Raw genomic sequence first — 141,829 nt, forward strand, 5'->3', positions numbered from 1 at the left:
CCATGGCTTGGCAGGTGTGACAAGCCTAACATTTCACATTAATACCCAATACTGACGTGGAGCTTCCCATGTGCCAGGCACTGTGCTGTGTTTGGAAACCTTGTCTCACTTAATCTTCACACCAACCCTGTAGGAGGTGGTCATCATTCCTATTTTAAAGGCAAAAAAGCAAGGCACGGGGATGTTTCAGGACACAACCAAGGCCAAGCAACTCCAAGTGTGGAGCAGCTGGGAGCTGTGCCCCTAACCACTGCACGGCACTCTGGCCTGTCCCTGGGCACTGAGCTGCCCTGCTCCGCTCCTCCCTTCTGCTCCCCATTTCCTGTAGCTTGCTGATGGGGTGGGTGGACTGGGCTGTTGTTATGGGTGGGGGTGGGAAGAACAGGGCTGCTCTAAGCTGATCCATCCTGTTCTGTTCTCTCCTTACCCCACCAAAGGAGAAGCTAGGGCCTGGGCATCTGTAAAGTGGGCTGGCCCTCCTGGGGCTGAGGAGCCACTGGAGCTGAGTCACAGAGGATTTCCTTGGGATTAAGAATCCTCTGAAGTCCATGGTACCTGGTTGTGGTGGAGGCAGTTGGCTCTTCCAGCCAGGCATTAATCCTAGTGAAATACATGGCATTTCCAGTCATTCCAGCTGGAATTAAACTTAAATCAAGTCCAAAAGAGCACAGCCAGGAGAATGTGAGTGAGCCTGCCAAAGACGCCAGGCGTCCGGCCTGCTCTGGCTTCTCTGATGCTGGCCTTGCTTCTCAGGAGCTGTGGGCAGTGGGGGAGGATGGAGTGGAGCACCCCACTGCACCCCAGGCCCTCCTATCTACCATGTGGCCTGGTAGCAGGCATCTCAGCCAGGTGAGACAGCAGAGTGAGGCAGCCCAGGGTCAGAGGGCTGGGATGGAGCTCTTGCTCTGCTGCTCTAAGTCCCTCTGCCCAACGCACACATATAGCTGGTGGCAGATAAGCAGCACAGCTCAGTGGGCAGGAGCGGAGGCACTGCAGCCAGTGGGCCTAAATCCCACTGTACCACTGGCTGTGTGACCACTAACCAATGACCCCTCCATGCCTCAGTTTCCTCCTTTGGAAAACAAGGATAATAATAGGTACCTCATTGTATGGTCGTAAGTGTTAAATGGGTTCATACATACAAAGAGCTTAGAACTCTGCCTGGCATACTGTGAGCACTGTGTGTTACCTATTGTTATTCTCTGGGCCTCAGTTTCCTCACCTGCAAGATGGAGCTGAGGGTAGGACTTGACAACCAAGGGTAGTCTTCATGCTGGGGTCCTCTGGCTGTGGGAGCAGCATGGGGCTCCGCAATGAACAAGGCCCTGCCCTCAGAAGGGCACCTACCCTCCAAGGAGGAACTGGCTGGACAGACAGCACTACAGGTCCCACAAGCCACCCCCCACCCTGTAGCTGTGCAAGTAAGGAAGGTGCGTGTGTGTTTGTGCATAAGTATGTGTATATGTATATGTTTGTGGGTGTGTGTGCATATATGCATGAGTATATGTATATGTATAGAGTTGACCCTTGGACAACACAAGTTGGAGCACTGACCCACGTGCACTCGAATATCCACATATAACTTGTGACACCCTGTATTAGTCTGTTCTCACGCTGCTAATTAAGACATATCCAAGACTGGGCAATTTATAAAGGAAAGAGGCTTAATTGACTCACCGTTCCACGTGGTTGGGGAGGCCTCACAATCATGGCAGAAGGCAAGGAGGAGCAAAGTCACATCTTACATGGTGGCAGGCAAGAGAGCTTCTGCAGGTGAACTCTCCTTTATAAAACCATTAGATCTTGTGAGACTTATTCATTACCATGAGAACAGTATGTAGGAAACCGCCCCATGATTCAATTATCTCCACCTGGCCCCGCCCTTAACACGTGGAGATTATTATAATTCAAAGTGAGATTTGAGTGAGGACACAGCCAAACGATATCATTCCCCCAAAACTTAAGTACTAATAGCCTACTGTTGACAGGAAGTCTTATCAATGACATAAACAGTTGGTTAACACATATTAGATACTGTATTTTTACAATAAAGTACTTTAGAGAAAAGACAGTGTTACTAAGAAAATTATAGGAGAGGAAATATTTACTATTCATTAAGTGGAAGTGGATCATCATGAAGGTCTTCATCCTCATTGTCTTCATGTTGTGTAGGCTGAGGAGGAGGAGGAGAAGGAAGAGGAGGGGTTGGTTTTGCAGTCTCAGGAGTGGCAGAGGCAGAAGAAAATTTGTGTAAAAGTCGACCCTCGCCAGTGCAAGTTCGTGTTATTCAAAGGTCAACTGTATATGTGTTTGTGAGTATGTGTGTGTTTGTGTGTATGTACATGTGCATATTTGGGTTGGTGTGTACATGTATGTACACGTGTGCATGTGCATGCGTTTGTGTGTACCTGTATATGTGTGTGTTCATGTGCATGTTTGCACATGCATGTTTGTGTATATGTATATGAATGTGTATGTGTGTGTTGGTGTTCATGCATGCATGTGTTTGTGTGTACATGAGTATGTGCATATACATGTGAGCATGGTATTTGCATGTCTGTATGTGTGTGCATGTATCTGTGTTTGTACGCATATGTGTATATGTTTGTGTATGCATGCGAGTTTACATGGATATGTGCCTGTATGGGTGTATGTATGTGTATGCATATGTATGTTTGTGTATGCATGTGTGTATACATGTTAGTTTACATGGATATGTGCATGTGTATGTGTGTATATATGTATAAATGTATATACATGTGTGCATATGTGTGCATGTGTGTGCATGTGTGTGGGAATGTGTGTGTGTGAGTGTCCATGTGGCGAGCACAGAGAGCCAGCCCATTTGGGTTCTTTGTTGGAGTGCAGATGGGAATGTGCCTCCACCTGATTTCACACCTTGGCATGAACCTGTCTGAGTGGGCAGTGGAAGTAACTCAGACCCAAGAAGGAGGGATGGGGAAATGGGGGTGGCAAGTAAGAGGTATGAAAGTGTTTTGGCCAAAGAAATTCAGCAGGATTTGGATTGAAGGGACTGAAGGATGAAAGGAAGGCCAGTTACTCTGCAGTGGATGCTGTACTCCAAGCTCTGGGGCTCTTATGTTACAGCCAAGGAAAGAAAAGTTTAGAGAAGTCGAGGAACCTGCCTCGAGTCATCAGTAGTAGAGCCAGGACTCGAGCAGGAGTATGTCTGACTCCGGGGCCTGGGCTTCTTCACCACCCTGGTTGCCTCTTAGGGAAAGGGAGACAGATGGGGATAGTGCAGTCACTGGGCCTCACTCCGCATAGCTCCATGTGCAGAGGATGCATTGACCCCTCATATTTGGGATGACAACAGGCTCCAGCGTGGGGAGTGGTCGATGCTGGGCACCAAAGAGCGAGACTCTGCAGTGCTGGATGACAGTGCCCCAGGCCTGCAGTTGGGGAGGAGTTGCTGAGCAGAAGACAGCCCTGAAGCCTTTGAAAGCCAGGGCAGGCAGGAGGGCTCCAGGAGGCCAGTGGGTGGATAGAAAAGGGACTCAGGGACTCGGCCTAGATACCAGGGTGTTAAGTTCTGTTCTAAGATATATATCTTTGGATGAGTCAAATCCCTTTTCTGAGCCTCAGTTTGTATATCTGCCAAATGGGGCCACTACCCCTCCCCAGGCCCAATCCTACCTCATAGGAAAAAGCAGATTAATGTTGGGGTTATAAGTGCAGCCTTTGATACCTTTAGATCCTTAGCTGCTGGTCAAGTCACTAAACTGTTCAGTCTGTTTTCTAGTATGTGTAATGGGGATACCAGTGGTCTCTACCTCATCGGGCTGCAAGGGTTACTCAAATAATGCCTACAAAACACTCAGAACCACACCTGGCATAAAGAAAGGGGCTAGTAAATATTAATTACCATTGATATTGCTATTTTTTTTTTTTTTTTTGTGAGACAGAGTCTCACCGTGTCACCCAGGCTGGATGCAATGGCACAGTCTCGGCTAACTGCAACCTCTGCCTCCTGGGTTCAAGCGATTCTCCTGCCTCAGCCTCCTGAGTAGCTGGGATTACAGGCGCCCACCACCATGCCTGGCTAATTTTGTATTTTTAGTAGAGACGGGGTTTCACCATGTTGGCCAGGCTGGCCTCGAACTCCTGATCTCGTGATTCACCCGTCTCAGCCTCCCAAAGTGCTGGGATTACAGGAGTGAGTCACCACACCTGGCTGATATTGCTATTATTTCCTAAGATTCTTACAAGAACAAAACAAACTTGCACAGAGGAGACTGCTGAGCTATAGAAAGGTCTGTTGGCTGGGAAGTAGACTGTATTGCTGTTTGCAATTATTCATGCCCTCGTTCCCATTGAAAGTGATACACATCCTCACCCCTTTGACTTTGGGCTTCATTGCATGGCATGCTTCAGCTCACAGAATGTGAAAGCACATGACATATGCTAGGTCTCAGCAGAAGCTGTACCACCACCATGCTTGCTTTATCCGCTGCCATTAGAATGGCCTGCCCACTCACTGTGATGTCAGTGACAAACAAATGCTCATAGTTGTGAGCCACTGAGACTTTGGGGTTGCTTGTTATCACAGCCAACCTGACATATACAGTATGAAGAAGGAGAAGGGTCTCCAAGGAGGTGTGCTGTGGCCTACTGGGGAGAAGAGGTGCTTAGTCCTGACAGCTGAAGTCAAGGAGAGGATTGGGGTAGACAAAACACACATGAACCCCATACACAGAAGCCCTCAACACTGTCTGCCCTTTATTTACACAAGTCACTGTCAGACTTAGCAGGACCCAGGAGCTAGCTAGCTTTCCCATAAGGTCTCCTGGTCCCCACTTCAAACCCAGGAGCCCCTCTCTTATTCCTGGCCTTGATTCCTGGGTTGTTCTCACTGAGGAAGGCCAAGAAGCCCTTTGCATTGGCTTCTGTTTTGTTTGCTCTCACTTGTGCCATCCTGTTGTGGACAAGAAGGAAGCACGCCAACATCAGCCCCCACCGCAGACCAAGGGAAACATTTCCCGGCCTCCGGTTGGCCATGGCTCCCTTCCCGTGGGTCCTCTTTCTAGAGCCAGGTCTGTAAACTTGGAGAGAAAATGGTTTGTTGTCCGACTTTGTCCAATCCAGAAGTGGGAACCCAAGAGGGAGAGGCCAAGGACTGTGCTGTGGTGCTGCCCTCTAGCCAGTGGGCCTCACAAGTGGTCACAGAGGGTCTGGCTGGCGGACCCCACCATCTTGCTCTGTGGAAGAGGGGCTGCTCATGGATTCTGACCTCACAGGGCCACGAAAGTTTCCATGTGGAGTGCTTTCTGTCCAGGAGGCAAAGCAAACATCTGGTTGCACAGTTCCCCTTTCCCTGCCAGCCACCATGTGGGGATTCCAGGCATTGTTCCATCGTTTCTCCGTTTGCTTTCCATACCACCTCGCTGAGCTCCGGTGGCTTTGCTCATCCCTCCCAACCAGGCAGCCATTCACAGCCTCTCACTCCTCGTGTCTGCTGCTGGCCCTGACAAGAATTTTCCTGTGGCTTTCTGTGGTCTCCAGTCCTGTCATTTACCACCCAGTGCTTGCAGGCTTTCACTGCGCTGAAGAATTTCTGGGCAAATTTTGGTCCGTGTGGTCGCTCTGGGCAATTGTCACAGAAAGCCTTGGAGAAGCCGCCTGTGCAGCCCAGCAGCACCCGGCCCCCACCCAGCTCGTGGCAGTGTGTGCTCTGTTCTGTTTGGTGCTTTCAGGGTGCAAGGACAAGAGGTGCACTCAGGCACTTTTGGGGGCTGCCAGCAGGATGTGGGGAGCAGGAGCAAAGCTTAGCCACCTCAGCCGCCTTGGTCCTCCCCATTCAACCCACAGCGGTACTCCTCAAGAGCACGTAGCTGGGGCGATCATTTCTTTCTGGCTCTGAGTTCTGTGTCAGGCCACTCGCAGGTCTCTGGCATCATCATCATGAGCCTATAGATGGCTCTCTTTGAGTCAGGTGCTGAGCCACAGATCAAGTGGTTATTTATAGCTATAATTGCAGGGTCACATGACCCCAGGCATGGAGTATAAGGAGCTGCCTGGGACTGCTCTGCTCTGAATAGGGTGTGTGTCTGGTGGGCACCCATGGACTTCCCAGCCATCTAACAGCAACCCACTGCACCAGGCTTCAGGCCCCCGTTCCCAAGTCAAGCAAACCATCATGTGTCATACTTAAGACCAGTCCTCCGTTCTCCTACTGTTGCACAACACACACCTCCAATGGCTTCTTATGGGTGGCGCCATCACCCCCTGTGCAGTCCCACCTCCTTGATTCCATCCACCTCCTGCTCAACACTTCCAGCTCCTCCTCAGTGTTCTTCAATCACCTTTTCTTTCCAGGGGGCTTGTTAACCCTGCAGAGGGATGGTCCTTGCACAAGGTTTGTCCTGTACTCTTTTCCACGTGTCACCCCCACACTGCTCCTCCAGTGGGGCTGGAGCTTGATAAGGGCCACTGTGGGGTGTCAGTCGTCCACACTGTGGCATCCCACTAACTGTCCTGCTCCCTTCCCTGTGGTCCAGCCTCTACAGACGCAGAGAGGAGCGAGACAGGAGCTCTGTGTCTAGTGGAAGTGGAGAGATCAGACAGGAACCCAGGAATGGTTCAAGAATAACAGCAGTATTTGTGAAATCAGATTATGTCACTCCTATGCTTAAAGCCTACTAGTGGTTTCCATTTGTAACAAGAGTCACACTGAGCCCTCTGTGTGGCTGACAAGCACCTGCATGACCCAGCCCTGCCGACTTCTTCAACTTTCCTCTCAAGCTACACTCCCCTAGCTCACCCCGCTCCATGATCCTGGCTTTTAGTTCTTCAAAGACACTGAACTCTGCTTCTTCAGCTCATCTGCAAGCTCCACAGGATGGGCACTGGGCTCTTTGATTTTTCACAGTACCTGAATTGATCCTTAGCACATGTAGGTGCTCAATTCATATTTTCAAGTGTCTGAATGAGCAACGTCCACATTGACGCATTGATGTGAATGGAAGTGAGAAATCACTAGGTATATTATGAGGCACAGGAAGGAGGCTCACCTGGACAGACTGAAGGGGTCAAGGGCAACGTGAGGAGACCAGGCTGAAGGGAACGTGGGTCAGTCTGTGAGGCTTTAAATGCCAGGCCTAAAGTCTGCCTCTGACCCTGTACCTTGCAGTGAGGGGCTGGAAAGCCTTGCTGAGGATGGAGCAGGAATCATTCAGAAAGAGACCTTTGGCAGGCACCAGCAGGACAGATGGAAGCATGATAAACTTGGAAGCTGGGACCCAGGTTGGGAGGCTTTGGAAATACTGTGGGCCTAGCTAAGGAGTCACATGGACTAGGGTGGGGTGTGAATGGACTTGCCGAGGCCTGGACAGGAACCAGCAGGACTTGCGTGTGGAGTACTGAAGGAACCAAGTCCAGGAAGATGGGACTTATGGACTCGGGGTCTGCGATGGTTCATTTTATGTGTCAACTTGACTGGACTAAAGGGTGACCAGATAGCTGGCAAAACATTATTTCTGTGTGTCTGTGAGGCTGTTTCCAGAAGAGATTTACATCTGAATCCATGGACTGAGTAAAGAAGATCACCCTCACCAATGTGCGTGGGCAGCATCCAATCCTTTGAGGGCCTGAACAGAACAAAAAGGCAGAGAAAGGGTGAATTCTTTTTCTCTCTTCTTGATCTGGGACACCCATCTTCTCTGCCCTTGGACATCAGAGTGCCTGGTTCTTGGGCCTTCAAACTCTGGGACTTAAACCAGCAGCCTCTCTTGTTCTCAGACCTTCGGACTCAGTCTGAATCACATCACTGGCTTTCCTGGTTCTCCAGCTTGCAATTGGCATATTGCAGGATTTCCTGTTCCTCATAATCATGTGAGTTTATTCCTAGAATAAATATGTATATATATATCCTACTGGTTCTCTTTCTCTGGAGAACCCAGACTAATAGAGGGTCTGTCCATGGATGCCACACCCTGGTCTGTAGGAAGGCAGGACCCTGGGGTGTGGGCAGGATCTGGAACGGGGGGGCAGATTATTAAACCAGGGACACAGGATGGTGGCCATGTCAGTGTAGCATGGCCTTTACCATCCAGGAGCCCTGGCTCACTCCCAGCTCTGTCACTTGCTGGACTTGGCTAATCACTTAATATCTCTGTACCTCAATTTCCTTATCTGTCATATGGGAATAATAATGGTTCTAGTTGTGATGATTCCCTATGATAATGCAGGTAGAGCACACAGCACAATGCCCAACAGCCAGTCAGACCTCAGTTAAATATTAACAACTCTTTTGAAATTAATATTATGCATAAAATAATGTATGTTACACAAACTGGAGACCTAGAAAGACTCATGCTTGGAGATGTAGGCACAAGAGCTCATTTGCAGAACAGGAGTTTCCAGGAGTACCAGTTGGGCCACGGGTACACTGTGGCCTGTGTCTGGGCTCTCAGGAAGGTCACTAAGCTTCTTGATGGGAGCTGAGGCAGCTGAAGGTTGGCCTCTCAGGCCAGTGTGGCTTGAGGGCTGGGTGGAGCAAGTCTGCAGATGGTGATGTTGACTCAGCTGTGAGGAGCTGGGGGCAAAGGGAACAGAATCAGCATGGGAGGCTGCTCCACGGCCATGATCTGATTCAATGTGTCCATGCTCCCTGGTAATGCTTCAGACAAAACATAGGATGGGAGGCAGCAGTTGAAGCCACTGCCCACAACGTGGCCTGGGGTTTGGCTGAAGATTCTAGTCACGCTGGGGTTCCCTATCTGCAGGCTGGGATGCTTGCAGGTAAAAAGTGTGCTGCATGCCCCAAGTGGCGGTTTTGATCAGCAGGAGACGTTTCTCAGGCTTTCCTGTGTGTGGAATGGTTCTTATGCCTCTGCTAAGCATCTCTGCTTTGTCTGATCTCGAGAATGTGTGACTTACACAACAGGTACTGGATCAGCATGACATTGCCCTTGTGTGAAGCCAGTATTTGGAAGGGAGGTTGGCTCTGATTTAGACTGAGCCAAGAGCAAGCCTGGGGTCCTACTACTTCTAAGCAGTGGGACCTTGGGCCATTCCTGAGCTTTCCTCGCTGCCTGGATGTCTTAAAAATGGAGATAATTCTTGTGAAGCCCTGAGGTTGAAAGTTCAGTAATTGTTAGCTAGTCACCAAAATTCTTTAAAAAGCTGTTGCATACATGATCACAGTTCCCCCTCCCAATAAAGCTGTGGTGTGAATGAGGCATTATTATTATACTCATTTTACAGAGGGAGCAAAGGTTCAGAGAGGTTATGTGGAGGGCTGCCTGGCACACATGCCCAGGTCTTTCACCCAGAAGCTGGGTGCTCCATTTCCTATGCCATGGGTTCCCAAATATTCCCCCCAGCTGCTTAAAATTCTGATTTAGAGGGCTTGAGGTGTGTTCAAGAAGTGACCTTTTTAGCAATCACCCCTGTTGGCAACCTGGGAGCGTTCCTAGAGTTGCTGCTTAATGGGCGGAGGCTCTGCCCACTGCCTGTGGCTCCCAGCCCAGACTCTTATACCCAAGTCCCTCAGGAAAAAAGGAACAAAACAGGTTGTACTGTGTAAACAGTAGAAACTTCTCCAGGTAGAGGTCTGCTTCCCTCCAGGGCTCAGCATTAAGCTCCAAGAAAGGAGGGGGAAAGGAGGGGGAGAGGAGGAGAAGAGGAGTGGGAGAGGAGGGGGAAGAGCGGGGAAAAGGAGGGGGAAAGGAGGGTGCCAGAGCTACCCAGGAGCTGTCCAGGGGTCACTGTCATCCTAAAAAACACACTGCTGTTCAAAAGTGGCCAGCTCTGGAGCCACCTGGCCTGAGTTTGAATCCTGGCTCCTCAGCTTACTAGCTCTGAGGCTTTAATAGGTCATTTAATTTTTTTCCATATGAAACAATAGATCCTACCTCCAGGAAACAGCCCTGGGTACAGGCCCCAGCACACTTGGGCACTTAATAATGGTTGGCTACTACTGTGACTATCGCTACCAGACCAAGCAGTCTCTCCTCACTTTCAGCTGCAACTTCTCCAGTGTATGGCCAGATTCAGTCAGGAAGAAACAGGCAAAAGTATGAGTGTGGAGATGAGGCAAACCCAACAGAGGATTCAGGTTAGCTTTGCTCAGAAGGCCCCATCATCCACCTTCCAAAGCCTTTCCTCAAATCAGTGTGACAAGGGCCCACTGAGGCAGGCCAGATGAAGGGACAAGCCACCTTCCCAGCCAGACCCTCAGGCTGACATTGCCAGGTGCCACTTTGGAAATGACAGCTGCTAAGAAGCCAGCCCTGCCCTCCCAGACGTGACCGTGCAAGGCCGCTGCTTAGCGCCTTGTGACCAAACAAGTGGGTGCCCAGAGGAGCTGTCCACTCTTCCTCTCACTGTCCTGGCATCAGGAAGACTCGGCTATTGTTTTTTTGGTCCTGGAAACTATGTCCTCATCTCAGGCTTTCTCCATTACCACCAACCCCGCTCTGCTTGGATGGCTGCCCTGGGGAATTTGTTCTGTGCAAAGCAAATAAAAACGTATTTCGAACTGGATCACTGGCAGCAAGGGCAGTTCTAACTGCCCTCTAACCCGTTAAACTAGAACAAAGACCAAGTGTCATTCCATGGAACCATGAAGGCCAATCCCCTACCCCTCAAGAGATACAGACTAAGGCCAGAAGGGCCTTGGGACCTAGGGATAACACCCTTGCTGTGCGAATGGGAACCCCAAACTCAGAGAGGAGAAGCAGCTTACCCAAGACATAGAGCAAGTTACAGAGAGCCAAGACTGGAACCCACAGCTCTGAACTTCTCTCTACCCAGCTTCCCCAGCTGGTTTTGTGTGGGACAGATATAATTCTTAGATGCTTTCCAGAGCTTTAAGCTCAATGAAGTAGAAGCTGGTTTACCCTGAATTCTAACTATTAGAAATGCCCATTTAGGAATTCTCAGAAATAATGATAATGGTTATCCATAATAAGGACAGCAAAGCTTTGGAAGATTAAAAAGTAATTTTTTCATCTCTAAAGATTAAATTATGTTGAGCAGAGTTTGGGAGTTGCCAAATGCTCAGTATAAAAGTGGGCATTTTCAGGCTGAGTGCAGTGGCTAGCATCTGTAATCCCAGCACTTTGGGAGCATAATTTGAGCCCAGGAGTGTGAGACCAGCCTGGGCAGCATAGGGAGACTCCATCTCTACAAAAAACAAAAAAGATAAAAATTATCCAGGCCGGGTGTGGTGGCTCACGCCTGTAATCCCAGCACTTTGGGAGGCCAAGGCGGGTGGATCACGAGGTCAGGAGACCGAGACCATCCTGGCTAACATGGTGAAACAGCATCTCTACTAAAAAAATACAAAAAATTAGCCGAGCGTAGTGGCAGGCGCCTGTAGTCCCAGCTACTCGGGAGGCTGAGGCAGGAGAATGGCGTGAACCCAGGAAGTGGAGCTTGCAGTGAGCCGAGATCGTGCCACTGCACTCCAGCCTGGGCGACAGAGCGAGACTCTGTCTCAAAAAAAAAAAAAATTATCCAGGCATCATGGCACGTGCCTGTAGTCCCAGCTACTCAGGAGGCTGCGGTGGGTACATCACTTGAGCCCAGGAAGTTGAGGCTGCAGTGAGCTATCATTATGCCACTGTCTTCCAGCCTTGGTGACAGAGTGAGACCCTGTCTCTAAAAAAATTAAATAAATAAATAAAAGTAGGCATCTTCAAAGATTAACGTGCATAAAATCAGTGAAGCATCTAATTTGTACCATCTCTCAGTGTGCCCGGACATTTGGCAACACAGAATATCCTATTTCTCCAATGATGGACGTGGGTTTTTGGAAGACTATTTGAAAAACCAGAAGTCTAAGACTTAAGAGCACTCACGGTGGCTACATGGGCATGTGCACAGCTGTGATGTGAAGGTGGGGGACGTGCTCCTGGCTGAGGAATAGCCTGTGCAAACAGGCATATGGAGCACTGGGGGCTTCCAAGATGGGTTGGAAAGAGAAAGAAGGAGGGTGTGAGTATACCCAGGGCTGAGGGGTGTTAGGGTTGACTTGTTTATCAGTGAAGATTTTGAATGGAACTGCCTAAACTGGCATTTCTTCAGGACATTAGAATTAACACTCATTCCTGCAGAACGTGGGCTATCAGGGGCTTCTTATAAAAATCAAAGACCCCTGGGTCCCATCCCTGAGCTACAGAATAAGGGGTTGAATAGGGCCGGGACATGGGAATGCGCCTTTATAACAAGTGCCCCCGGGTGGTTCCAATGGTCTCAAAGTTTGAAGAACAATGTCTTCAATGGAGGAATAAACTTAATGCTCACAGATGGGCCTCTCTTGACCCTTCAGGTCAAGACTCAGGGGAAGGACTTCCTCCCTGGGAGCTCTGCACTGTTTCCAATCTGAGAGACATGCCTTGTATCTGGGTGACTGACACCTGGAGACGAGACCCTCCATCCTCTTCCAGGGCAGCCTTGTCCTCAGTGTGGGTCCTCTGTCCAGATATAGCACAGTGATCAGAGCATCTTCTGTCAGCACTCAGGGCGGGTCATCCCCTGACTGCTGCGACTTTCAGCGCTCTACTCTGTCTTGCCCTCTGCCCATCTCCCCCAGTAAGCAAGAATGAGAGAGAGCTGTCACCTCATTCAGGTTCACATGGCTGTGAACCTGATGGTTCAGAAATAGAAACAGATTTCTAAACGCTGTTACAGGAAACCTGCACCCCCAGAGGCCAGGCTGCAACAGGCATCTCACCCTCTGCTTTAGCTAACTTGGCACAGGTGAGGGCCAAAGTGGTTATAAAACCTTTCCTGTACGGTCTGCAAGTGCCAGGCCTGTGATTATTTTACTCTTTCATACAAAAATGAACCACTGGGGAGACAGGCTATAACAGCTCACAGACTCATAGCACAGTAGTTCCTTTTGCTTTGAGAATGTCACCAGCTTGGTTGGAGAGGATCTTTGGCCTGGGATGGCTCTCCCCAAAATAAAACAATGAGAAAGGAGGGAAGGCCAAAGCCGAGTAATAGCTGCATCACCTGGCTGCTTGTAGATACGGATGTGTCCATGGAGCTGACAGCTCAATTCAGCCGTGAACCCTCGGGCTTTTGGCATCTCTTCGGCTGAGAGAAGTTTCCCTGGGCTGTACCTTAATCACTTGTGCCTTATTCTGTGCCCTTTGATCCACCCCCGTGCCCTCAACTGAGCACATTTGGATGAAAGACACCCAACCTAGAAGCTGCCAGAAACAAACTTCATTCCCAAGTAAAGTTGCTGGGGCCGGGCGCGGTGGCTCACGCTTGTAATCCCAGCACTTTGGGAGGCCGAGGCGGGCGGATCACGAGGTCAGGAGATCAAGACCATCCTGGCTAACACGGTGAAACCCCGTCTCTACTAAAAATACAAAAAAATTAGCCGGGCGTGATGGCGGGCGCCTGTAGTCCCAGCTACTCGGGAGGCTGAGGCAGGAGAATGGCGTGAACCGGGGAGGCGGAGCTTGCAGTGAGCCGAGATTGCGCCACTGCACTCCCGCCTGGGCCACAGAGCGAGACTCCGTCTCAAAAAAAAAAAAAAAAAAAAAAGTTGCTGGTACCAGCTTACCCTGTTGGATTCTCTCTGGGAGCTTGAACTTTAGATAGCAAAGGAGGCTGAGTGTGGTGGTCATGTCTGCAATCCCAGTACTTTGGGAGGCCAAGGCTGGGGGATTGCTTGAGCCCAGGAGTTCAAGATCAGCCCTGGCAACATGGCGAGACCCCGTCTCTACAAAAAAATAAAAAGAAATTAGCCAGGTATGGTGGTACACACCTGTAGTCCCAGCTACTCAGGAGGTTGAGGTGGGAGGACCACTTGAGCCTGGGAGGTCGAGGCTGCAGTGAGATGTAATCATGCCATTGCACTCCATCCTGGCCAACAGAGTGAGACCCTGTCTTAAAAAAAAAAAAAAGGATAGCAAAGGAGTTGAAAATTTGTGGTGGAAGAAGACTCTAGAAAAGAAAGTAGTTAGGTCTTATTAATAATCAGAAATCATTAATTCTAATGCTGCTGAGAGGGCCATGAGAAAAATGGATTCCTAGATTTGCCAGGACACATTTGAGTCCCCAGATTCAGTCCTGTAAAGTCAGCTTTCCCTTACCTTTGTCCGGGGTCCCTATGAGACTCCTGTCTCCTCATTACCCCAGCAACTTTCAAAAAAACTCTTCATTATCTGAAGCCAGCTGCAAGAGCTTATTCTGTTGCAACCTAAGGTAGAGCTCTGTCCAACTCTGTTCCTCATTACAGTGGTAGCTGGTGGCCTCAGGTTCCAAAAAGAGGAAGGAAAACAGATATGCACCAGGTGCTGTGATGGGACACACACTTTCACAGGTCACACAGGTTATCTTATGTAATTCTCATGGTTACTCCAAGTGACAGGCAGGGTGACCCTATTGTATGGATGAGGAGCCTGAGCCCCACAGGATGACACAATGTCTTAGACTGCGTGCTCAGCCCTGCTCTTGATGTACCATGTATGTGATGATCAGCGTGGACTTGCCCTGTGTTTCTCTGCTACATTTCTACACTGAAAACAAAACAAAAACAAAACTAACATCAATGTCTTCCCTGAGGGGCCTGGGGGCCGCCTAGCAGACAGTCCCTGTGACCTCACGTGGTGAACAGTGGGCAATGGCTGGTCAGGGTCCCTTGCTCCTCAATGAGAGGGTCTTTGAAGAAGCTCCTGCCTCAGCTCCATTCTCTGCCAAGAGCTGCATGTCAGGCTGGTAGGGGCCCTGGAGATTTTCTGGAAGATTCCCTCCTTTTTCAGGAGAAGAATCTCAGTCCCAGAGAGGGAAGCCTCCTGAATAATACTAGCTGACATTTTTTGAAAACTTCCTGTGTGTGAATTAGCCCACTTCATCCTCACAACATCCGCATAAGACAGGTATTCTCATATCACCATTTTATTGTGTTGAGATGGGGAAGTTACTCTGTTCTAGGACCTGGCACATGCGTCGGCTTAAATGCCCATCACGCTGCTTGTGGGGCTGCCCTCCTAGGCTCCATTTTCCTTGACACTTGAGAAACATCGATCGTGGAGGCTGAAGTTTCTGTTGCTTCGTCACCGCACAGTAAAACAGGGAGGGAGAGTTTATTTGGAAAGAAAAACAAAATCGTTACAGGAAATGCCTATGTAGAAGGTCAAGTAGGGGGACTTTAAGTCAAAGAAGACATCATTTGGGAGGTCAGCTTCAGTGTTGATGATGTAAAATCAGGGTTGTCCTTAATTGGTCAGATTTGACAGTTTTTCTTGGGTCAACATCAAAGTCCCACTTTTTCCCTGATAGTATTTGAATTGGAAAATATATTTAATTATATCAGACACTCTTGGTTGCTAAGCATCAGAAAATATAATTGAGTTGGCTTAAACACTTATAAGGAGCTGAGCTGTGGGCTTCTGGAAGATGAGAGGCTGGGGGCAGTATGGTCTCCTGGCTTGGTTGTCCTTGAGTTTTTGGTTCTGCCCTTGCCAGTGTGTAGAATTCATCATACTCTGGCTTTTCTCAGGGCAGCAAAACAACACAGCCATTCCAGCATCCTGCCCAGACAAGATGAATGCTCTCTGCTTCTCTTTCTCCAACCACTGAGTGCAGGCATGAGATACCTGCTCATCCTTGAATGATCACAGGGCGATGGAATTACACTGATGGGCTTAGGCCAGTGAGGACCCAGCCCTGGGGCTGGCGGTGTCAATTCTACTCAAGCGGCTAACTGGATCCCCAATTAGGGAAGGAAACATGGATGCTGGGCACCAGCCTAGAGTGCCCATGACATACATTTTCCTATTTTTCTCTCTTAAGTAAGGAACACCAATTATTTTATACCCTACGTAGTATCCTACTCCAGCCTTTCCCTAGGGGTGTCTAAAATTCATTTGTTACAACTCCCAGTATCTACCACTAAAAAGCAAATTGCTATTATTTACTTCTTATTTCATAGACTGAAAAAACTAGGGCATATTACAAGCATGTTTGTAATTCTTGACAAATAATCAAAATTATACTCTTCTACTGAAAAATGCAAAACCATAAACTTCAGTCTCCATCACAAATGAGAGGATAAATATTACTGTTGTGGTCTTTAAAGAGGCAAACTAGATACTCTCAATTTCCTTGGAAGATTTCCAACCCTGACCTGATGTGGGCTTGGCCCAGGGGTCTTGGACAAGACTGGCAGGGCCATCCTGGCCACCAGCAAGCCCACGAGGCAGCCAGGGGAAGGGAAGCCCACAGCCCACTTGGAGTCACCCTCCCCAAAACCAAGAAAAAAGGGCCAGATGACTTCTCCATGTTCCTGCAGACTCTGTAGTTTTCTAATGTAGAAACTGCTTCGTATTCATCTATGATTTAGGCAAGGGAATTAGTGACAATCAGTTTGATCCCATAATCTAATAGGATCCTCCTGCTCTGAAACCCCACAGGAAAAGAGTGGTGCAATGGTTCTCAAACATTTTGGTCGTCAGACCCCTTTATACTCTTAACAATTACTGAGAATACAAAGAGTTTTTAAAATCTAAGTTACTTCCATTATTGTTTACTGTATTGGAAACTCATAAACACACATAAGAAGCGCACTGAGACTGTCTCCATTTGGCTATCCACACCCTCTCTAGACAACATTCTAACTCCGCGGGGTCTCTGGAGGCTGACTCCTGGTTGGGTTCTGCCAGTGGGAGGCACACACAGGCAGTCAGAGGGCAAGAAGAGTTCAGGTGTTCCTCCTCTGGCTCCCTCCCTGCTGGGAGCAGATTAAGGGTGACCACAATCTTCAACCTAAGGCGGCAGCTCCCCGGAGCTGCAGTGAGTCTCCCCAGTTCTGGTAACTTCTCTTCTCTCATCCCATCAGGCCTAGGTGGAAATGGTTCCCCACTGGTTGTCAGTCCTATGGGGCCACCCATGCCTTAAGGTTTCCGTTAACCTTGCCCCAACTAGCTCTCCTCAATCCCGTTTCAGTGTGTGCCCTTCGTTTCCTCGGAGACCCTGACTGAGACAGGAATAGAATGTGTGAGTCTGAGTGTGAGTGTGAGTGCACACACACACACACGTGTGGATGGATGAACACCAACATATTAACAGAACAGTTGCTGTGGGGTTAGTCATGATTTATCTCTTCCTTTTGCTTCTCTGCAATATCTGATTACATAAATAATCTGATAATATTTATGTAAAATTTTTTTAAGAAATAAAGCAAAAGTTCACAGATTTAAAGAACAGTTTCTATGAGGATCAGACTCAGGGGAGACTAGAAGCCCTCAGATCCAGTCCTTTGGGGACAGATCTGAGCCCAGATCTACTTTGGTGGAAAGAAACTAATGACACCAGACACTACCCCTGGCTCAGAGGCCATGAGGATTAGTGAGAGGAACATGTTGGCACCTTAGAATTCTTAATGTGATTAGAAAGGAAATAAGCAGCCCATTATCATTCCCTGACTTTGGGAAGGCCCTTTAACCTGGGTTGCCCTGAATCTTGCTGCAGCCTGACTGTGCTCTAACTACACCAGGTACAGAATAGACACAAGAGGGAGAGTCTATCACCAGCAGGAGGGTGGCTTAGCCTGGCAGTGTCCAAGCTTTAGCATGCATAGAATCGTCTGAGGATGCAGAGACGAGGGCTCTTCCCCCAGAGGTTCTGATTCAATAGGGCTGAGATGAGGCCCTGGAATCTGCATTTTAAAGCGACTGGTTCTCCTCCCTCCCCTCTCCTCCCACCACACACATCATGAGGAATAGAGGTGCTTGGGCTACAGAGTTTGGGGTGCAAGTCCTGTTTCTTTTGGCCCCTCATCGCTAAGACTCAGTGAGCAGAGGGAGTGGAGAAGGGAGAGAGGAGGAGGAGAACCAGGCTGCTGAGAGGGGCAGGCAGAGTAGGCCTAAACCAACCTGGTCATCACCCAGGAGGAAACCCACAAGCGGGACATTGAACCTCGCCTGGGTGATTAGTGCTCCGGAAACCATGGGGAACCACTGGAGGACTTTACTGATGCCGTGTTATTTTCCATTTCTTCTCTGATTACATTGATCCTGTACTTTTGCTGATGTTGTGACAGTCTAATTATAGACTTCTCGGCTGCTGAGCAAACAGTCGTCCCCTCTCGGTAAATCTGCCTGTTACACAAGCGCCAGCTCTGGGACACTGTCATTATGTGCAGCCAACCCCATGAAGCACCGTGGGCGGGACAGCCCCACACCCTTTAGCTCCTTGACGCTCACTGCTGGAGCCGGAGGCACTGCAGGCTAGCCAGGCTGGGTCTTTTTTTTTTTTTTTTTTTTAACAGATGGGGAAACTGAGGCCCACAGCAGTGAAGTGAACCATATCACACAGAGCCAGGGATGGATCCCGGGACCTGAGGGAGGGGTGGTTACCCAAGGCCTCTTTTTCTTTCCTTTCTTTTTTTTTTCTTTTTTTCCCCATCAGATATTCACTGAGTGCCTATTCTAGGAATTCTAAAGAAGAAAAGTGTCACCTGGCCAAAAGCAGAAAGTATTGGCAGGGCGAGGTCAGCTGGATGGTGTTCCTCCTAGAAGCTTCCCAAGAGTCCATTTTTCTGGCCCTCAGATGCAGAGGTTTCGGAATCCTGACTGCATCTGTGTCCCACAGCTAGCTGGATTAAATAATGCCGATTTGTTTAGGCAATGCTCACAAGAGACCGTGGCGGAAGGCTGGAAGGGAGATGTGCGTATTCTGGCCATCCAGCATCTGAACCTCCTTCCTCTGTTTGGAGTATCCTCTACCTTTAAGAGGCAAAGTCTACTTCCCAGAGTTAAAGCTCAAAATATCAGATGATCTGTTCACCAGCCTTCTTTGCAGCCAAGCCAGGGCTTGGCCATACCATCTGGTCTTTGCTGATTTGAGAGAATCCCACCCACTCTGGGTTCGAATCAGAAACCAGTGATGGGAAGAAGCAGGGACACAGGTTCACAGAGACTCTGACTATCTACAGGTGACAGTATGGTGGCAGAGACAATTACATCCAGTTTCCAGAGGCAGGAGTGGCAAGGCTGCCTATGTCCTTCATGGTGTTTTCCTGGGCCAGTTCCACAGTATGATTTTTCAACCTTGTTTCTGGTAGCAGAGCCAATTGGCCAAGTTCTCCAGCATTCTGCTAATTCTGTGGGCTCACCAATATCTTTGAAATAAATTCCATTTTGCTTAGATCAGCCAGAGTCATTTTTGAGTGCTTACAACTAAGAATCAAGACTGATATGAGGACTGGAAGACCAATGTCTGAACACTGAGAATGACACGTGTTAGGGGAGTTCGCCATCCCTGGCAGTCGGCCGTATTCTTCCTCTGGCAAGCTATGTGGGAATGACCAGAATCTCTTCCCCAACAGGAATGGACTCCAGTGCTGGGAGCTTCAGGCATTCTGGCAGGATGGTAGGAAAGACATCCTGGGCCTAAATATAAGGCAAGCTCAGAGTGGACCCAGTGGTTGGTCATGAGATATAATGAAATAATCCATTCACAATTTGCATTTTTATGAAATCCCTTTTCCCAGAAGGGAGATTTGAAAAAATGTTAATCCTTAGATAAGAAATCTGGGGCTCTAGAAGTGATGGTAGCCACAGCAAGGTATTCAGAATCTACCCTTTTCTGTTCTCATCTGACTTGCTTCCCAAGGTGTCCTGACAGTGAAATGAGAAAGGGGTACGAGGTTGGCAACGAGACACATCTTGTGAATGGGGTGACTGCTTTCATATGTATCATTACTTCATTTGATCAGCATACAACCCCATGAAGCAGGTAGGCTAATTGCTGTTAGCATTTCCATTTTTTGGATTAGGAAGCTCAGACTCAGAGATGTTAAGCCATTTGTCTAAGGTTTCACCTTGCCTGAAAAAAGGATTGCCTGCCATCTGACTCAAGCCTACATCCTTTCTCCAGGGACATACTGCTAGTGGGGTGGGCAGGAAAGGAGTTTAGAGACACCTAGATTGGAGGGATAAAGTCAGCACTGCTTATATTTGGCATCGTCTTTTCCCTGGCACTGCCACTGTCACCACCATCCCCCTTCTGGATCCCTACTTTACCCCTTCATGCTGCTCTGGTGGCAGTGCCTCTGCTGCCATGCTGTACTTGAGCCTGCTGCTACAGCCATGCCTGAAGATGCAGCCCCTTCCTCTCTTCCTGTCCCACCAAATATGACCAGCTCTAGGTTCCATTACTTCTGGACTTTGCTCCAAATAAAACTTACACCATTTTATTCCAAACCCAGGTCTCTTTCTGCAACACCCGAGAAAAATATTGGGCTGCAGGAGCCAGAGAGGAGAGAGAGATTTACTGGTGAGAGTTGTAGGTGGGAATTGAAAAGCCAAGTCATGTCTTTGCCCCACCAGAAACTCACTAGGATGTACACAATGCCACTGTGATGGTTTTAAAATATGTAACTAACCTGCACGTTGTGCACATGTACCCTAAAACTTCAAGTATATATAAAAAAAGAAAGAACTGCTGATACACATATCATGAAAAAAGACCAAATAAAATAAAAAAATAAAAAAAAATAAATAAAATAAAATATGTCCACAAATGCTTTGATGTTCCTTTGTTTCTTGATCTGTATGCTAGCAACACAGGTTCATTCCGTTTGTGAAAATTCATTGAGCTGTGCTCTTATGAGCTGTGTACTTCTCTACATGTATGTTAAATGTGGACAAGAACTTCACATAAAAATCATTTTAAGAAAAATAAAATATTTAGATGGGGGCATTTGAATAAACATTTGTAATGTTTTTATTACAAAAAACTCAAGACTTAAGAAATTGCTCAAAGAAACTGATAGATCAGGAGATAACTAGACACTATACAAAAGGTCTTTCTTGACTTACAGTAGGACTATGGTGGAATTTCTTTGTTTTTCTGAAGTATTAAAATCAGAATCTATTGAGACGTAAAACTCTTTCAGGATCATCACTACAAGTGAGGTACGCTTGCATTTTAAAGACTGTTTTGTCCCTCGGTTTCCCTAGGTATAAATCAGTGAATCCAGTGAATCATTCAGAATGCAAAGAAGGTCTTTAAACCATTCTGATTGGATGTGCTCAGCAGGGGCTGGAATTTGGCAAGAAGAAGGCACCAATAATCTAGGAAGAAGAGTTTGAATATCTGGTTCCGTGTCCAACGGGCAGAACTTGGCCACTTTCTAAGACTCCTGCCAGCTCCAGGATGCCAGTTTTATGAGGCAGAAAGAACACAGTGTATTTAAAAAAAAAAAAAAAAAAACAACCCTGAAACACAATTCTAGAAAAGTCCATTAATGCATCAGGAATACAAAGGGGCCCAAGAAAAAAATATATATATACATGTATATATATTTGAGAAACTCATATATAGTGAGTTTCTTTTCTGCTCTTAGCTCTCACCTCTCACCTACCATAGAATTGCCTAATTTTATTCAGGAAGTTGAATAAAATTTCACCCAGGAAAAGGTGGAACTAAACCATGCTGGGTCAAATTTTAGGTTAAGAATTTCTGTCCTGTGTTCTACCTTGAGACTAACTGTACTAATGGTTTCCAAGAGGCACTGAAAGAGTAGAAATGGTTGAAAGGCCAATGTAATAATTTGCATTAACTTTATTGTGGTTGGAAGTTTATGGAAGGATGGTTGAGTTACTTGCCCAAGGCCTTATTACAGATAGTGAAAGTTAAAACAATGAAGTTCTTAGAAGAAAACAAAGAATATTATTTTTATGGGCTTAGGATTATTTTAAACAGGACATACAAAACACTAGTCATAAGAGATAAGATTAATATTTTGAATGTCTTTAAAATTAAGTGCTTCTGTTCATCAAAAGATAACATTAGAATAATTAAAAGTCAACACAGATTGGGAAAAGATATTTGTTATACATATATTGGACAAAGGGCTCATATTCAGAATATGTAAAGAACTCTTATAGGTCATTAGGACAGACAACTCCCTACAAATGAGCGAAAGACTTGAACAGACACTTTATTAAAAGGGTATTGAAATGAACAATAAGCATCTGAAAAATTGCTCAACATCCTTGATCATCAAAAAATGCAATTTTAAATCACAATGAAATACATATCCCCCCCCTTTTTAAATTAAAAAGACTGAAAATACCAATACTGGCAAAGATGTGAAACAACCGGAAATCTCATATCACTGGTTGGAACCTAAATTGTTATACGAATTTAAAAACTGGCAGTGTATTTAAAGTTTAATATGTGAACACTCTATGAACCAGGAATCCAATCCTAGGTATATATATATATCCAACATAAATGAATGCTATGTCCACCAAAAGACATGTGTAAGAATGTCTGCAGCAGCTTCATCAAAGGCAGAAACATGAAGCAACTCAAATGTCCACCAACAGTAGGATGAGTACACAAATCGTTGAATATTTATATAATGAAGTAATACACAGTAGTGAAAAAGAATGGACCATTGTTACACACAACAATATGGATGAATCTCATAGACGCACTGTTGGGCAAGAGAAGCCAGACATAAAATTGTACGTGTTATGTATTTCATCCATAGCAAGTTCAAATATTGGTAAAACTAATCTATGGTGATAGAGGTTAAAATAGTGGTAATCCTTGTCGGATACTGAATGGGAAGGGGCATGAATGAGCTGGAAAGGTTCCACATCTTGATATGGATGGCAGTTACATGGGTATGCATATGTAAAAAATTATCATTCTGGACACTTTTGATTTGTGCGCTTTACTGAATGTTATACCTCAAAAACAAAAAGTAAAACAAAAAATCAGATCATATGTCTTGATTTCGCGTCTAACAATAGGATCACTGGCTTTCCCTATAAACACTCATATTGATGTCCTATCGCATTAAAGTTCCTGGATACTCACTCTCCTCTCCCTCGCTGGGAAAGACATATTTGAGAACTCTTCATAGTCTGACAGACAGGAGAACCACACTTATTTCAGGCAGGGTTGGAAGAGTAGGGCGGAGGAGATGTAAATACTGCATCTGGGAAGTAATCTTTTCCCCCAGCACCTAGTAAACGATCAATACAAGTACAATAATGTCTATTGATAAATAACATTGTCCAACATTGGCTACTATCTGATACATACAGCATTTGCCACACACTTTCTAACAGGCACTAGGCAATGCACTAATTGTTTCCCACGTATTTTCTTAATACTTATATAATTCTACAGAGCTGTCCCATTGTTAGTCTTGTCCTACAGATAGGAGACGCAGGTTGTTGGAGGGTTGGTTCAGTTACTTGCCTAAGGCCTTACAGAAAGTTTAAGTGGTGCATGGAGATCTCAACTCAGATTAGTCTGAATTCAGAACCTGGGCTGTAAACCACTCGCTATGTTATGAATGGATGGTGTCCAAGCCCTGCCTGCATGTTATATAACACACTGGACCAAGTGCTGTGGCATTCCGAATGGGGCCGAAGCGGCTGCGGCTGCCGACATTGGCGATGGACTCCCCGAGGCCCTTCGTCCCACTAACTGCACACAGGTGGTCCCCGGGGCCAGAGAGCCGCCGGCGCTCTCTCCCCGAAGACCACGCCTTCGCCTCCAGCCAGTTTGCTTGGGGAATCAGAAAGGTGCCCAGGGCCCAGAAACCATTAAGTTTTTTCCGACTTCAAAAACACACACCGGAGGTAGGCGTGGGCGTTACCCGCCTCACTCCTGGGGGCAGGGAGAACCAACGCGAAAATCCCCAGAGAGGCGGAAGAAAAACCTGCCTGCGAGAGAATAGGATGGAGATGGGAAAAGCCTGGGGAAGAGAGAGTTATGCGGCAGGAATAGCAGAAAAGCGTACTAAGCAAAAAGAAAGGTGTCCCACTAACTCCGAAGTTAAGTGGGTGTCGACGCAGCCCCCTCTATTGCGCTTGCGCAGTGCTGCCTCCCTGAGCACCCCGCCCCTTCCCGCCGCTGAGGATTTACTCGTCTCTTGGCAACCATTCACCCGAAGAGCCAATCAGAGGGCAGCCCTCGCCCCGCCCCTGCCGTCAGGGCCGGGCGGAAGGGTCCCGAGGGGACTGGCTCCGCCACGCCCCGCCCCTGGCTCCCCCGGGAGGGCGGCTCAGGGGCGGGGACGGGGGCGTGGTCCCGCCGTATAAGAACGGAGGGGGCGGCGGCGGGACGGCTCACTCGGTGCCGCTGCCTAGGGGCTGTAGAGGTCGCGCCGCTCCTGCTGGGGCCTGCCCACGCCAAGGACCTGCCTCTGTCGCCTCCTCTTCTATTGCCCAGGTGAGTCCGCGACCCCCCTCCTCTAAAGGTGCGGCGATGCGGCAGCAGCCCCAGGGAGCCGCGAGCTCACTTAGTGGGGGTCCGCCCCCACTAAGTGGTGCTCAGGTCTTTGCCCAGCCTGGTAGGGGGCAGGCGGACCCGAGGGGAGCTGCGGACAGGTGCCGAGACCCGGTGCTCCTTTCCCCTCCTGCTCCCTCGAGGACCCCCGCCCCTGACACACCCGTCCCAAAGGGCCAGAAGAGACGCTCCGAAAGGGAGCTACAACTTTCCAGAGACCTGGGGCTTGGCAAACTCCAGCGAGTTCCTGCTCCGCGCGTCCTGCAGGCTGCGCGCTGGCCAGGCGCGGGCAGGGCGTCTGAAGAGTGTGTGATCGGCGCCTCCGCTCCTACCTGGATCAGACGGCGCCCCCCGCCACCCATGCCTCCCTTCCTGGCTTGCAGTCCCTCGGGCTCGCCCCGGCGCTCCCGCGGGCGCGCACACCTTCGCCGGCCCGCCGAGTGTGAATTCGAATTCGGCGGTTTCACTAGGCGCAGCTGGAGACGCAGCGGTCCGGGGCTTGGATCTGGTTGGGGAGGGGAGGGGCGCTTCCTAGGCTCATTGCCAAGTCCTGAGTTTTAAGGAGAAGGGCGGAGATCCTTAAATTTAATGCGCTCACATCAGACTGTGGACACCATGAGCAGCAAAGGGATCCAAGCCAGTGACTTGTGCGCTGCGCGTCTCTCAGAAACTTCTTGGGAATGCGGTGTCTGTGAAACCTGCTTCCTCTCCTTTTGAAAATGAAACTTGCTTTACTGCGTAGGTGAAAAGCCACGGCAAGTGGGTCGACTCGGACGGATACCGGTGCGGCTGCCCCGGGAGGTGTCGCAGTTCGGGGACTCCCTTCGCACTGGTCGCGAGGCAGGAGGGAGCAGGGTGGGAGGCGAGTCAGAGGAGGGTGACTTACCTGAAGAATACAGGTTGGTAGCCTGCACACCTGAACTCAACGCTGGCGGGCGAGAAAACCAAGCAGCGCTACCTCCAAGTAAGGGCGCTCCCCTGGAGAAATGAATGCCTGGCGAGCTTCTGGAGAACCCACTATTAGGGCTGGACCCTGCGGGAGGGATAGTGTCAGCTCCCTTCCCCTTCGCCCTTTTTTGTCCATAGGTAGGCTTTTGTAGGGCTCTAACCAGTTCCCTGGCTTAATTAAGTAGGGGCCTGCTTCCTTTTTAACATTTTTGCTTTCTTACGGAGATATAAAGTGCATACAAATGAAGTGCTTAAAATGCACTTATAGTAAGAAAGCTTTTATAAATACTATGTGCATAATTATTTGTATTGTGACAACTTGGTCTTCAGGTTACTTTGTAGGTGGGTTAGGAGACTGAACCAGCCCAGGAAATAAAGTTAGGGTGATTAGATCCTCCCAAAGTACACTTCTGGCTGGCTCAGCTGCCCTCTGCGTGCAGGAAAGAGGGTGACCGTTGTTGGCGACAGCAACCTTTCAACGTGAGTAAATTGGCAAGGAAATGAGCCCAGGAAGTAAGTTGGGCAGCCGCAAGAGTGGTAGGAGAGCTTACCCAGAATTTTACTGTCTTAAATCCCCAAGGGTATTATTGAGGGTGTGAGACCAGCCACGTTAGGCCCTGCAGTGGAAAAGGGGGAGGGGGATGGGGAGTAAAGAATGCTGACTTTTCTCTGGGCTTTTAGGGAAACCTCTGAGCTGGGCTGCAGGGGTTCTGTCCTTTGACATTCTTGTTTGTGAAGATGGAAAATGATCTCTGGAGTCAAGCTTAGTTTATTTCAGATAATGAACTTTTTCTCTTAAGGTATACCCATAGCTTTAGAGTACATATATTCTCAATAAAGAGTTTTTAGGAAGATTTTGGTATATTGTATATAATTGTTCAGGTAGCTATGCGGGGGTAGGGGGCTCCCATAACAAAGTTTAAAAAAAAAAAAAAACTCTGCCAGGAGGCCTCTAAATTGTTACCAAAACAAAGATCCCTAATTTCATAAGCAGCTTCAGTGAGCACATAGAATTAACAGCCATATTTCTTACGCTGTTTTTTCCACAATACCTACCTTGTATCCAGGGATTAAATTCATGTAATTCTGAAGGAAAGGATTTGGCTCTTAGCCTGCTTGTCAGAGTGAGCATGACTTAGTTGTGCACCTGTGGCTATCTCTACCTGGTTTCTTCTCTTGTACCGTGAGCACAAGTAGCCACTGAAATCTCCCGAGTTCCAGAGGCCCGTCCCCCCTCAGCTGTATCTCCCCATAGTGCACACATTCAGCCCACATTCCCCCGTGTTCAAGGCCAGGGCAGATCATGCACATCTTGCGCTGCCGGTCAGAGAACAGAATTCCTCATATTTCTGAAAGTCCAAGGAACAGTGCAGCAGTAAAAATAACTTAAAAGTGGGCTGTAGTGCTCTTGTTTTCACAGTACCATTAACCAGACACATTTGATAGAAAATTTAAAAACTTCATTTAAAAAACTTTTTTTGTTGTTTTTACTGCTCAAGTACATAGGACCTTGTCTTCATCTTTTGTCTCTGATCAATGTTGTGTTCATGGAGTTACCTACTAAAGAAATGGAAACCCAAAGGCTCTCAGTGGATGAGTTGAACCTTTTTTTTTTTTTTTTGCATTACTGAGAGAAGTCGTGGAAGCCCAAAACTAGTTTCATGAGTTAAGCTAAACTTATGTTTTGGGGTTTCTTGGTTTCACACCTGTCTCTGGGTGTATCTGCTATTTTGTGTGCATGTGTGTGTGTTTAGGAGTTAAGGAGTAATGTGGAATGTGAGGTTACTTGGAATAAAACATTACTTGGGTTAGATAAGGTCTGTTGCTTTTTGTGTTGTCATTGAGGTAAACAAGGCACTGTAGGAAAATGCTTCCTGCCATCTTGGTGTTTTGACTATAGTACATTAAAATGGCATAAATTGTATTACAATGAAGCAGACACCTCTGTGTTTAAAGAAATGTTCATGTGTTTAAAGCTGCTTGGGTACATTAGTACTGCTGATTTCTTGTGATGTTTTCAGGCCATAAGATCTCTCAAAACGTTTTTACGCTTTCATTGCAGGCCGCATAAAGAGGCTTGCATTTGGAATTCAAATAGTTTAGAGGAAGCATCTTTATATAGTTCAACTAGGTAAGGAAGCCTTAAGAATTGTTCAGAATTAATAGATTTTGTACAGCTGGCCCCCACAGTCTGTTCTAGAACTGTTTGAAAACTTCTTGGAACAACAGAAAAAAAATATGAAAAAATAATTGCTGATGTTAAGCAACTCTCTCCCTGTAGGATGTTTTTTAGTGTCGGAGCTTGAGACTAAAGTCTTGGAGTCTTGGTCACAAAACTGCATGGAGTGTTGTTTATTTCTTGGAGAACCGTGATTGAGTCAGTAAGTAGTTAAGTGCTTCCTAGGCAGTAGCTAGTGCCAGGTGCTGAGGACGCCAAGGCAGTGGTGTTTGGAAATGCCTTTGGAAGAGCTCTGGATGCGAGAGGAGCTGGGCTGGCTTTATCATGCAGTCGAGGCACTCCGATTTCTCTCATTAGTCTCAGCCACTGGCATATGAGCGCCGGAAAGCGGAATCTGTGCTCACTGCTGACTCCCCAGTGCCTGCTTATAGAGCTGGCCTGGCACACAGAAGGTGTTCTGTCATTTGGATACATGTTCGGTTGGCGGCTTGCAAAGAGGGAGGCGTACTTGAAGTGGGAGTTCTCTTGGTGGACCGAGGCAGGCAGGCCAATGGCTGAGTCCTCTTTTAAGTAGAGGCCACAGGGGTATAGGTTTGGAGCTGAGGGGCAGTGACTAGCTAATTGACCAACAGCTGAAACTCCTCAAGCTGAGCTCCAGACCCACTCCCTTAAGCACTTGCCATCCTTCCCACCCTCCCTGACACCAGCCTCACATGGCTCACTCAGCCTTTTCTCTCTCTCTGTTCACTCAGTTGCTAGTTCTGCTGATTCTTTCTCTTTTTTATTGTTTCCCACTGTCATCACTGACCTGGTTTAGGGGCCCGTAGACAGGAACTTGATGAGGGCAGTAAGTGAGTCCGCCTCCCCTGCCTCTGGCTAGTTCTACAGTCTGTGCATTTGGAACTCCATCCAAGCGCACAGGGACTGCCTGCACCTCTGGAAGCTGAACCTCCTCTTCAAGACCGTGCCTTTCTGACTCTTTACTCTTGACCCACCCTCCACCCCCCATGGCAGAGTCTCCCTAACTGCCCTTCTTTGCCTCACAGAACAGATACTCATATCTGCACAAAGGAATGATACTCCTTTCTCACCAAACTTTGAATCCAGCTTCAGGCCCTTCCCACAGGCTTCTGACTGACATTATTCCATCTGGGGACCCGCTCTTTTCACACCTCGATTCATTAATACTTTGTTGTTGTTTGTTCTTTTGAGACGGAGTCTTACTCTGTCGCCAGGCTGGAGTGCAGTAGCACGATCTCTGCTCACTGCAACCTCCACCTCGTGGGTTCAAGCGATCCTCCTACCTCAGCCTCCTGAATAGCTGGGACTACAGGTGCACACCACCACACCCAGCTAATTTTTTGTATTTTTAGTAGAGATGGGGTTTCACCATGTTGGCCATGATGGTCTTGGTCTCTTGACCTCGTGATCTGCCTGCCTCAGCCTCTCAAAATGCTGGGATTACAGGTGTGAGCCACCATGCCCGGCCAATACTTTCTTACAGTTCTTCCTTCTACCTTCTTTTCTAGTTCTTAAATTTTTATCTTTGATTGAATAAGCACAAAGTCCCATACTGTTACCATACTTAGCCTCCTATAAAAACATTTTGAGAAGAAAATTATCCATGAAACTGCAACTGCCCACACCCTCTTCCGTTGCCGTAAGCATCTCTCAACTTGTTTAGCCCTTATGAAGATAGAAGAGGTAACCCTCCACCTTTCCTGGCTGCTTGCCCCTGATCCCCAAACACACTCTGTCCATCGTTGCCCTCTGCTCGTCGTAGTTAGAGATGGGCATTAGGATCTCCACAGCTAGCCAGTGCTATATGGACTTGGGCAGTTTCAATCGTCATTCCTGTGGAATAACTGCAGCACAGCAGTAGCAGAAAGAGGACTGATCCAGAAGCAGAGATGACGCGTACACTCATCAAGTGCCTGATATGTGTCTAGAGGCTTGCTCACAGCTGCTCAGCTAGAGCTAGCACCGCTGCTATCTCCTGTGCCCAGGCTGTTTGTCATCTTTTTACCTCCTCTGCTTCTGAGGCTGACTTTAGCTGTGGGGAGACCTGGGCTCTGGTCCTGGCAGAGCCTTTACCTCTTCAGCCTTCAGCTTCTTCATTATAATAAGGACAATAAATTAGATCAGTGCTTTCCAGTAAAAATATGAGAGACACGATTAACTTCCTAGTAGTCCCATTAAAGAGTAGAAGTAGGTGAAATTTGGCCAGGGGCAGTGACTCACAGCTGTAACCTCAGGACTTTGGGAGGCTGAGGCAGGAGGATCCCTTGAGTCCAGGAGTTCCAGACCAGCCTGTATGACACAGCAAGACCCCATCTATATAAAAACAATTTTTTAAAAAATTAGCTGGGTGTGGTGGCACGTGCCTGTGGTACCAGCTACTCAGGAGGCTGAGGCAGGAGAATTGCTTGAGCCCAGGAAGTCAAGGCTGCAGTGAGCTGCCATCGAACCACGGCACTGCAGCCTTGGCAATAGGGTGAGACCCTGTATCAAAAAAAAGTGAAATTCATTTTAATAAGTGTATTTAATCTACCATATCAAATTTCATCATTTCAGTATGTAATCAATATAAAAAATCTAAATGAGATAGTTTACATTCCTTTTATCATACTGAGACCTTGATATCCAGTATGTGTTTTAGCATTTACAGCGGTACCTACTGTATTGGGCAGCACAAGTCTAGACCATCAGCAAAAATGTTTCACTCTCAAGTTCTGATTCTGCATGTGTGGGAGGCAAGATTTAACAACCCAAAGTTATGGAAGGAGAGTAGGAAGCAGGATATCAGCTCCACAGGGCCAGGGATCTTTGTCTCTTTCTTCCCAGTGCATCACAAGCTCCTGGAGCAGTGCTTGAAACATAGTAGGCATGCACATTTTTGAAAGAGTGAAAGGAAAGTCAGTTATGGCCAACTTACTGACAGTCATTCACACTGTGCGTCAGACTTGACACTAAAACACATGGTGTTGGATTCCTAGCCCGGTGCTCATTCTTTTTTTTTTTTTTTATAGTTTCTTAGAGAATAATCATAAGGCAATAGAATTTCAAGGAACTGCTGATAAAATCTTCTGAGACTGGCAGGGGACCAGGACTCAGTTTATCAACAATTAAGTTTTATCAACAATTAAAATTTGAGTGAAATTGCAAGAGGAAGTAACATTCAAGTCAAGTCAAAGTGTTTGAGCTGTCTGGTGACAGCACATTAATTACTTGATGAACGCTAAACATGAGCTGCTGCTATGCGCAGTACCTGGAGGCCCGGAACCTGCAACTTGAATGCCAACTCCTAAGGGAAGGATCCATGCAAAACAAAAACCTGGATGGAACTATGCACGTAATTAGCATCTGCTCTGAAATGGAGGTCAGCTCACACTTAGACACTTGTGAATGGGGTGTGTTTATGGTCTAACGTATGATAAGGGTGGCATTTGAGGAACTAAGAGTTGCTTGTCCCTTTCCTGATAAGGCCTGGGCAGGGAAGCTGCTAGTGATTAGACAGGACTTTTAGCTGACTGAGGTCTTCCTTTTGGACAACTGTTTAAAGCTGTAGGCTGGAGAGTTAGATGGTAAAGTAGCCTGTGGAAGCAGCCTTTGATGAAACCCGGAGGCTGTCAGCTCTTAAACCCTGTGGATTACGTGTAAGCTGAGTCATTCTTACAGTAAGCAGTCTCCTCCTTAGGAATCATCTCATTTTTCTCAGTCTGGGCAATCTCTAAAACAGAAAGGCAGGCTCTCTTTGGGGAGCTCTTTAAATGAATTCAGACCAGTAACACCTCTGATCTAGAAAGAAGCAGTTGATGGTGGGAAGGTGGTTACCAAGTAGCAACAAGGATTATTTCCATTTCAAGTTGTGTGTGTAGCACTTAATGCTGACACCTTGGAAAAAAATCAAGGCTTTTATGCCCTGCTTCCATCTGAAGATGTCTGTGTCCTGACCTTGTTAATATTTCCATTTGCAACCACGTCAGAGTATACCTTTCAACACTTGAACTTGTGTGGCATCCCTGCTGTAATATCTAGGCCAGTGTTTTGATTCTGTTTGCTGTTTTGCGGCCACAGCATTAGTTCTTCCAGCGTTATCTCTCCACCCACACTTGCCCAAGCATCCTATTTTCAAAGGTGGGAAAGAGCTTTCTGTTTGGAGTTGTCGTTGGTGGGTGTCTATGGATGGAGCCCAGTGATAACCATTCAGACTGTGTGTTGGCTTCTCACTTCTTAGTGGGAAGTGAGAATTCATGGAGGCCCCTTAAACAGCGGAGATCACAGCCTGGTTCTGTGGCCTGCCTGGGTTTCAGTCCAGGGCTGCTTTCCACAGCTCATGTGGGAATCTAACCACATTTTTTGACTCTAGTAAACATCATTGGTAAATGGCTGGAGGATGATAATAACCTTAAGAAAATAGAATGAGACGCTGGCTGAATGCAATGGAGCTGAGAGTGAGAAAAGACCAACTGTGGGGTTTGTTGCGTCACTGACTTAGAAATGTTTTCTCTGGGCACAGCTTTGTGGCCTGGGGCAGTTACTTCTTTGAACTCAGGTAGAATGTGTTGCGGGCATTTAAGTGGGCAACTGTAAAAATAACATCTTGGAAAAATAGTGAGCATAGGATATATTTTATTGGCCTTTTAAAAAGTAAAGCATTATTTTATCTGTTTTTATTGCTTCAGGCCATTCATAATCTAAGCTGCTATTCCATGTACATGAAACACTCGAGTGTCTGTTATCTGTAACTTTCATGTGTTTGGGGCTGTGGAGGAGTCTCCAGAATGTGGCCCCCTCCCTATGTGGGGGGTCTGGCCCTAGGGAGGAGCTGGCAGACAAAAGCCTTCCTTAGACTGCCTCCAAACCCTTCCTAGATAACTTCTGGCCTTCATCCCCCAAGGAATTCAAGGAGTAAGAGAGGAGGATTTTTTTCAGAAGGCCATATCCATGTTGACCCTGGTTTTTCTCGTTTCTGCCCGGTTATCTGCTGCTGCACATGCCAAGCAAAATGACCAAGGTCCATGGTCATTCGAAGCGCCTGGCTCTTTTCTTATGGGTGAAAGAATCTCAAGGGTCAAACTACATGCAGGTGGGGGAAGTGACGGTGTCCAGTCTCAGGTTCAGCATTCATGAGGTCCTGTGTACGTTCCAGACTTTCTGCTTTCAGTTTTGTTCCAGCTCTCCTTCCTGGGCTGGCCCTTTAAGTCCTGGTCACTGCCTGCAAATTTATCAGCCATTTCTCTGTAGCTCCAGTTGGGTTATTGGCTTCTTTGATCTGAGAAGGTTGCCGTCTCGACTGTAGCTAGTGTCCTGTTCTGTTGCTTCATCAGCCTATCAACACTCTGATCTCCCAGCCATCAGAGGAGTCTCAGTAATTGTTCCTTTATTCCATGAGCAAAGCAGCATGCCTTAGTTTTCTGGATCAGGATCAGCCCATTCCTGATAATCTCCCTCCTGTGCCATTAATTTTTCCTCTTATTACTAGTTCAGCAAGGCGACTGTGCAGCACCTTCCACTCTTGGGTTCTCTCTCTCTTCTGGACTTGGTTTCTCTAAAATCACCACTGTTCTGCAACGTAGCAAGCATCTTGGAGCTCCCTGGGAAGTTAGGATCCTAGGCCTTCATCTCCCAGCCATTGTTCCTTTAAAACAAACAGTAGCATAACGATTAGCATTTCTACACTTAATCACATTCAGTTCTGGTGGCTCCAGCCTGCAGTTTCTATGCTGACAGTTGTTAGATACTTCAGTTCTAAATGCTTCTCCCTTGCTTTCAGAATTTGCCATCTGGCCTTACCTCACTCAGGTGGCCTTAGCGGTCTAGCCAAACTTCTTTCCTACCATCTTATTTTTTAAAAATCTTTATACCTTCCTTCCTTTTCTTTCTACTTACTGTCATCTCCTTCCTCTGACCATCTAAGCACAACCAGCTCTTCTTCAAGCTCCCTGCCCCACCAAAGCTATCCACCTTTTAGGAAGACTCTTAAATTCCATTTCTGCTACTCACCAGCAGTGCATCCTTGGACAGTTTACAATTTGCACATCCTCTTTGTTCTCCAGTTTTCCCATCTGTAAGTGGGGGAGTAGGAGGAATGGTATCTCTTTTATGGGTTGTTATAGAAATCAAATGATTGATCCAGGTAGAGCCCTGAAAGCACTGTTTTACTGCCTATTTGTGATGTTGTAAAAGAGTTGGTGGCTCATTAGGGTACCTGGCTAAACATCTAGTCACATGTGGTGTCCCCTGGCCATGGCTGTGGCTGCCGCCATGTGAAGAGCCCTTGGAGGGCTCTGCATGTATTAGCACCTGCCAGAGAAAAGGATGTGGGCAGAAGCAGACGTTTATGTTATGAAACAATGTGCTCCCCCGCTGATAAGTGGGATTTCCCACACACTATGGCAATATATTGTCTTCCTTGGTGTCTCTGTGGCAGGGGGCACCTCTAAGCCACCTGGCATCTTTTGCTTAACTGGAATCTGCACAAAAGCAGAGAGTAAAGGCTGATTCCAGCTTTTTGCTATCTTTGGTGTGTATGGTGGGGACGGGGCAATGGAAAGACTAGGTCTCACGGTTACATAGTGAACAGAAGGTTGCTGTGTCCTTTTTTGTTAGGACCAATAACGTCTGTTTTAGAAAAGATCACTTTAATGGCTATGAGAACTGGTGATCCCAGTGCACATGTGGGTTGTGACATGTGCTTGTCACTCCGTGTCCACCTCCCATCCACCATGGCAGACCTTGAGCTTGGTGGAAGGGAGTCAGCAGTTCCCAGACACTAGTCTCGCAGTTGAGGACCTGGGGTCAATTCGCTTAATCTTTTCTGAACCTTATTACTTAATTTGTGAAAAAGGGATAGTTGTAGATTCCTTAGAGTTCCTATGAGGATTAGATGGGAATTGAAGTGAAGTGGCTCATACTAAGTACTATTTCATTTGCTTTGACACACACCTCTACACCCTTCATTTCACAAGCAAAGAAGAGATGGACTTGGAGTCGTGGTTGTCATTCACTCTTGTTAAGGGAAGAAGTGGGATAGGATAGTATGAAGTGTATTGCCACCACTTTTATTTCTGCTTATGTTCTCTAGGTTTTCATATGTAATGGAATGGTCTCTTTTTGTCTAAAGTGTCCTCTTGTACACGGGGGAGGAGTTTGTGTGGAAGATGTGTGGGAAGAGCCACAGGTGCACGGGTCCCCTGTTGGCCAGGAGCCAGGGCCCACAGGTGTCTTTGTTCCAGGTACACACTTCTCTTGGAGTCTGTCACCAGGCTTGGCGCATTGCCCAAGATTCCAGCTCTTACCTTGGGTTAGAAAGTTTTACTGGGAAGAACCACACATTTGAGGTAACATCCAGAAATAGTGAAAGAGAATTTGTCCCCAAAGGAAGGCTGAAATGTGTTTGATTTTCTTTTGTATTCATAAACCCTCAGGAGGGTCAGAAGAAGGTAACACTTAGTTGCCTCTGGACTGCTGAAAGCCCTCAATAGCTGAGAGCCTCAGTTCAAGCCTCAGCATTTTCCTGAAATTTTCTAGACAATCACTTCCATAGCTTTCATGTTAAAGGTCACAGACCTAGACTTAGATATATGCAGTCCTTAACTTGATAGATGTATGTCTCCACACATACTAAGAACCTTGTGGACGGTTTCTGTGTCTAATGCCAGGCACAAAATAAGAATTAATGTTGCTTTGACCGAATTGACTGTGTGCAAATGTTATAAATGCTCACAGTTACCTCCCCTCCAGCTCATGCACCTGCCTCTCCCGCTCGCCCACCTTGGGTTCCTCACACTTTCATCGTGTTTCTGGAGTTCACTGGCTAGTCCAGAGATCTAGATAAGCTATGAAGCAGGACTAGAAATAGCTTTTTTTTTTTTCTTTTCAGTGCTCAAACATAGGTTTTCAGACCAATCTGCGTTGAGCAGCTCTGTCCTGGGCAGTGGGAAATGATTAGATCAGACATCAAACTTTTTCTCAGGGACCTTGGTTTAACCTTCTGGCCTAGTTTGTTTTTTCCTTTCTTTTGCTGCTATCTCTGCAAACCTCTTTTTTTTTTTTTCCCTTCAGTGTGTGTATTCTACCTTTACTGCAGTCAGATAATAGAAGAAAAGGGAGTACGAAAGTACCTGAGATAGTTGGTCATCTTGAATTGTCAAAAACAAACCCTGAATTCTCAAATCTGCAGGAACAAATTATGGTTTCCACCTTTCCCCATTTCTACTGTATAAATATAATGAATCTGTTTCTCAAACAGTAAAAGGGAAATGAAACACTTTAATTTGAATTTACTAGGCTTCAAATTAATTTGTTCTCTATTTTGTTAATTCTGCTAACTAGAATTTGCCTTTAACCAGGGCCTTTCATGAATTGGGAATGTGTGTTCCACGTGATTCTTTTATATGGGGATTATATCAGTGTTGATTTAACGTGGTTAATTAAAACTAAAAACTGTTGGACTAAGCACTGATGTGTTACCTAAACACTGAGGGCCTATGACTTGGATGTATTCTAGTAATACCAATGTTTGTCTAAGTAACTTTAAAATGTACTTTTGGTATTTGAAATTGTTTGGACGAGTGAGGGACAATGAAGAATCCCTTTCTAATAGGCACAAGTGACTTATTTTATGCTCTTCCAATGAGCTAAGCACTTAGTATGAACTCAGCTTAAATTTGTGTCTTCAGTGGCTTAAACTCCTCTCTATGTAAATCATGGTAAATTGAGAAAGTGAAAAACTACGCCATGGACTTGGCATTTGTCATGTCCCACACTGTGCTTTTATACAGACTTTTTCCCCTAGAATTTAACTCCAATATTCATATATGTATGAGAAGAAGTTGTCATGGAAGATGCTAACCACAGGCATATTGTATTTCTGAAAAAAGTGTTTGTTAAAGTTTTTGCAGCTGTAGCCAGCAACCAACTTAACAGTATCACAAGGGTAGCTACATGTTTGAAATGAGAAATAGCAATTCTGTGAAACTGAAAAAAAAAATTTCTTTTGGTTAACATAGAATGAGATGAGAGGAGATGGATTTGCATGAATTAGAGAGTCTGAGGTTTTTTTTTAATGAGCATCTTTTTAAAAAGTATATGAGTAGAAACTTGATAGAAAGGCATTCTAAAGGAAAAGAGTCTCTCTTCCTCTGTTCATCCCCTTATCTGTAGAGATCAGCATTTACATCTTGGAGGTGAAGCTTCCAAGTGTACTTAATTTTGTCACATGGATGTGGGAATGCAGAATGTGGAATGTAGAGAGGAGGGGTGGGAAGGAAAAAGGGGATTGAAGAAGTTAAATAAGGCAGCAGGTGAATAGAAGGCTCCTAAGGGAGAAGCTTTAGGATCATAAGGTTTTAATTTTTCTTCAACTAATACATATATAGATTCCAAATTCAAAGGGCACAAAATAAGTTTTCTTCTTCTAACTTTGAATCTACTTCCCCTAAACTAGAGGAAGTATTTGGTACAGACTAAAACTACTACCTGCATATGTTTCCAGAGACTTTATATGCTTGTGTAAGCACAGACTTTAACAGTTTTGCTGTTAGCAGTTTTGCTATTAACTTGTTTTTCTATTAATGAGTCTTGATAAGCATTTCACAGTCATACAGAAAGAACAGCTGTCTTGAATTGTCATCTCGAATTGTTGAAAACAAACCCTGAATGCTCAAATCTGTAGGAACAACTGCATGCGTTTCTGTATTGTTTTATACACACATCAGATCATTTAACCATCTTCTATTGGTGAATACTTATAGCTTTATAAATAATTCTCCAATGAATATTTTGTGTATACTTGCAAATATACTAAGGATATAATTCAAAGTAGACTTACCAGAAGTAGAATCCCTATGTCAAAGAGTATATCTCCTTAAAATTAAGTGTCTTGTGTCCGGAGAGAGCCCACAAGCAGTATACTAGAGGGTGTCTGATTCCCACATATCAGACTTAGTGATCTTTGCCCATTTGATGGATAAAAATGATACGTTGAGGTTTTAATCTGCCCCTCTCTTAAGTAAGGTTGTGACTGTAATAGGTGTTTGAGATGTAGTTTGTGTCCTTTGTGTCTTCTCTGTTGGGGTTCTTCTGGTATTTCTGATTTGTTGAAGCTCCTTATTCATTATGGAAATGAGTACTTTGCCTAATGTTACAAATATTTTTCCTACTTTTGCCTTCTGACTTTATGGTGTTTTTGAATTATATAGTCAAATATAGCAATTTTTGAGGCTTTTAGATTTTATGTGACTTATTTAAAAAAAAACTACCCACTCTGTATAAGTATATATAAATGCATTTCCACCTCAGTACTCTTAGAGTTTCATGCTTTTACATTCAGTCTTTGATCTGTCCAATCTAGATCTTAGTTTGGCATGAAATAGGGAGTCCTTCATTTTTTTCTTTTTGATAATTTAGATAACCATCCAGATGTTTTTCTTCACTTTACTATTCTGAAATGCCTCCTTTAATTATATACTAAATCCCTTTACATATCTGATTTTGTTTCTAGATTTAAAAAATTTTGTTCCATTGATTTGTCTTTTTGGGCCAATAACATGCTGTTTCAATTATTGTGGTTTTGTGATATCTGTTACAGGCTAGTGCATATCATTCCTATTTTTCACAATGTTTTCTGGCTGTTTCTGCCTCTCCTACCATATGAACCTTACAAATTCTGTCTAAAACAAATTCTAACTTTGAGTCTACTAGAAGTTCACATACTTTAAAATATATGAAAACTCTCAACCCTGTGTACTTCCCCCCACCAAAAAAAAGGCTCATAGCTTCCAGGCTATCACTAGTCTCAGATGTCCCTCCTCTAATGTTCAGAACCACCATTGTAGCGTAGGCATTGTCCTGACTTTAATCCTACATGACGTCTTTTTGAACAACTCCTTTAAAAAAGACTTGAGTCAGAATACATTCCTACAGTTATTCTCCTCTGTAACATTATTGAGGTTCTTGCTGGAGATTTTAAAAAAATTGTTGCTTGTATCTCAAGTACTGCTTGCATTACAGCCTCTGGTTTCCGTGTGACTTCTCATGCCTGTGTCATAAAGATGAGCTTTGAAAGCACAACAGGTGATTCACACTAGCAAGTGAGTTGTATTTCTTCAGGTAGACCAACATACCTGAAATCTATAAAACCCATGCCACCAAACCATAGTCTAGCTCTGGTCACAGTAAAGCCAGCCCCGTAACTTTCTGTAATTATTAGAACTTAATTGTGTAGCTCAGGGTTCCCCACCCCCCTGACCACGGGCCAATACCAGTCCGTGGCCTGTTAGGAACTGGGCCGCACAGCAGGAGATGAGTGGCAGGTGAGCGAGCATTACCACCGGAGCTCTGCCTCCTGTCAGATCAGCAGCATATTAGATGCTCCTAGGAGTATGAACCCTAGTGTGAGCTGAGCATGTGAGGGATCTAGGTTGTGCCCTTCTTATGAGACTCTAATGCCTGATGATCTGAGGGTGAAACAGGAACAGGTTCATGCTGCAACTATCATTCCCCTCTTCCAGGTCCATGGAAAAATTGTCTTCCACAAAACTGGTTCCTGATACCAAAAAGGTTGGGGACCACTGGTGTGGCACATACAGTGGACACAAATGTACTGTGTGCTAATCATGGGAGACCACAAAGAACTGCTAAGTGTTTAAAGGGCATGGCAAAAAGAGAACTCTACTATCCCAAATCTGCCTTGAAACCAAATGCCAGTCACAGTAAACATTATTCGTCACAGATTTTGCTTGGGATCCATAACCTAGGAGTGCTTTGTAGGATGATCTAGATAGCCTAGGACTTTTTAACGCTGTTCAGAGGCACTTTTGTCTTCCCCTCCACGAGTACTCTGTAGCGAGCAATAGAGCGCTCATCCCCAGATTGGTCCTGCAGAGCCTGCTGTGATCACATACTCAGCCCGCTGCTTTCTGCCTCTCGGCCCCAACCAACAGCTCATGTTGTCTTTCTGTTGGCTTGTGTCCCCTCTCCATAAGTGAACTCCGTGACCTTCCTGTTCACCCCAACCAGGGACACCCTTTCTTCTACTTTTATATTACATTTTATTTCCACCACTGGAGTTGTCTACACAACACACTGCCTTGTATTGATAGCTCATATTTTCACCTTCTTCTTGATGGGAGAGCCTGAAGAGCTCATCTCCATGTACCCAGCAATGCCCTGACAACCAAGTAACAACCATAGGAGATCCCTGGCACCGGTGCAAGGCCAGAAATCCATGTTGGAACCCCAGGAGAATGCATGCCGATGTGTATTCAAACACAGCAGCTTCCAAACAATGAAACTGCAGAAGTCATTGGGATGGGTTTTATGTGGGTCTAGCAAGTCAGAAAGGCGGAGGGGGTGGGAAAACTGTTTACAGTGAAATCTGAGGACAGCGCCTTGACACTTTGTTCTGGGTTTTACATCCATCTAGCAAATATTCGACTCGTGGCTCTACAGGCACCTTGACATTTTAATATATGAGTATTTGTTTTTATATATTAGGATTTCCAGGGATCCATTGTGTTTTATTTTTTGGTAAGTATAACATAGCTGAAAATTACTTGGGAAACTTTGTGGTCCTAGCAGATGAAGTGGTGTTTTTCTCCTAGTACTCATTGCCAACTTTATTCTCCTCGGGTAGCTTTAAGGTACTATTGTTTTCCAAGTACACTTGAAGGCGCACACTGCCCGGGGGAAGTTGGCCATGTCCTGTGTTGGGCATCCTTGCTAGGAAGAGTGGTTCCACTACATAGGTGACCTAACTTTTTGTTGACTCGAAATTTTGTCATAAAAACCACTCCTTGGTTCTACCCTAGATGACAAGTACTTGTTAGGATAGACTTCTCCTATAAATGAAAGGAACATGGGAATTTTGCTAAGGGAATATACTTTATTCTAGTAGAAGGGGATGGATTCCCACTTATTGGTGAGATTGTAGCCCAAAGTTGAGAATCCATCTACTTGTGGAGTGAAGGAAGTCGTGTGTGTGTGTGTGTGTGTGTGTGTGTGTGTGTGTCTGTGTCTGTGTGTGTTGTATATTCTGTGTATGAATGTTGTAGCCTAGACGAATGTAGACATTCTCTTTTTCACTATAAGACACCTTCAGCCTAGGTGTCAACCAGGTCGAGATGTGGTTAGGGAGCCAGAAAGCTGGAGGAGTAACTAATTCTACTGCGGTCCTATATGGTTTGCTCACATTCTGTTTTCAGAACATTTGAAACACACTCCGTTTCAGCACACTCCACCCTTACCCAGAAAAAACAAAACAAAACTATGAAATAATCTAAAGTAATAGAGAATGAGTTTGTGTGTTTTTGTCCTTCTCTGCAGTGTCACTGTTTTTTACATATTTAACTCATTGAGTCCTCATGGCAACACTGAGCAGTAAGTGCTATTTATCACCATTTTACAGGAAGATGTTCAGAGATTAAACAGTGTGAGTTCCTCGAGCTGCTTTGCCATGTAGAAGTGAATCCTAACTCTGCTTCTCACCCCTCACTTTCAGTTTCCCCAGCCAGAACATCCCCTGAAGATGGCAGAGGAGAGCAGCTGTACCAGGGATTGCATGTCCTTCAGCGTGCTCAACTGGGATCAGGTTAGCCGGCTGCATGAGGTCCTCACTGAAGTTGTACCTATCCACGGACGAGGCAACTTTCCAACCTTGGAGATAACTCTGAAGGACATCGTCCAGACCGTCCGCAGTCGGCTGGAGGAGGCAGGCATCAAAGTGCACGACGTCCGGCTGAATGGCTCCGCAGCTGGCCACGTTTTGGTCAAAGACAATGGCTTGGGCTGCAAAGACCTGGACCTAATCTTCCATGTGGCTCTTCCAACAGAGGCAGAATTTCAGCTGGTTAGAGATGTGGTTCTGTGTTCCCTTCTGAACTTCCTGCCAGAGGGTGTGAACAAGCTCAAAATCAGTCCAGTCACTCTGAAGGAGGCATATGTGCAGAAGCTAGTGAAGGTTTGCACGGACACTGACCGCTGGAGCCTGATCTCCCTCTCCAACAAGAACGGGAAGAACGTGGAGCTGAAGTTTGTCGACTCCATTCGGCGTCAGTTTGAGTTCAGTGTGGACTCTTTCCAAATCATCCTGGATTCTTTGCTTTTCTTCTATGACTGTTCCAATAATCCCATCTCTGAGCACTTCCACCCCACCGTGATTGGGGAGAGCATGTACGGGGACTTTGAGGAAGCTTTTGACCATCTGCAGAACAGACTGATCGCCACCAAGAACCCAGAAGAAATCAGAGGCGGGGGACTTCTCAAGTACAGCAACCTTCTTGTGCGGGACTTCAGGCCCACAGACCAGGAAGAAATCAAAACTCTAGAGCGCTACATGTGCTCCAGGTTCTTCATCGACTTCCCGGACATCCTTGAACAGCAGAGGAAGTTGGAGACTTACCTTCAAAACCACTTCGCTGAAGAAGAGAGAAGCAAGTACGACTACCTCATGATCCTTCGCAGGGTGGTGAACGAGAGCACCGTGTGTCTCATGGGGCATGAACGCAGGCAGACTCTGAACCTCATCTCCCTCCTGGCCTTGCGTGTGCTGGCGGAACAAAACATCATCCCCAGTGCCACCAACGTCACCTGTTACTACCAGCCGGCCCCTTACGTCAGTGATGGCAACTTCAGCAACTACTACGTTGCCCATCCTCCAGTCACCTACAGCCAGCCTTACCCTACCTGGCTGCCCTGTAACTAACCTTGAGACCTGAGGGTTTCCACAGTGGGAACCCCAATAGGGCTAGGGCTCTCAGGTAGGGGAGCCTCCTTCTAGATGTAGGCATTTGGCTTTTAAAGGGGAACTCAGCTCTGATTCTGCTTTTTTTTTTTTTTTTCCTTTGTGTACCCATTGGAATGGGTCTACAGTGTATCATGAGCCAACCCTCAAAGGACCCGTATTACAGTGCCACGTTGGAAAACGCTACAGGAAGCATGACCTATCCACATCTTTCCAAGATAGACACTAACATGTCATGTCCCAAACATTAGCACGTGGGGGTTGAGCTCTGTGCAGTAATCGAGATTGGGAGAATTTGGGCAGCGCGTGAGAAGTGCTAAGCTACTTGTTTTCTCACTTGAGCCCGGGTAGGCTGTGTTGGCCCTCACTTGGGATTCTCAGCAGTTACATGAAAGTTGTGCTGATAATCTCTTCTCTTGTACCAATTTTAGTCAGGCAGAAAATGGTAAACATGAGGGTGCTCTTGTGACTTAATTTTTGTTCAAGGGACTAAATTGCTTATGTTTATTCCCTGTCAGCGGAGTGGAGAATGTCATTCATCAATAAACCAAAGCCAATAGCTGGAGAATTGAGATCTGGTTGAAAGTGGTTTATGGTTTACATGCTGTACTATCCTGAGGAATTGCGAGATATTGCTGAGGGGAAAAAAAAATGACCTTTTCTTGAAATGTAACTTGAAAACAAAATAAAATGTGGAACATAATGTTTAATTAGAATTGTGGTGGTGGTAGTGGAAGGGGATAATTGTAAATAGGAAACATGAATGTTCATTTTTTTCTTTAAAGAATTCTTATTAAATGGCTCCCTGCCTTTTTTTTCTTTTTTCCTCATCAGCTCTTTCATGGCTGAATTTTGTTTTATTCTTCCTAAGACTGAGGATTGTGCTGAGTCCAGAGTCATTGTGGTAACTGACATGAGGGTCTTCCCATGTTTTAACTGGAAACCCACTTTGGTCACATTCCAAGTATGACACAGCTGTTCTTCTGGAGTACTTTAGCTATTTTTTGTTTTTGTTCTTTTCGTTTTTTTTTTTTCCAAAAATAGTGACTTCCTTCTCCAGGTGTGTTTGACAGCAACTCAATTCAGGAATTTCGGTAGAACTGAGTGACCTGTGGAACTGCTTTAGAATCTAACCTGCTGTCTTCGTGCTCTGTGTGAAGGGGAAGCTGGGGGGTTAGCATGAAGTCTGGCCTTGTGTGCATTGGAGCTTCCAAGGCACTTTGAAATCATTCCAGTATATTTGGGAAGAATTGAGTGAATGAGAATGCTCTTCCTTATTCTGGTAGATTTGACTTGTTTATAATTCTGCACTTTAGAAGAAAAACAGTGTTAATCTGTAGTTGAAAGAAAGCTTAGTAGATGAGAGAGTTCTAGGCTACTGTGGCTTTTTCCAGTAGATTTAGATGAGATTATGTGTTTTGAAATGTTTTGTGGGATCCCTTAGAAAGCATCACTTCAGGGCAGAGACACTCAATATTGCCAGCCAGCTTGGGTTCTAAAGTGATTTAATCAAATTCATGCTCCTGATCTTTTTTTTCCCCCTTCCTTTGGCTATGAAAACCCAAAGCCCGGAGTGATTGTTTTCTCCTTGCTTTAAGCAGTGAAGTTATCCTAATGCAAAAGAGCTTAGTAGAAAATGAGTGGTTTACCTTTTTTTCTAAAAGTATATTTTCAAGTTTATTCTGGAATGTGATGTCTTGGTCCTCTTAAAAGCAGATCAGCCATGACTGAAACTCAAGGCTTAGCTGGTATCTATGTTGTGCTACATTAGGTGACTAGAAGCCACTTCTTAGTGTAATCAGCTCCTGTTTCCCTGTGAGCCTTAGTTATATTTTAATTCAGTGGCTTTGAGTCAAGGCCGGTTCTAATTGAGGGGACCCAGTGTGCTTCAGTGTTAAGAGTGGGGCAATGAAGAGTGAACCCCAATGAAGAGTGATCCCAACTTTGGAAACTATCTGGTCATTCATGACCTTAAAAAGCTGCCATGGTGGTCAAATGGCATGTGTTTGCACAAAAATGACCGATGTGTTTAACCAAAGCTTTGAAATGTGATGAAGCCACCAACATAAGCACTTGCCTAACAGAAATCAGTATTTCTTCTACTTAGAAGGCTTGGGGCCCAGGGTAATGAGGCACCAGATGAAGATAAGATCTGCATCAAGGAATTAAATTTCCAGTTTGTCCTTGGGGTTCTTTCTGCTTATGTTTTTTCCCCCCCATCTGGTAATAGTCCTCTTCTGAGAATGAAAGGAGGCACAGAAGTTGCGAGAAAGACCCAGTCCCCAGTCTTTGCCACCATTGCACCATGGTTGTCTCGGAGTCCCTTCACCTGACCTTTTTAGTCAGCTCAGATCTTTTTGTAGTTTGAGAATAGACCTATTCAAGAGCTATCAGGGTTAAAAGCTGCACTGACCAAAGCTGTACTTTTAAAACACAACCCCTGGGCTAGTGATGTCTCTACTTGCTCTATGAGCCTTTTGCCAGCCTCAGAATAGGCGAGGTAACCTTGAATTTCAGGGCCCTGGAAACTCTAGCTGAAACCTGCCTTTCCTAATGCTCACACAAGCACCAGGTACCCTGAGCTTATACTGAGTCCAGTGGTTCCTATTTTATGTGTGTGTGTATGTGTGTGTGTTGAGTAACATGAAACTTGGCAGTAGCAGAGAGCACTGAAGTTCACATGCAAGTTCTAATCTAAAGTTAAGCAGTCTCTTATTTGTTTCGGGACTCTGATTTGACTCTTTTTCTGATGCTTTCGGCATGTCTGCAGCCTGTTCTCCTAGCCTGCTGCTTGGAGTCAGGTTGAGCATCAGTGAGATGAAGACAGTACCTTTTCCTCTCACATTGGCAGAATAGCACGCACTAGATGCCTGACCTTGAGCTCTAGTCTCCCCTTTAAATCTTACCTTGGCAGTAACACATTATTCCTCATTCAATAATTTCAATGCTGAAACTGAACTCTATTACTAATGCCTTCCAATCAGAGTTCCTGATGGGGATGCCTGTGGGATGGCCCACACCTGGGGGACCTGGCAGATGGGGTGAGTTGGGTAAGGAAGATGATGCTTAGTTCCTGATAGATGCTACAGATGTAGTTTGGCATTTCAGTTTTTGTCCAGTTTGATTTTCACTGGGGTTTGAGTCACAGCAAGCTGTGTATGAACTTGTGTTTTGTGGTGACACATTAATAATCAAATTGCTAAAACCCTGAATCTGCTTATTCTTCAGCTTCACCTCTGCACTAACCCCTTACCCTTATGGTACGTCAGGATTTTAACTAGTACTGCTTTGTTGACTTTGGGAAATGGTGCCACTCAAAAGCAACTTCCTAACTTGAGGAATAACTCCTTTGTAGTTTACTTTCTGGTACTGGTTGGTGCCTTGTATTGGGATACAGCTATATTCTTAGCTCAAATGTCCTCTTTTTGAGAGCAAAGTAGTTATCCAATGGTGAGACGAGACCCTGACGCTCATAGAGGCCATTCCTTCCTGGGTGTCGGACCAGGGCTCTGTGTCAGGGAAAACCTTCTGGGTGGACTTTGTAAGAATCCAGTTTCCAAGGTTAGATTCACATCCTTAATCTTGCAGAGACTAGAATTTCACAGCTCGCTTTGGAACATATTCCAATTCAACCAGTTAAAATCAGAGGACCAAGTCGTGGGGGAGGGGGGCGGTGTTGAGGAGAGGTATTTTTAAAGATCTGGCAACTTTTCAGGATTATTTGTGGAGAACTCTAAGGTTAAGATCAGGAAATAAAAGACTGTGTGTGTGTGTGTGTGTGCGTGTGTGTGTTCAAGTGCCTAAATCTTGTTTACCTATCACTTTAAAAAAATAATTGAAGTGTAAGCTAAATAAAATGCTTGGAGTTTTGCCTGGGCTAGTGAGAGTTGGTGCAAATTCTTGTGTGTGTTTGCATAGGAAGGTGAGATGACCATCTACTAAAGAGGAAGTAGCTAAATACAGATCTGTGGGTGTTTTTAAAAAAACTCAACCTATCTGGTGTTTTATTTTAATGGATAAAAATGTAATTTTTCTAAGGTAGCAACTTATTTCCAAATTAATATAGATGAAAAATAGATACCAATTAGACTAAATTGAAAGCTTTTTGTTCTATATTTGCATAGCCTTTGAAATATTTCTTAGTGCCTAGGAGGTCTGGGGATTCCTCTTTCGTGGTGGTCACTAACCTTACTTGATGCAGATAAAATCACTTGTCAATGCAAAATGTGTTAGAACTTGATAAAGCTTTGAGTTTGAGAAATAAAGGTATATTTAAAATTTAAATAAAACTTGTCATTTATGCTCATTGATTTGTTTCTTCTCAATGATGAATTTTAGGTTTTAGGAAACATTGAATAGAAATAGGAAGCTGTCAACATCAGCCTTGGATGCTTCTCTGAAGGACAGATGCTTTTTTGAGGGGGGAGGGCTGTGTGGTTACCTTGGAGACCACAAATCCCTTAATATTTGGGCTCTTTTTCAAGGTGCCCAGCTAACTTAAACTAGGCTTCGTTGTTGACCACAGCCTTTCAGCTAATACCCACGGCAGGTGTAGTCTTGCAGTTCGCCTTTGCTGGCACCTTGTTTAATTCAGTCCCTTTAGCTCCTAGCCCACTTCAACAACAACAAAGAAAACAACTTCAGCCATACATGTACAACTACTGTAGTTTCTTCACATTTTTAAAGAAGTATAGAAGTGAACAAGTGATACTTGGAGTGGTTGATAGATGTTTGAAGGGTATAAAGAGATGCTGTAGACTTTGGTTAGCAACCTTCCTCCTCATTCCTTTGATCTAATTCACAACAACCCCTGCCCACCCCAAGTCTTGCCCCTTCCGTGGCCTCCCTTCTTTGTGGAATTTCTTTGAAATCCTATGGCATTCTCCTAACTGTCCTCATGAAACTTATGTCTTTGGCTGTGTAAAATCCTTCATCCCCTTGCCTCCACCTGTCCCTGCTCCTCCTCAAACCTTTCAGCCAAGGATGTGCATGCTCTGGAGTCTGGTAGGTGTGGAGTCCTTCCAATCACTTCTTTGGCATGTTTACTCAATAAGTAACCCTCACTCCTCTTAAGCCCTGACTGCCAGCTCACACTCTCCATGTTGCCTCTTCACTCCTCCCTTCATTCTGCCCATCCACATCCATGTCAGTGGCCTCTTTAGCTTTATGATGGACTACCTCTGTTCTAGTCATCTACTCACATCGGTTAGACACTGTCTGGATCTAGAACTGTTCATGAAGGCTGGGGTGACATTCTTCTCTTTTCACTACAAGAATTGGGATCATTGAAGAGCAATTTTCTGATCTTATGCTTGCCCATCAGCCATCCCCACGATCTTCTTCCTCCCCATTTTTACTGCGTGTACCTTCTGAAATGTTCCTTGACTCTGCCCTCTTGGTTGCCTTCAGCTCTTGCTTGGGCTATTTCATGAGTCTTGTCTCTATTTTTCTTGACTCTGTCAAGGGCTTTTTCTAAAACAGATGTGCCTGGGCCCCTCCCATACATTAAAACCTGTGTAAGACCCTACTGTGCAAGAGCAGATGTCAGACTCAACATGTCTGTGCAAGAGCAGATGTCTGGAGCTAGCTAGCCCCAGTCTACCTTCCTATCCTTTGACCTACTATACTAAGCTGGCCTACTTGGAGTTCTGGAGCACACAGCTTCTTCCGTGCACGTGACCCCACAGCAGGCTTCTAAAATCTCAGCTAATCCTCACCTCCTCTGGCTTACCAGGCCCTATGTCTGCCACCTCCCCCTTCCTGCTTTTTCTATTCGTGTTCTTACTGGGTTGCATCAGCTCTTCACCCACATTGTGAACACCTGCGTGCTTCATTCTCTGCCCACTTTTCACATAACTGGCATAGATTTGGTGCTTCAAATGTTGAACTGGATGGGTTTTCCCTGGAGGACTTGTCCTTGGGCCATTAGCCACTTAGAGGCTGAATCCTGGATATTTACCTGAATGTGTTGTAATGCCTCATTTTGGTGCCAGAAACCATTTCAGTCCCCTTGTCCAGACCAATATTTATACGCAGGACAACTTGTGTGGGATGTGCTGGTGCCCAGCTTCCTGGAATGAGTAGTCATGTCCCGGACACTAACACAATTGAACACAAGCTCTTGGCCCCTGAGCAAGGTCAGTACTAAGGGTTGCAGTCTTCACGCTCAGCAGTATTATTTCAAACTCCCCACCCACCCAGTCCTCCTGGCAGACCTATCCTTCTGGTGTTTTAGTAGAATTCCTCTCATGCCATCCCCAAGTGTTCATTCCTCAGCCTTGGAATGAAGCTCCCGTCGTTGCCACCCGGGACCTCTAGGGTTCCAGAAGTACACTTCTAAACGAGCGGGGATTCTTTTTCTCCTTCACTGTCCGAGTAGTCGCCTGGGCGGGATAGTAATGCGCTTGGTTGTAATCTGGGGTTAGTATCAGCTGGAAGATGCTGAGAGCATCAGCAGGACCTGTGGGGGTTTTCCATATGACCTCTGAGCAGCCAGAGCCTCAGTGTGATGGTGCCATTCTGCCACCTTACCTTGGCCTGGAGCCTCATCCTCTCCAGAGGCCTTCAGCTCCGTATGCACTTATGGCAGGTGGAGTCAGAGGCAAGTCAGGGGTGGTGCCCAGACTGGGCTGAGTGGTCTACCCCTGCTCCCTGCCTAAAAGCTGAGTCAAGCGACTTCCTGTCCGAAGTGACGGCATTGGACCTGGGGCCACGGTGCTGGTTTCCTGCCTCCTGGCCCTGTGCCTTCTGCAACACGGGACTGTGTCCTTCCCTGGGGATAAATGCTACCTAGAAGCATGTGCTGCCCTGGCGGTGAGCCACTCCTCAGTACTCTGACTGTCATCACTCTCTCAAGCAGGTTTCTGTCAGTGCCGCCCAGAATCTAGGGAGCTGGAGCCTGTCGGGAGGCTTGGTTTCATACCATTCCTCACCCAGCTCAGAGCAACGCAGGCTACCTGTTCTGGCCATGACTGGATCACAGGTCTCCCAGCTCAGGGCATTTTCACCACAGCAGGCCATCCCAGGGCCACCTTTTACTTAGGAAGTTTCCGAAAATGGGAAATGTCCCTAAGGGAAAGGCATGAGAAGCTGGAGTCGCTGCCTTTCTTTCGGGTGCTTCCCTGGAAAAAAGGTATCCGAGGCTATAGTGTTCGAGAGAGAGAGAGATGGAGACGGGCAGCACCACAGCAACTTTGGCCAGGCTGTTTTCAGCCATTTCAATCCATCCCTTCCATATGGATAGTAAATGAGGTTTTTCTCAAGAGGCCTGTTGGGAACTAAACCCATGAGAAAATGGAATGAGAACTCCTCACTTTAGACTAAGGCTTTAGGTTGACCAAGTACACATTGCATATACATAGCTTGCAGGTCTCAGAAACGTGAGCTAGGTAGCAGTGTTTCCACTGTACACAGGAGCCAGAGGCTCAGTGCGCCTCTGAGTTGCCCAGGGTTACGTATCTTGTAAGAGACAGAGCCCATGCACAAAGATTTGACTGCAAAGCCTGGTTCCCCCACTATTACAACACTGAAAACACTCTGTAAACTATAACTCACCCTGCAAATATTAGTTTTTATGTCAGCCCCCTCTCAAGGGCCTAAGAGGTGTTGAGTTGCCTGGTAATAGATCCGTTTCCACTTATCCAGGAAAGGAATTCCTTGGACAAACCAGCAGCTTTCCTCAGACAACCCTCCCTTTGTGAATCAGGTGTGGGGGGACCCATTGCAGGCTCGTTAACATGTTTGGGGAATGCTCATGGAGCACCAGGTCCCATGCTAAGCATTAGCATTTAATCTTCCAAAAAGTCTGAGATAGGATGATTAGGTTTACAGGTGAGGAAACCTAAACGTCATACAGCTGCTGCAGCCAGCACCTGGCTCTGGGGTGTCTGACTCCCAGGCTCCAGCTGTCAGTTCTTTTACAGTATGCTATTTTGTCTTTGTCCTGCATTTTACAGGGTGGCACATGGAAGAGGCACGGGAGAGCAAATATCCTGCCTTCCAACAGAAGCCTTTCAAGAGGAATGAGGAGGAGGACAAAGCCACTGATTAAATTGATTAGTTAAAATTAAAAATTAAGCCAACTGATGAAGTTAAAATAGGGTGCCTATTGTGGTTGGCATGGCATTTTAAATTAGAATTGAAATGGAAACAGCATCACAGTTTCCCCCACACCTTATCCAGGCAGCCATGTACTATGGGGGTATTTAAACTACCTGCAGGCTGGAGAGGAGGGCGGGGGAGTGCAGGAGGGCTTTTGCAGAAGTCAGGAAACCAGCTCACCTGCAATGCTGAAACAATGAAACCAAGAAGGGAGGGGAGTCAGAAAACTAATAGCACAACCCTAAGCAGTTCCTGGAGTCAAACACCTGTGGTTTTTCATGCACTAAATATAGTGGAAGTTGGGTCATCTTATCCTTAAATAAACACTACAGCTAGCAAAGACTTTTTTGAAAAGAATCTTTACATTGGCTCAGGTAAGCGGGAGCCTGGGAGAAGCAGCGCTTGGGTGGCTGTGAATGGTCTGCGGCAGCCTCTGGTCCTCATATCCCCTGCTATCTCAGGATCCCACACAAAACATTCCTCTGTGGTTTTTTCCCTGCTCTTAAGTCAACTGCATGTACCTTGTTGTCCCTGTGCCCTTCATCCCCTCCCCCTACCGTGAGAGATCAGTTTCCTTGGCCTTCACCTGATCTGACCAGGAACAGCAGGAGAGGTGCTCCCTCTCTCTCTCTAGCTCTGGCAAAAGAGGCAGCTTTTCAGCAGGCTTATTTTCCATCCTACTTTAGATATTACTGAAAGGAAATGAACTCTTCTTTGACTTTGCCTTTTGAATTTTGGATGCTGCTGAATCGGGCACAGTCCCTCCTTTAGGAAACATTAAACCAGAGGCTTGTGGCCAGGTTTCTGGCTTGCTGTTTGAGTGGCAGTTTGGTGCCCAGTAGGGTTCAAGGGATTCAAAGTGAGGAGCCCTTTACAGACAGGCAGTGGGGCAGAAGAGCTGGAGCTTTGGAGCTGGAGACTCCAGCTCAGCATGCTCCTCTGCTCCCCTTGTGATTGCATAAACCGCTCCAAGCCCAGTGCCCTTGTGGGTACAATGCAGGTGATGATGATGCCGGCTTTGGGGCTCCTAAGAATTAGGAAAGCCAGGTATTTTTTTAATAAAGCTCCAAGCCCAGTACCGGGTGCCCGTAGACGGTATCTATTACTTGATATCCTCTGCTCTAGAGGAGTTTACAGTCTGCTTTGGGAGTTAAGAGAAATGTCTTAAGTGGTATTTAAAGCATTAACATATGTGTGCCACAGATTCTTTGGTTCTGCTGGACATCAGGAAGTAAAAACACTGGCTACAATTTATTAAGACCTAAAGAGGCCAGTTAAGGGCATGATACACACTTTCACGATGCTCGTGACAGCCCTGCCAGCTAAGGGCAGTAGTCTCTCTCCCTACTCCACCCACTACTTAACGGAAGAGAAACTAAGGCTCAGAGAGGTTGAGCAACACACCACAGCCTGCACAGCTGCCTGGGCTGGCAGTTTCACACCTGGCGCCAAGACAGTGTGGACCGTGTCCAGCTGCTGGGCTGGGAGCCTAGGGCACTGGCCAGTGCTCTGTCCTGGCCGACTGCCCTGATGCCCATTGGCCTGTGGGTTGCAATATCATCATAATTCCTACTAAGCAACCCATTAGCCTCACTCTTGAGGTATTGCCAACTCACCGAAGTTCCCCAGAACTTCAGACCCACTTCTCCCACTCCTCTGCTGAGGGTAAGCAGAGAATGAAAGGTACTGCTCCGGAGGACTGTGGCAAACTCTATACACTGAAGTCATTTTGTCCTTTCACTGAGCAACTTCCCTGTACCAGGAATTAGAATCTGCACATTGAAAAGGCCCAGAACCCTCCTGCTCTAGTGTGGCAGGCACTTTTGTAAATGTGTGACCTGCTGGTTTTGCTGGGATGTGCACATTTCTAATAATGGTGTTGATCAACAAAGAGGACTTTGCATGGCAGGGGCGTGCCCTCCCTCCAAAGCTGCTGTTTCAGAGGTTCCTCCACCATGCAAGCCCTGGACCTGGGACACACTCACAGTCCCTAACATGGTTGTGTTTTCCTGTGAGACAAGTGCCTCTTCCACCCGAAGAGCATTTAGTGACTTCAAATAGGGTCAGCGGTCCAGGCCTGGTGAAAGAGGGCAGGGAGAGAGACCCTGCTCAGCCACGGGGGATCAGCTCGGGTGAGTCTCTGACCCCACCACGGTGGAAACCAATTAGAGAAATAACTTACTGGGGACATGATGAGGGTTGTTCTGAATCCAGAGGCAGCAATCTTTTTCTGCAAAGGCCTAAATAGTCAATATCATAGGCTTTGCGGGTCTCTGTCACAAATATTCCACCAATGTTGTATCACAGAAGCAGCCATCAATGACACACAAGGCTGTTCCCATAGAACTGTATTTATGGACACTGACATTCGAATTTCATGTCATTTTTACGTAGCATGAAATATTCCTTTGATTTTCCCCAATCATTTAAAATCCAGCCTATTTTGGCTGTTCACAAACCAGCAGCAGGACAGATTTGGCCCACTGGCTGGAGTTTCCAACCCATGAACTAGAGGACAGGGTGCCTCAGGGCAAGACCCTCCCCCTGTTTTTTTCTGCCTTCCTCCCGCCCCCACCATGTTCCTCAGTAAGGTAGAACTGCAGACTGCCAGTCCTGTGAGCTGGGTATTACCTGCCTCCTTAGTGGTTCCTCCATTGCACCTCCTCAGGGTTGGTTGTGGTTGCCCGTTGACAGCATGAGTTGCTGTCACTGCAACTCTGAAGCTGGGCCTTGAAGTTCCAACCACGTGGGCTTCACTGCCCTCTGGTCCCAGATGGTCCTGTTGGCCCACCTTCCACCATGCCCCTCACCACTGGAGAATCTCCTCTTCCCATCAGGGTCACAATTTCGGATGTTCCCAGCAAGTGTAGACTTCCTTCCTCAGTTCTTCATAGAGCCCCCAAATATTAGAACACCTGCTAGGCAGGCTGGTTCTACTCCTTAGAACTCCTCTGAAAGAGCTTGGGACAATTTGTTTGGAATTTAAAGTTGCACCCCATATTGTTGTGTCAATATATCCTTCCTGCCCACAGTCCCCAGGTGCACCCCCAAGGCTAACTTAGGACCCCCTTTGTTCTGGTGTCCTGAGGGTGGACTGCAGAGCCCTTTACCACTTTCCTGTGGGGGCAGTGGGTAGGGACTGTTTGAAAATGCAGCAGCCCACTGGACCCCCAGGCATGGCCAGCAAAGTCAGCCCCACTGGAATCAGACTCCTGGCCCCGGGAGCTCAGCCTCTTTGCCTGCAGCATGGATGCAGGTTGTCAGAAGTTGGAGAAATGAAATCCAGACATACCAAATGCTCCTGATGAGAGGACGTTCCAAATGGAAAACTATCCATTCAGACTTACCCTTGATGAGTCCAAAGGGGGATAGGGAGAACCCTGACGATATCAGTGTAACTCTGCGGGCCATTCAGGTTTGCAAGGGAAAAGATGAAGGAAAGGCCATCATGAAAAAGGCTTCACTCTGCCAAGAATAAGTCAAGAATACTCAAGTTGGCCGGGAGCAGTGGCTCACGCCTATAATCCCAGCACTTTGAGAGGCCAAAGCAGGAGGATTGCTTGGGCCTAGGATTTCAAGACCAGCCTGGGCAACATAGCGAGACCCCATCCCAAGTCATTAAAAACAATTTATTTTTAAAAGAATGCTTAAGCCGTGAAGGAAGTTGTCTGAAAAATAATAAGTTTCAATAAGAACAGGCAGAGGATAGCCCTACTGCCTAGGGAGGGAGAGGCTGAAGTGAATGAGGCTGCGAAAAGAGCCCAGTGCTTGCTTCCTCTTGGGCTTCTCTCTTTTCCATTGCAGAGGGAACAGGCACTGAGAGTGAGAACTGAGTGGGCTGGGGAGCTGGATGGACTTTACCCTGCCATTTCCTAACCCTGTGACATTTGACAAGCTCTCTTTCTGTGGCTATAGAAATGGGGATGCTTACCTGCTGCAGTTAGTATAAGGATTAGAGGAGGTAAACTTAGTAAAGACCCTAGCACTATGTCGACAGTTAATAAACAGTAGTCTAGATATGTGAGTACGGGTGCTTAAACAAAGCGATTCATCAGTAAAGAAGCAACCTTCATTTTGGTCCTCTGGTGCCTGATTAAAATCACCTAGAGTGCTAGTTCAAAATGCAGACTCCCAGGATCCCGCCCTCAGATTCTGATTTAGAGGGACTGCGGAAGGGCTGAGGAAGGGCCAGGGAATCATGTCCAGATAGTTCTCAGGTGCCCTGGAGTTTGGAAGCCGCAGTCCTAAGGGTTAAGGAGGAGGTGCATGATGGGAACAGGGACAGTGGGAGAGTCCTTAGAGCCGGAATGAGGGTGACCAGCCTAGAAGATGACATCCCAGGGGACGGAGGACACTTGAACACATGTCACAGATCTTCATGAGGAAAACATCAGACCAGTAAGCTAGATGTCCACACTTAGGATTCAATTTTTAAAAGGTGGACTCGATTAAAGGGACCGATTTGCCTGTCATTTTTTTTAGACTACTAGATTGGGGGTGGAAAGATTGTTTTGTTTTGTGTTTTTAGTTGCCTATTGTTAGAACAGCGCATTTTTACTTCAGATTAAAAAAAAAATTACTATGCTCGAATGGTGATAAAATCAGGGGGGTTTGTGGTTAGTAGAACAAAACTGAGTCTAAGATTTGACATCCGCACAGCAGGCAGTGATGAGGGATTTCTCACTTCCCCTAATAAAATCCCCAGTGTTGAAGGGAGACTTCCATCAGGAGGCGAAGGTGACCAAGCTGCTCTTCCCTCTGGAGCCCTCACTTCAATGGCCCTGTCCTTCCACTGTCTAGGAAGCTGCTCTTCCTTTGCAGACTGCCTCCAACAGGAGTCCCCATAGGCACCCTTGGTTCCTAGAGCCAGCGGAGACAAGCTGGATGTTTAACAAGATACATTACTAAATTTGTAAAGGAAAATAAATCTAGAGAAAACACAAAGTATAGGACAATATAGAGTATCCTCATGATACTCCCTTATGGAACTAGGTCTTCTGGGCCCCAGTCCACACCCCCAGCTGCCCAGCTCTGTGCTCAAGCTCCCAGGGGCTGGCTGCTGTCCGAGCCTCCACTGATGGGACCCGGTTACTATCACCATGACTCCAAGACCATGTTCTTGACCTCTTGACCCTCCTTAAATTCAGATTCTAGAATCTAGGGACAGATTCCCTGTTGTTCTTTATCCAGGATCTTCCCTTTCAGTTTTTACATCTGCCAAGAGACTTTCCAGCAAAGACCTCACCGTTCAGGTGAGACTCATTCTGCCCCTTCTCTGTGCACCACTAGCTGAGGCATTCATAAGCCAAAGACAAATCACTTACGGGGGCAGTGGATCTGCCCAGGTCCCTAGAGGCCTGCATTTCCCACTTCTCCCTTCAGCCTAAAGCCCTGCTGCAATCAAGTCACCCTGTTCTCAAAAACCTTCAATAGCTCTTCATTGCCTGTAGAATGAGGCTCAGGATCTCTCAACAGCGAATGTTAAAAGGAAGTCTTGGGCCAGACACAGTGGCTCACACCTGTAATCCCAGCACTGTGGGAGGCCGAGGTGGGTGGATCACCTGAGGTCAGGAGTTCAAGACCAACCTGGCCAACATAGTGACACTAGAAATACAGAAATTAGCTGGGCATGGTGGAGTCTATACTAAAAATACAAAATGAGCTGGGCATGGTAGAGTGCACCTGTAGTCCCAGCTACTAGGGAGGCTGAAGCAGGAGAATTGCTTGAACCCAGGAGGCAGAAATTGCAGTGAGCTGAGATCACGCCACTGCACTCCAGCCTGGGCGACTGAGCGAGACTCCACCTCAAAAAATGAAATCAAATAAAAGAAGCCTCAAATCACCTTCCAAGTCTATCTCCCATCCCTCCAAGCCCCACATCCTCCACTATAGCTTCCAGGGCAGTGAGAAGGGAGGATAGGGTGAGGAAGCCCACATTTTATCTGGAAAAATGGTCACCAGTTTCCAATTAATCCCATTTCACTAGGGTGAGAGCTGGTGGGGCACTGGCCTGGACACCAGGAGACCATGTCCTATTCTGGTGTGTGCAGCCTTCTAGCCTCAGGTGAGGCACCAGCCTTTGCTGGGACCCAGTTTCCTTATCTGCAAAATGCAGATATTGGATTAGCCTATCTGTAGGATCCTTGCCTACAGCTCCACAGTGGCCTTTGTGACTCAAAAAAGCTGTGAAGGACTCACTTGCCCAGAGAAAGCCTGACATGATGTGGGACCCTTGCTTATTATGCTGGTGACAGGAGTGATCCTGGGCTTTCTCTGCACTCAGCCTTCTTGTGAGGGAGAAATGGCTCAACTCTATTCAGTGAGCACAGCAGCAGTGCTCAGCCCGTCCTGTGCACACCACTTTGCCAGGTCCTGGAGGTCAGGGAAGGATGAGAAATAGTCCCTGCCCATAAAGAGCTCCTGGGAAATACAAGACAAAAACACACTCGTGTCATGCTGTGGATGAGTACTGTGACAGAGGAGGACAATGTTAGGGTCTCATTGGCAGGGGATGACTGGAAGAAGCCTCAGAAAGCAGGGGCCTTGGAGCTGCACCTTGCAGGATGAGTCCAGTTTGGCTGCACACTCCCTGGGGAATGGGGAGGTAGTGCGGGGCCACTGAAAGCTTTTAGTGGGGGAGTGACAAGAGAAACACCTGCATACAGCAGCTGCTTGGGAGATAGGATCCCTGTGTGGGGACATGAACAATACCCCAAGTACTATTTCGAAAGATTCGTGTTTGTGTTTTGAAAGATCACTGTGGCAACTGTGTCATGGATGAAGGGGCAGAGGTGAGACTGGAAACAGGGAGACCTGAAAGGCAGCTGCAGCAGTGGTCCAGGCAAGGCATGCTGACAGGGTGTAGACCTGAACTTCGGCACAGAACAATTACAGAACCTTTTACAAACCTGGGCATAGCCACAAAGAATTCAATAGTAGAATTTTTTCAGTAGACTCATGGGTGTCAGGCATACCTGTTTATTCTAGTCAGTCATTGTATTTTATATCCTGGAATAGTTTCAATAGTTTCCCTCTCCTTCTTTCTCCCCAATTCAGCTGTCTTCTCCACCTCACCCGACTAACCCCCATAGCATTCTTTTTTTTTTTTTTTTTTTGAGACAGAGTCTCGCTCTTGTCGCTCAGGCTAGAGTGCAGTGGCGTGATCTTGGCTCACTGCAACCTCTGCCTCCCGGGTTCAAGCGATTCTCCTGCCTCAGCCTCCTGAGTAGCTGGGACTACAGAAACCCACCACCACGCCCGGCTAATTTTTGTACTTTTAGTAGAGACAGGGTTTCGCCATGTTGGCCAGGCTGGTCTCAAACTCCTGACCTTAGGCGACTGGCCCACCTCAGCCTCCCAAAATGCTGGGATTACAGGCGTGAGCCACCACACCCAGCCCACCCCCATAGCATTCTACACCCACTCAGCCCCACTTCAAGTATAAGCAGCCTCACAGTGAAAGCCAAAGAAAGTATCTAATTCAGGATTTCTCAAGGATGTGCTTTTGGGACTACGGGCAGAGCAATTCTCTGTTGAGGGACTGTCCCATGCATTGTAGAACATTTAGCACCCTGGTCATTAGGGAGCTGATGGCTCTAGCATCCCCTAGTGATTTTGAGAAGCAAACAGTATCGCCTAGGCTTCCAAACTTCCCTTAGTGGAGCAGTATTTGGGGTATTGTTCCTGCCCCCACACAGGGGTCCTATCTCCCAAGCAGTCGCTGTATGCAGATGTTTCTCTTGCCTGCCATCCCCTGAAAAACCAGCCCCCAGGGACACGTCATCTACCACCTCACCGTCTCACATCAGGGTAGATTGACAGGCTGGAGGGCCCACCCAGTCAGCCTGCATGTATGTCTGAAATAGCTTTATTCTACCCTCATCTTGGATTGAATTTGGCTGAGTATAAAATTCTTGAATTTGGCTGAGCATAAAATTCTAGGCTAGTAGTCATTTTTCTTCGGAATGTGGAGACATTTCCTCATTATAAAATTTTTTTAAAAGCATGTACCCTCTTATTGTAGTCTTAAAAGGTTCATGGAACTAATCTAGGGACAGATTTAGGCAAACAGCAGAATGCTCACCTGAAAAATAAAGTATTAGCAAGATACCAGGGCGATTTGACCCTCGCTGGCAGGTCTTTGGAACCATTAATTATATGCTTGTTTTATTCATGATTTGTAATGTTCTGGGATACCAAAAGTAATTCTAATGGTGGTTGAATTTAACAAAAAAATTAAACCTCATCTTAAAATGTCCACTGATTCATCTCACGCAATGACAATATTCAATGTTTAAAGGAACATAAAAACAAACACGCACACAACTGTGCAGTTTTCATAAAAGTCTATTTCATGATTGGTGAGTAGCATATTTAACAGTTATATACATCTAAACAATGTACAGGTAACTGCAGGACTGCAGCATTGGTAACTACAGAGAGAGAGAGAGCTTATTCAGCTAGAAAGCAGCTAACAAGTAACTGTCTAAAGATTTAAAATACAGCTCTTGTTTAGATCATCCTTCATTTTGATCACCTTCTCAGGGGGAAAAAGCCTGCTCGTCACAATGGAAATACATCAAGGCCAAATCTTCTGCTATCCATTCCCAGAGGTTTCTTTCATCTGGATTAAGCCTGCAACTCCAGGGCAAGGCCAAGTGTGTGGCCTCCAGCATCCATGCTCTTCCCATCTACCAGAGCAGACAGGGTGAGCTTCACACCAGGCCTCAGGGGTGGAGTGTAGCTGACCCCAGTCAACCAGTTGTTGACTTTTGTAGAAATGGAAGCAATGGGTTTCAACTGAAATTTAGCTGCAAGGCCAAAACGAGTGCAGCTGGTACCTGATGTCCAAGCAAGGTTTACTAAAGCATCAAGATCTTCACAAACTTTCTGATAAACTGATCCTCCAAATTCTGCCCCATCATTGACATTAGTGTGCAGCTGGAAGTCCCCAGTCCTGTAGCCCACTGCAAAGTTATTCTTTGTCTGCTTTGACTTGGTGCTGTTAAAGCTCATCTGGTACCCAGCAAGCTGAGCCATGAATTGCAAGTCCAGCAAAATCAAAGTTAACATCACGGCCAAGCTTTACACGCTGCTTCTTGTAAGAGGACTTGATTTTGCCACTTTTCTTTCCTATGTTTGGTGAGAAGCTAGTATCTAATATCATTTTCAAACCTTGACAAATTTGGTCTTCAATTGTGATTTCTGTCCCCAGAGTGTCATCAGTGTTCCATTTTTCTGTGAAAGTCAAATCATACTTGCACCATTTATATTTGGACTCCAAGATCCCAGTAACTTTACCAGTGTCTGTATTAGATGAACCAGACTTTAAGAATTCCACGCCACCACATGACTTTGCTTTTACCTCGTTTCACCAACTTAAAACCAAATCCTTTGTTGAAACCCTCTCTGGGAGCTTTGACAAGGTGAGCGTATGATGGAGGAAGGAAGACACACTGGCTGTGTACAGGTCTGTCGGTAGGTTGACATGGTCAGGCCTCAGGAAGAGGTGATCTGGTGGTCTCCTTAGTGAGGCTGCTGCTGTTGCTCCACTTGCAGGTGAGGCCACTGGACTCACTCATGGAGCTGCACCTGCCATGGCTGGGAGGCAAGGGAAGGAGCTTCATTGTCTTTTAGCTTCTAGTATTGCTGTTGAGAAGTCTGATGCCACTGATGCTTTATCCTTGTATGTGACCTGTTCCCCTAGCCCCTGCCCTTTGAGAGTCTTCTCTTTACTTCTGGTGTTCTGGATTCTATGATAAAGTGCCTTTGTCTGTGTGTGCCTCTGTATGATTTGTATGTGCCTGTGTCTGTGTCTCTGTGTGTGCATGTGTCTAAGTGCCTGTGTCTGTGTTACTATGTGTGTAAGTGCCTATGTCTGTGTGTCTGTGTGCCTGTGTCTGTGTGTGTAAGTGTCTGTGTCTGTGTGTCTGTCTGTGTGCCTGTGTGTAAGTGCCTGTGTCTATGTGTCTGTATGTGTATATGTTTACGTTCACTGTGCTGGGCACTCCATGAGTGATTTTAATCTGAAAGTTATATCCTTCAGTTATGGGAAATTTTCCCTTTACCATTTCTTTAAAAATGTTTTCTCCCTTTTCTCTGTTTTCTCTTTCTGGATTTTGATTATTCAGATGTTTGACCTCTGGACTAATCTAGTGCTACTGTTTATCTCTGGTTTTCAATCAGAATCTCTCTCTCTTTCTCCATCTCTCTCATTTCTCTTTTTCTTTAACTTTCTGAGTGACTTTTGTGAAAAAAACATTGTAAAGTTTCCATTGAATTTCTAAGTTTTGCTATCAAATCTTTAACCTGTTTTTGAACATATACCCCTTTTAAGTTTCCCTTTTCCATTTCACAGGTGCAATATCTTCTATCACTTTGAGAATATTATTTATAAGTTTTGCTGGCATTTTCTTTTGCCCTTGTACTCTCTTTTCTCCCAGTGCCTTTTCTCTGTTAATGTGTCTTATTCCTTGTCTTTGACTTTAGAGGTGTTCTTCAGAAGGCAGGTGATCCTTAGCTACTCATACTTATTTTGGTATGAGTCACATAAAAATTAATTAGAAGCTCTAGTTCATGCATGAACCTCATGGTCTTCCAACCTTCTCTGTATTCAGCCATGTTTTGTTAGGAGACCCCCAGATGTGGATATCTGTAGGTATTGTCTCCTGGGCTGGTCAGTTTCCCCAAGAGGAATCTTATGTCAGCCATATGTATGTCTGGATGTACAAGCCTGACTCACAGTAAAGCATGTGGATTTCACTTAATCCCACTTTCAGAATCAAAAGTCTCAACCATCTTCTGAGCTACTGTTGGTATCTCCAAATCCAGAGCCTCTCTAATTTACCTTCTGCAGAGAGTAAGCCTCCTTTCTTCTACTTGGGTGAACAGGTACCATTGCTGGATAGTACAGGCTTGGGGTATAACTGCTCTTTATGAAGACTTTTTACAAATCCTGTGGTTTTCTGTCCGCCCCCACATTCTGGCTTTCAAAGATATCTGATGTTTCTGATTCCTAAGCCCTGCTGAGGCTTGAGGTGCACATTGGCTTGCTTCTTTTTCATTTTTCCACTTTCTAGCTTTGATTTCAGGGTTCTAAACTCTGCCAAGTCAGTTACCGCTCATCCAACTGCTTCTCAACTTCCCCAAAGCATGTGGATCGCTCTCACCGTCTGCCATTTCTTCTTCCATTCTCATTGTAATTATGAGTGTTTGCCTTTTGTATTCTTTCCCTGTCACTTTTGTTGGGATTAAGGTGAAGGCAGTGTATAGCCTCTTCAGATTTTTTTTTTTTTCAGCTAGCAATATGCATTTTAGGTTCCTCTGTGCTTCTATGCATTCACCTACTGAAGGACATCTTGGTTGCTTCCACGTTTTGGCAATTATGAATAAAGATACTGTAAACACCCATGTGCCATATGCAGGTTTCTGTGTGGACATAAACTTTTAACTTATTTGGGTAAATACCAAGGAGTGAGATTGCAGGATCATCCGGTAAGAGTATGTCCAGGCTTTTGTTGTTGTTGTTGTTGTTCTTGTTTTGTTAAGAAACCACCAAACCCTCTTCCAAAGTGGCTGTACCATTTTGCATTCTCACCAGCAGTGAACGTTGCTCTACATCCTCACTAGCATTTGGTGTTGTCAGTGTTTTGGATTTTAGCTGTTCTAATAGTATAATAATATTTTTAATGTCCTTGTCTCCTAATTCTATAATCTCTGTCAGTTCTCAGTCTAAGTTGATTGGTTTTTTTCCTTATTATGGGCTATATCTTCTTGCCTTTATACATGCCTGAAAATTTTTTATTCATTACAGAAATTGTAAATTTTACCTTATTGGGTACACAATATTTTTGTATTTCTATAAATATTCTTGAGCTTTGTTAGGGATGTAGTTAAGTTTGATCCTTTGGGTCTCTTAAGCTTTGTTAGATAGGACCAGAACTGCATTTCATTGTGGACTAATTTTCCCCCACTATTGAGGGAAGACCCTTTTGAGTACTCTATCTGATGCCCCATGAATGATAAAGTTTTATACTCTGGCTGGTAGGAATAGGACCAATTCCTGGCTCTGTGGACTGTTCTCTCTAATCCTTTAGGGTGCTTCTTTTCCCAACCTTGAGTAGGTTCCTTACCTTTATGCATGGATCAGGATTCAGCTGAAGAGTCCAGGGAGACCCCCTGCAGACCTCTGGGGCTTCCTCTCAGTGGTGCTCTCTCCTCTCTGGTACTCTGCCCTGCACCCTCTAGAGGCCTTGATCTCCCCAGATTCCTAGCTCCATCTCTGAAACTGACATCCTCTTGGCTTCTTCCTTCCTATCTCAGGGGCCTGGAAACTCTCTCCAGCCAGTAAACGGAGGCAGTCACAGGGCTCACCTCCTTTGCTTCCCATCTCTCCGGAATTGCTGCCTTTCATTGCCTGATGTCCAATGTTGTTCAATATTTTGTCTTGTTTTTAATTTTTTCAGCCAAGGAAATAAAAATGGTTTCCTTTATTTCAACTTGGCTGGAGATGGAAGTCTAAAGATTTCTTTTGAATTAAACTAATTCATTAATAAAGACAAATCTTTATTACTGTAGTGTTCAGAACAGATAGACTCCACAGCAGCTGTGGTCATGATAAAAATAAAATCTAGCAAGCACAACCCTTTGGTCTGTGGTTTGGGTAAGCTGTGACGGAGCCACCAGGAGGCTCGTGTTCTCTGGCCACTCCCTCCCTAGACTGGGACCTGCAATGGTAGCAGTCAGTGAATCCATAGTGGAGGCTGGGTCTGATTTCCTGGAAGGCCAGAGGCCAGTCTCTGTCTTTGGGAAGTAGAGCAAGGGCGTAGGATGGTGGGTGAAGATGAAACCATTGGAAAAGTGATTATGATATCATGCTGTTTTTCTTATTAAAAAGTTCCATCTAACCATTTGGAAAAAGGAATATTCCTAAGTAGGGGATTTATGTTGGCAACTTGAGAAAGACCATGTAACTGGATGACTCCCTGGACCTTCATCTCTTATCTCCTGTGGCCTTCTGGTGCTATCCTGCTGTTATCCTGCAGCTCAGGGGGTACAAGTCTCTGGGCCAGCTTGTTTCTCACATACCCAAAGATGAGCCCTTTGATCATAAGCACTTCAAAAATTTTACCTTCATGATAGAATTCTTTCCAAAACGTGTTGCATACTTTCCTGCCTTGGTAAGAATAATAAAATGGCAATACTACTACCACTAATAATGAATGCTTATTGAGTTTGGCACTGTTTAAAGTGCTTTGTGTGTGTTAATTCATTTAATCCTTACAACAGCCCTGTGAAGTGGGTACAAGTATTCTCACCATTTTGTAGATGAGGAAACATACACAAGGAGATTAGGAATTTATCCAAGGCATACAGAGCACACAGCACAATTTTATCTATTCTTGGCCCCCTAGAGATATCACTAGGATCATCAAATATTGGACTGTGGCCATGAATGCAGACATGAACGTGGATGGGCCTACAAGTTTGAGTACGAAACTGAGGCCCCTCGAAGTTAGGTTCCTTGTGAGCCCATTGAGGACTTTGTCGGAGCAGCACTTGTTCTACATGAAAGCCTGCAGAGAAGCAACTCTGGAGGTGTCTCCTAGAAAATAAGAGTCACAGGAGATTGATGAGGACAGGGAAGAGTGGAGAACTGGAAACAACGTGGTTGGGGGAGGCATGGTGGTGGGGGACATTAAAGGTGCACAGATGGCAGCCACAGTGGGCTTCCCTGAGCATGAAGCAGTATGATTGCAGTTGATTCTTCCATAGATTGAATGGGGCCATTCAGACTTGGGCTCACCTGTATTGACGGTGACCCTGACAGTTACCTAACCTTGCCATGGGTTAACTAACACACTGATAAAATAGAGAAAATAGTACTTAAAATTTAGGTATGACTGGCTTGGATTGGCTCAAATATGTATATAAAGTGCTTAGCAGAATGTCCGGAATGTAGTAATAACTCAGTGAATGGTCTTAGCTGTTTTTAATAATGAAGCTCTGGAGTGAGGCCAAGAGGAACAGTTGCCTTTGGTTACATAATCCATCTTGTCCATGACTTTGAATTTAGTCTCAGGGGCACAATGGGCAGGTTTCTCTGGAGGATGCTGGTTCCCTGAGAGGTGAGAAGCTGGGCTAGTAAGCTTGGACCCATGTTCCCACCCCACTGGGCAGCCTTACTGGGCATGGCCCTTTCCGTTCTGGCTCCCTGGGACTTGGCTCACTGAGTTTGGCTCTGGGCAGAGTCGTATGACTGGTCCTCACTGCACCCAGCTTGCTCTGGCGGGTATCAGGTGGCCTGCAGCTTGAAGAACTCCTATGTCAGCAGCTCTGGAAGCCAGCAGCTCTGAGGGAGAGACCAGAGGTCTTGAGCTGGAGACACCCAGAGGCCCAGTGGCAGACTAGTCTAGAACAGGGACATCAGACCTGGCAGCACATGGCTCAGCCCCGTGGAGTACAGACTGCAGTGGCTTCAGCTGGCCCCCAGGCCCCTTCTCCTCTGGCCCAGATATGAACCACGCCCTGTACAGACCGGAGGACTTTACCTCCTAGGAGCCGCAGCTTCCTACAGAAGACCAGTGGGTGTGCCAGCGATGTTAGAATGGGTCCACGTGCCCCAGGAAGGCAGCCTTTTCCGCAGCACAGAAGTGGGAGAGCATAGCTGGAAGGAATGGAGGACAGCGGAGCAGAACTCAGGACCAGAGGGAGGCCTGAAGGAAGTTGTCTTAGTGTAGTCTGGTATAGAAAACTTTTTTAAAAAGAAAAGTAATTTTAGTATTTTCAAATCCTGTATCTAATATTTAAGGGAGAATTGATGCCCTAGGAATTTTCGACATTTTTCTTTTTCACATCAAAACCCATTCTCTAAATGAAATTGCTGGTGGAAGCCGAATGAGGGGAGCAGGTTGAAGCAGGGCAGCTGTGCTGTGGCTGATGCAGGCGCCCGGAGTCCTGCCCCCGCTGCGTGTGGCTCCGTCAGGAAGCCCGAGGCCCACCGCTACAGAAACAAGGGCCATGCTTTGAAACATCTGTAAAATAAGAGAAAGAGAAACCCAGGCGCTGCCAAAAGAAGCAGTGCCCCGTAACAGCCCATGTCCCACTGTGCCTTTTGGGCAGAGGCGTCTCCCATTCTACAGCTTCAAGGTTCAATTCATGCCTCATCTTGAATTCCCACTGATTCTGGACTGGCAGATCCAAGTGAATGAGCATTTTATTTTATTTTATGTATTTTGTGAGATGGAGTCTCGCTGTGTCATTCAGACTGGAGTGCAGTGGCATGATCTCGGCTCACTGCAACCTCCGCCTCCCGGGTTCAAGCGATTCTCCTGCCTCAGCCTCCTGAGTATCTGGGATTATAGGCGCCTGCCACCACACCCGGCTAATTTTTCTATTTTTAGTAGAGACAGGGTTTCACCATGTTGGCCAGGCTGGCTTTGAACTCTTGACCTCGTGTTCCACCCGCCTCGGCCTCCTAAAGCGCTGGGATTACAGGTGTAAGCCACCATGCCTAGCCAGAATGAACATTTTAAAAAGTAACTTTTGAATTAATGAGATAAGATTTACGCTTCATTTTTTTTTTTTCGTATTACCACCCAGTTTGCCAAATGAACCATTGCCAGTACTTGAGAAATCTCAAGAGCCCCCACTGCATCATTCTTGTCTTCCCCAGAGGGTACTGCTATCCTGACCTTTGTGGTACTCTTTTTTTTTTTCTTTTCCTAATAGGTGTATCACCTGTGTATGTATCTCTAAGCACTATAGTTTAGTTCTGCCTGTTTTTAAGCTATATAGAAATGAAATCCTAATTTCATTCTTGTAGAAGTTGCTTCTTTCATTTAGCAGGATGTTTGTACGATTTAGCCGTGTTATTGAATATCTACTTGCAACTGATTTTGAGTGTATCATTTCCATGTCTTTGGGAAAGTCATTTAACTTTTTTGAACCTAGGTTGCCTCATCAGAACTCCAAATTCCTCTCTTACTGGAGAAGAGAGAAGATAAATGTAACACAAGGGTCACAAATCACTACTGGGGATGGGAGAAAAGAGAAGTAGACACTTATCTATGACTACTGACTCCCTTTTCACTGAACTCAAACAGAGAAATGAACATATTTGTGAACAATAGGAGGTTGGGCACTATGCTATGCAGTCTTTCTCTGTGTTAATTGATTAAATTAAGTAATTAAACAAATATTAATTGAGTGCTACTATTGTGCTAAGCATTAGTGATATAAAGATGAACAAGACCTAATCCCTCAAGGAGCTCCAGTTTCAATGAGAGAGAGAAAGAGAGAGAGAGAGAGAGGCAGTAAGTAAATGCTTCTTATTCCATACGGTAGAGCAGTAGGGGTTGTAATGGGGGTTTACGCACACTGCCTAATTAGCCCACGGTGAAAAGTGGCCAATTAGACCTTCAGCACCGTGCAAGGTGATGCAGAAGGGGTGGCATTTGCATGGTGTTTTGAAGGCCAAGGAAAAGAAAGTAGAGAAGGGGGACATGGATGAAGCTGGAAACCATCGTTCTGAGCAAACTATCGCAAGGATAGAAAACCAAACACCGCATGTTCTCACTCATAGATGGGAGTTGAACAATGAGAACACTTGGACACAAGGTGGGGAACATCACACACTGGAGCCCGTCATGGGGTGGGGGGAGAGGGGAGGGATAGCATTAGGAGATATACCTAATGTAAATGATGAGTTAATGGGTGCAGCAAACCAACATGGCACATGTGTACATATGTAACAAACCTGCACGTTGTGCACATGTGCCCTAGAACTTAAAGTATAATAATAAAAAAAAAAAAAAAAGAAAAGAAAGTAGAGAAGAGAAGCTATGTCAGTCCAGGAAAGAGCATGTGTATATTTGTAATCTATTGCTGTGTAACAAATTACCCCCAAACTTAGCAGCTTAAAACAACAAACGTTTATTACCTCACACTTCTGTGGGCCAGGCATTTAGAAGCAGCTTAGCTGGTAGACCTGGCCAGGATGTCCCCTGAGATTGCTACTGAGAAGTTGTCTGGACCTGCAGCCATCTGAAGGCTTGACTGAAGCTGGAAAATCTGCTTCTAAGCACTCTCCTGGGGCGATGGGCAAAAGCCTCTGTTCCTTGACGGCTGTTGGCCAGAGGCCTCAGCTCCTCATCACATGGGCCTCTCTGGAGGCTTCTTGGGTATCTGTGTGATGTGTCAGCCAGCTTTCCATAGAGTGCATGATGAGAGAGAAAATAAGCAGGAAGCCACAATGCCTTTTATGCCTTGGTCTCTGAAGTTGCTGTCATTTCCGCATTATTCCATGTTAGAAGGTAGTCCTAAAGTCAGCCCACACTGGAGGGAAAGGGAATCGGGCTCCACCTCATGAGGGGAAGAGTACTAAAGCATTTGCAGTCACATCTTAATTCTACCACCGAGTACATGAGGTATGGATGTTGCTGGCATGTGTAGAGGAAAGTGAGATGCCCGTTGTGGCTAGAATGGGTTAGTGTGGAATAGTTGGAGTAAAGGGGTGCCCAGAAATGAGACTTGAACTGGAGGCTGGGCCCTATGGTCAGAGCCTGGCATCCCAGGCTGCAGAGCTTGGGCTGCAGCTTGTTTCTCCAGGTGTACTCAGGCTCGAAGCACCCTGGGGCTGGGAGTGCCCTGCCTCTTAGTGGTATACTTAGTACTTTGCTGGGAGCTCAGCACCATGACTGGACATACTACCCAGAGGCAATGGGGCCACACAGGCTGGTTCCCTAAGAGATTCAGCCCCAGAGGAACTGTGAGGCCTCAAAGCTAATGGTGCTGGGCCACTCTGTGAGCTGACGGTCTCTCCTCAAATAGCCGCCAGCCGGGCCCAGTTGTACCCTGATGGAGTGGCACAGCCAGAGCTGCCCACCCTCCTCTGCCAGAGCCATCTCACATCTTAGAGGGGAGCAGAGTGCTGACCTGCCCCCACCAACACTCTTCACATCAGGGGTTCTGATAAGCCTGGTGGAAAATTTCAGCCACTCTTTTCAGGAAGATGTACACACATAACTTGTGCATTTGTGAGCCTGTTGGGGCTTTTCTAACCCCTCTTAGACCATCTAGGCACCTCTCCCCTACCACTCCTCCAGACCTCCCCCAGCTACAGGTTAAGAGATTTGCTGCTGTGCTGTGACTCCTCCATCCCAGACTCTCCTAGTGGGTGGGTTGGCAGGGGCAGGGGGTGGATGGGAAGAGACAGCTGGGCACTCCCCGTTTGAGTCCTCAATAAGATTGTCTCAGTAAGCTTTCTCCAAGTCCTTACTCTCTGGCTTTGGAAAGTTTCAAGCCTTTCCTAAGATTTTCCCGTTGTGGACACCTTTATGGTCACCTCCAACTCTAAACTCCTGATTCCACAGAACTAATTCAGTTCATGGGTTACCCTGAATCCCCTGTGCTACTCCTGTTCTGTGCCCCCATGGTCCCAGAGCCCAGAACCCCAATTTAGCTTCTTACATAATTCCACAAAACACCCTAAATTGTACGAGACATGGTGTTAATTATAGATGTGACTGTAAGTCTGTAGGAGGAGAGATTTATGTCATAGCATTCAGCGTTGCCAGATAACACCCAGGATACCCGGTTAAATTCAAATTCCAGATAAACAATGGATAATTTTTTTCATTGTATGTCTCTCCCTGCCTCCAACCCCCCATCCCTGAATTTTTTCCTAAATCTGGCAGCCCTAACAGCAATGCCAACAACCTTAAATTGCACGTTAGACATCCCTGGTCCTTGGTCTGCCCTCCATTGGGGATTTTTCATGGGCCATGGCCCCTCTGTCGTTCCCAGTGCCCCGCATCTCATTGGCTCTCTGCTCCCCCTCTCTGGTTTCCCTTCGCTCCGGTTCCTCTTTTGTCCTAGTGCAGGTTAGCTTGCATATCTTGCATATCCAAAACCATCCTGGCTCTGAGCACAACAAAAGGGCCTTTCATTCACCCAGATCTGCTCTCCTTCCAAGGTAGCTCCCTCTCTTACATAAATATCATATGATAAGACTCTTAAAGCAGGCCACCATGGTGACAGCAAGGCCTTGCCTTCCCCTCAGGATGGTCACACAGCTCCCTTGCAGGCTGTGATGTTCCTGGTAGAGGAGGTATGTGAGGCTGAACTATTCACACATTCAGTGCATAGTTATTGCATCGTATACTTAATAGGCCCTGGGTATAAAATGATGAATACAATGAGGTGTGGGGCATTGAGTGGTGAGTGAGACCTCAGGGCAGGGAGCCACAAGATCCTGTAGCTGGTTCAGGGTGGAGGGATACTTAGTGAGCTATGAGATCCCATAGGAAGGGTCAATCTCAGAGGGCTTCTTGGAGGGAGTGTCATTTCAGGCAGTCCAGGATGGATAAAAGGGACTTCACAGGCCAAGAAAAGGGGACAGATACTCATTCTAAGCAGAGAAAATATAGGTACAGGGAGTGAGAGAGAAGTTGGCATGGTGGGAAATGTACAGGTAAGGCCAGTAAGATGAGGCGGTCCTGAGGTTTGTGCTGAGGTTGGTGCACATCTGTTTGTTATATGCCCCTGCTTACAGCAGAAAGAGCTCACCTCCTTTTGTTCACACGTAAGTGACAGCAAGTGTATTTATTTCCTGTTGTCCTGTAACAAATTAGCACAAACTCAGCACTTTTAAGCAACATGCATTTATTATCTCATATATTCTGAGAGTCAGGAATCAGAGCACAGCTTAGCTGGGTTCTCTGCTTCAGGGTCGCTTTCAAGGCTGCAGTCAAGGTGTTGGTCAAGGCTGGGCTCTCATCTGAGGCTCGACTGTGGAAGAATCCACTTCCAAGCTCACTGATGTGGTTGCTAGTGGAATTCACTTCTTTGCAGATTGTTAGACTGAGGGCCAACACTGTCTGTCAACTGGAGACCACTCTCAGTTCCTCGCACATGGAGCCCTCTGAAGTGGCACTTGCTTCATTGAAGGATGCAAGCCAAGAAGGCAATAGAGAGAGTCTTTCAGTAAGATTGAAATTATAATTCATGTAATATAATTACGGAAATGACATCCTACCACCTTTGCAGTGTTCTTTTGGTTAAAAGCAAGTCATAGGTCCTGCCCACAGTCAACAGAGAGACAGACAAAGGGACCTACATGCCAGGAGGCAGGGAGCATTGAGAGCCATCTTAGAATCTGTCCACCAGGTTAAGCAACCGTGAGTTGTGTGAATATGTGATGGGGCATGGCTGGCAGTGATGGGTCCCTTTGGGGAGGGAAGTGCCATATTGGTGAGAGAGAGGGGCAGGGAGACCTACCCAGGACAGATTTGTGCAAACCCACATGCTGGTCTCATTGGGTTAGGGAGAGCTGGCCTTCTCTTAGCCACCCCTGCACAGAGATGACATTCTTTCTCTGGAAGAAGGCCTGATGCCTCTGAGTTGGCTTCCTGTTATGACAGGCCATGATGAATGGGCATAGGCCCCTTCATCCTAGTTTCACCCCTGGGGCCCTGTATACCTTGCCAAGGAGGTTGATAGGACATGAATTAGGGTAGTAGCCATAGGGATGGGAAAGAAAGACTGAAAAAGGATTTAGAAAGTAATATTGGATGACATATGACAGATTAGATGTGGAAGAAATGATGTGTAGGGAGAGGCGTGGGAATACGTTTCTGCAGTGGGAAATTTGGTAGACGGTGATGTCATTAACCAAGAGAAGAAAACATGGATAGAAGGTCTGGGGTCTTTGGTCATGCTGATTTCCAGAAGAGGATGCAGATAATTACCAGTATAGTTTCAGAGCTCCAGACCAGGAGGCCGGCTAGGGATGGACAACTGGGAATCACAGTGAGGAGATGGTAACTGGAGCCTCCTCTGTGGTGTAAAGCACCCAAGCAAGCAAGAGTCAGCCAGGACAGATTCCTTGAGGAGCATCTATCCAGGAAGAATTAGCAAAGGTGGAAAAACCGGAGAAGGCTGAGGAGTGGACAGAGAGGCGGGTGGAGAACCAGGACAATGCAATGTCCTAGGAGCCAGGGGAGGAGCGGTTGGCAGCATCAAGTCCTGTACAGACAGGCGAATGGATGCCGCACATCACTGTGACTTTGTAGAGTCAGGTGCAGGGAGCAGAGGAGACAAAGCCCTATCCCAGGGGGCTGAAGAGTAAATGGGAGACAATTTAAAGAAAAGGGACTAAGGCTTAGCAGGCAAAAGTGTGAAATTGGAGTGCTGGCTCCACAGGTTGCCAGCTGAGCGGCATCTAGGCAGGCCCTGGCCTCTTGGAAGAAGAGGGCACACAGCACCCCTCCTAGGGCTGTTGTGAGGTGTAGTGAGGTTGTGCCTGCCTGTGACAGCACAGGAGGAACAGCACAGAGCTCATCTCTACTTCTGCTCCTGCTCCCGCCAGTGTCTTCTTGAAAAATGGTCTTTTAAAACTATTGCCCTCCCCAGCTTACATGTTCCCTCAGTGTGTGGGATAACATTCACATTCCCTGCACGAGTTGGCCTCTACTTATCTCCCCATCCTCACACCCTCGCTCCTGTCCTCCTTGAACATGTGAAGCTCTTTCAAACCTCGGAGCCCTTCCCTGCAGAGTTTCCCCTGCGTGGGCCTTTCTTCCGACTTAGTTGTTGTCAGTCACCCTTCTGGGAAGTGATGGCTTAAATGTCATTTCCTAAATAATTCCTCTGGCTCCTGACCTGAGTTAGGCTTCCTGGCATCTTCTCCAGCACCTGGCACAGTTCCAGATGCATAGCAGGAATGCAAACAAATGCTCGTCCATGAATAAAGGAGAATACCAGCAACTGGCTGTGTGACCTTGGGCAAGTCACTTCACCTCTCTGTGCTTTAGAGTTTCCTCCTCTGTAGTAGGAAGTAGGACTATGTATCTCTAAGATCTCTTTCGGCTCTGGCAATCTTTGGCTCTTTAATGCTAGTGTCTGTACAGGTTTCTCATAAGGCTTCACGGAATAATGCAAGTGAGAGCCTTGTTGAATTGAAGGGGGAGGGGGAGGAGGCTAGGGAGCTTGGCAGAGGCAGCGGAGTACCCACAACGAGGCCCACTCACCCACTCATTTCCTCAGCCACCCACGGGGCCTGCAGTCCCCACGTGTAGCCTGATAGGCAGGGACTAGGGGACAGCCAGAATCAAAACCACAGCCTCCCGTTTTTAGTGTGTGGGCTTCAATTCGATGAGCTAGGGAGGAGACTTCTGGAGAAAAAATACTCTGTAGGGTCACATACACCCAGACAGTGTGGACACCTGCTACACACACATACCAATATGTGCATTTACAACTAATTACATACAAAGGAAAGCACACACACACCCAGAGGTGCACAAGCACACGGTCAATGCCCTGCAGAGCCCACCTGCAGCTCCCTGAGCCCAGGACAGCTCTGTTACCCTCTGAGTCTCTGGGTCAATCTTTACCCTTGCCCTCTGGGTCTTCCCTCTCTCAACAAACCCTGAGGCTGGGCACTGAGGCCTAGGGGATTCAGTGATTTTACTGATAAGGCTGAAAACAGGCAGGAAGGGAGGGTAACTTACAGTGCTCTCCGGATGTTACAGTATTTGCATTTCCACAGTCTATGTGTCTGAAAAAAACTGGGTTTAGTCTAGAAACTTGGTGGTACGCAGGTGTAGCTTTCAAGAGAACTGGGAAACAATGCTGTATGGAGATGGTAACCACTTGTGAGCTGGGTCAGTTTCACTATTTACTATACAGGCTGGCCATGATCTCATTGAACTCTCAGAAGTGCCTTCTGCACAGATAATTTATAGATGATGAAACTGAGACTTGGACATGTAAAGTAATTTGCCCAAGGCATGCAATTTGTAATTGGCAGATCTGGGACTCAGGGAGTAGGCTTCTGATTCCAAAGACAAGTGCTCTTACCACCCCTACCAGCTCAGCCTCTTGCCTCTGGTGTGTGCCCCTGCCCCCTCCCGCCTCTGGGCTCCACATTCTGGCTGCTGACTCCCTCACACATGGCCTGGTGGAGCCCCTACCCATGCTGAGTGGGGCTGGGAAAATGGTGAATTTTCTAGAAAATTGTGAAAGCGCTGCCTACGAGAATGGCTGCCTGGGACACTCCAGCTGCAGGCCCTGGGGCAGTGCCCGTTTGGAAGGTGCAGAGTTTTCTGGAGATAAGCAAACATGAGTCAGGAGAAAGCGACAAACAGCTCACCCCTGCAGATTGGCTGCCAGGACGTGAGATGATCATGCAACGTCAAGCTAACAGCCTCAAATCTTTTTGAAATCGAGTGCCCAGTTGACAGTTAAATCAGTCCGGAGACACAACTTCTCTCCCTCTCAAAACATATACACACACGCGCACACGCGTGCACACACACACGCACACACACACACACTTGATGTGGATTGTGGGACCAGAGCATTCAGGACTTTACAGCTCTAAAGGACCTTCGAGCTCATTGAGCTCTTGACCACCTTAATGTCAAGAATCGCCCAAAGTACCCATTTAAAAGACAAATTCTAACCTCAGCCCATTCCAGGTCTCCAGAATTCTAAGGGAATCTCTAAAAATCTTCTCAAGAAGCTGGATGTTTTACCAGGTTCCTGAGAGATTCTCATCACATCAGAGTTTGTTCCTTCAGGGTTTTGGAACACTGAATCTAGACTAACCCCTTCATTTTATAAGCAACATTTTAGTGATCTACAACATTTGTGTGAGCTGCGCAAAGCCACACAGCAAGTTGGCAGCAGGGCAAACGTGGATTCCCAGCACCGGGCCTCTCTGTCACACCACTCTTCTGACCACATAGAAAAGGAAGGATGGAAGGAAATCAGAGTTACTGAGCGCCTGCCATGGGTTGGGGCATGCTGGACAATTCAGTAGTAAGAGCAAAGGGAACCCCCTGGGTGCCAAGTGCTGTGCAGGGCACTTTTCCTGCTTTTGGAATTTAATACTTATAGTAGCTCTTGGCTGGGAATGGTTACCCTCCTCACGTGCGAGATGAGGCAATGGGCACACAGGGGCTGGGCACTTCTCAGGACCCAGAGGCCCCAAGAGCTAGAGGCAGAATTTGAAGCTGGACCTCAGCTGGAACCTTGAGAGCCCAGGCTCTGAAGCACTGTGCTGCGTCAGCTCTCAGAGACGCACTTGATTCTGTTGCTGATTTCATCAAAAGCTCACAGAAACCTTGTGATGTAGGCGGCGTCTTGTAGAGTTGAAGAAGCCAAAGCCCGGGGTGACAACAAAACCTGCCCAAGATCACACAGCCAGCAAACCATGAAGGCAGATTCAGCCCGGGTCTATCTTGTGTCAAACCCACACACTCCTCACCACATGTGGCGGTTTCGGAAGCTCCTTCCTGGGGCTCCAACTACAGACTACCTCTTCTGACAGTCTCACCCCCGCTGTCCCAGCTCGAACCTTCACCCTCTTTGGGCAGTCTGCATCTGGGGGCCCCCTCACACCCAAGTGCTACTGTGTTTACACTTCTGTTTGTTCCTGAATTCTCTTCTGACCCTCAACTGCTTTGAAGTTCTACAGCCAGGCTCTGCACAGTTTTTGAAAAGCGGAAGACAGTAAATCTTGCAGGCTCTGGGGTCCAGACCATCTCTGTTGCGACCACTCAGCTCTGCCCTTGCAGTGTGTTTAGTTCAGCCATAGACAATTCGTGAATGCGTGAGCATGGTTCAGTACAGCTTTAGTTCATGAGCTGTTGTTTGCCCATTCCGATGTTCTAGAAGAATGCTGGGGATTTGAAATGCTGAAATTTTCGAATGCTGAAAATCCATTCGAGCAGATTTTTATTTGATTCTGCTCTTTATGGGACAGAAGACAAGTCTGTTTGGGAAGGCATGTGTTTGAAAAGAGCCTAAAGGTGTCTGACCATTGAGACCCTAGTGCCTAAAAATCTGGAAGAGACTGCCTAGTTCTCAGGGAATGTTCCTTCCTTCCTTTATTCATTCATAGACTAGTTTGGAACACCCGCCATGTGACAGGCATCGTGTTGAGCCTTGGTGAGACAGACAGGCAAGTCTTTGCAGAGCTTATAGCTCAGTTACTGCTGGGGCTGCCAATGTGATGACTAATAGCAAAGAGTGTAAAGAAGGACACGACTTAGTTGGGGGCTGGGGAAGACTTCCCAGAAGAAGCAATGGGTAAGCTGATTCCCCTGACTGGGAATCCAAGTGAGGGCAGAGACAAGGTACAGTGTAATCAATGCAGGGAAAGAAACATCAGGTGACAGGCTTTTACATGCCATTTTTAGAGAATATGTGCACTGCTGTATTGACCCTTTTGGGAGGGTCTGATTCTTTTAGACAACAGGAACATCCGCTTTTCCCACTGGCAGATGGATCAGGCTGTTGATCCTGTTCTGTGATCCAAATGGCTCAGTCTCCATACTGGGAGATGGGGAAGGTATAGCTGATGTTTTGTGTGAGTCGGTGAATTGTCACAGAAGTAGACAAAACCATGCAAAATTTCCATTTGTTTCTTTGGATTTACCTCTGAGCCGAGTCTCTCAGATCATTAGAAAAAAAAAAAAAAAACACCCCAGATCACAGAGTCTAATAGATAGAATGTTATCTTTAAGGCAACGCTTAAAACTCAATGTTCGTAATGTAATATTTATTTAAAACAAAATAGCTTAACTGTTTTTTTTTAAACGAAAAAATCTTACCTAATTAGTTCCTTGTTCTTTTGGCCCAAAAAAACTCAATTTTACTTTGTTAAAGAAAATATAAGAAATACCAACTACATGAGAAAGTTAAACTGATGTTTGATTCAAATACTAATTATTTTTATTTTTTAATTTTTAAAAAATTTTTTTCACAAAATTATTCACTCATTTTATACACATTTTTGAGCTCATACCATGTGCCAGGCATTGGGCTACAAAGATGAAAAAGACATCAATCCATTTTTATTTTTCAATATATTTCCCAGAACTTGTGTCATCTTAGGAGTGTCCGTGCTGCTGATTGGGCTCAGGGCACAGGTGCTGCTGGATGGTGTTTGGTGCTTTATGTGGTAACCTATTTCCCCAACAGGACATCATGGCTGCCAGGACGAAAGCGTATGCCAGTGGGCTGCATTGACCATGTGGCTTTGTGCATGTTTGGGGATGATTACAAGGATAATAGAGAGCATTTGGGGGACATTAGTGGCAGCACAGCACAAATGAAGCCAGTGCGTGGCCTGTCTCCTCCTTGCACGGTGCTTCTGGCTTTCTGCTGGTTAATACAAGATGCCATGGATAGATGCTCTTGGCAAATGTCCCTTGGGCTGCTGGCTGTTCACATTGCCCTTGAAATCTGAAATACACACCCTAGGGATTGAAAACTGCTGGAGGCTTCATGTTCATGGAGGGAAGCTGAGCTGTATTGGTGAGAGGAATGGCTGAAAATAAGTCCCTAGAGTAGCTTGGTGTGGAGTTTCTAAACAATTTCACATCCAGCAGGTTCCAGGAAGGGCACAAGGCTACCCAACCAGGTCAATGAAAGGAGGCCATTTGTTGAGTGAGGATGGGAAGGGATGGGCACCAAGGAGGGGCCTGCTGTGTGTGTGTTTGAGGGGGTGTGGGATGCAGAGGGAGGGGGAGGTACACCAGCCTGCAGTCTTGCATGACAGGGACTTGGAGAAGGGTCTCAAGGTCCTGATGTGAAGAGGATTGAAGCTGGCCTCAGAGGAAGCTAATCGTGGCATGAAGGAGACCCTGTGCTGGGGCCTCAGTGTGTGTTGTGGTTCTGTGGGGACAATTAGGGTTTCTGGGTTTCCTGAGCTGCAAAGCATCCTGCTCTCAACACCAGTGCACCAGGTGGCCCACGTCAGCGAGGCAGGAAGGAAAGGGCCCTTCACCCTTCCAGGTGTCTGTTTTACCCCCAGTTGTAGTTTCCAGAGCTCCAGGAGGTTTTTGCTTATGCCTAGTTTGCTGAACTTAGTACAGGAGGAGCCCATCCTGTGCATGTACCAACTACCAGGTTGGCAAATAGGTTTCATCCTGAGTGCCAATTCTGGTCAATGCAGGAGCTTCCTGGAGGACTTTGCTGAGACAGAATTCTTAGGCCACCTCTGGCCCTGCAGGAAAGAGGCTGTGATCAATTATTGATCCCTGCCAGGGATATGCCACCAACTTACCATCTCTATGACTCAGTTGTATTTCCCTAGACCCACTTGTGTAGACCCACGTGCTACCTAGACCTATGTGTGCAGTCTTGTGGGCACTCCATAAATACCTGTGAATGAAATTTAATCTACCTAGAGTGCCTCTCCTCTTGAGTGTCCAGTAGATTCTGTACTTCCTCAGATGGCTTAGCAGGTGAAAAGGGGAATATCCCTTTCGAGTTATCCTTGGAAACCTTATTGTTGGGCAGAGCAGGAAGGATGGGGTAGATGCCTTCATTCATTCTGCAGCTGTTTATTGAGTGTTCACTGTGGGCTGAACCATGGAGGCTGGGTGCTGGGGATACACAGTGTGTGCTGGAGCTGGGGACAGACTTGAGGCCCCCTCTCTCTGCTGAGGTAGAGAGCAGCGAAGGCACCTCACTGCTCAAAGGAGTCAGAGAAGTCTGTGCTTCTCAGTGGCTGAGGGGCTGGGGAGGAAGTCCTCTGCCAGAGCACGGGAACCTTGGCCTCAGGCCTGACAGGTGGCCCTTTTTACCACTGTTCTGCAGGCCTCCTGGGCTCCCTCTGGGGATGCTTGCAGCTTTCACTGAGCCAGTAAGCTCTTCTCTCGCCTGTGCACACTGGCAGAGGACTTGAAGTGCTTCCCAAAAATAAGCTGGTTGCCCCCGGGTCCTGCTAAGTTCTGGCAGTTCCAGAAGAAGCAGATAAAGAATGCAGAAGGTCCTCTGCCTTCAGTCTACCAGGTTGTCTCCCCTCCCCTCAGCCAGCCCCTTCCAAAGCCCACTGGGTAGGTCTGGTTTCTCATCCTCAGCACATGCAATCGTTAGATAAGAATGTTCCAAGAACCTGACTAGCAAGAGTTTCATTACCACTCATTTGGGTAAGTCATGATGTGCCTGTCCTTGTGATCAGCTCCTAAAAGCTCAGAATTTGCCATTTCATGCACTTAAAATGGTTAAAGAAGTGTTTTTGGGAAAACGCAGATGTTAATATTTCAAGTCACATAATAACTTTACAACTATCTTGTAAATACAAGTAGGAGCATTTTTGGTTTCATTTTGTATTCCGTTTACTGAAAAATTAAATAAATTAAAATCTTACCTGTTGAAACATGTATATGTGGATCTGTTCATGCACATTTATACCCTCATGTGTATAAGGAGCCACCATCACATGTGCTTATGCAGATGTCCATGTGTGAGTGTGCAGCGTACACACACACACACACACACACACGTCCTCATGCCCACACGCTAGCCTTTTGTTCTAGTTTCTGATCTTCTGTTATGGTTAGTTTGTAAAGAATTGTGTGTCCCACAACGTGAGGCTTGGAGACATAAGTGTTAGCTGCTACATCTCCTTAACGTATTTTTGTTTTCTCAATCTTCCTTTCATTACTCTAGATATTTGTCATACATTCAGTTACAAATTCATGGCCATCCAAAAGCTTCCCCAGGTATGTGTCCTTCTTCCTGCTTCTGGAGGCAGAGTGGTGTGGCAGGATGAGCATGGCCTTTGAAGTCACTCATGTCATTCACTGGACATGAATGATAAGCTGTGTGACCTTGGGCAGAGACTTAATCACTGGAGTCTCAGTCTCCCAATTAGTAAAACAGTGGTATGGCTGGGCACAGTGGCTCATGCCTGTAATTCCAGCACTTTGGGAGGCTCAGGCAGGCAGATTACAAGGTCAAGAGATCAAGACCATCCTGGCCAACATGATGAAACTTAGTGCCTACTAAAAAAAAAAAAAAATTAGCTGGTCGTGGTGGCACATGACTGTAGTCCCGGCTACTCGGGAGGCTGAGGCAGGGGAATCACTTGAACCCGGGAGGCGGAGGTTGCAGTGAGCTGAGATCGTGCTACTGCACTCCAGCCTGGTAACAGAGCGAGACTCTGTCTAAAAAAACAAAACAAAACAAAAAAAACCCAAACCCCAAAAAACAAAAAACAGTGGTATGCTGATGCCTGCCTCATGAGGTTGTGGTTAGGATGAAAAGAAGTGACATACATGAAATCAATGCTTCCTGCCTGCCACATGGGAGGGACTAGCCTCTTTCCCTCTGTAACCAGTAGGATAACTTCAATACTGTAGAGTAGAAGGGAGCCATAAAGGTCATGACCACCCCCACACCTGGCCTTCTCCAATCCTCTTAGTACCCCACACATAGAATCAGCACCAAGTATCAGCCAGGAGCAGGGTTGCAAAACCCTATTAGATTGAAGCTTCTGAATGTACAGCCCAGTCCTGACCAGTTCTAGGGATTAGGAAGGGAGTTACTTCTGCAGCAGGGAGCTCATTTCACTATCAGCAACGTCAGGTACCTGGAAAATACTTTCTGAAAAGACTGGACAAGAACAGCCAGGGAATGGGTTGGGAGGTGCAGGTGACAGCCTTTGGAAAGGGAAATGACCTGCAGAACCACTGTTGGTGCCTATATTTGTTCCTGGGATCAAGAAGAGCACAAGATTCATCCACTGAGATTCCTTACTTGCTGCTGCATGTTGCCAACAACTTTTTCTGCAATTACAAACTGAGAACATGTGGCATGGTCTGGACATTTGTCCTCTCCAAATCTCACGCTGAAATGTGATTCCCAGTGTGAGGTGGGCCCAGGTGGGAGGTGATTGGATCATGGGGGTGGATCCCTCATGAATGGTTTAACACCATCCCTTTGGTGATGAGTAACTTCTCACTTAGCTAATTCACATCAGATCTAGTTGTTTAAAAATCTGGGACCTTCCCCTTCACTCTCTTGCTCCTGCTCTTGCCATGTGATGTGCCTGCTCCTGATTCACCTTCTGCCATGATTGTAAGCTTCTTGAGGCCTCACCAGAAGCTAAGCAGGTGTTGGTGACATGCTTCTACAGCCTGCAGAACAATGAGCTTTTGTTTATAAATTACCCAGTCTCAGGTATTTCTTTATAGCAATGCAAGAACAACCTAATACAGAAAATTGGTACAGAGGAGTAGAGCTGTTATTAAGAGACTGGAAAATGCAGAAGCAACTTTGGAACTGGGTAACAGGCAGAGGTTGGAAGAGTTTGGAAGGCCCAGAAGAAGATGGGAAAATGAAGGAAAGTGTAGAACTTTTTAGAGACTTGTTAAGTTGTGGTGACCAAAATGCTGATAGAAAAATGGACAGTGAAAGCCAGGCTGAGAATGTCTCCGATGGAAATGAGGAATTGTTGGGAACTGAATTAAAGGTCACCCATGTTATGCCCTGACAAAGAACTTGGCTGCATTGTATTCATGCCCAAGGGATCTGTGGAAATTTGGTATTAAGAGTGATGATATGATATAGGGTGTCTTGCAGAAGAAATTTCTAAGCAGCAAAGCATTTGAGAGTAGCCTGGCTGCTTCTAACAACCTGTGATCAGATGCGGGAGCAACAAAATGCTTAAAGTTGGAACCTATATTTAAAAAGGAACCAGAGCATAAAAGTTTGGAAAATTTGCAGCTTAGCTATGTGGCAGAGAAATAAAAAGCCTTTTCAGGAGAGGAATCCAAGCAGGCTGTGGAACAACCACTTGCTAGAAATATTAGCATGACCAAAAGGAAGCAAAGTGCTAATTTCCAAGACATTGGGAAAATGCCCTGAAGGCATTTCAGAAATCTCTGAGGCAGCCCTCCCATCATAGGCTCAGAGGCCTAGGAGGGGAAGAATGGTTTCTGGGCCAGACCCAGGGCCCCATTGCCCTGTGCAGCCTCAGGACCCTGCTTCCTGCATCCTGGCTGCTCTGGCCCCAGCTTTGGCTCAAAGTGCCCCAGACACTCCTTGGGTGGCCACTTTGAAGCGTGCAAGCCACTGCTAGCCTTGGTGGCTTTCACATGGTGTTAAATCTGCAGGCGCCTGGAATGCAAGAGTGAAGGAGGCTTGGCAGCTTCCCCCTAGATTTCAGATGATGTATGAGAAAGCCTAGATGTTGAGGCAGAAGCCTACCACACGGGCCGAGGCCCCACAGAGTAACTCTACTAGGGCAATGTGGAGGAGTAATGTGGGGTTAGAGCTCCCACAAAGACTCCCCACCAGGGCACTGCCTAATGGAGATGTGGGAAGGGGCCCACTGCCCTCCAGATACAAGAATGGTAGATTCACCAGCAGCTTGTAACTTCTTCCTGGAAGAGCTGCAAGTACTCAACTCCAACCTGTGACAGCAGCCACCATGGGTTGTACCTTGCAAAACACAGTGGCAGGGTACACCTTGGGAGCCCACCTCTCACACCAGGATGCAGGATATGGAATCAAGGATTGTGTTGGAGCTTAAAGATTTAATGCCTTCCCTGCTGGGTTTCAGACTTGCATGGAGCCTATTACCCCTTTCTTTTGGCCAATCTCTTCCTTTGGGAATGAGAACGTTTACCTAATACCTGTACCACTCCTGTATATTGAGAGTATAAATCATTTGTTTTTGATCTCACAGCTTGTAGGTGGAAGGAACTCATCATCATAGGTAAGACTTTGGACTTCGGACTTGAGACTTGTGAGTTAATACTGGAACAAGTTAAAACTTTGGGCGACTATTGCAAAGGCACGATTGTGTTTTGAAATGTGAGAAGGATGTGAGATTTGCGGGGGGCTGGAGGTGGAATGATATGGTTTGAATATTTGTTCCCTCTGAGTCTCATGTTGAAATGTTATTCCCAGTGTTGGAGGTGGGGCCTAGTGGGAGGTGACTGGATCATGGGTGGATCCCTCATGAATGGTTTAGCACCTTCCCCTTGGTAATAAGTGATTTCTCCCCCAGTTAGTACACAAGAGATCTGGTTATTTAAAAGTCTGGGACCTCCCCACTCTTGTTCTCTTGTCCCCTTTCTTACCATGCAAAATGCCTGCTCCTGCTTTACTTTCTGCTATGATTATAAGCTTCCTGAGGTTCTCACCAGAAGCTTAGCAGATGTTGGTGCCATTCTTGTACAGCCTGCAGAACCATGAGCCGATTAAACCTCTTTTGTTTATAAATTACCCAGTCTTGGCTATTCCTTTATAGCAATGCAAGAAAGGACTAATACAACATGGAATGTATTTTCTTTTTCCTCTGATTATATTATCTGGGCACTACCGTGGATCAAAGCCGCAGTCATGACCTCATCATGTTGCTTCTGGGCGACAACTAAACAAATTTAAATATGAATTTAAAGCACACACATTTCTAGAAATCCAGTGTCAGAAGCCTTAAATATCAACTATTTATGTGAGTAGTCATCAAGCGTCTGGTTTGTGACGACTTTTGCACTGTTTTGTCACTATCTGGTGGCTTACAGGAAACCTCCCATTCTACGTGGTTGAAGAAAGAAGAAGTGACACCTTGATGTTTTTCTCAGAAGCTATGGTTGGGGACCTCCCCCTGAAAGCATGCAGATAATTAGTCATCTTGGAGACTATTTTTTAGTACAAGGTAGTCACAGGAAGGCCATGTGAGTACGGAAAGTTATGAGGCTTTGATTCTAATCCCAGTGCACCTTAAATGTCTGTGGGATCTTAGGAAAAATCACCCTTTCTGAGTCCCAGTTCTCTCAGATGTAATAAGAGAAGGTAGATAGAATGCTACCTAAGGGATTTTTTTTTTTGTCCTGACATTTTGTGATTTTTTTTTCACACACAAATAGAGGATGATATTTTGTGATTTTAATATAACCACAAAACTTACAGATCTGCAGAACTTTAGTCTATATCCTCATCACCTTCCTATAGAGCTGTGAGGAGATTCTTCTAACAACTCAATGTCTCTTCCTAGGTCAGTCTTTCTGGAGTGGTCCTTGGGCCTTTCAATACCCGAGTGTTCCTTCTAAAAGATACAACTAATGCCTTTTTCCCTTAAAAAAAAATCTTAATTGGAAACGATTTACCACTTTTCATCTTAACTATGGGTGGCATTTTTCTATTTCTTCACATGTCTAGTAATTTTTTTTTTTTTTTTTTGAGACAGAGTCTTGCAGTGTCACTAGGCTGGAGTTCAGTGGCACGATCTTGGCTCACTGCAACCTCCACCTCCCAGGTTCAATTGATTCTCCTACCTCAGCCTCCCGAGTAGCTGGGACTACAGGCACGCACTACCATGCCCAGCTAATTTTTGTATTTTTAGTAGACACAGGGTTTCACCATGTTGGCCAGGATGGTCTCGATCTCTTGACCTTGTGATCTGCCCACCTCGGCTCCCAAAGTACTGAGATGACAGGTGTGGGCCACCGCGCCCGGCCTGTTCAGTAATTTTTTATCGTGTGCTAGACTTTGGTGGATGATACTTTGTAGGGAGCCTGGATTTTCTTGTCTTCCTTTAAATGGTGGTGAGCTTTGTTCTAGCAGACAGTTAAACTACTAGCACATCTTTTTGGTCCTGTTAGGCTTGGTTTTATTCTTTGTTAGGGCAGGTCTATTTCTGTTTTGAACTTAGTCTTAGGGCACGCCTCTTAACCCTAGAATGTGTTCCCTGCTTTTAAAGTGTGGTCTTTCTTGTATCACCACTGAAAGCCTGAAGTGCTCAGTGAGGTTTCTCCACTCTGCCTGGAACTCTAGAGTCTCCAATATTGCATCATCTCTAGAATTACTGTCCGCTCTCAGCTCTGCGACTGGTGATCTTTGCTAAGCAATGGTCTCACCCAGTACATATATACTTTAACCCTGGATCAAGAATACTTATCCAGATTTCTCCCCCCATCCCCTAAAACACGTACACCATGTGCAGTTCCCTCTTCCTTCTTTCCCTGCCCCACACATCCCAGCTGCTTCAGCAGCCCAGAACTTCACTTCTGCCACCTCAGTTCAGCTTGAGCTCTACCTCAAGAGCTCAAGGAAAGAAAACCTCCCTAGACAGAAAGCCAGGCTGATCATGTGACTTACCTTGTATGTTTCTCTTCTCTCAAAAATCACGGGGCCCTGCACTACCTGCCATTCAGTGCTTGAAAACATCATCTCATGTATCTTGTTTGATTTTATGATTGTTTTTGACAGAAGGGCAAGTCTAGTACTAGTTAGTCTGTCATCCATTGAGAACTAAATCCCCATATTTCACAGCAAGAAGTTTGTACATAACACCTAAAACTGAATATTTTTATTTTTTGAGACAAGGTCTCACTCTGTCGCCCAGGCTGGAGTGCAGTGGCACAAACATAGCTCACTGCAAACTCAACCTCCCTGGCTCAAGCAAGTCCTCCCACTTCAGCCTTCTGAGTAGCTGGGACTACAGGTACAGGCGTGTGCCACCATGCCAGCTAATTTTTGACACGATCTCACTATGTTGCCCAGGCTGGTCTTGAACTCCCGGGCTCAGGTGATCCTCCCATCTTGGTCCCCCAAAGTGCTGGGATTACAGGCAGGAGCCACCACACCCAGCTAAAGCTGAATAATTAAGAAACAACCATATAGGCACATTTTCAATATATACAGGTAATCTGTAGACAATCCAATGTCAGAAATAGTCAAAAGTAATTCTGTCTACTTTGCAATTGGGACTGGCTGGGGTGAGGGATGGGGCTGGGTTCAACTGCTTTTTTAAGAAAAAGTCCTTCTGTACAATTTGATTTTCTAAATCATGTGTAGGTATTATCCACTCTTGTTTATCTCTGTATAAAGCCCAACCAAACTCTTCAGTTTAGCATACAAGGCCCCTCACCCACTTCGTCCCTGCACTTCAAATTCCTCAATAGTGAACCTCTCCCCCTTTCCTTGACATGCCATGCTCATGGCAGGATGCCTTGGCTCTGCTTCGTTGACCCTACCCATTTATCTCATCATTTAGATCCCGAGGCCTTTCTCCCCATCATGCTTTGGCCCTTGAGGGCAGTGGGAGCCCCGTGTTGGTGCTTGGCAGACAGCGTGCCAGGAGCGCTGCCGCCTTTCCATGTCTCTCTTAGTCATGTCACCTCTTGTGCATTTCCTCTCCATTTGTCAGCCTGGCTTGCTGGGTCTCACACATTCACTGCATTTTCTCACGGATAATCTAAGAAACAAAAACTGCTCAGTAGTCTACCTAATTCACAATGCATCTTGCTGGTAGAATAATCAAAATGAAATTTAAAAAAGTGAGAGTGGCGAAAAGTATACTTGATAAAATATTGTTTTTTAACCAAAAGATGTGTAAAATAATAAGATTCTAGACTATATTGATTGATATAAAATTTGACCCAGGAAAGTCAAAGTTGGAAGAATTAAAGGCCTATGTACATCTATCACCATGAAAAAAGCTTTATTCAGTACAATTTGGTGTGAACAAAACAAACAGATCAACCAGTGAAACTGGTACTATACAATGCCAAAGGAAGAAAAGAATAGATGGCAAAAATAATTCTGATAACATAAAAGTGAAAGTCAAAAAAATAGGAAACTATTGAATTGCCTTGCATTAGAAAATTGATGAAGGAAATAAATTGGCTCAACAGAGTTTATGCTGGAAAATATTTTCTTAACAGGAAAATATCCCCAGGATGAAGATGATGGGTTTGTAACACCCACTGTGTTCTTCTATTTCTCTGCATTTTTGTTCAAGGCCATCCTTTTGTCTAGAAGATGCTCTTCTGACTTGGCCTCCTCCCAACTTCTACTCACCCCTTGGTGAACTCGTGTCATCTCCTCTATGAAGACTTCCCTGCAACCCAAGGCACCTTCTCTGTACCTTCTTTGCACTCCCACTATCCCTTGCACATCTTTTATGTGGCTTGACTGTGTTGTATTTTTTGTTTTTTTCGAGATACAACTTCCCTCTGTGGCCCAGGCTGGAGTGCAGTGGTGTGATCATAGCTCACTGCAACCTCACACTTGTGGGCTAAAGTGATCCTCCTGCCTCGGCCTCTAAAGTACTGGGATCACAGATGTGAGCCGCTGGGCCTGGCTGATTGTGTTGTATTAAACAGGCATCTGTCTATGGGCTTGAACTCTTCCATGTATCTTGATGTATTTGGTTTTTGATCACCAGTATCCAGCAGATTTTTTGGTTCAATACACATTTGTTCAATATGAGTAAGTTTTGTAAGAGGGGAGAAGAGGAGATGCACAAAGGTGACTAAGATATAGCTCCTGTCCTCAAGAAGTGCGTTCTCTGGCAAGCAGATGGCCAAGGGAAGTTTTAAAAATGGCCACAGTGGGAGGCCATGAGAGGCCCTGTGCCCAGGGACAGTGAGCTCAGAGCTGGCTGAGGGAATCTAGGATTTCTTTCTTAAAAAATACAGTGGGAAGTTGGCCAGATGCAGTGGCTTATGCCTGTAATCCCAGCACTTTGGGAGGCTGAGGTAGGAAGATCACTTGAGGCCAAGCATTTGAGACCAGTCCGGGCAACATAGAGAGACCCCCAACATCTATGTGAGCATGGTGGTGTGTGTCTGAAGGCTTAACTATTTGGGGTCCTGGCAGGTTGAGTCTGCAGTGAGCCATGATCATCACTGAACTCCAGTCTGGGCAACAGAGCAAGACCCTGTCTCAAAAAAAAAAAAAAAAAAAAAAAAAAGAAAAAGAAAAAGAAAAAAAGAAAAGAAAAAAAAGGTTTCTCCCTTGCATGATAACTTTTAAAAAATGAAAAATTTAGACAAAATAGAAAATCACTCATATTTCTATCACATAATGTAACTATTTTTTTAAACTTCTTTCTCTGTAAGTTTTGGGGATTGAAAAAAACTTTTTATTTTGAAATGATTATAAATTCACAGAAAGCTGCAAGAACAGTACAGAGATGTCCTGTGTACCCTTCACTCAATTTTCCCCAATGGGGACATCTTACATGTGTATAATACAGCCTCAAAGCCAGGGAAGTGACATTGGTCCAATCCCCAGATCTTATTCAGATTCCACCAGTTTTACATGGTAGAGCTTTTTGCTAACAGAGTTATAATGGGCTTATATGTGTGGTCCATATCTTATTTCTTGAATTAACTTTATCTCATGCAGCTTTTTAAACATTATTGCATAAATCATTTATAAGGTCTACATAATGAACATTCACCCACCTCAAGTAGCAGTTGGCTAAGTTTGTCCCCCGCTTCTGATGTTTCCATTACTTCCAGTTACACTGTTAGGAACAATGCTTCTGTATTTTATATTCTTCTTATATACATCTATGTTTTATATTCTTAGAATAAATTATCTAAAGAAGAAAGGAAGGAGATACAGGATGATAAATGCTTAAGGGGGCTATGTAATACTTTTTTCTTAAGATAGGAAAGAATTAAACATACATTGGTTTTGGGTCTGACCAAGTACAGAGGGAGCAGTGGAAGATACAGGGGAGAGGTCTTCTGACTGGAAAACACATAGGAGGGGATGGGGACACGGGAGGCTGAGAGCATTCATGTCCTCAATTTTTTACCCTTCCCTGTCTGCAAGCCGTTTGCCATGTAACTTTGGAGTTCTTCCCATAAAAGCACAGTATTTATTTCCCTACTCTGCAGGGCTTGCTTTGGCATGCAGAATGAAGCAAAGGGTCAGTGTGCCAGTTCTGAGCCTAGGCCTCAAGGGGCATTGAGCGTTTCCAGGGCTCTCTCTTGAGCCTCTGTCATAGATATGAAAATGCACCCGAGCCAGCCTGTTGGAGGTGAGAGACCAGGGAGCAGTGCGCGATCTCCCCAGCTGCCTCTGCCAAGGGTGGCCTAGATCAGCCAACAGCCCGCAGCCCCTCACACGTGATGTGTCCAGCCCAAATCAGCAAAGCTGCCTGACTGACCCGAAGCACAGAAGTGGTAAAGTTTATTATTGTATGTCATTGAGGTACAGATGACTTTTCACCTGGGAACTTTGCAGCAGAAGCTGACTGATACATGGTGCTCAGGATAGAGGTAGAGGGAAAGAAGGAAAAGAGGTTTCAGATCTAGGTAAGTCCAGGCATTACAGAAAGAGCTGCTTTTCTGTGGATGTGGTCGTGTTCTTTGCAAAGACTATTTCTTTTCTGCCTCTGATGGTGGGTGGGCAGAGGATGACCATGCATCTTAAATGAGCCACTTAAACTGAGGAATTAAACTCTTTTTTTTTTTTTTAAGATGGAGTCTTGTTCTGTCGCCCATGCTGGAGTGCAGTGGTGTGATCACAGCTCACTGCAAGCTCCACCTCCCAGGTTCAAGCAATTCTCCTGTCTCAGCCTCCCGAGTAGTTGGGACTACAGGCATGCGCCACCACACTCAGCTGATTTCTGTATTTTTAGTAGAGACAGGGTTTCACCATATTGATCAGGCTGGTCTCAACCTCTTGACCTCAGGTGATCCGTCTGCCTCGGCCTCCCAAAGTGCTGGGATTACAGGCGTGAGCCACCACGCCTAGCTAGGAATTAAACTCTTAAAGTTTTCTGTCTCAGCTACCAGGGCCAAGATGTAAGAAAAGGGAAGTTAGACTTTTGTTTAAAGAAAGCATGAGACAGGCCACCCTACGAACCAGGGCTGCCATAGACAGTGATGCAGGCTGTGCCCTGCACAAGGGCTCCTGGCCAAGGGCAGTGTGAGATGCATTCAGTGCAATGAAGCATGGATAGGAAGAACATGTCTGCATCAAAGTGCAACTTATACTCTGTGTACCAAAAAGAGTTTCACTGATAAGAATGAGGGGAAAATAGCACCTACAATTAGATACAGAATTTCCTCAGTATCAAAAAGCTAAGTTGTTTCTTTTCTGAAGCCCTTGATATACAATAAAAATAAATCTTATGCCCCACAGATAACGCTGGTTTAGTTTCGGTATCTTGGTGCCACCAGGAGCTGCGTGCTCTTTTTGAAATGATGAGAGTAGGTAAAAAGTAAGGAGTCTCTCCTGTTTCTCTTTATAGGATGGTTTTCCTGCTCTGTTAAGTGGCGCTCATCCTTCAGCTCCACACTCAAGGGGCAAGGACTCCTGTGGTTAAATATTCTGAGATCAATGCCACAGAGGGAAGCCACTCAAAGGGAAAGTCTTGGGCCTTTGGGTGTGGGGCAGGACTTTCTCGAGTTCCCGTGAGTCAGAGAGTCTCAGGAAGGGAAGGATCAGCAGAGTCATTCGGACCACCCTTTCATTTAACAAATGAGGAAAAAGAAGCCAGAGGGGGAAGGGACTGGCCCAGGGTCACGTAGCTCATAAACGACACAGCGGCAATGAAAACCCAGAGACTTTCACTTCTCTCCCTTCATTCTTTTTCTTCCATTCTCATCAAACCCGAAGAACAGGAATGGATGGTTGTTATAATACTGGTCCAGGAGGAGAGGCTTTAAATCAGAGTCCAAGGCAAAGTCCCTTTCAGAAAGCTCTGCTGGCCTGAGAGCCTTCCTCAATGCTTTGCCCACACGGCGCTGCACGATGCTGCCACGGCACCTCATGCCTCAGTGTGCTCTGGTTATATCTCAGGTCCCCCTGACCAGGAGAAATCTCCTGGAACAGTCAGAGACAGGTCACACCTCAGGCCGAACGCCCTGGGCCCAGGGTTAGGATTCACAGAATTGCGTGCTGAAACCTCCCAACAGTGGTTGAACTCTGGGTTCTGACACATGAGTGGATCAGGACCAACTGGGTCTAGATTTCTAAAATGCCTTCTGAAATGCTGCTTTTCCAGCAGTGGCAGAGAGCAGGGTGAGCAGTGAGGAGAATATAGGGAGGGGAAGACTGTGCTCTCAGACACCAGGACAGCCAGCCCAAATACACACCAGAGCCTGGGCCCAGTGGGTTCTAGTCCTGCCCTGTGTAACTTGCTGTGCAGCTTTGGGCAGATCCCCTCCCCTATCTGGTCCATGGCCTCCCAATCTGTGACATGAAGGCGTGGACCGGATGGTCACTGAGGCCCCTCCCAGCTTGGCCATATGTCCAGCCTTGAACCACGTGTAGACTCAAAGCAATTAGCCAAGAAGAGGAGTCTCCAGACAATTCCTCTTGCTCCACCCTGCCTCTGTGTCTGGTTCCTCTCCTGGCAGTTTCTATTTTCTGCTCTGTCTGGACAGAAGGGCTTGCTTGGCTCTGTCTGTCTTCCAGCCTTCCCTAGGAAATTGTCTTTGCTTGGAGCACAATGACGCACAGGGGTGCCCCCTGCCGCTCAGCTCTGTGCCATGGGCTTCCAAGGGCTACAGAACAATGGGGTGGAGGGGGAGCCTTTGGGTCAAAGTCTTGGGCAGCTGCCAGGCAGAAGGGAAGTGCAGAGGCTGGCCCTGGTGCAGGGTCACAGAGATCTCCCTTCTCTCTCTGCACTGTCTCCTTGGCCTGAGTAAGCAGAAGGTCCTGGATGCTGCAGCCACAGAGGCGGGAGGCAGAACAGCAGAGACCTGAGAAGGATAGGAGTGACTCTTCAAGAATGAGGTCTGGAGACCAGAGCAGGAAGCCCTCAGAATAGAGAGAACATGGGCAAGGTGGTCAGCAGGCTGGTGGGCAGCCCCGCTCAGATCCCTCCCCTAGAGCAGAATGGTTACAAAACCTGGGTATGGGGGCCTATTCTGGAGTGGCCTGGCCCAAACAGCAAATTGTTGTGAACCCCCATATTTTAACTTAAAAATCCAGTGCCTGTCACATGATGGACGCTCAGTAAATGTTTACTGAATTAATGTGAATCCTGCATTCTACTGCATCATCTGTATAATTCCTGATTTTCGGGCTCTTGAGGGCTTCTCGTACCCCTAGCTCACTGCCTTGTACCCTCTGAGAAGCAGGGCTGGGATGGAGAGAGTTCTGCGTGTGTTGTCGGGCACCCTGAGCCATCGCTGGGCCAAGCCATTGCACCTGCCAGGGCCCTGGTTTTCCCATCTGTGAGACAGGATAGAGAGGCAGGACCGCAGGCCTCAGCCAGCTCGGGAATGGCAACTGCTGGCACTCCAGTGTGCATCAGTATGTCTGAGATAGCCGGCGAACGGAGCACTGGGGCAATGTTTGAAGGGCAACTGAGCCTCACTAGGGTGAAGCTTGTGCCAAAGCAGCAGGAAAGCGTGTTCCATACTCTGTGCCACCTCTGATTGCGTCTTGAATATTCCATGCTTTTATGTTTCTGGGTATGACCAGAAGCTTGGAAAAAGTTCCTTGCATTGTGACCCACATGTATATCTGTGTTAAAAAAAAATGCTGAAGTCTGCATCATGCTTTTCAGATTTGTTAATTCATTTGATTATTCATTCGTTTATTCATTCATTCCAAAAACATTCATTGAACACCACAATGTGGCAGATGGTAGGGTCCCTCATTGGGAGGAGACACTCAGTGAAATAAACAGACAATTACACTGCAATGCACGAAGTGCTATAATGATGGCATGAACAAAGTGTTTAGGATGGTTTGCAATGGCACTCACCTTTTCCTCTGGAGCACAGAGTGTGTCCATGTGCTCATCACCATCACTCTCTGAAGAGGGGACAGTGTCTATGGAGGAGGACCCTGAGGCTCAGAGAGGTTAAGTGACTCACACAAGATCACACAGTCCTTATCTTCCGATGCTAAACCCAGTGCTCAAGGGATTACTTTGTATGTTACCCCACAGCTATGGATATAATGTTATGACTCACCTCCTTTTGGGGTTCTTTTAGTGAATCACTGTTGCTTTATTAAGTCTCTTTTGTCCTGCTAAAAAAAAAAAATTGTGAAACTATCTGCTTGACCACTTTCTTTATAAAACTGGTCGGTCTGATGGGCTTGTGTTAACCTTTAAGAAAATGAAAATATTTTAAGATTTTCTTTTTTGGCCCTATCTTGGGCTGGACAGTCATTCCCATCTCTTCCCTCCACAGACAGCCATGGTCTTTAGACCATCCAGGAGAAACCTCCCTAGGTTTGTGAGCTGTTGGGATCATTGTTACCACTGTGGGTCCCTTTTCAGCCTCCTATGTATCAAACTGACTTTGCTTTCCTTTCAACCTTCCAGAAATTAGACCCACAAAACATAGAGATGGGTCACATAAGTCAAAACGGAGGCAGAGGCTGGTGAAACCCTTTACCCTCTGACAACAGTGTTCTTCAGGATTCTTGAGAACAGGTGAACACATTTGAATTGAGCCCTGACTTTGCTCTGTGACTCTGTCCCTGTCCTTGAACCTCTCTGAGCTTCCATGAGCTCATCTGGCATACAGATATATCAACAGTCACACAGATCACAAAAAGATGCCAGGGTTTACAAAGCAATTCGTAAAAAGTGACCTCCTTGATGAATGGAGGGTGCCCAGCAGGCTTCTTTAGGGTGTGTGAGCAAGGCAGCATGAATATTGGAAAGAGTCTGGACTTTGAAGTGAGAAGATCCAACTTCAGACTCTGACGCTGCCTTTTACGAGCTATGTGACTTTGAGCAAGTTTCCAACAGCCCTAAGACTCAGCAGCATAACTAGGATGATGATGGCACCTTCCCCATCCACCTTACCCCCAAGTTGTTAAGAGAATGAAAGCAGCTGAAGCCCTGCTAACCAGGCAATCTGGGCTGCATGCTGGTCAGTGCCAGGACCAGGGTTGAGTTTCTCCTTCAGCAACCGCAGTCCTCCCAGAGGATGGGAGTCTTGTGTGCTTCAGACAATAAGATCCTGCCAAGACAAGAAAAGGAAGCTGACAATTTCTCACTTCTTTCAGCTGTCTCTCGAGCTCCCTCCACAGGCCCACATCACCCCACTAGCCTTCTACACTCCCAAAACACTTTTCAGAAGGGCTTGTCTCCCTTCCTTCTGGCACAGCACCAATGCTCTGTCTAGTCTGGAGGTGGACTTGCTGCTTCACACTCTAGAAAATGCGGGGCTGTTGAGTGACAGTGGCACCCACCACGGGAGTCCCACTTTTTTACCCTACAAAGCTTATCTGGGCGGATGCCAGGTTCCTAGGTTTGGGTTCCCTCCACTATGAGGGGCTCAGCCCACTTGGAGTCAAAAGGAAACAGCCCAGCTACCGACTTGCATAGGAGACCCTCTGGGAAGGTTTGCTGGTGGAAAGACCACTCTGGCTGCTCCTCGAGTGTTGCCGGGGTGTACTCTGCTCTGCCTGCAGGCCTCCCCAGCCCAGGAGGACCCATTCCACCTGTTGGAGATTTGCTGGCTACCTCCAGGTGGCCAACGAGGGTGTGGCAACTTCACAAATAAGGAAAACCAGGATAAGAGGCAATGTTTGCCTCTGTGAAACAAGTTTGCGATAGTTTTGTGATAATTCTGATTAGGCTGTTCCAAAACCATTGTTTTGCCAACAGCAGCTCTCCTCCATTTTTTTCTTTCTTTCTTTTTTTCTTTTTAGAAATCAAAGGCCATGACTGTTCACCTTTCCTTTGAAGTATTATGTCTATTTGCTTATTTGATTCAGATAGGTTGAGAACCATATGGCTCTCCTTTTTAAGTAAAATTTTCCTTCTTTAAGCCACCGATCCATAGGAAACAAACATCTGTGGAATAAAACAAAGTACACCATACAATGAATATTGACTAAATAGAAAATAGGCATTCATATTTGAAGGCAAGATACATAAGTTATATCAGTAATCATTGACCATAAGCTGACTGTCAACATAACCTGAGGTGGTAAATGCTCCACCAGTGCTCAGGTTGTCTCTAGAAATTCCATCAGGTCTTCTAGGAGGATGGCATTTTCTGTGTGGTATAACCATTCTTAAAAATATTTAACATAAGTACCCACATAATGTTTTTCTGACATATATTGCAAAAATAATTTTGGGAGAAAATCCATAAGCATGTCACATAATATTATACAGAATACAGTTGAGAAAAGTTGCCTACAAGAGCAAAAGCAAAGGCAGATTTTGTGGGTTCCAGGTACCAGGGTACACATCTAGCCCAGCTTAGGACAGTGGAAGACAGTCAGAAATGTCCAGACCCCTGCCAAATTATTGAAGACTTGAGCTCTGAGGGTCTGCAAACCTGTGGAAGATGTCCCCTTCCACTGGAGGGAATGACAAGGCCAGAGCAATCAGTTCAAGCAGCTCCCCACACCTCGGGTTTCTGCCTATAATTCAAACCACAGGAGAGACACAGCTTCACTTGTTCTCTTTCCTCACTTTTGTTCTCATCTGAGAGGGCACTGAAACCCTCAGCCTTCCTTCAGTCAGTCCGGTACACAGCTGGACCTGACTCAAAAGGCTATCAGTCTGTCTCACACTCCAACACCAAGGATAGCCACTGATTGAATACTTCAGTGACAAAGAACTCAGTGTTCTGGGCAACCATCTATTTTATTTTCACATCACTCAAAATAGTTGGTCCTTATATTGAGCTAAAATTGGCCTCCCTGAAATTTTAGCCGTTGGTTCCAATTTCTTGCTGGGAAGCTATGCAGAATACAGTGTATGCCTTCTTTCACATGACTGCCCTTACAAATGGATGAGGATAGGTCTCAGGCCAAAGCATCCAGTTCCTTCAACTTAGGGAAGAGTGTTTATTAGTGATCTGGGGGATTTGGGCCCCACTCCAGAATCCTATTAAAACTGTGGATCATCTCCCCAGAAAGATGCACACACATCTGCATACACCCCCATTTGCAAACATCCTTCCCCTTCTGAGCCCACCCATGGATCTCTTTAAATGCCAGTGGACCCTCGGTAGGCACTTTGCATTGGAACTCTAAAACCAGATGCCGGAGGTGGAAGGGAACTTAACGGCCCAATCTCCTCACTTCAGAGATAAGGACTCCGTCTGTAGGCACTTTGCTCCTGGCTTGCTGGCCCCAGCATCAGGCCTTGGCTGCAATCGAATGGTAGTAGAGCCTTCAGTAGTGCAGGGTAACAAAAGAAGTATGAGAGCTGTTTTGGTGTTTCCTCCCCAAGTGGGGAGATCAATTAGTGCAACAACTCTGGCCTGTCTCCATCTCATTACTTGGGGCTTCCCCAGGGAAGGGAGTGACTGAACTTGCTTGCTGAATCTGGGCAGAACAAATCTGGTTTGCTTAGCTGCTTTCTACCTGTCTCCTTGGGAGTGAGTTTCCCCCTAACCCCTACAGGCCATGCGACTCCCCTCTTTCTCTTCATTCCTAAGTCTTACCTAGGCGGGACCCTCTGACTGAGATTTGTCCATAAAAATGCTGATCCTCTAGCTCCCATCAGCTGCTCCTTGGCTTTCCTTCTCAGTGTTTCCTGAACTCAATCAGAAGAGAGGTGCTCTCCCCATCAGTCTCCTCTTAGAAATGTGGAATTGTGGCCAGGAGCGGTGGCTCACGCCTGTAATCCCAGCACTTGGGGAGGCCAAGGTGGGTGGATCACCTGAGGTCAGGAGTTCGAGACCAGCCTGGCTAACATGGTGAAACCACATCTCTACTAAAAATACAAAAATTAGCCGGGCGTGGTCCCGGGCACCTGTAGTCCCAGCTACTCAGGAGGCTGAGGCAGGAGAATCGCTTGAACCCAGGAGGTGGAGGTTGCCGTGAGCCGAGATCATGCCATTGCACTTCAGCCTGAGCAACAGAGTGGGACTCTGTCTCAAAAAAGAAAAAAGAAAAAAAAAAAAGAAAGATGGAATTGTACAGGACATACTGTTTTGTAAGCTGCCTTAGAAATATTTTTCGCTGGCCGGGCGCCGTGGCTCACGCCTGTAATCCCAGCACTTTGGGAAGCTGAGGCAGGCAGATCACGAGGTCAGGAGATCGAGACCATCCTGGCTAATGCGGTGAAACCCCGTCTCTACTAAAAATACAAAAAATTAGCCAGGCATGGTGGCTGGCGCCCATAGTCCCAGCTACTCAGGAGGCTGAGGCAGGAGAATGACATGAACCTGGGAGGCGGAGCTTCCAGTGAGCCGAGATTGCGCCACTGCACTCCATCCTGGGCGACAGAGCGAGACTCTGCCTCAAAAAAAAAAAAAAAAAAAAAAGACAGAAATATTTTTTGCTTAACAATATACTGTGAATCTTCTCCATGTCATTAAATATTCTGGATTTTGGAGGAGATTCTAGAGGCAGAGAGGGAGAGAAAGAGATAGAGAGACACAGAGACACAGGAGACAGAGAGAAAAAGGAAGGATGTGAAGGAAGAAAGAGGAGGAGGAAGGACCGCAAAAGAAGAAAGATAGAGAGACAGACAGAAGTGAGGGTGAGAGAGAGGGAAGAATCTGCAGTCTGAGGGGAAGCTGAATCATAAATAGGAGGGGTGGGGAGGCAAGGATCAGAACAGGAGATGGGCTTTGGCCACTGGGTAGCTCAGGGATCTTTTGCTGCCCCTTCCACACACTGACAATTACCACACTTGCTGCATTCCCCAAGGGCCATCTTGAGGGGTTGCTCAGTCTCTGATAAGCCCAGAGGTGATGTGACTCCCTGGGGAGCAGCATGCATGGATGGCAAGTTGGCAGGGAAGTCAGATGCAGGCCAGCACTCCAGTGTCTCTCATGTGACACAGCTTCTTGACCCTCTAGTGTCCTGGTTATCCTCCAGGGATGACAACTATTTTGGCAGTGACCTCATAGAGTGTGATTTTTATCTTTAAGCGTCCATAGATTTCTCAACTTAATCTTTGTCATTTTTGTTTTACAAAAGTATTCTGCAAGTTACCCTGGCACCACTTCTTCTTGAGACGGCTCCCCTATCCCAGGCCTTGTAACCCCAGCCTGGGGTGACTCTCTTCTTTGCTCTGTAGCACCCAGCCCCTCCTCTGTCACAGTTCTTATCACACTGCATTGAAATGATCTGAAAGCTCATTGCTGGCAGGGAGCTGGCATTATTCATCTCTGTTGCCCTGGAGCCCAGCTGGCAAATGATCTGATCAGGTGATTCTCAAACTGGGCCTAGCAGAGTCCCTGCACTTCCAAGGAGGTGGTATGTAAGGCGCCCCGGCAAGGGGAGGTGGTTTGGGGCACTGTTGGGGGGACCCCACGTCCCTAACCAGAGCACCTGTGCTTTTTCTGGTTATGTATTGAATTTCCAAGTGAGTTTTCACTTTAAAAAGAGTTTTCTTTTCTTTAAAACAAAAGTTTCAAGAATCACTAATCTAGTCTGTTTCCTTGGGTCATATGTATTGTATACATTCATGGGAAGTGCAGAGGAAAGTTTAATATCTGAGCACTAACCTGCTTTCTTCTTCCTTCTCTAGTCCCATTTTAGGGTTAACATTCCCACCTCCAACCCTCCCCTCTCATGGGGAAAAGTATTAGAAGAGGATTGAATACCGGTTGTAGAATGAAAATGCTGGTCCTCTGAAGAATTACATCAGTGACAAGAGGGGGATGTTTCTAAGGAACAGGGAATCCTTATGGCCAAATTACTTTACCTTTATTCTCTCAAGTCAAAACCAAACTGATGAGTATGTGTAAGTGCTATAGGTGACACCAGGGTGCACACTATATCGCCTGTCCTGGTACCTTTCAGTTAACTTGGGAAGGTAAGACTTACTACTTGAACAACCAGGATTGTAAATGTTTGTGAGGCAGGCTACAGCTGCAAAATTTCCCTGTACACTGTGCAAGTAAAAACAGAACTGCGTGGTGGAAAGAATAACTCTGAGTCCCAATGCCTGGATTCTGGTCTCTGGGTCCAATTTACAACTGTGTGTTCTCAAATACGTTATTAACCCCTGAGTCTCAGATTCATTCCCAAACAGTTATTTATTCTGATTATCAAATAAGATAGTATATGTGAACTGAACATCTTTTATAAACTATAAAGACTGGTTAGAAATGATTATTATTGGTGATAATGAACCTGAACCTGAAGGTGGGGGTGGGATCATCTTATCTTACCAGCAGCAGAGGGCCCCTTGTCCAGGAGAAAGGAAGCCTCAGGGATTTCAGAAATTTCCTCTGTCCGGTAGCTTTGGTCTTATTCTCCCCACTGAAAAGAAGTAGGTTCTCTTATTTATAACTCCAGAACTGTGGAATCTCTGGTCTGATTGACCTACGTAGATTGCACGTGCTGATAAGGAATGAAAATCCAAGCAAGCATAGACCAGCTTGGCCTCTTTCCAGTAAGGGCCTGCCGTGGGTTGGTGCTTAATTGCCCCTGGTGTCTATTATGGACTGGTTGGAGAGTGACCAATAGCTTAAATGGAGGAGTGTGCTGGGGGCTGGCACCAGCCAGACACCTTGGGTGGGACTGTGAGGGCCAAGGCTATTTCCTGATTAGAACACCCTCTTGTCCCCCACCGGCCCCTGACCCCTCCATCTCAGGGAAGCAGATAAACTGAGGTGCAAGGGTGACAGGAAGATTGCTAAGCAGTTTGCAGCTGAACTGTGGAAGCAGAAGCAGACATGCAAAGGCAACCATGGCCCAGAGAAGTGACATGGCAGCTACAAAATGGCCAAACCCAAACTAGACCCATTCCTTCGGTTCTAAGTCCAGAATCCTTCCCATGGCATCCTCTGCTTTCACCTCTCCAAAGGGGACATGTATATTTGCTCTTCACACCCTGCCCTTCCTGCTCATTCATTCCCTTCTCTAAATGCTGAGGATGCCTTACCCAGGCTTCAGGGTGATCACATCTGTAACGTAAGTTACTAGAAAAAAGTGCTCACAAGCCATCAGTGTTGACTTACGTTATTTTTATAATTAAATATGTACATATATAAAACTAGGTGTAAATTCCTAAACCATATAACTCTAAGACTAAAATAAATATACAGATTAAATATCATCCAACGATCACAACAATAAAGTTAAGAGTCTCTAATCTAACTTAATGAAGGAGGTGGTTTCGCTGAAAGATGATTGCCTCTCATAAAATGACGGCCATAGTTCAAGTTCTTCAGCATCCAGCTCGCCACATACTATGTACTAGTCAGCTCCATTTTAGTAACTGCAAAAGTGCGGTACAGTAATATCACGTGGCCTTCACATGGAACAAACTCATTATTTCTGTATTGCATCTGCCCCTGTGCTTTACTCAGTTGTTCATGCCAATGAAAGTGCTGCTACTTATTGCCAAATGCCAAGGACAGGTTTGAAGTGCAGTCCTGAATTGTAAGATGTCATCTGGAATTCAGATAATGTTTATACTTTAACTTAGCATAGTAATGAGAACAATGAATATAAAGATTCTCCATGAAAAGCTCATGGATCCCTTAGAATATGTTTACGGGTGGCTGTTTTGTCCCGGGACTTTGGAGGAGAAAAAGAAAAGCTCTTTGTGAGATGGCAGGTGGGGATTTTGCTCCACACTGCTCCCTCATGGTGGCCTCCTCCTCAACCACACAGTTGCTAGTATCTACCTACCCAGCATAGTTCTAGAGGCGTGTCAGTCAGTGCCTAAGACGGGAAGGGGAGAGAGGATAGCAACAGGGAATCTTGACATGGCTGGGCTGAGCGTCTTGGGCAACAGGATGAGAATGTGGGTGAGGTAACTTAGGTCTTGGTTAAGTCTGAGTTCTTTATCTCACATGCTCCTCCTTCTTTGCCTCCCACAGCCACTTCTACAGGTACCATGGCTATTGTTGAAAAGTGGCACAGTGTCAGTCCTTGAGGAGGAGTCTCAGACCCTGGGAGGGGGGATGTAGCCCCTCTCAGAGTCAGTGATTGGGACTCCCAAGGCAGGAGCAGCAAATGGAGTGGGCCCACAGGAGGTGGGCTGCCCCTGGGCTCCCTCCGAAGCTGGAGACGGGATGCCTGCCCCAGGAGCAGGCTTTGGACTGCAAGGCCATCTGGAGAGCTCAGGATTCTCCAGCCCCCATCTCTGCCCATGTTAAACTGTTGGCCTCGGCCCTGGTAACGTCACCAGCATTCACAGTAGCTTCAGGAGGCTCTTTTCAAATACCTAAGGGCTGGAATCATAGGCTCTTCACTACATGTCCCCTCTCAAGATAGCAAAATCCTACCCTTTCATAAAGACCCTGCTAAAATGCTGTTTGGAATCACACAGACCAGCATTCAAATCCAAGTTCTACCACTTACTCATTGAGCCATGTTTCTTAATGCTTCTGGGTCTCTCTTACCACTAAAGTGAAAGTAATAGTGCCTTTTGCTCAGACTTACGGTGAGAACAAAATAAGATAAGGTTTTTAAGATGCACAACCCAATGCCTGGCACATGAGGCTTTTGATGATTATAAGGCCCTGGTGCCCTCCTCAGGGCCATGGCAGGTCACGTCCTTGTTGAGTCAAATGCTTTTGAAACCCCCTGGATGTTTACAAGCTTCCATTCTAGGGCTCTCCAGGGCTAACCGCAACTAGCTATGGCCACACTGCTGGCTCCATGACCTTGCCTACACCAGTCACCATTCATTGGCCCTATCACTGGATCCTCGGAAGATGCTGCCACTCTTCCCTGAACAAGGACAGTCCTGGGTTTTATACCGTGACTTTCATTTTTTTCATCCAGAGGACTTTCCCATGCCCCGAGCTGCCTGTGTAAGCTGCGTATTTGGCCTCTCTCTGGTGTGTGTTATGCTCCAGCCTGGAGTTGTGGTGAAGCCAGGAGCTATTCTGAGATCTTTCCACTATTTCAGGCTCTAGCTTAGATGTGGGGAGAGAATCCAGCACTCTCTGCCCATGTCTCAGCCACAGCTTCCAAGACTGGTCCTTTTATGTTTCTGACACCCTGAGATCTAAAATAGCCCTGACCTGGAGGTGGTGCCTGGGACCAGCTCAGATGTAGCAGCGACATGCACGTGCCATCCAGCCTGCAGCTAGGCTACAGAGAGTTCTGGAAGAGTCAGGTCTTGGGGGGGTGGGGAGAACTGAGCTCCAGAGAAGCTGCCAGGGTTACACCCTCACTCCACAAGCTGGCAGGCTTTTGGGGGCTGGGGGCCGCTCCATGTGGAGCAGCAGCTGCTTCCAGTCCTGGCCAGATAAAGGGGGAGTGCATTTTCTGCCTGCTGACTTCTCAGGTTGTATACCTCTTCTTGGGCTAGCTAGCATTCATTCATCTATTCCACATATTACTGAGTGCCTGCTATATGCCAGTCACTGTTTAGGCTCTGCGGTATAACTGTGGTCAAAACAGACAAAAATCCTTGCTCTTGTGGAGCTTACAAGTAACAAAAATCATAATAAATAAATTGAATTGGTCAGTCTAGCTTGCAAAGCACTTCTCCATGCCATTTCTTGGTAGAACATCCAATTGAATACTCCGTGCTAACACAATGTGTGTGGTTCTCCGCTTGGTTGTCCTCAGTTCATCCTTCCAGCAATCCCCTGAGTTAGACAGCACTCCATTTTACTGACAAGGGAACAAAGACTCCAGAAGAGACAGTAAATTCTGTGAGGTCCACACAGCCAGGAAGTGAATCTTAACCCAAATATGTCTGACTTGAGGGCCCAAGCAAGATCTTAACCACTGTGCACAGAGAAGCTGGTGGCACCCACTTGCAAATATAGAGGCTCAGTGAGATGCAGAGTTTGGAGAAGGCAAGTTCGTCTGTTGTTCCAAGGAATGATGAAACTTCACAGGTAGAAGAAAGTTAACTTGGAGGTTGCCAAAAACAGGACTCCTTCTACCTCAGCCTGGGTGGATGAAGAACTGGACACTGCTGAGGCACTTTTGGGCTCTAGGGCACTTCCTGCATGTGGGGCAGCCAATACCAGGGCTGAACACTGTGATGACTTGATGGTCCTTCCTGTTTTAGGAGGAACTCTCTGCTCCAACCTGTCCACCTGGCAGGCCCCTCGGGGACTCCCTTCCTTCAAACAACCCTACGCAACTTGGCTCTGATTTGCTTCTTTGTCACCCCAGTAAACAGCATACCTCAGAGAGGGCGCAGCTGCCTCCTCTGCATTCTCACAGCTTCCAGCCGCACATTTGACACAGTGCTTATCTCCCTGTGTGGGAACATCCCTGCCTCATGCCTGCCTGTGCCACTCCACAGCACAGTGCTGGCACATGCGAGGTGCTCAGCCCATGGTTACTGAGTGGCTGATGAAGGAATGGATAATATCTAGCCATTTTCAGTTGCATGGAGAGACTGGGCCAGTTATTCTTTGGCTGCAGCTGCCTCAAAAAGAGAAATGGTCCTCTTTCCTCTTTCCTACAGTCTGGGTCATGATATTAATGTGGCCTGTGGCTTTCAACAAATATTTGTGGCTTCAGAGTCTCCTTGTTTGAAGGCATTTCTGGAGGCTTTGGCTGGCACTATAATTCCTGAACTGACAATTGGTGTGAGATGGCTGGAGGCTGAAGGAAGCTGGGATGTTGTGGTGTCTTAATCATAAACTGCCCGACCACCAAAGAAATGGATCATTTCTGGGAGGTCTAGAAGGACATACAATGAGATCCCTTAATGCCATGGAAGATGCCAGGACAATGCACATGTCCATGGTTCTGTGGCTGGGTCCTTCTTCTCTGAAGCTGCTGCTGTCCCAGAAGATCAACCTGTGACAATCCACAGCCTGCCTGTCATTTGGATGGCCCCTGCAATCAGCTCTCCAGGAAGGTTTTTCTATGTTTTTCTGACTGCTTCTGTTGTTAAAAGATCTACAGGGTCCCACAAGATTACTGTTCAAATGGCTCTCCAGGGACCCTCCCTTAGCATGGAACTTCTTGCCACAAAGGGAAAATAACCGAGCAAAAAATACCTATGGATTCCTCAACACCTGACTTTGGTTGGGTAATCTTTCTTTAAATCGCTATTCCTTCCCAACCCAATAAAATCCTACTTTTTATCTACAGTGCCTACTTTAGGTTAATCCCCATTTAACTTGTGGCCTGAGGGCCAAATAAGGCAAACAGATTTTTTTTTTTTTTTTTTTTTTTTTTAGTTTAGAACAGGATTTTTAGAAAAACAATGTTTTAAGGCAGGGTATGCATTTTCCAATTGTCACAGTTGCTACCAGCCTCTGCCACATTGTACAGAGAGTGTGAGAAGCACTGCAGTGATTGCTGGTGTGGTGTGAGGCCAGACCTCATGGGTCTGAGTTCAGGAAGCTCCCTCTTACTAGCTGTGCACCTTGACCTCTCTGTACTCCAGCTTCATCTATAAAATGGGCATCATCATTGTCATTATCATTATCATCATCATGGTACCTGTCTCACAGGTTCGTTGGGAGGATTAATACATCCAAGTGTTTAGGGTATACAATGAATATTTATTTGGATGCTTGCTGTAAGCCAGGCCATATTAGGGACAGGGGATACATGAGGGAACAAAACAGACAAATCTCTGCCCTTATGGCACCTATAGCCTGGTGGAGGCATGGGAGAGACAGATTATTTAGTAAGCATCGTGATAAACGCTACGGAAAAAGACGAAGCAGGAAAGTAAGGGGACAGTGCTTGGGTGCAGTTAAAATAGGGTGGTCGGGGGGCCTCACTGAGGAGATGACCCTCCAGGAAAGACTGGAGGGAGGTGAAGAGTGAGCCACCTGGAGAAACCAGGGAGGAAGTGTGTTGAGCCAGATGGAACAGCAGCCACAAAAGTTTCGAGACAGCCCATCATGTTGGAGAAAATGTCAACTATTTTGTTGTGACCTGCGAGGTCCCCAAAGGCATTTGAGTTTATGACAGTGCTATCAACTTTTGTTGAAAGTGGCTGTGGAAACTGATCTTGTGACTCTGGTCTTGATTGGCTAAAGGCTGAGGGCACACAGAGAGAGCATGAGCAGTGCAAGAGAGACAGTCGAGAGTCGAGCATCTCCTCTTCTTGAAGGCAGAGACCATGGCCCCCAGCCTGTGCTCGGCTGATACCATCTATAACTGTTAGTGCGTATGTGTGTGTGTATGCTTGAAGGCAATCTTGTCCTGGCCTGCAGGGGCTGGAAGAGAGTAAAGAATAGTGATGGAGAGGGATGGGGTTGAAATAAATCAAAGACATCAGGAGGCTTTGTTTTAGGGCCCCATGTTTCTAGTGGTGCTGATGATTCTAGGCCAACAGTTGGTAGCTTTAAAGGGAGTTTTGTTTCCAGGTCATTAGAAGCAGTCAATTGGTTTAACTGCAAGGCCAGCTCCTAATTTGATGCACATCTAAGCAGATTGGAGACATTTTTGCCAGAGTTGCTATTTTAGCAGGCAACAATTTGTGTGCCCACCAGGAAACCAGGTTTGGTATGAAAATAGAGACTTCCCCTGGCATCTAACATTCAGGAGTCAGCAGTAGCTGGCTTTCTAACCGTGTTGCTTCTTGTGTGGAAAACAAGGCTGAAAAATGGGTGGGGAGAGAACGGTGGCTGCCAAGGACATGTGCTATTTACAGACACGAGGAAGAATAACACTCTGGTTGAGCTGTCAAGTAAAATGAGGATAACAACACCTGCCTCACGTGGTTATGGTCAGGATTACATGGGATGGCCTACATAAAAGTGCCAGGCACATCACAGGTGTAGGGAAATATCAGTTCCTTTCTTTGTCTCCTCTGGACCCCACAAGACAGCTCCCTGGAGACGATTTTCTCCCTTCCACTAAATCAGGATAGAGAAGAGGGTTTCCTCCCTGTGAGATGTAAGCCCTGGGGGGTAAAGTATGGAGAGAAGAAATCCAGCAGGAGGCAACAGTGGGGTATGTGGAGTCCTTAGATAGGCCACTGTCTAAGGCAGGCAGCTGGACCCCATCCTGAGAATGAAACTGTCATGGGAGCTGCAGGTGGGTACAGCCGCCCCAGCCCTCCTAGGGGTGCTCTCTGCCCACTGCTGGTTGGCCCCACCAAGTGCAGGCAGCACAGTGAAACCAGACACAGCACAGTCTCAAGTATGCAACTGCCAGGTATGACAATCACAAGTCACAGCTGGCAGGTGGATTGGTGTGATGGCTGCTCATGTTTTCTGATCTCTCAATTTTGTTCTTGTTTTCAAAAAGTAACCCAGCAGGTTTAAGGTTCACACAACCTGTGTAACTTTGATTGCAAATACCAAGACCTCACCTCAATAAGCAAAACAAGGAATTTATTCGTCTAAGAATCCTGACATGTAGAACAACCAAGCCTCAAGGATGTGGCTAGAACAAGAGACTCAGATGCCACCTATTATTTTGTTCTGTTTATCTCTGCCTGTCCCTTCATCACTGCAATCCAGCTTTCTGGAAACATGACTGGCCATAGCTTCCACTATGAGAGGGAGTCTGACCTTGATTTCCTCAAGGTCCGGTTAAAAATTCCTGGGGAAGTTCATTGGTTCAGCATGAGTCAGAGACCATCCCTGGGTCAGTTAGCTGGGGGGGTGGGGACATGCAAGAATCAGGACACTCTTGCCTTGCTATGGGGCTGAGAGCAGGCGGGGTAGACAGTTCTATGGATGTCCACAGCTTATATCTAACCTGGACATCAGATGTTTTACAAGTGTTAGTAGCCACCTAAGGGCTGATGTCACTGTCACTTCTTCAGCAGGGCACAACCCACATCTTTAGATGGCTGGAAAAAGATCCTGGGCTAGGAGGCTTCCTGGGGGAGAAGGGAGGTGTGGGGCTCCAGGTGCACAGGGAGCCTCCCCTTCAGGTGTCTTTTTACTCCTGTCCCTCCCAGTGTCCCACTCACACACCCCACTCTGTTGTGCCAGGTGTTCCTGTGGGTCGTCCTTGCAGAGTGAGCAGCAGAGCATTGGTGTGTGCTCGCATTTCAGACGCTTTGGCTGGCAGAGTTCTTTCCCTGCTATTCCATTCCCATGCCACCCTTCCTCCTCTACCAGTATGTCCTTCCTTGTGGAAAAATAGCTCTTCTAGTAGTAGAAACTGATCCTGGGTCTAAGGGCAAAAGGGGCAGAAGGGAGGTTTATTGGAATGATTCTGGAGTATCTCACAACCCAAGGGGGCTGTGGGAAGGTCAGAGCAGGGCCGCTGTAGGGCCTCTATGGTGGGAGTTCACGGACTCTATGGTGCTGCTGATCACACGACTCAGCTTCCACTGAGTCCAGCCCCTTGCTGCTCAGAGCCATGCTTCACCTTCCTGGGGAGGGAGTCGAGGGGCCCCAGTTTGGTCAGTTATGTGCCCTGGATCAGCCAGCTAGTGAGATGTCTGGCATATTAGATACCTGAAGTGAATAATTTTGTAACACCTCCCCAACAAAGTTATTTTCATTGATAATCATGAAATACAGTTAATGTATGCATCAATATAGCTGATGATGATGCCAAGAAAGAAATGCAAACAGTGAAAAAACAATTTATTAAACTGTGTATATACAGTGATGCTAATAAAATATAAATAAACAATATGATACAAAATAATTATTACAGTATAATAAAGGGAAAAGTAATGAAATAATACTTTTATTACATTAATTTTTTGGAGAAAAAATAAATTTAGACTTGTGTACTGGTCTGTCACAGTAATGAATGATAATATATCACAATTTTCATTTTCAGGCTGTAACTTTTGCAAACTTGTAAATAATTTTATCAAAATTAATCTTTGCATATTTATCCTCAATAGTCAATATAATAAGGTATGTCACGCTATCTTTGCTCATACTTCTTATTAATTTTAATTAAAAAAATTCATCTGAAGTAACATATAAGTAAATAGAAAAAGTTTTAAACAGAAGGATAAGTTTAGCAGAGACTCACAAAAATCTCATTTTACAAGAAGTTCTAGAAATTACAATGCCATCCATGTTTTCATGTCTCAGGGAATGAGTCTAGTAGCTTTCAAATGCTGACACAGTTGAAAAATTTCTAAAAAAATTAGAAAATTCATCGTTTAAAAAATTGTAATATCTCTTTTATATGTATCAAAACCCTTACTAAACAATGAGTTCTGGGTTGCAAAAGAGGATTTATTTTTTGCACTTCTCTATAAGTCTTTGTTCACAGTTAAACAAAAACACAAGTGCAGTCATATGTTTTATTATTATTAGTTAAAACTTCCAAAATTTTTGTTGTACAAAAATTAGAGTTACAAACAACTTAACAGCAACCTCTCCCCGCACCAAATAATCCCATTAAAAATGGGCAAAAGACCCAAATAGACATTTCTCAAAAGAAGACATACAAATGGCCAACAGGTATTTGAAAAAAGGTTCAACATCACTAATCATCAGGGAAACCCAAATCAAAACCACAATGAGACACCACCTCACCTCAGTTAGAATGGCTATTATAAAAAAAGACAAAAAATAACAAATATGGATGAGGATGCAGAGAAAAGGGAACTCTTATACACTGTGAGTAGAAATGTAAATTAGTATAGCCACTATGGAAAATGGTATGGAGTTTACTCAAAAAACTAAAAATAGTACTACCATACAATCCAGCATTCCTACTACTGGGTATTTAGCCAAAAGAAAGCAAATCCAAAAGAAAGTATATCAAAAGGATACCAGCGCACCATGTGTATTCTAGCACTATTCACAAAAGCCAAGATATGGAATCAATGTAAGTGTTTATTGATGAATGAAGGGGTAAAAGAAAATGTGGTATATATATACAATGAAATGCTATTCAGCCATAAAAAGGAATGAAATCCTGTCATTTGCAGCCACATGGATGGAACTGGAGGTCAACATATTAAGTGAAATAAGCCAGGCACAGAAAGACAAATATTTCGTGTTCTCACTCATCTGTGGAAGCTAAAAAAGTTGATCTTACGGAGGTAGAGAGTAGAATGATGGTTACCAGAAGTTGGGAAGGGATGTTCAGGGGGAATGAAGAAAGGTTGGTTAATGAGTGTGAACATGTAGTTAGATAGAAGGAATAAGTTCTAGTGTTCAATAGTTCTGTAGGGTGACTATAGTTAATACTAATTTATTGTATATTTTAAAATAGCTAGAAGAGAAGATGCGAAATAGTCCCAACATAAAGAAATGATACATTTTTGAGGTAATGAATATCTTAAATACCCTAATTTGATCATTACATATTGTATGCATGTATCAAAATATCACATGTACCCAATAAATATGTACAGTTATGTTTCAATAAAAATATCAGCATTCATGTCTGAATATTAGCAAATACTAACATTATTCTACCCATTGCTTTATATCAGGTGTCCAGTTCTTGGTGATAATGATCAAGACATTTATACATTGCTCTTTTGATTTTTGCTGGCAGCATAAGACCAGCATCTTTTGTCATTTCTCCTGGCATTCACAGAATGATGGAATCAAAGTAACTCAAATTCTGTTCCTTAACTTCTCTAATCACTAATATTATTGTTATTTTGAATCTACTGTCTAGATGCAGGGGTATGTGGCACCATGGGGTTGGGCACGTGAAGTCAGCTTGAATGATTTTCAAACTGTCAGGAACTTATTCAAAACAAATGTGTGTGGCTGAGTTCGTGTGTATTGGGGCGTGACTGTATAACTGGGAGTTTGAATTAACTTCTAAGTAGAATGCAAGCTATAAAGGATAAGTAATAAAAAAGTGCTAATTTGAAGCTTACATGCATATTATTAAAACTCAGTAGTAACAAAGCAATGGTTTAGAACTTAGACCCACAAAAGCTTTTATTTGGGAAGGAGTGCTTTATCACTGACATTGTTTGGAATTGCCGGCACATGGTGATAATAAAAAGCAGACTGACTTCTAGTTGGCTTTATTATTGTTTATAAATTCTCTACAGATTTCTTTATTGCCTTCCCCCAGGCAGACTGCTTTCCTTGCCCAGCCTTTGGTACACCACTGCATCCAGCTATTGTGGTGGGAGCAGAGGATGCCACATAATACAGAAAAAGGCTTCATGGGCTCATTCTGAGTTTCAGAGACTGTACTCAGAGAAGAGGGCATCAGGTACCAGCTCCATGTGGTGACTATTACATTTTCCTTTTTAGCTGCTTAGCATTAAACACATACACACACACACACACACACACACACACACACACACACTATACACTTCATCCCATATGTCCCAAGATGCTCCTATTCAACATGACCTGATAACCACAAATGCAATGAACTACAGTGCAAAGTCACACCAACTACTGAATCCAAGGTTACACCACAGAGCCATTTTTTTCTAAATCTAGATAGCTGGGTAGTCTTCATTCCTTTTTTAGTTATATTGAGATCCCATCTGATATTCATCAGGCTATGGATTACTTAGTAAATGAAACCGCTAATAACACACCCTATCCTCAAAATCTATGCCAACAGAATATCCCCAGTCTTAATGATATTCCTTAGCTAGTCTCTGTGTATAACTTCTTTCTTCTCTGCATTGATTCTGCATAACCCCATCTAGTCCAGGAAGAGTTCAAATGCTGGCCGTACAGTGGGCATTGCTGAACAGAGGGAGCCCAGTGGGCTGGATTGTTAGTTTCTTCTGGTTGGTGGGAATGGTGGTGCAATGTGGGAACATTTCAGAGAGGCCAGAAGGCTTTCCCCAGTTCCTCTGACTCCTCCCATGGTATCTCAGTTTCCATCTCTAGGATTTTACTCTTTCCTGATCATGCTGTATCTACATATGAAACCTAGTTTATACATGCAAGTGGAGGTATAATTCAATACCTTAAAACATCAATTTCTAAATTTGGTTTTTTGTTATTTCAGGCTAGTAGCTAGTGGGATCATATTAAGACTTTGACTTTGATTTTACGCCTATAGGAGAGACTTACAGGACTAAGTTTGCTGTTCTTTTACATTAGGTTATCCTGATACACTCAAAACAACCATCTAACCTGTGGTCTCAGCTTGTCTCCTTTCTTTCAAATTGCTTATGGTGCCAGCTACTGGGTCCCCCAATACCTTTTTCCCAGTTTCTAGTTGACCACAAGAAATTCATTTATTGCTGTTTTGCTACTTTTTAGCAAGCATTCCTAATTTCATATCTCCAAATATAGAGTAGATTACTGCCTTCCTTCACTTCCACCTCAATAAAATGACCCATTACATTTTTCTTGAAGGTCTAGAATTCACAGCATACTCTCTAGAAACAATTCATAAATTATTTATTTTTCCTCTTATTTGAAAACATTAGATACTGACTCTAGTTGGTTTTGGCAAAAAATAATGAGGCGAGGACATTTATTGAAAAAAATATAGGCTAGGCACAGTGGCTTACACCTGTAATCCCAGCACTTTGAGATGCCAAGGCAGGAGGATCACTTGAGGCCAGGTGTTTGAGACCAGACTGGGTAACATAGCAAGACCCTGTCTCTACAAGAATAAAAATTAAAAAATTATCCAAGTATGGCGGTGTGCACCTGTAGTTTCAGCTACGTGCTACTTGGGAGGCTGAGGCAGCAGTATCACTTGAGCCCAGGAGTTTGAGGTTATAGTGAGCTGTGATTACACCATTGCACTCCACCCTGTGTGACAGAGCAAGATGCTATCTCTAAAAAAAGGAATACTAGGGCACCTATAGAGGGCAAATTATTGAATAAGCAACTAACCTGTGGGAAGGACAGAAACCAGGGCCATGCTAAAGGCCTTAGTAGTGGGAATTTGTGACCCTTCTGTCTGGAACCCTGCTAGTAATGTGAATCAGCCTCAGTGAAAGTCAGGTTTAGTGTTTCTGAGGATAGAATCTGAAGTTGGCCCAGTTTAGAACTGGCATCTGACTACGGCCAGGGCAGGATTATGCAGTACAGAAAGGGTCTGCTGGGGGATGGAGGTAGTTGTGCAGCCTGTGTATCACAGGTTGTACCAAGAGAAGGGGCAGTTCTTGTGAGACAGGCAGCTTCCCCAACAAGTATCCACTTCAGTTTGGGAAATGAAGGTTATTTCCTCTGCTTCCTTCAATCATTTTGTCCTGCAATGTTTACCACTGTCTGTACACACTAGGACGCACTAGATAGCGTCGACTGACTGATTAAAACATTCATTATCTGAAAATAGGAGATTATTAGACTAGGTTCAAGACCAACATGGCTTTTGGATAGGAAGATACTGGTGATTTGGTAAGGGAGAAAAGAAAACAAGGAGTTGATTCTAAAATCCAGAAGTGATAATTAACAAAAAAATTATCAATGTGTGTGACTCTGAGGCTTTTCCTGGCATCCTTAGCTCCGAAAGAGCCCTCTGCTCTCTGAACTTCCACTCTTCTCACCCACATTGCTCATTTGACTCTGAGCATGGTTATCTGCCGTGCCCTGTACATTCCTACATAGAAGTTCCATCTCCCAAACCACACTACAGGATCCCCAGGGAGAGAATCCATGTCTTACATTTATTTTTTTTGAGATTCTCAATATATTTTAGTATCACTTAGGGCAGTTTTTATTCCCTGGCCTCTTGATTCTCCATTTGTACATGTTTATTTTCACAGGTGAGTTTTAGACTCTCTTTATCATATTAGCATATTCTTACAGTTTTTGTATCTCCAGTACCAAGCTGTTATCCCCTCATACACTAAACAGGTAATTAATGTACTTTGCTGAGGACAATATGATAAGCCATACAGAGGGGTTTGTCATAGACATAAATGGGAGAATTAAGTTTTTCTATTCACACCTTTTTAATTTAAAAAATGTTAACTTGACATAGCAATGACTGTGTAAAATTGATATTCCATTTAGAACAAGATTTAAATCATTACACAGGTAGAATTTGTTCTGTTTTTTATTCACCATTAATAAACACCATTAATAAAAACCAATTTCTGGTTTCCTTCCCTTCCTTCCTTCCTTCCCTTCTCTCTTTCTGTCCCCTTCCTTCCTTCCTTTTTTCTTCCTTCCTTCCTTTCGTTTTTCTTCCTTTCTTTCTTCCTTCCTTCCTTCCTTTCTTTCTTCCTTCCTTTCTTCCTTCCTTCCTTTCTTTCTTCCTTTCTTTCTTTCTTTCTTTCTTTCTTTCTTTCTTTCTTTCTTTCTTTCCTTTCTTTCTTTCTCTTTCTCTCTTTCTTTCTTTCTTTTCTTTCTTTCTTTCTTCTTTTTCTGTCTCTCTTTTCTTTCTTCCTTTTCCCTTCCCTTTTCCCTTTCCTTTCCTTTCCTTTCTCAGAGTATTGCTCTGTTGCCCAGGCTGGAGTGGTGCAGTGGTGCAATGCAATCGGCTCACTGCAACCTCCACCTCCTGGGTTCCAGCAATTTTCTTGCCTCAGGCTCCCAAGTAGCTGGGACTATTGTGCCACCACGCCCAGCTAATTTTTGTATTTTTAGTAGAGACAGGGTTTCATCATGTTGGCCAGGATAGTCTCAAACTCCTGGCCTCAAGTGATCAGCCTGCCTCGTCCTCCCAAAGTGTAGGGATTACAGGCATGAGCCACCACGCCCAGCCAATTTCTGGTTTTCTTTCAAGCTCATGCAGATAACACATTTCTAACTCTAAATTAGATAATGTCTATAAGAGATCTAGCAAGCTCCTTTGTACAGAGTAGGTACTCAGCAAATACCAACTAAAATATAGTGATTATAAAAATAACTCACAGTGAATCATTTTTAGGCTTAACCCTTTCATTTAAGGCCCTTTGGAGCTCTTTAACGTCTTGATTCCTGAAATCCTTTATAAGAAACTTTTATTTAGCCCAGTGGGTCTCAAAGGCTTGAGGCAGGGCTTGACCAGTAATCAGAACCCTCCTGAAGGTATTTTTTCTGATTCCTTTCCCCACCTTTTCCTTTCACTCTTTTGAGAATCAACAAGAATTATGTTCTCTCTCAGGTGCTCCATGTGGAAAAATATATTGAGATCACTTAGCCTTGTCTTTTCTTTCTTTCTTTTTCTAAACGAGAAACACTTAAAACTATATGTTTATGATTTACCTGAGGAAAGGCTGTCTTTTTTTTTTTTTTTTTTTTTTTTTTGCCTCTTTCCTGCTGTCAGATAAAAGCAGAACTGGAGAGAAAAATTATGTTGCAGGCAACATAGTCAAAATAGTTCCAGAGCTGTGTTGCTAACCCAGCTTAAAGTTTCTCTTTGCCCCAGACTTTTTTTCTTCTAAGAAAAGCCTCTATTCTAAGAGACTTGCTCTTCTTAGAATAGCACCGGCAGACATAGAGCAGTTTACAGCTTGCCTTTTTATAAAGACAGCCCATTTTCAAGAGGAAGAATAAGGAAGGAAGGGTCTAAAGACAGTGTCTGGGCTCAGATCGCACATTCCTACCTCCTAGCTGTATGATCTCTCTCGGCCTCAGTTTTCCATCTGTAAATGGAGATAATACTAGCTTCTATTTTATAGGGTTATTAAGAATTTAAAAAGCACTTGGCACATAATAAATACTCAATATATATTAGTTCACATTATTTTATTTTTATTTGAGACAGAGTCCCGCTCTGTCACCTAGGCCAGCGGAGTGCAGTGGCACGATCATAGTTCACTGCAGCCTTGAACTCCTGGGCTCAAGCAATCCCCCCACCTCAGCCTTCCTAGTAGCTGGAATCACAGGCATGAGCCATCATGCTCAGCTAATTAATTTTTTTTTTTTTTTATAGAGACAGGGTCTCACTACGTTGCCAAGGCTAGTCTCAACTCAAACTCCTGGGCTCAAGCGATCTTCCCATCTCTGCCTCCAAAAATGCTGGGATTACAGGCATAAGCCAACACACCTGGCTGCTCTCATTATTTTTAATGGACATCTAATTATTGAAAACTTGCTATGTGCCAGCCACTGTGTGTGTACGTGTGTGCGTGTGTGTGCACATAGTATGTGTACAGATACCCACATACTATGTAATATTTATTTATTGTGAGTCTGCCCTAATCTTCATGGAGGAAGGTTCTTAGCCTGTTTTACTCACTGCTGTATTCTTGTACATGGAACAATGCCTGAGACATAGGAGGCATCCCAAAATATTATTATATTATATATATATATATATATATATATGTGCATATATACACATTTATATTCACACGCATACAGTTATATATACACACATATATCTATATATACACCCATATGATTACACACATACACATACATAATTAAAAATGCATTTTCTTGCCAGAAATCTTGATACTAAACTAGGAGTCCAATTAGCTAGCCAAGAGCAGATTATGAGAGATTTGGTTAGCACAATCCAATTTCAGGAAATATCTTAGTATATAAATCCTGAGGTTTCGAGAAGGTAGAGAAGAGGTTAACACAGCAACTCTGACGGAATCGAAGAGGAGGGAGTGGGAAGTTGTTTCCAGTGAGATGATGCTGAGGGAGGAAGAGAGACAGGGGAAGCTGCCAGACCAGAACTGGGGAATCTGGGTTGTTAGAGCGTTGGTGCTGATTGGCTGATTGGTGGCGGTCACAACCACCCTGATTCCTCCCTCCAGCGGGGCTGCCCTGGGTTCTCACAGAGTTTGTTTGGGAAGGGGGTGAAGGCGGGTTTGCACCCTTTGCTGGTCATTTCCAGGGCTTTCTCTGGACCCTGCATCTAGTGAAGCAGTAGCTGCTTCTCTCTAGCCATCCAAAAGTTGCTTTTCTGTTTACGTCAGTTTGCTCTGTTTCCCAGAGCTCTGGGAATTGCTTTAAATGACAATTTCTGGACATTGTAAGTCCTTTGCTGAGTCACTGCTGAAGAACTTTCCGGCAAAGTAGTCTGAGACTCCACTGACTAAGGCAACAGGCTACAGCACTAGAGCCCTAGCAACAGGCCTAAACTAAACAGAAATGGATTTTGAGGCTGCTAAGTGCTTAACATGGGGGAGAAAAATCCCAGGTATCCCTGACAGCTGAGCCACCCACTCTCAATCTGGAACAGCCTTCCCCCATGTCCTTTATTCCCAGGAGTCACAGGCTGCAGAGACCTCCAGCTGCAGGGCTCCCCTAATGCTCTCAGTTTCTCCTGGGGCTTCCAGGAGAGCAGAACCCCCACTGGCCTGCCCATCCACTTCTCCATCCTGGTGTCCCTGGAGACAGTCTAAGCATAAATGCTCAAACCAAAGAATGTGAGGGGCTGGCATGGATCACTTAATGTGCTATCTGCTCTTTGGAGAAATGGCAGAGATCCACATAAAATGTAGCTTAGCAATCACATACTAAGCCAGTAGATATCTAATAATGTTAGTCCGGCTCATTTGGGAATTTTTGAGGCTTAGGAGTATTCAGCATAATTCCATTTGTTTAGCAAATTGATGATGTAGAAAGAGAGATTCCTATCCACTTAAACAGTAAACTACTTTGGCAGCAAGCTTTCATACAACAACAATTATAAGCAAATTACAAATGGTTTTATCTATTTGGCAATGGTGAGCCTTTAAAATGAGCTCATTTATGTAAGCATTCATTCATTAAAAACATAGTGAGAGCTTGCTATGTGGAAAGCTGCTAGGCAAGTGGAGAAGGCTGATCTCCATTAGAAGGAATGAGTATTTACTTTGCTGCACATAATGTTGGGTGCTTTTCCAATCTTAGCATTTAATCTTTGCAACAACTTTGTGAGGTAGGCATGGCAAAGACTGGTATTTGTTCCCCCATATTCATTCTTAGCTTTATTTTGGTAACAGAACCTTCCTACTCTGAGTTTTGGTAGTATATGTGGCTTCCCAGTTATTGCTGAATAGGATGACTGAAGAATCAGAGGCCTGGGATTGCTAAGCCTTTCTCAGCCTCCCTTGTAGCTAAGTGTGGTCATATCATTCTAGTCAATAGGATTTGAACAAAAGTGACTGTGCAACTTTAGGGGTGAAGTCCTTATAAAAGGAGCTATTTTCTCTTTGCTTGCCTTCCTGGGATCTAGAAAGAGATATGGTTGTGGAGCTGATGAGTAAGCTTTAGTTTATCTGGGCAATGGCAGAGCAATGAACAAAAAGAAGCTGGGGCCATGGATGGCTTGGGAGAATAGAGTCTCCTGTCTGTCCTCATCTGTCTGTCCATCACCTTGTCATTATGTGAAAGAACAAAGGTCTTATCTGAGTCTTTCTCTTTAGGGGATCTCCTTGCTTCATAAGCCTAATTTCTACAGTTCTAATATAGTAATAAGAAAGCTACCCTAATGATGAAAAATGTAAAGAAGTTAGGCAAATGTTCTGAAATCTCTAAGGAATTATATGGCAGAGCCCAGACTCAGACTCAGGTCTGCTGTGTTCTGCTACATCATGTCACCTTCCTTAAAATAAGCAGACAGACACAATGTGAACCCCCTGGGTTTCTCAAGAAAAGGAGTTCTGCTGTTGCTGCCATGAGATTTTAGTGGTTCATCTTTCAAAACGTCTACCAGAAGGGGGAGGCTCCCACCTTTATTGAATACCTACTGTGTACCAGGAACCCTGTTGTACACTTTACGTGTGGCATTGCACTGAAGACACAAATGCACACAAATGCTGCTCTCAAACTACGCAAAATGACATGTACTTAAATAGTTCCACATGAGAGACAGAGAGTGCTAAGTGAGTGCAGAGGAAGGAGAGGATGTACCTGGCTGTGTGGGATTGGGAACAGCTTCAAGAAGGAGGTGGCACTGGATTTGAGTCTTGCAGAATAGGTAGTATTTGGGGGACAAGGCATTGCAAGTAGAGAAAACACCATGAGCAAAGGATGAGGAGCAGGAGAGCACTAGAAGCAGGTCCTTCTTAGCATGTCCAGAATGTAAGCTCCCTGATGAGAGCAGGTAGGTGACAAGGACAGGTAGGCTGATGTCAGATGAGGGAGGGCCTGGAGTGGCAGGCTAGAGAGTTCAGACTTCATGTATGGGGTTGAGGGATGCCTGCAGAATTCTGAATAAGATGTTGGAAAAATCAGAGCTTCAGAGTTGATGAGCATTTCTAAGCCATGACTGTGTCCCAGGCGCTGGACAAAGATGAATCTACCAGTAATGGGGACAACAGAGTGGAGGAGGACAGACAGGAAACCAGAAGGCCAGCAAGGAAGCTAACTCCGAAGCAGCAGCAGGAGAGAGGGGTGGGGACGACAGAAGAGATGTTGCAAGGGCAGGACTGACAGCACTTGGCAGCCTCCTGGGTGTGGGAGGTAAGGGAGCAAGAGGAACCCAAGATAACACAGAGGTTTGTTTTTGTCTAGAAGCTTGAAGGAGAGAAAAATTACTTAAAGATATTCTGGCTAGCTGTTTTCTTAATTAACACACGGAATGGGAAGTTTTACAATAAGCTAAAAAGCCCTCTCTTTTCTAAGGAATAGTTTATAATTAGATATATAAAAGATATGGTTACAGCACATTCTCTTTCTCTGAAGATAAAAGCGTTGGCAGAGAATTAGGATTAATGATCCTCTGTGGAGACTAAAGCAGCTCCATCTTGGATGCTAACCTGCCAGGTTGACTTCTGATTAACCCCAGTTCCAGGAATGCCTTTTAGAGCTCCAGTTTATCTATTGTTCTTTGTGTAAGAACATCTACACATCTTTTCTTTCTTTCTTTTTCTAAAAGAGAAACACTTAAAAGAGTTTCTTTTCTAAAAGAGAAAACACCTTAAAGCCTGCCCTTAGGGCAAGTCCCTACTCATTCCCTCTGAGGCAAGTGTGCCCCTCCCCTGTGGTATATAATCCCTGGGTCTGGTGGGTAATGGTAGGGGGATCCACCATCTTGTCTTGTGGCCAAACAAGACACAGACATGGCTTCTGTTCATTACATCCTTACTAAATGTTTCTTTCTAAGAAACTGGATTTGTCAGCCTCTTTCTTTGGCCTATCAGCTAGAAGACCACAACAATGTTATCAAGGCCCTAGTGTGTGCCTCTGGTTGATATATAAAATTTTAACTGTCAGATAACTTTTTAATTTGCAAATTTATTCAAAGTTTGAAAATACCTTGGAGAGTCTTAGAAATCTCAGAAATTAGTGACTGGGATATCTCTATATTCATGATATCTATAAGTTTCCTGCATATCCACTCAGAAGGCTTCTGAAAATAGGGGTAATATGAGAAGTTAATAATTGTTACGTCTGGCTTCCTCTTTCTTTGCCTTTCTCTCTTATATCTTCAATCTTCTTTTTTCACTGGACACGGATAACTCTTTGGGAAGTGCTAAACTCTCACAGTAAAGTCAAATCAGAGTTAAAGGCAAGTGTTTAACCAATCATGTTCAAATACAAGCTAGCATATGAAGAATTTTAGGCTCAAAGACTCAAATCCTCTGCATTCCTGAGAAATCTCAGTTTCTTATTCTGGGAAATGTTTTCACATTGCACTTTGCTGCCACAGCCAAATGGGTATATCTTTTTTAATTTTTATTACTAAAAGGTTTAAATTGGGATTTAGATTAGATTTAAATTAGGAAACTGAAAGAAAACATTTTGTATCCATGCATTTTAAAAAAATCCACCCATAAAAAGAGAGCTAGGTGTCCATTTCTGATGTGGGGGCAGTGTTCTTGTGGAGGTAATGTAAGCTAGGTTTGTCCACTTCATTTCTTGTGTTTTGACAGATTCTGTGGTGCTGCTGTTGCCTTGTTCAGGTTCAGAAAACTCACTCAGTGGTGTTGCAACATCCTCATAAGGCAGCTTGTCTTACAGTCAATCATTCTCAATCAAACCCAAGATCCCCCATCTCTCTGTACCTCACTATCCAATCTCCTGAAACCTTGATTTTTATCAGATGGGCACCTGGCTCAGCACAGCACCCACTTCCAGTGGGCCAATTTTGGTTGATTTTTGTCCCCTCTCATTCTTCCTCCACTGTCTTACATCTTGGCCCCTGTATGAAAGCTATGGTGAGACCAGAGCTGGGGCCCCATCTTTCCTTAGTGAGGACCAGCAGAGCTGTGAGCTCTTGTGTGGGTTGGGGTGCATTGGGTGGCAAGAGTGGGAAGCAGTTGGCATCTTTTTGGGATCTCATTATTCACCCAGCAATAGTTATTTTATATCAACTGTTTAGTAAGCACTGCTCTTGGGGGCACAAAGATAAATTCAAAATAGACTTATCTTCAAAGATCTCATAGTCTGTGGAGGAGACAGACAGAAACAGATGATTACAACCCAGTGTGGAGGAAGAGCAAGGGAGGCTAGAACCAGGGAATAAAGGGAACAGAGGCAAAGGGCAGCTGAGCCCTGATGGTAAATGGAAAAAGCCACCCTGACTCCTTCCAGATCACACCCATCAGTATTGTCAGTATCTTCATTCTCCATGGTGTTTGACTCTTGATAAACCTCCTTCTATTTTTAATTAATTTTGTTTTAATTAAAATATTCAAATTATAAGGTATTTCAAGCATGCATCAAAATAGTGAAAATAATATAAGAGATGGTACCTCAAGTGGTGGTTTTGTGTGACTGTTAAGAGCACAGACTCTAGAACTGAACTGCCTAGGTTCAAATCCCAACACTCCCTCCTACCACTGAGTGACAGTTGGACAGGTTATTGTCCCTTCGTGCACCTTAGCTTCCTCCTCTGTCAAATAGGGGCAACAACACTCATCTGGGAGACTGAGCAGTGCTGGCACACAGTCAGCATGTAGAAGCATAGTTTTTATGCTTTCCAGAAGGCAGCATAGCACAGTTTTGTAGTCAAACTGCTGGCATGTAAGTCCCATCCAGTGCCACACCACCTGTGAACAGTATAATATTGAGTAAGTTATTTAAGCTTTCTGTGCTTTGATTCCCTTGCCTATATGAGTCTAAATTATATTAGAATAACCTCATAGGATTGCTTTAAAGGATTGAGTGCATTCATACCTGTAAAGCTTCCACAGTAGTTCTGGCATACAGTAAGCTCCCAACAAATATTAGCTGTTATCATGAAACAGAAACTCTTTACCTTCACTGAGCTTTAACAGGTGAGAACGTTTTGTCATATTTGCTTCAGATCTGTTTTTCAATGGAATAAAATTACAATTATCATGGAACTTCCATCTTCCCTCCCAATGCCCTCTGCTCATTGCCAGAGCTCTCCACTCTGACAGTGTTTCTTTCCTATCCATACTTTCTTCTCTCCCATTGTCTCTCTCTATATATAATATAGATGTATTGTATATTAATATAGATAGATGTACATTCATAAATAATGCATAGACTATTTTTATGTTCTCAGCTTTTTGTAAGTGTTGTCATGCTGTATATATTCATCTGCAACTTGGTTTCTCCCTTTTTTCCAACTTAGTTTCTGAGACTTCGCTATGTTTATTCATCTTCACTACTGTGTTGTACTTCATTGGATAAATAAACTAGAGTTAATTGATCCATTCTCACAGGATGGACAGTTACGTTGTTTCCGGTTGCTGCTATCTGTATAGCAGACTATACTGCATCAAGCATCTTTGTGTGCACACCGTCTTTGAAGCACTCTGATTCCAGGGCTCTCATGTTTTGTTTTGCTTTTAATTATTCTTTTCATATTTGACTGTTTCTGTAAGAGTCTGGTAAGTGTCTTCGGTCTTAGAATGTTGAGGATTGTGCCAGATAAATTATATGCCTTGTCTTAACTAATCCTCACTGTGATTCTGTAAAGTAGGTGTTAGAGTACAATGATGAAAAGCGGGAATCCTGGGCTAAATACCTGGATTCAAATTTCAGCTCCTCCATACACAAACTGTAAGGTTTTGAGAAAAATCACTTAATATCTTGGGCCTCAGCTTCCCTTTCTATAAAATAGAGTGATAATTGTATCTCTTCATGGGGTTGTGGGAGGAGTGAGTGAATTACTGCATATAAAACACTCAGAAAAGTGGGTGGCACATAATGAATGCTGTGTAGGTGTTATAATTAGTTTTAACTCTCTTTTCACCGTAGGGGAAACAGAAATGCAGAGAAGATAAGCCATGTTTCCAAAGAAATCCAGCTAAGTTAGCCCTATTGAGGCATGGACTGGAAGGTAGGCACATCTGACATTGCAAGCTTACAAACCCATGCCTTCTCACCACACAGCTTCCTCTCTCTGTGGAGCTTTGCATTCATGCAATCTCTGTCTCCTCAGTACAAGACTCCGCCTAGGAGACCTGGAGGCAAGAGCCAAGTTTCCTTGTACACCATCCCTCTCTCTGAAGTTCCAGCCGGACCTCCAGTGGGATCAGGAACTTCTCGTTGGGCTATCACATGGGCGACCTGACTGGCCCTGTCCTTCCACTCATGGCAGCCACAGTGATCTGTTAAAATGTGAGTCAGTTCCTGTCACTTGTCTGCTGGAAACTCTCCACTGGTTTTCCATCACACTTATAAGGAAACCCAAATTCCAGACTCTGAGGTACAAGGCCTTCATGATGTGCTCCCTGGCTTCCTGTTGACCTTATCTCCTCCCCTTACTTTAGCCACAAGGGCCTCTTTGTGTCCTTGAACTTGGCACTTGATTTTATTTGGGGTTCTTTTGCATCTGCTGTTCCTTCCTCCTAGATCCCCTTGATTCAGATCTTCACATGTTACTCACTCCCTCATTTCACTCAGGTCTCTGCTCCAATGTCACATTCTGCAAGAAATCTTCTCTGAACACCAAAAATGATCTCTTATTTTTGCTTCCTGACCAACCAGAGCTGACACTGCCCATAGCTCTAGAGCAGATCTTTTAGATGCCGGATCTTTGGGAGATCCTAGAGACCTGGGAAAGAGTCTAGTATGGCCACAGTGGAGGGCGGGGAGGGGGCAGGGGAAAGGGGAGTGGAGGATGACGTGGGGTAGCAGCTATTTACCACCTGGTAGAGGTGACCTCAGTATTTTCATCAGTATGGCTACATCAGTACACACAACTGTATCACTAGGGCCTAGAGCTGTGCCAGGCAGACAGCAGGCAGTCAACGAATATTTGTTTAATTAATTAAGTAAAAAGGAAAAATGGACAGAAAAAGCAACATTTCAACGTAAGGAAGTCCAAACAGGTAGCCTGAGGCACAAGGACGAAAGGTAGAGAGGTGTGCCTAGCTATGGGGGGGTTGATGTTGGAAGCTGGGGGAGTGGAGAAGAACCAGTCTCTCCTCTTCAGGGGTCACTTCTTCTTATATACCTCAGGGAAAAGAGGTTGTCCTTTAGAAGGTGCTCTTCTGGTCTGCTGTGGCTGCACTCAACAGACTCTGCTGTTGAGGTTGGTCTGCTCCTCCCGGGATCTGGTTCAGCTCCACGCAGGCGGAAGGCAGCAGACAGAAAATGTGAGGTAGGCTCCCTGCTCTGTTCCCCACTCCACCCCACAAGGCTGGCTTCACCAACATGCCACAGCAGTTATACAGGGCCCTGTGCTCAGAAGGGCCCCACATATGGTTTAATGCTTTGCTGTTGCTGTCTTGAAATTCTTGATTTTTGCACAGGCATTTCCCTTTTGCACTCAGCCCTGTGCATTATGTAGCTGTGCATTATGAGTGTGCCATTCCATAAGACAAGAAAACAGCCTGCCTAAGTTAACCCCCAGCCCACAAACAAACTAAGCTTTCTCATTATCAGGGAAACAGCCAAGCCCTGGGCCTGCCTGTGTAGGAAAGTGAAGCCCATCACCTAGCTTTAGACCTTCTGGTGGCCACACAAAATTAGGCAGAAGCTTTGAAGAGCTGCTTTTCCGTATCTCAGGCGGGCCTCCTCATTTTGTTCTCAGGCAGCATTGAAGCAGTAGGAGGATATAGAACTCTCCAGTATAACAAGCGACCTCCCAGAGGCCTAGGTGGGTAGAACATATGGAGGGAGGGGATGGCCTGTGCACATGCACACACATGCGTGCACGCCTCAGGTTTTTGTTTTTGACTTTTTCTTTTTTTTTTTTAATTTTGTGTTTGTCACTGATTGGCTAAAGATGTCCTGACAACTGAATTCTGGTCTCCCAGTTTGGGAAGCTCAAAGAGTTTCCTCACAGACATTGGACTTTGCCTCCCAAGACCTGGGGTAAGGTAGGAGACAAAAGGATGACTGAGTTTAAGGCTGGGCTGAGCAGAGTTCCAATACCTGCAAGTTCTTGTGGTTTTCCTGGGACTATGAAGTCCCTGCAGACAAGGTCTATCTTGCAGTTGTCTCAGTACAACTAATTACTTTTTTTTTTCTAAGTTGTGATGTTTATTAATTTTTGGTCAAATTTCTTTTTTTTAAAAAAATATATATTTTATTATATTTTAAGTTCTATGGTACATGTGCACAAAGTGCAGGTTTGTTACATATGTATACATGTGCCATTGGTGTGCTGCACCTATTAACTCGTCATTTAACATTAGGTATATCTCCTAATGCTATCCCTCCCCCCTTCCCCCACCCCACAACAGGCCCTGGCGCATGATGTTTCCCTTTCTGTATCCAAGTGTTCTCATTATTCATTTCCCACCTATGAGTGAGAACATGCAGTGTTTGGTTTTCTGTCCTTGCAATAGTTTGCTGAGAATGATGGTTTCCAGCTTCATCCATGTCCCTACAAAGGACATGAACTCATCATTTTTTATGGCTGCATAGTATTCCGTGGTGTATATGTGCCACATTTTCTCAATCCAGTCTATCATTGCTGGACATTTGGGTTGGTTCCAAGTCTTTGCTATTGTGAGTAGTGTCACAATAAACATATGTGTGCATGTGTCTTTATAGCAGCATGATTTATAATCCTTTGGGTATACACCCAGTAATGGGATGGCTGGGTCAAATGGTATTTCTAGTTCTAGATCACTGAGGAATCACCACACTGTCCTCCACAATGGTTGAACTAGTTTACAGTTCCACCAACAGAGTAAAAGTATTCCTGTTTCTCCATATCCTCTCCAGCACCTGTTGTTTCCTGACTTTTTAATGATCACCATTCTAACTGGTGTGAGATGGTATCTCATTGTGGTTTTGATTTGCATTTCTCTGATGGCCAGTGATGATGAGCATTTTTTCATGTGTTTTTTGGCTGCATAAATGTCTTCTTTTGAGAAGTGTCTCTTCATATCCTTCACCCACTTTTTGATGGTGTTGTTTGTTTTTTTCTTGTAAATTTGTTTGAGTTCTTTGCAGATTCTGGATATTAGCCCTTTGTCAGATGAGTAGATTGCAAAAATTTTCTCCCATTCTGTAGCCTGCCTGTTCACTCTGATGGTAGTTTCTTTTGCTGTGCAGAAGCTCTTTAGTTTGATTAGATTCCATTTGTCAATTTTGGCTTTTGTTGCCATTGCTTTTGGTGTTTTAGACATGAAGTCCTTGCCCATGCCTATGTCCTGAATGGTATTGCCTAGGTTTTCATCTAGGGTTTTTATGGTTTTAGGTCTAACATTTAAGTCTTTAATCCATCTTGAATTAATTTTTGTATAAAGTGTAAGGAAGGGATCCAGTTTCAGCTTTCTACATATGGCTAGCCAGTTTTCCCAGTAGCATTTGTTAAATAGGGAATCCTTTCCCCATTTCTTGTTTTTGTCAGGTTTGTCAAAGATCAGATAGTTGTAGATATGTGGTATTATTTCTGAGGGCTCTGTGCTGTTCCATTGGTCTATGTCTCTGTTTTTGTACCAGTACCATGCTGTTTTGGTTACTGTAGCCCTGTAGTATAGTTTGAAGTCAGGTGGTGTGATGCCTCCAGCTTTGTTCTTTTGGCTTAGGATTGACTTGGCAATGCGGGCTCTTTTTTGGTTCCATATGAGCTTTAAAGTAGTTTTTTCCAATTCTGTGAAGAAAGTCATTGGTAGCTTGATGGGGATGTTAACCAGTTAATTAATCCACCAGCCCATTCAACAACTACTCTCAGAGTCCCGGCTATGTGGTGGGCACGTTTTCAGCCTGTGAGGATATACACCTCTGAGGAGCACTTCTCCTCTGGGTTTCAGCCTGGGCCTCTAGCTCTCTTCCTTGACCTCAAACTCAAATACACTCAATGTGGGCTCATGTGCCACGGCCCCTGACTGGGTCCCACCCAGAGTTCCCCCAACTGAGTGAATAGCACCATTGCACAGAGAGGCCACTTAGACTGGCAGAGAGCATGGGCGCCAGACTTGCTGTCTATGGTGAGGACTGGCCATGCCCCCTACTCACTGTGCCTTAGTTTCCTCATAGGGTAGAGTGACACATACTAGCTATTATTACCAACTATCCAGGTACTTAAGCCAGAAAATCAGGAGTCCTATTTGATTCCTCCTTCTGCTCCAACCCTGATCCCAAGTCTTGTTATATTACCTTCTAAATGGTTGAGGAATCCATTCAGTGCTCTCTTCATCATTAAAGTCCTGGTCCAAGCCACCATCATCTGCCAACTGGACTATTACACTTGTCCACTATTTAGTCATTCCGTTTCCACCCTTGTCTGTTCCATTCTCCACACTATAGCTAAACTGGTCTTTCCAAAACATCGATCTCATCATGTCACCCTGACAACAAGACCTTCAGGGTTTCCAGCCTCTGCTCACACCACACTCTCCCCACTCCCTTCGCTCTCTGCTCTGCCAACAGGGGCACCAGTGACATTTTGGGCCAGATAATTCTTTGTGGTGAGGGATTGTCCTGTAGGTTGTAGGATGTTTAGTAGCATCTCTAGCTTCTACCTACTAGATACCAATGGGAACCCGTCCCCTAAATTGTGACAAAAAAAAAAATCTCCAAATATGACTGAATGTCACTGTTGTCAGATGTCACCTGAGGTGAAATCACCCCCATTAAGAACCATTGCTGTAAAGTGCTGTCTTCACTCCTGAAATAAGGGAACAGAGGCCTCCTTTTGCCAACAGCACTCTCCAGGCTCTGACCCTCTTCCTAATTCACCCCTTCTTGGCCTCACTCCAATGTCCACTCCATCATCACTTCCTGAGGGAAGTTTCTCTAATACCCCTGCCTTGCTGGTCCCCCTGTTATAAGCTCACCTAGCATTGGGTACTTCTCCTGTGTTGTACTTATTAGCTGGTAATCAAAATAAATGATTACTAACATATTTGTAGTTTTACTTGTACTTGTGTGATTATTTGATTAACATCTGCCTCAGCCAGCAACAGACTGTAAGCTCCATGAGGGCAGGGACTGCATCTGTTTTCCTCATAATTGGATCTCCAGGATACAATGTATCTAGCCTAGTACCTGACACAGTAAGTAATCAATCAATATTTGTTGAACTAATAAATACATGAAGATGCACCCCTGCCCTCATGTTATTGCTTTCTAGGGGAAGAGATAGGTAAGGAAACAAGCATAACACAAAATTTTGTGATGAAGTAATTATACACTGGGAGTCCATGGAGCACCTAACAGTTTTGAGGAGGTCTGAGATGCTGCTGGAGGAGTTTGTATTCTAGTTCCTGGCAGGAGATCTGAAGCATATTTAAGAATTAAGTGAATGGGGGGTGGGAGGTGGAAGAGGAAACTGGAGAGAGTAGGAGGCTCCAGGCAGAAGGATCAGCTTCGTCAAAGACTAAGAAGTGAGACTGCATGGTCCTCAAATCCCTTCTCTTACTCTTCTGCCTTCTTTCCAATTCCCGTTTGTCCCAGGCTAAGGCCTTGCTTAAGTGATCTCTGTCAGAAGGATGGAGTGAAAGCAGGAAGAGAGTCCCTTCTGGCTCACAAGCAGGGTGGCCAACCATCACAGTTTGCCTGGGACTGTCCTGGCTTTAGCACTGAAGGGTTCATGTCCTGGAAAACCTTTGGTCCCTGGATAAACAGGAAAAGTTGGTCACCCTGCTCAGAGGGTTTGTTCTGGTCACCCAAGTCACCTGGAAGGAGAAACAGGGCATCTGAGTGTCTTGGAATGATCCCTGGGCTGGGGCCAGGACACCCGGGTTTAAGTCCCAGCTCTGTCCCACACCAGCCTTGTAATTCTGAGGAAGTTGTGTCTCTAGCCTCCCTATATTGACAACATTTGCTTAGTTTCTATATTCTGTATGCTCTGGAAATTGGGGCTTCGATCCTAGAGAGATTTCTAGGGCTAGCTAATCCCCAGAGTAAGCAAATGGCTCCCCGTGGAGCATGCTTTTGATATGCAAACCAGCCAATCCAGAGCCTGCACCCCCAACCCTCTCCTTTATCAAACGCTCACACACCAATGCAATATCTCCCCTGCCCTAAACCACCCCAGGGCCAAGTCCTGGACAACTAGGGATCACGCCTATAGCCCAGAACCTACTGAAATTATCCAAACTACCCAAAGCTGAACTTACTCAGCATAGTTGCAGTACCTTGCCCATTCCTTCCCACAGGAACCCCAGTAAAGGCCCTGAGCCATGCATACTCTCCTCTCCCCTCCCCACTTCTGCCTCCTGACCGACCCAGCGCTTCCTGGGGTGGCCTGCGTGGCACGCCGTACCTCCTGTTCTAGAGGCCTGTGAGTATAAACTTTTTCCTCCCTGACAATCATTTCCATTTCTTACCATGCCTGATTAAAACAAACTCCAGGTCCATTTTATCACACTCCTCCCTGCCGTTATTGGCCCTCCTGCCTCACGGGGTTGTTGCGAGGGCCTAATAAGATAATGTTTATAAAAATGCTTTGTCAGCTTTCAAGGATAAGGTATTTTTATGATCATTCCTTTCTGCATCATTTAGGTTTGAAAATGCTGGAAATCCCCACAGGGTCCTGATGAGGATGCAGGGAGACTGTTCTTAGGAGGCTGATCCAGGTCACCGCCTTGGGCCCCTCTCCACTGTGAGCAATCCGTCTGCCAGGCAGTAGTGGCCAAGGCCCATTTGGACAGCAGCCTCCTGGACTCCTGGTCTGGCCGCCTCTTCTCCAGCTTGCACCTCCTTTTCCTTTCACTGGGGGAACAAACACATTTAGAGTTTAGAGGAATGGAACTACTCCATGAAATGCTTGTCTGCAGGAGAAAAGCTTCCCATTCCTTTGGAGAGCATGCATGCCACAAAGCAGGTCTCCCCAAAGTATTCCTCCAAGAAAAACATATGGGAGCTGTTAAAGTCAAGAGGCCAGCACACTGGGTGGGACCCTCCTCATAAAAGCAGGAGCCTGCATCCTCTCTTCTAAATCTCTTCCTGGAAAAGATCCTCTTTTCTTCCAGCTGAGGGCTGTTTATTCTGGTTTACCTCCCGGCTGTGTGGTTCACATCCATGCGGCCAACACAAAGGCAGTGTACGACCCGTGACTACCTCTCAGGCACCCAGGCTGTGAAATAAAGTTTTGAGCAGGCTGTGGGCAGTTATGTGGTTCTGTGGCTTCAGTGAGTGCTAAGTGGGCATGACAGTAGCTCGAAGGGCCTTGGGATAGAGGTGCCAGAGAAAACACAGGATGCCTGAATATTGCACAGGACATACTTATACACAAAAGTATTTGCTATGTATCTGAAATTCAAATTTAACTGGGCTTCCTGCATTTTTGTTTGCTAAATCTGGTAACCCTAACTTAGGAGCCCATTTCTGAATCTATTTTTTTACTTCCCGCATAGAACAGGCCCATGTCCTTCATTTCCTGTGGAGATTTCTGGGTCTAGTCTTTTGTTCCTGTCCCCTGCTGCATGGGTCATAGACTCCCAGGCATCACCAGGTGGGCTCCAGAAGTAACTTGCTCTGAGGTCTATAACTAATTAGGTCTCTACTTAATGGGCAGATGAAAGAGCTCAGTGTGGGATTGGAGGGTGATCAAACTGGCGAATCTTGCAAAGCCTTGAAGAGAACACTTGTACACACAGAACACATGAGTGTGGGTGGGTTAAGTGATGTCCAGGGCCTTGGGCAGGCAGTGGCCTGCTGCTGTGTTGCTGGAGGGGAAGGGTTAGACACCAGCCCTTCTGCAACACATCTTTGGCTTTGGGGTCTTGACAACTGCCATGTGGAGCCTCCAGTATTAATTGTATCCAGGAATTTGCAAGGGCCCTGGAAAAAAGGTGTCAGGGTTACAACCTCTTTTTCTAGACTTCCGCAATAATTAAGGCTTGTGTGAACTAGGTGGCCTTGGTGAAGTCCTGACAATAGAAAAGGCAGTGAGGGACCCCAAGAGGAAACACTGCACAAAGAAGGAGGTGGGAAGGAGCAGAGCTCATGAAGGAGAGTGCCTCTCCTAGGCACAGTGTGCAGCTGATATGGGGGACCACGTGGACCATGGCCCAATTAGGGAATCCTGTTGGGCGAACAGAAAAAGGCTACATGTGTGAACAAAAAGAGTTGTGCCATTATGACTTGCACACATAGGGCCCGAGTGGGTTTTCTGTTAGGCATCCTCCTTGCAGGCTGGCTTCTCTCCTTCCTTGAGGAGCACCAAGATCGGGTGGACAAATAAACATACAGGCAGCTGTGGGGACAGCAGGCTGGGTGGTCCCGGCTCAGTCAGTCCTTATCTCTGGAGATCGCCCAAGACCTTGGCACATGCTCAGCCATACCTGCAGGTTGGAAGTAGCTGAGATGGAGACAGGTAGTTCAGAGCGTGGTGGTCCTAAGGTCAGCCCACTCTGCGAATCTGAGTCCCTTCTCTTCCAGCAGGTGGCAGCAGGAGAGCAAAAAGAAAGACTGAGGCTGGGATAAGTGGCACAGATGGGGTGTGGGGTGGGGGGTATTGCAGTGTGCCTGTACGCATGCAATTTTTAGGAACATTTGTGGACGACAACCTGCGCAAATGCCTGAGCTTCAATTTAGTAGGTGGGGGCTCAGAGTTATTACAATTTGGTTATAAAAGGAAATGGGGCCTTATTTTATAGTCAAAGGTTAGTGAGGTCAAGACTTTTAGAAGATATGTATCTCCAAGGAGCTGTCCATTGGGATACAAGTTGACACCAGATTGGACTTCTTTTGATTAAACTTCTTTCAACACCAGATTAAATTTTTTCCAAATGGAAAATCTTGCTCAATGTTGTCAGTTCTTGTCTTTTATAACTGTTCAATTCATAAGGAAGAAGGAAAGAGGAGTGGGGTCAGGAGCTACTTTTAAAAGGCACGCCTTTCCCTGGGTGGGCACAGCTCTATCCCAGTTTTGAAGAGTGGAGTGCAAGCTGGATTCCAGCTCCTGTTGTCTTCCCAGCTGTGTGCCCCAGTACAACCCTACGTTTTCAAGAAGAATGCTCTAGAGCATAGATGCCATCGTTCTGTCATGGCATTGTTATAGTAACAGAATTGGTGAACACTTGCTATATACCAGGCACTAATCTAAGCACTTTACATATGTCTCATCTGGTCCTCACAACAGCTCTTCAGAGATGAGGAGACGGAGCAACCAGCCAAGGTTAACACAGAAATGGTAGAGCTGAGTGTGTTGTCCTAACCACCTGCTGTCCTGCTAGACGTGGAAAGATTCGCAGCAACAGAGCAGGGAAAATGAGTCAAATGGAGGCCAAAAATGAGAACTAAGAGATTTGTGAGAATATTCAAGCAAGGCAAGGAGAAAATAAGAGAAGGAAAGTAAAATATAGCCACAAGCAAAAGTGGTAACAAAATGCTTGATATGAAGTCCTATTTACCAGTGATAAGCCACATGGATAGTTAGTTATGAGCTTTTTTGTAATCAACAGGAAAAGGAAAATCACAATTTTCAAGATTCCCAGTGTCTCTAAGGTATAAAGCCCAAGTAATTGGAGAGAAGCACAACTATTTGTGGAACTAAGATAAAAATGAATTGCCTCTAGTCAGTTTTTGAAGAGCCACTTGTCCAGGGTCTCACAGCTGCTCGGCCAGAATTTGAACCCCAACCACATAGTTCCAGAGCCCACATTCTCAGACATAGCCCCCAATACTGCCTCTGGGCTGGAGCTGGTATTCTCAATAACTGTTTGTTGAGTGGATAGGTGAATCACCATTGGAATTGGAACAGGAGTTCAGGAGCTTCTGGAGGAATCAGGCTGTTGCTAGATGCTATGACATTCACTCTTATCTAGGGGCTGTTTATAAATTACATATCAGGGACTACCTGTATTAACAATAACCTTATCACACTCCCAAACTCCAAAGAAAACTAACATCTAAATGCATTCCCTTAAAGAAGCAGCACAAATGACTATAGTGTGTCACCCTTTTCTTCTGTAGAGTCTGAGAATTTGCTTGGAATCAACCTGATATGAATGGAATTTCTCACAGGAGTTCCACAAAGACTCAATCAGTCTCCCTCTCTCTCAACCTCTCTCTTTCCCTAAGACCTAGATGAAAACAAGGCTTGAAATCAGATATTGGGCTGCTCTTCCTGATGTAGAGAGGGAATATTATTATAAGTATAAAACTGCTTATAAAATTCTTACAGTAATTGGAAAGAAATTGGAAACATTAACAGCTAAATCCCAGTTCAGCTCACACTTCATTAAATAAAATATCCCTCAAACGTGATAATCATTCGAAGAGGACCTGACTCAGCACAGTTGAGCAGAAGCAAATTGAAGGCCAGTGGGAAGGAAGCAGATGGCCTCAAATCCATAAAAGTCCCCAAAGCTCTATAATCAGGCTTATTTTTCACCAAATGGTATCTAAAATCTGTGTAACACCTCTTAAACTGAATGCCTGAAACAAATACACATTGAGAGTCTGCTACAGTCTAGCAGCATTTTGTTTCTTTCACACACATTCTGTCCTTTGGGACCTACAACAACCCTGGGAGTTAGGTTGGCAGGTGTAATTATCCATGTTTTATAGTTAAGAACACAGGCTTGGAAAGACAAAGGGACTTACTGGAGGTTATAAGTGAGTGGGGACCCTCTTGAGAACCAAAGGGACCCAGAACTCAAACCTGGATCTTCTGAGCTCTCATACTCCAACCTCTGATCTCCACTGAGAGGCCTCCAGCCTGTGAAGGCAAAAGGGATGTCAGGTACCAACTGAGCTCCTCTCCACAGCTTCCAATACACCTGCTTTTCCTGCTATGAAGATAAGGAAAGTTAGAATATTACCATGTCAAGACTTGGCAAATTACGCTGCTTCCCAGGCCATGTGTTTTAGCACTTTCCTCCTCCTGATGACATGGCATCAATGCACCCAGGAGGCCCCACTCTTATTCTGCAGACATGGAGGGGCTAAGAGGCAGCTGGCTGCTACCCAGAGGCATGTTCGTGCTCTAAGAGGTTCTGCCTCCTGCTGCCTATGTGCTTGTGGAAGCTTTGCAAACTCTCCTGGGGTTAATATGAGGGTCTAAAAGAGAAAATGTACAAAAAGAACCTAGCACTCCTTCTAGCATGAAAAATTTTAGTGATTCTTTCCATTTCATTCATTGATTCAGTCATCCATTCATTTAGCAATTTTTGTTGAGCATTCACTATGTGCTAAGCCTTGTTCCCAGTAGTAAAGATACAGCAGTGGCCGAAAAAGACAAAAATCCCTGTCTTTAAGGAGATTACATTCTGGGGCAGAAATAGATAATTTCAAATAAAAAATTAAATAAATCATGGCAGTGTGTAAGAAATATAAGGGAGAAAAATTAGGTGATATGATAGAGAATTGTTGATTCTGGACACCTCTCCAAAAAGGTGACATTTAAACTGAATTCTGGAAGACGACAGGGGCCAACTATGCAACAAGCCTAGAAAAGAGCTGGCCAACCATAGGGAAGTTCAAGTGCAGGGGCCTGAGGTGGTAAGGACCTTAGACTCCCTAGGAGCTGCTGAAAGGCCAGTGCGGCTGGAGTGGAGTAAGTGAGGAAGCGAGTGTCAGGAAACGAGGTTGGAGACCGAAGCAGAAGCCAGATTGTGCAAGCCTCAGAGGCCATGGTAAGGAGTTTGGGCAGCCTGAAGGAAGGGAGGGAGCCCCTATGTGGATAGCCCTGGAAAGGGCAGGCCAGAGGACAGGCATCAAGTGTGAGGCCCATGTGGAAGGGTGTGTGTGTGTGTGTGTGTGTGTGTGTGTGTGAGAGAGAGAGAGAGAGAGAGAGAGAGAGAAACACTGAAAAACATACACTTAAAATGCAAAAAACAATAATGACTCAAACTGCAGAGAGAGATAGATAAGCCAACAATTATAGGTGGAGATTTTAACATATCCCTCTGAGAAATTGGTAGAATGAACAGATAAAAATTATAAAATATAGAGATATAGAAGATCTGAAAATATAATAAATAAGTGTATATGCATATTATTTTTAGTATACATATTGTTTTTGATTACACATAAAACATGAAAAACTGTCCATGTACTAAGTAGTTAAGGAAGCCTCAATAAATAAAATGAATCAGTATCATTCAGACTGTGTTCTCTAACGTATGAAAGAAAATTAGAAATAAGTAACAAAAGGATTTTATTTTTAAAAACCTACATGTCTGAAACTAAACAGCATCACTTGGGTTAAAAAACTAACTCATGAAAGAAATGACAAAATAATTAGAACCAAATGACAATGAAAACACTGTGGAATTTAGAGGAAAATGTGTAGTTTAAAATACATTTATCAGGATACAAGACAGATCAAAAACAAATGAGCTAAGCCACCAACTCAAAAATTTAGAAAAGAAGCAATAGAGAAAAACTCAGAAATAAGACAATAGGAAATAATAAAAACCAAGACAGAAGTCAGTGAAATAGAGAGTTACAATTATAATAACCAAGAAGAAGATTAATAAAACTAAAACCTGGTTCTTTCAAAAGATTAATAAGATAGGTCACTGTCAAGACAGTTCAAGAAATAAAGACAATACACAAATACAATACAGAAAAGTAAATAAAGATATAACAGAAAATTCAAAGTGCATTATGAAGACATAGAATGGATGAAAAATGGCAGAGAGGAGGCAGCACTAACCTGTAGCTCCCACTTGGATGAACAGAGTAGTGTGTGGAGACTCACATCATAAACTTTTGCTCCAAGAACTACTGCAGGAATATACCAGGGAAGCAGAGAGAGTCCACAGACCCTTTGAAGAGAGTGGATTGCTGCTACAGGCCTCTGGAGACAGCCAAAAAACTGTGAATGCCCAAAGTGTGAAAGGGGGATCATACACCTCCAAACACACCCTCACTGGGGAAGCTGAATGTCCAGATCACAGAATGATTTGACCTTACCTGGAGCTGAGACAAATTTAGAGAGCTGAGCAAAATACTGGGGCAAAAGAAGCAGTAGGAAGAGCCCTGTGGGAAATCTTGGTCCCCATGGCAGCCATTTCTGACTTTGTCTCACAAGGGTCCTTCAGGAGGGCTGCCAGAGGAACAGGGAAAAGACCACAGGGAGAAGGAAACTTCTAGCTGAGCTTTGTAACAATTTTGACTAAGCATGAAGTTTCCTGGCCAGAACCTGGGGGAGGGGGCAAATTGGGAGTTCAGGCACAGTACAGAAGTTGTGGCAAGTAGGGAGCCAAAAAACCTGACAGCCCTGCTTGCTTTCTCAGCTGGGAGGTGGGTAGCCTGGGGCAAGTTTGCAGCCATACTCACTTAATGCCTGGAAATAAACTCGGTGTTGTTTTTGGGGCGGAGACAGTGGAAGTGAGACCAGCCTTTTGGGCTGCATGGGAGCTGGGTGAGTGCTGTAACTGCTGGCTTCCCCTCACTTCCCTGGTGACCTGCATGATGCAGCAGAGGCTCCCATAATCCACCTGGGAACATAACTCCATTGGCCTGAGAACCACACCCCATTCCCCAGAGCAGCCTCGGTAAGCCTCACCCAAGGAGAGTCTGAGCTCAGACACACCTAACCCTGAACCCATGATATGGTTTGGCTGTGTCCCCACGCAAATCTCATCTTGAATTCCCACGTGCTGTGGAGGGACCCAGTGAAAGGTAATTGAATCATGGGGCTGTTCTCGTGATAGTGAATAAGTCTCATGAGATCTGACGGTTTTATAAGGGGGAGGTTCCCTGCACAAGCTCTCTCTTTGCCTGCTGCCATCCATGTAAGATGTGACTTGCTCCTCCTTGCCTTCCACCATGATTGTGAGGCTTCCCCAGCCATGTGTCCCCAGCCATGTGGAACTGTGAGTTCTCCACTAAACCTCTTTCCTTTGTAAATTGTCCAGTGTCAGGTATGTCTTTATCAGCAGCATGAAAATGGACTAATACAGTAAATTGGTACCAGTAGAGTGGGGTGCTGCTGAAAAGATACCTGAAAATGTGGAGGCAACTTTGAAACTGGGTAACAGGCAGAGGTTGGAACAGTTTGGAGGGCTCAGAAGAAGACAGGAAAATGTGGGAAATTTTGGAACTTCCTATAGACTTGTTGAATGGCTTCGACCAAAATGCTGATAGCGATATGGACAATGAAATACAGGTTGAGGTGGTCTCAGATGGAGATGAGGAACTGCTTGGGAACAGAAGTAAAGGTGACTCTTGCTATGTTTTAGCAAAGAGACTGGTGGCATTTTGCCCCTGCCCTAGAGATTTGTGGAACTTTGAACTTGAGAGAGATGACTTAGGGTATCTGGTGGAAGAAATTTCTAAGCAGCAAAGCATTCAAGAGGTGACTTTGGTGCTGTTAAAGGCATTCCATTTTAAAAGAGAAAGAGAGCAAAGAGTTTGGAAAATTTGCAGCCTGACAATGCGATACAAGAGAAAATCCCATTTTCTGAGAAAAAATTCAAGCCGGCTGTAGAAATTTGCATAAGTAATGAAGAGATGAGCGTTAATCCTCAAGACAATGGGGAAAATGCCTCTGGGCATATCACAGATCTTCACAGCAGCCCCTCCTATCACAGGCCCAGAGACCTAGGAGGAAAAAGTGGTTTTGTGGGCCAGGCCCAGGGTTCTCATGCTGTGTGCAGTGTAGGGACTTGGTGCCCTGCATTACAGCTGATCCAGCCCTGGCTGAAAGGGACCAAAGTAGAGCTCAGGCCATGGCTTCAGAGGGTGCAAGCCTCAAGGCTTGGCAGCTTCCATGTGGTTTTGAGCTTGCCAGGGCACAGAAGTCAAGAATTGGAGTTTGGAAACCTCTATCTAGATTTCAGAGGGTATATGGAAACACCTGGATGCCCAGACAGAAGTTTGCTGCAGGGGCAGGGCCCTCATGGAGAACCTCTGCTAGGGCAGTGTGGAAGGGAAATGTGGGGTTGGAGCCACCACACAGAGTCCCTAGTGGGGCACCACCTAATAGAGCTGTGAGAAGAGGGCCACTGTCCTCCAGACCCCAGAATGGTAGATCCACTGACAGCTTGCACCATGCACCTGGAAAAGCCACAGACCCTCAACACCAGGCCATGAAAGCAGCTAGAAGGGAGGCTGTACACTGCAAAGCCACAGGGGTGGAGCTGCCCAAACCATGGGAACTCACCTTTTGCATCAGTGTGACCTGGATGTGAGACATGGAGTCAAAGGAGATCATTTTGGAGCTTTAAGATTTGACCACCCTGCTGGATTTTGAACTTGCATGGGACCTTAGCCCCTTAGTTTTGTCCAATTTCTCCCATTAAAATGTCTGCATTTACCCAGTGCCTGTACCCCCATTGTATCTAGGAAGTAACTAACTTGCTTTTGATTTTACAGGCTCATAGGCAGAAGAGACTTGCATTGTCTCAGAAATGACTTTGAACTGTGGACTTTTGAGTTAATGCTGAAATGAGTTAAGACTTTGGGGGACTGTTGGGAAGGCATGATTGGTTTTGAAATGTGAGGACATGAGATTTGGGAGGGGCCAGGGGTAGAATTATATGGTTTGGCTGTGTCCCCACCCAAATCTCATCTTGAATTCCCATGTGTTGTGGGAGGGACCTAGTGAAAGGTAATTGAATCATGGGGCCAGGTCTTTCCTGTGCTGTTCTCATATTAGTGAATAAGTCTCATGATATCTGATGGTTTTATAAGGGAGAGTTTCCCTGAACAAGCTCTCTCTTTGCCTGCTGCCATACATGTAAGATGTGACTTGCTCCTCCATGCCTTCTGCCATGATTGTGAGGCTTCCCCAGCCACAATGAACTGTGAGTTCTCCACTAAACCTCTTTCCTCTGTAAATTGCCCAGAGTCAGGTATGTCTTTCTTAGCAGCATGAAAACAGACTAACACACCCCACCTGATGGTCTTTCTCTATTTGCTCTGTTAGCCAAAGACAAAGGAGATAATCTCTTGGGAGCTCTATGGCCCCACCCACTGATTCTCCCTATACTACCACAACTGATGCAGTCTTTTTTAAATATTATTATTATACTTTAAGTTCTAGGGTACATGTGCACAATGTGCAGTTTTGTCACATATGTATACATGTGCTATATTGGTGTGCTGCACCCATTAACTCATCATTTACATTAGGTATATCTCCTAAGGCTGTCCCTCCCACCCTCCCACCCCACTACAGGCCCCAGTGTGTGATGTTCCCCTTCTTGTGTTCCAGTGTTCTCATTGTTCAATTCCCACCTATGAGTGAGAACATGTGGTGTTTGGTTTTTTGTCCTTGTGATAGTTTGCTGAGAATGATGGTTTCCAGCTTCCTCCATGTCCCTAAAAAGACATGAACTCATCCTTTTTTATGGCTGCATAGTATTCCATGGTGTATATGTGCCACATTTTCTTAATCCAGTCTATCATTGACGGACATTTGGATTGGTTCCAAGTCTTTGTTATTGTGAGTAGTGCCACAATAAACATACGTGTGATGCACTCTTTAAAGTGCCACTTCCTGGCTGGAGGCCAACCAACACAAAACTAACTCAATAAATGAAACTACAACCAAGGACCCTCACAGAGTCCACTTCACTCCACTGCCACTTCCACCAGAGCAGGTGCTGGTATCCACAACTGAGAGACCTGAAGACAGTTCACATCACAGGACTCTTTGAAGACACCCCTAGCACCAACCTGGAGCCCAGTAGCTCCTCTGGGTGGCTACATCCAGAAGAGAAATAACAATCACTGCAGTTTGGCTCTCAGGAAGCCACTTCCCTAGGGGAAGGAAGAGAGCACCACATCAAAGGGGCACCTGGTGAGACAAAAGAATCTGAACAGCAGTCCTTGAGCCCCAGACTTTCCTCTGACATAGTCTGCCCAAATGAGAAGGAACCAGAAAAAACAACCCTGGTAATATGACAAAACAATGATCTTTAACACCCGCAAAAGATTACACTAGCTAACAAGCAATGGATCCAAACCAAGAAGAATTATCTGAATTGCTGGGAAAAGAATTCAGAAGGTTGATTATTAAGTTAATCGAGGAGGCACCAGAGAAAGGTGAAGTCTAACTTAATGAAATTTAAAAAATGATACAAGATATGTAGGAAAAAATCTTCAGTGAAATAGGCAGTGTAAATAAAAAACAATCACAACTTCTGGAAAGGAAGGACACACTTAGAGGAATGCAAAATACACTGGAAAGTCTCAGCAATAGAATTGAACAAGTAGAAGAAAGAACTTCAGAGCTCAAAGACAAGGCTTTTGAATTAACTCAATCCAATGCAGAGAAAAAAAGAATTTTAAAAAATAAAGCCTCCAGGAAGTTTGAGATTATGTTAAATGACCAAGCCTAAAAATAATTGATGTTCTCAAGGAATAAATCTAAAAGCTTGGAAAACACATTTGAGGGAATAATTCAGGAAAAATGCCCCAGCCTTGCTAGAAATCTAGACATCCAAATACAAGAACCTCAAAAATACCTGGAAAATTTATTTCAAAAAGATCATCACCTAGGCACATAGTCATCAGGTTATCTACAGTCAAGATGGAGGAAAGACTCTTAAGAGCTGTGAGGCAAAAGCATCAGGTAACCTATAAAGGAAAACCTGTCAGATTAACAGTAGATATCTCAGCAGAAGCCCTACAAGTTGAAAGGGATTGGGGCCCTATATTTAGCCTCCTTAAACAAAATAGTTATCACCCAAGAATTTTGTATCCAGTAAAACTAAGCTTCGTAAATGAAGGAAAGATATAGTTTTCTTCAGACAAACATGTGCTGACAGAATTCACCACTACCAAGTCAGTACTACAAGAACTGCTAAAAGGAGCTCTAAATTTTGAAACAAATCCTGAAAATACATCAAAACAGAATCTCTTTAAAGCATAAATCTCACAGAACTTATAAAACAAAAATACAATGTAAAAAAATCAATGTATACAGGTCATACATAGCACGATGAATGGAATGGTACCTTACATCTCAATACTAATGTTGAATGTAAATGGCCTAAATGCTCCACTTAAAATATATGGAATTGCAGAATGGAGAAGAATTTCACTGACCAACTATCTGCTGCCTTCAAGAGACTCGCCTAACACGTATGGACTCACATAAACTTAAGGTAAAGGGGTGGAAAAAGACATTCCATGCAAATGGACATCAAAAGTGAGCAGAAGTAGCTATTCTTATATACAGACTAAACAAACTTTAAAGCAACAGCAGTTAAAAAAGACAAAGAGGGTGGAGCCAAGATGGCAGAATAGGAACAGCTCCGGTCTACAGCTCCCAGCGTGAGCGACACAGAAGACAGGTGATTTCTGCATTTCCATCTGAGGTACCGGGTTCATCTCACTAGGGAGTGCCAGACAGTGGGTGCAGGACAGTGGGTGCAGCGCACCATGCATGAGCCGAAGCAGGGCGAGGCATTGCCTTACTCGGGAAGCACAAGGGGTCAGGGAGTTCACTTTCCTAGTCAAAGAAAGGGGTGACAGACAGCACCTGGAAAATTGGGTCACTCCCACCCTAATAGAGTGCTTTTACAACGGGCTTAAAAAAACAGCACACCAGGAGATTATATCCCGCACCTGGCTCAGAGGGTCCTACCCATGGAGTCTTGCTGATTGCTAGCACAGCAGTCTGAGTTCAAACTGTGAGGCGGCAGTGAGACTGGGTGAGGGGCGCCTGCCATTGCCCAGGCTTGAGGTAAACAAAGCAGCTGGGAAGCTCGAAGTGGGTGGAGCCCACCACAGCTCAAGAAGGCCTGCCTGCCTCTGTAGGCCCCACCTCTGGGGGCAGGGCACAGACAAAAAGACAGCAGTAACCTCTGCAGACTTAAATGTCCCTGTCTGACAGCTTTGAAGAGTAGTGGTTTTCCCAGCATGCAGCTGGAGATCTGAGAATGGGCAGACTGCCCCCTCAAGTGGGTCCTTGACCCCTGAGCAGCATAACTGGGAGGCACCCCCCAGTAGGGGTAGACAGACACCTCACATGGCCGGGTACCCCTCTGAGACAAAACTTCCAGAGGAACGATTAGGCAGCAGCATTTGTGGTTCACCAAGATCCGCTGTTCTACAGCCACCGCTGTTCTGCAGTCACCGCTGCTGATACCCAGGCAAACAGAGTCTGGAGTGGACCTCTAGCAAACTCCAAAAGACCTGCAGCTGAGGGTCCTGTCTGTTCGAAGGAAAACTAATAAACAGAAAGGACATCCACACCAAAAACCCTTCTGTACGTCACCATCATCAGAGACCAAAAGTAGATAAAACCACAAAGATTGGGAAAAAACAGAGCAGAAAAACTGGAAACTCTAAAAAGCAGAGCACGTCTCCTCCTCCAAAGGAACGCAGCTCCTCACCAGCAATGGAACAAAGCTGGATGGAGAAGGACTTTGATGAGCTGAAAAAGAAGGCTTCAGACAATCAAAGTACTCCAAGCTACAGGAGGAAATTCAAACCAATGGCAAAGAAGTTAAAAACTGTGAAAAAAAATTAGACGAATGGATAACTAGAATAACCAAAGCAGAGAAGTCCTTAAAGGAGCTGATGGAGCTGAAAGCCAAGGCTCGAGAACTACGTGAAGAATGCAGAAGCCTCAGGAGCCGATTCAATCAACTGGAAGAAAGGGTATCAGTGATGGAAGATGAAATGAATGAAATGAAACGAGACGGGAAGTTTAGAGAAAAAGGAATAAAAAGAAATGAACAAAGCCCCAAGAAATATGGGACTATGTGAAAAGACCAAATCTACGTCTGATTGGTGTACCTGAAAGTGACAGGGAGAATGGAACCAAGTTGGAAAACATTCTGCAGGCTATTAACCAGGAGCACTTCCCCAATCTAGCAAGGCAGGCCAACATTCAGACTCAGGAAATACAGAGAATGCCACAAAGATACTCCTTGAGAAGAGCAGCTCCAAGACGCATAATTGTCAGATTCACCAAAGTTGAAATGAAGGAAAAAACGTTAAGGGCAGCCAGAGAGAAAGGTTGGGTTACCCACAAAGGCAAGCCCATCAAACTAACAGTGGATCTCTCAGCAGAAACTCTACAAGCCAGAAGAGAGTGGGGGCCAATATTCAACATTCTTAAAGAAAAGAATTTTCCACCCAGAATTTCATATCCAGCCAAACTAAGCTTCACAAGTGAAGGAGAAGTAAAATACTTTACAGACAAGCAAATGCTGAGAGATTTTGTCACCACCAGGCCTGCCCTAAAAGAGCTCCTGAAGGAAGCACTAAACATGGAAAGGAACAACCGGTACCAGCCACTGCAAAAACATGCCAAAATGTAAAGACCATCAAGGCTAGGAAGAAACTGCATCAACTAACGAGCAAAATAACCAGCTAACATCATAATGACAAGACCAAATACACACATAACAATATTAACTTTAAATGTAAATGGGCTAAATGCTCCAATTAAAAGACACAGACTGGCAAATTGGATAAAGAGTCAAGACCCATCAGTGTGCTGTATTCAGGAAACCCATCTCACATGCAGAGACACACATAGGCTCAAAATAAAGGGATGGAGGAAGATCTACCACGCAAACGGAAAACAAAAGAAGGCAGGGGTTGCAATCCTAGTCTCTGATAAAACAGACTTTAAACCAACAAAGATCAAAAGAGACAAAGAAGGCCATTACATAATGGTAAAGGGATCAATTCAACAAGAAGAGCTAACTATCCTAAATATATATGCACCCAATACAGGAGCACCCAGATTCACAAAGCAAGTCCTGAGTGACCTACAAAGAGACTTAGACTCCAACACAATAATAATGGGAGATTTTAACACCTCACTGTCAACATTAGACAGATCAACGAGACAGAAAGTTAAAAAGGATATCCAGAAATTGAACTCAGCTCTGCACCAAGTGGACCTAATAGACATCTACAGAACTCTCCACCCCAAATCAACAGAATATACATTTTTTTCAGCACCACATCACACCTGTTCCAAAATTGACCACATAGTTGGAAGTAAAGCACTCCTCAGCAAATGTAAAAGAACAGAAATTATAACAAACTGTCTCTCAGACCACAGTGCAATCAAACTAGAACTCAGGACTAAGAAACTCACTCAAAACTGCTGAACTACCTGGAAACTGAGCAACCTGCTCCTGAATGACTACTGGGTGCATAACGAAATGAAGGCAGAAATAAAGATGTTCTTTGAAACCAACGAGAACAAAGACACAACATACCAGAATCTCTGGGACACATTCAAAGCAGTGTGTAGAGGGAAATTTATAGCACTAAATGCCCACAAGAGAAAGCAGGAAAGATCCAAAATTGACACCCTAACGTCACAATTAAAAGAAATAGAAAAGCAAGAGCAATCACATTCAAAAGCTAGCA

The 141,829-nt window shown here is 45.4% G+C and overlaps 1 protein-coding gene, 1 long non-coding RNA gene, 1 other non-coding gene and 2 pseudogenes across 3 annotated transcripts, besides 16 other annotated features; 1 reads left to right on the plus strand and 4 right to left on the minus strand.

Annotated features, from left to right (window-relative positions):
- Positions 14,151–14,400: an enhancer, noted in NCBI's record as "active region_1582". NCBI's record gives its function as "activates an Ori minimal core promoter by ATAC-STARR-seq in GM12878 lymphoblastoid cells {active_cell/tissue: GM12878}" and the evidence as "EXISTENCE:reporter gene assay evidence [ECO:0000049][PMID:35858748]".
- TENT5C-DT (TENT5C divergent transcript) lies at positions 14,868–23,806 on the minus strand. The gene is made up of 3 exons (NR_121626.1): positions 23,682–23,806; positions 22,825–22,972; positions 14,868–15,030 (listed from the first exon to the last, which is right to left on the minus strand). It is a non-coding gene; the product is annotated as a TENT5C divergent transcript (long non-coding RNA).
- Positions 22,898–23,398: an enhancer, noted in NCBI's record as "H3K4me1 hESC enhancer chr1:118147484-118147984 (GRCh37/hg19 assembly coordinates)". NCBI's record gives its function as "activates a minimal SCP1, AML or CMV promoter by ChIP-STARR-seq in primed H9 embryonic stem cells {active_cell/tissue: H9 hESC(primed)}" and the evidence as "EXISTENCE:reporter gene assay evidence [ECO:0000049][PMID:30033119]".
- Positions 23,399–23,899: an enhancer, noted in NCBI's record as "H3K4me1 hESC enhancer chr1:118147985-118148485 (GRCh37/hg19 assembly coordinates)". NCBI's record gives its function as "activates a minimal SCP1, AML or CMV promoter by ChIP-STARR-seq in primed H9 embryonic stem cells {active_cell/tissue: H9 hESC(primed)}" and the evidence as "EXISTENCE:reporter gene assay evidence [ECO:0000049][PMID:30033119]".
- Positions 23,399–24,149: a biological region, named in NCBI's record as "H3K4me1 hESC enhancer GRCh37_chr1:118147985-118148485".
- Positions 23,810–24,149: a silencer, noted in NCBI's record as "silent region_1242". NCBI's record gives its function as "represses an Ori minimal core promoter by ATAC-STARR-seq in GM12878 lymphoblastoid cells {active_cell/tissue: GM12878}" and the evidence as "EXISTENCE:reporter gene assay evidence [ECO:0000049][PMID:35858748]".
- TENT5C (terminal nucleotidyltransferase 5C) lies at positions 24,084–46,425 on the plus strand. Its single transcript, NM_017709.4, has 2 exons — positions 24,084–24,189; positions 40,878–46,425. Exon 2 carries the CDS (start codon positions 40,905–40,907, stop codon positions 42,078–42,080), a length of 1,176 nt encoding a protein of 391 aa, NP_060179.2. The 5' UTR covers positions 24,084–24,189; positions 40,878–40,904; the 3' UTR covers positions 42,081–46,425.
- Positions 48,344–48,894: an enhancer, noted in NCBI's record as "H3K27ac-H3K4me1 hESC enhancer chr1:118172930-118173480 (GRCh37/hg19 assembly coordinates)". NCBI's record gives its function as "activates a minimal SCP1, AML or CMV promoter by ChIP-STARR-seq in primed H9 embryonic stem cells {active_cell/tissue: H9 hESC(primed)}" and the evidence as "EXISTENCE:reporter gene assay evidence [ECO:0000049][PMID:30033119]".
- Positions 48,895–49,445: an enhancer, noted in NCBI's record as "H3K27ac-H3K4me1 hESC enhancer chr1:118173481-118174031 (GRCh37/hg19 assembly coordinates)". NCBI's record gives its function as "activates a minimal SCP1, AML or CMV promoter by ChIP-STARR-seq in primed H9 embryonic stem cells {active_cell/tissue: H9 hESC(primed)}" and the evidence as "EXISTENCE:reporter gene assay evidence [ECO:0000049][PMID:30033119]".
- VDAC2P3 (VDAC2 pseudogene 3) lies at positions 58,376–59,763 on the minus strand (annotated as a pseudogene).
- Positions 62,812–62,871: a silencer, noted in NCBI's record as "silent region_1243". NCBI's record gives its function as "represses an Ori minimal core promoter by ATAC-STARR-seq in GM12878 lymphoblastoid cells {active_cell/tissue: GM12878}" and the evidence as "EXISTENCE:reporter gene assay evidence [ECO:0000049][PMID:35858748]".
- Positions 73,049–73,208: an enhancer, noted in NCBI's record as "active region_1583". NCBI's record gives its function as "activates an Ori minimal core promoter by ATAC-STARR-seq in GM12878 lymphoblastoid cells {active_cell/tissue: GM12878}" and the evidence as "EXISTENCE:reporter gene assay evidence [ECO:0000049][PMID:35858748]".
- Positions 74,027–74,096: an enhancer, noted in NCBI's record as "active region_1584". NCBI's record gives its function as "activates an Ori minimal core promoter by ATAC-STARR-seq in GM12878 lymphoblastoid cells {active_cell/tissue: GM12878}" and the evidence as "EXISTENCE:reporter gene assay evidence [ECO:0000049][PMID:35858748]".
- Positions 74,247–74,356: an enhancer, noted in NCBI's record as "active region_1585". NCBI's record gives its function as "activates an Ori minimal core promoter by ATAC-STARR-seq in GM12878 lymphoblastoid cells {active_cell/tissue: GM12878}" and the evidence as "EXISTENCE:reporter gene assay evidence [ECO:0000049][PMID:35858748]".
- Positions 74,717–74,856: an enhancer, noted in NCBI's record as "active region_1586". NCBI's record gives its function as "activates an Ori minimal core promoter by ATAC-STARR-seq in GM12878 lymphoblastoid cells {active_cell/tissue: GM12878}" and the evidence as "EXISTENCE:reporter gene assay evidence [ECO:0000049][PMID:35858748]".
- Positions 82,284–82,523: an enhancer, noted in NCBI's record as "active region_1587". NCBI's record gives its function as "activates an Ori minimal core promoter by ATAC-STARR-seq in GM12878 lymphoblastoid cells {active_cell/tissue: GM12878}" and the evidence as "EXISTENCE:reporter gene assay evidence [ECO:0000049][PMID:35858748]".
- Positions 82,714–82,783: an enhancer, noted in NCBI's record as "active region_1588". NCBI's record gives its function as "activates an Ori minimal core promoter by ATAC-STARR-seq in GM12878 lymphoblastoid cells {active_cell/tissue: GM12878}" and the evidence as "EXISTENCE:reporter gene assay evidence [ECO:0000049][PMID:35858748]".
- Positions 106,657–106,778, minus strand: LOC124900444 (small nucleolar RNA SNORA40). The gene has a single exon (XR_007067399.1). It is a non-coding gene; the product is annotated as a small nucleolar RNA SNORA40 (small nucleolar RNA).
- Positions 116,593–116,768: a silencer, noted in NCBI's record as "fragment chr1:118241179-118241354 (GRCh37/hg19 assembly coordinates)". NCBI's record gives its function as "represses an EF-1alpha promoter that drives an FKBP-Casp9 reporter gene in an ReSE screen in HepG2 liver carcinoma cells {active_cell/tissue: HepG2}" and the evidence as "EXISTENCE:reporter gene assay evidence [ECO:0000049][PMID:32094911]".
- Positions 116,817–117,396: an enhancer, noted in NCBI's record as "NANOG hESC enhancer chr1:118241403-118241982 (GRCh37/hg19 assembly coordinates)". NCBI's record gives its function as "activates a minimal SCP1, AML or CMV promoter by ChIP-STARR-seq in primed H9 embryonic stem cells {active_cell/tissue: H9 hESC(primed)}" and the evidence as "EXISTENCE:reporter gene assay evidence [ECO:0000049][PMID:30033119]".
- LOC100192389 (anaphase promoting complex subunit 13 pseudogene) lies at positions 117,465–118,295 on the minus strand (annotated as a pseudogene).

This window comes from Homo sapiens, chromosome 1, assembly GCF_000001405.40.
Source record: "Homo sapiens chromosome 1, GRCh38.p14 Primary Assembly".
In the NCBI taxonomy this organism is placed as follows: Eukaryota; Metazoa; Chordata; class Mammalia; order Primates; family Hominidae; genus Homo; species Homo sapiens.

What these genes read in the sequence shown, in the direction of transcription:
- TENT5C (NM_017709.4), top strand. Translation starts at nt 40,905, where the DNA reads ATGGCAGAGGAGAGCAGCTGTACCAGGGATTGCATGTCCTTCAGCGTG.